This window comes from Cupressus sempervirens, chromosome 9 (assembly GCF_028749045.1).
Source record: "Cupressus sempervirens isolate cs-2001-9-10 chromosome 9, ASM2874904v1, whole genome shotgun sequence".
Lineage (NCBI taxonomy): Eukaryota > Viridiplantae > Streptophyta > Pinopsida > Cupressales > Cupressaceae > Cupressus > Cupressus sempervirens.
In genome coordinates this window covers 157,188,201-157,332,379 of record NC_143126.1, presented here as the reverse complement: position 1 = coordinate 157,332,379, position 144,179 = coordinate 157,188,201, and the positions used below count along the sequence as shown (strand labels likewise).

At 35.8% G+C, this 144,179-nt stretch overlaps 2 protein-coding genes across 2 annotated transcripts; one reads left to right on the top strand and one right to left on the bottom strand.

Annotated features, from left to right (window-relative positions):
* Positions 1-40,580: 40,580 nt before the first annotated feature.
* LOC149537985 (Inositol monophosphatase family protein) lies at positions 40,581-120,151 on the top strand. The gene is made up of 3 exons (XM_089799384.1): positions 40,581-41,154; positions 118,865-119,264; positions 119,515-120,151. The coding sequence occupies exons 1-3, from the start codon at positions 40,762-40,764 to the stop codon at positions 119,913-119,915; spliced, it is 1,194 nt and encodes a 397-aa protein (XP_089655510.1). The 5' UTR covers positions 40,581-40,761; the 3' UTR covers positions 119,916-120,151.
* LOC149537986 (uncharacterized) lies at positions 81,354-81,934 on the bottom strand. The gene is made up of 2 exons (XM_089800192.1): positions 81,875-81,934; positions 81,354-81,770 (listed from the first exon to the last, which is right to left on the bottom strand). Exons 1-2 carry the CDS (start codon positions 81,932-81,934, stop codon positions 81,354-81,356), a joined length of 477 nt encoding a protein of 158 aa, XP_089656318.1.
* Positions 120,152-144,179: the final 24,028 nt, after the last annotated feature.

The following is a 144,179-nucleotide window of genomic DNA, read 5'->3' as shown; positions in this document are numbered from 1 at the left end:
AGGATCACAAATAGAAGACTAACCAAACATCCCAAGACCAATAGATCTCCAAATTCCACTACTAATCACAATGATTGGCTATGGAAGACACACAACTAAATTCAAATCAAAACATTCCAAATTCAAAATGCATTGCCCAAGGATTGAAGAACACCTAAGGGGATAGCCGAAACACTTCCCGTTGTTTGCCCATACAGGTTTTTGCAAATAGTAGGTGATACTTTAAATCAACACTATGCGATACTTTCCAATATTGTATGACCTTTCTCAAGAAGGGGTACAATTCTTTTAGGGTTTGGGCAACACTTCCCAAATGGGCCTGCAATACTTTACCAGTATCGTACAACACTTCTTCAATGGGGGTGTGATACTTAAGAGTATTGCACAACATTTCTCTAAGAGACATGTGATACAATCATGGATCGCATGACAGATCTCTACTAGGCATGCAAAAATTTATTGTATCTCCCCATGCTGACACATGGTTGCCCAGGAATGCAAGAAAAACTCTAAGAATGAACTAGAGAGTAAAACAAAGTTTTGAACCTCCACACTGAGGAGTACTGGATCCAAAATTCAAGGCCTAAATACTTGAACACAATACTAAAAGATAGAAACTACATCTAACCATCTAATCAAGCAATGACGAGAAAGTATAGAAGGAACAATGTAGTGTACTAAAATAATATTGCAATAAACTGAAGCAATATCGCAGTGGATAGAACACCAAACTAAGTATGTGATTCCTCCCAATAATAATATCATCATAAGACCATTGTAGGCCCTAGCCATCCCTATACATAACATTCCAAACTACTGACCAAATCATCAATGCTAACTTATGGGGATGTCACTACTAAAACATGCTACTACATAAGCATAGGTAAATCTAACATGCTAGACATAAAGCATAAGATAATCCTACAAATCAACTCATCATCTACATATGATAATCATCATAATAAGGAAATGCATCAATAAATAACACCATCTAAACATGATATACAAGCATTCCAATGAAAGCATACTCCAGAACTCGAAGTACCAAGTGAAACATCCAACAATGATCGCCCTAGGACAAGAGACCATCTCTATACATTAGTTCCCAACAATGGTATAGGTAGCTACACCTCCCAACCATGTGGAACCTGTAGGCCCACTCTCACTATGCTGATGGACATCATGATCCAACCACAAACGCACATCAAGTAAACATCCATAGCTAACACTCATACTAGATAGTATGATGACTGAAACCAAGATCATAGATAATGCATAAACTACAGGTCTTGGTCACGCACTCAATGGGCTGCTAAATATAGGCTAACATCATGGAGAGTCACTTGGCATCGACAAGTTCCAGCTTAGATCATGCAGATTCAACTCCTCGACGTGAGGCTTTAGCACTGTTTCCTCAAACTTAATCAAGTGCTCACACATTTTATTATCTTAAGTTTTATTACCACCTAACATTTTATTTCTTAATTACTTAATTAAAACTTCTGCACGCCAACCCTTGGGAAATAAGTACTGAGTTGCAGAAAAGAAGCCCCCTCCATATGCTACCCTACCCTACCTTACCCATGCTCATCCAATGATGAGTGCCCATAGGCATGCAAATTCCCAACCCAACCCCAATGTCATAACTTTTGGAAGTATCACAGAATATCAAGCCTCACAACTCACCTAACAAATGTACATGCACATACTTGTGTGTGGCGTACCACCATCATGAAGATCATAACACAAGGACTGGATGAGAACACAAAGTAGAAAGTCACTCAATAAAAAATAAACTCATGAGGAGGGATGCAACATGCATTCCAATGCAACATAAAAGTGCAACAGTGGTCTAATTGACATCCAAATAGATCGTCTAGGTCCATGACCAACATCATGCCAAGAAAACTTGAGAAAATAGGATGGCACACAAAATGAGGTAAAAAATCCAAAATTTGAAAAACTTCAAAATTAAAACCCATTTGGCCTTTGGGTACAAAAACCCCCCAAAGATCCAATAATATTTGGGTTCAAACACCATATGCAAAAGCAACCAACATAATGGTGCAAAACCCCATACCCCCATCCCAAAAAGAGGGAAAATGTTCATACCCAACCAAGCAAGCACAACTAGCAAACATAAATGGAGGGGAACACTAGTTCTCAACCTCCTAACAAACTACTACCAAAAACAAAAGCTAAAACGAAGTAGAAACAAGAAAATGAGAAAGCCCTACTTGATAGTAAAAGGGGTAGAAACCAAAATCAACTTGATAAAATAAATAACTCGTGAATGCTACCAAAAGTGATGGCAATGCAAGGTCTCCCTGAGCTGGATCCAACTAGACTGACCTTTCAAAGATCCCATGCTCACAACTCTCAAAATGAGCAGAAAACCAATACTTCAAAAAGAGGATTTTAGAAAAGCTCTCCAATTTGTAATTTGTAAATTTGAAAAGCAAGAAAACAAATCCCTTTTTCAATACTTATTCACTTTTTGAGTGAATAGTTGATTAGGAAAAATAGCCAGTTAGACTAGCTAGACCCTAAATCAACCTAAACAAAAATAGGTTATTCCTCATAATGGGAATTCACCTAAGGAAAAGCTGCCAGAAATTAAATTCAATAAGATTTAAAGCCCAAAAACCAAAAATCATAGAAAAACCCTCACAAACTTTTGCGATAATGCAAACCTAAAATGCACAAACATGCTCACTGGTCTAATCACATGATGTAGATGAGTTTGGATTTAATAATCACCGAAAAGATTAATTTAAACAATTTAAAGTAAGGATACGTCCACCATACAGGGACAACACTGGTAAAATGAATAACCGAATCACTAACTCCATGTGCCACTGCTAGGAATATAATTCCTACACACTAAAACACACGATCAAATGCAATTGCGTATAATATCATAGTTGAAGCAATAATGCATTAAATACCTAATTAATCCATTTACATCACTCACGTTGGCATAAAACATAAAGAGGCAAGAATGAAGTAAATCAATATAGCATAAAATCCATCACATAACATAATTAGAAAATAAGTCCAAATACTAGATAATTAGATATCATCATAGACCTATTGACATCTCAAAATGGCATCAATATGCAAATACGATAAACTAAACAACATAGCAGTAAAGCATCTATGATATTAAATTAAAGAATAACATTCAACCCTCAAGTCATCTCAAAGTACATATAATAAGAGTATTAAGTATCTCTCGAATAAAAAATAGACAAGGTACAAACTACAAAGACAAGAGGCACTACAATTCAACACCAATTCACAACCATCACAGATACAACCCAACCAAGATCTGGCCCAAAAATTACATGAACTCTAGAGTTTTGTCCACAATATGAACAACAAAGGGATGAAAGATTTCTCTTTTGAGGAAATTTTCCCTTTTCCATTTGACAAATCTATCAACATGACACCATTTCTACCAAACTTTGAGATTCCCAAATTTGACAAGTACACAAGAGAAGCATGTCCCATCACACATCTCAAAGAGTTTTTTGTCTTATGTGAAGAATTTTCCTGTAGAGAGGATTACCTTAAGAGACTCTTCACAAGAAACCTTGGAGACCTTGCACTTGAATGGCTAATGAAATTACCCAAAGATTTCATCACCTCCTTCAATGACTTGATAGGAAAATTCATAGCCTTATACTCATATAATATTGTAACATCATGCTTCCTTGAGTGATTTATGCAACACAAAACAAGAATTGGTGAAATATTTACTCATTTTCTAAAATGGTGGCAGCACCTTGCCAATCGCATGCCTTACAAAATTGAAGATTCCCACCTTGTAGACACATTAATCAAAACTTTGATTCCAAAGATTTCTTTCCAAATGAAGATGGTTAGTTCTAAAGATTTTGCAACATTAGTTAAGAAAAGAAAGAACATTGAAAATGGACTCTTAGGCAAGGGTTCCATTAAACATTATAGCTTGTCATCATCGACGAGACAAACCACAATGGAAAACAAAAATTTTGGTTAAAAAACAAAGGCATTACCCATCAAGATGTCACTGATGTCAAGTGTGTGCAAAATCTTCAAGGTAGAGAAAATAACAACAACAAAAGATATTGCCACCAAAATAACAACAATTCAAATTGTGACACCTAGAATCAGAATCAAATCAACAATTAGAACAACAAACCACCTCATAATAAAATATAATTCTTTCCTCGCAACAACAAAAATACCAATAATAACTACAATCGTGACTATGACCAAAATAGAAAGTTCACTAGACACTTAGATGCCATATTCCAGAAACTAATGGATCATAATTTGATGGTTTTTCCCAACACATGACCTTTCAACAAAAATCAACCCAAATCCAAGTGGTATAGAGATACTAAATATTGCAATTACCACCTCATCAAAGGACATGACAATAAGTGTATCAAGCTCAAAATATCCATCCAAACCTTGTTGATGATGGGGAAATTGAGGTTGAAGAACAACCAACCTCTAAAAATTACTAAGCTAAAGATCTTTCAAAAGCTATTTCCTGACCACAACAATAACAACAACAATGGAAACAACAACACAAACAATACCAATTGAGCTTCCACATCTAATTCACTCCATTATGACTATTCTACTAACCACATATCAGGCTTTGACTCATTGTCTGATAAAATAGAAATAAATGGTATATGTGGCTTTGACTCCATGTGTGGATGCATTGAAGAAGTAGACACCCATGTAAATACCCTTACCTTACAAGAAGCTAATTGTGGTGCAACCACTTGGCAAGGATGAATTACTCTGCAAGATTCCAATCGCAATCCCACCAATTCATAAGTTCCACATACGCCTCTCGTGCCATCCACTTTGCAAAGACATGCTTCTCATCATGATGCCTTGTCTCAGTTGGGGAAGAGTACTACACAAATATCCATTTTAGAGCTTCTCACCACCTTACCTACCCACAAAGAAACCCTTGAGAATGCTCTTTTAGAGTTTCATGTCCTTGAAAATATCAATGCATCCCAATTCACTGCCATGATTGGAAATCTTGCTGGACAACAACACCTTGTTTTCACAATTTGTCGCTCCACATTGAAGTCCTTATACAATGACACAAAATAAAATGAGTCCTTATAGATAATGGATTTAGTTTAAACCTCTATACATTGAAGATGATCTGCTTCTTGGGGCTTCCATAAGACCTCTTAGATATCAACAAAAGGATAACCATTAAAGAATATGACAAGAGAGAAAGAGACTCAAAAGGGGTTATCATGCTACCACTACAAGTCAGATCAGCCTTAATCAACACTAAATGGCATGTCCTAGATTTGGAATTACCATATAACATTTTGCTCGGTCAACCCTGGATAAATACACTGAAAGTGGTCCCATCTACTTATCATCAGTGCTTTAAATTTCCCCACCATGGAAAAGAGGTCACAATCCCAGGAGATCCTTTGCCTTTTGCTTTTTGTAAGAGATTGGAAGGTGCCCCAATGAATTTTTTTCTAGTCAGTGAGTTTTCTAAGGTTATACCTAGATCTCTCACCATAATAGAAACACCTTCCACAACAATTCTAGGGTCATCAAATGTTGATTCTAGTTCCCATAAAGGAGAAGAGAAGGTTGAAGCTATCAAGGTTAGTACTATAGTGAAAAAGTGTACCTTGGCCAATCAAGGAATGGGAGAGTATAAGTTTGAGAATGCCTTGTACATTGGACAACTACTACTCTCCGCTCGATCCTTTGGTAAGCCTTCCCAAATACCTCCCTCTACAAATAAGGATGATATGCATGTTAGTAAAACAAATTTTGAACATTGTGGTTCACTTAGTGACGAACACACAAAGTCTAATATCTTAGATTGGCTATATTATGATGGAAAATATGATCCTGTGGAATTCCCTAAAGATAAGTATGTCAAGGCTCCTCTAATCATTGAAAACATGGGATATCACGGCACAAGCCTTGGACCTAAATAATATGGAATCAGACAACCCCTTAAGGCTACTAGCTGTCCTAAAGGAAGAGGTTTGGGCTCCATTAAACCCAAGGTGTCCTTTGTTGACAACTATTGTATGGTTGAACTTGATTCTGAGACGAGAGAGGAAGACTTCTTCAAAGTACCTTTCTAATACATTGAGGATGACCTAGATAACTATTTCCATGCGATCACCATAGCCAACCTCTCATCCACTGACCTACCCCTCACTAACCCTAACATGATAGATTGGAACCTTCAAGAGACACCACTAACTCTTGATATCTGTAACTCTAATGAGGCATTGATGAATCTTTTTGGCCTCAAGAATCTCCAAGATTACGAGCATGAGATCCAATACAATGAGGAAACCTACTTTGGTAGCCAAGTGAACTCTCTTAGTCACAAAAGTAAAAAGGGAAACAAAAATTAAAAAAAATAAAAGAAACAACCTTTTAGTGAAAACTCTTTTGGATCACTCTTGGATGAAGAAAAAGATAAAATAAAGGACACATCTTTTGGTGAAAATGTAATAACCCTCCTCAAATCTGCCCTCAAAAATGCTGATGAAAGCTCAAGGAATTTCATCAAACAATTCACATGTAAGGGACGTATCACTGATATAGTATTTCAGCTAGCTTCAAATGACTTTTTTTCAATTTGCATCAATGAAAATCTTGTGATAGAAGAGTACAATGGACTACACAATGACCTAACATGAGTGTGCTACTAATTTTGACAATATTCAGTGCATATATATGATCTAAACATGAGAAATGAACACCTACAACCAACTGGCATTTTTACAAACAGTTGGTATGCAAACTAACTAGCTGATAAATAATGATATTAAATTGCTTAAATGACACCAACAACTATTATCTTCTTAATTGCAATGAAAATTACAATGCTCATGAAATATGGCCAAGACTTTGGCATTTACATGGATTACAAAATGATAATGCTGGTATAATGCACACTTACAGCTGAAAGCTTATAACACCCTAAAAAACAATACTAACAAAAGAACCTAGTTGTAGATGGCTGAAATAATTTCCTTCTATGCTGCCCCTTCTGCTTTGCTTTTTTCGAATTGCTTTTTCGTACCCGCTTTTTCAGCCTACTTTTTCGATTTCGCTTTTTTTAGACAGCTTTTTTCCTACCCGCTTTTTTCAACCTGCTTTTTCAGTTTCGCTTTTTCAGACTGCTACTATGTTGAATCTCAAGACCATATCTTTCAATGGCGTCAAGATTTCCAGATTGAAGGGATTTCGTCCTCCAAACTATTGAGACATAATCTCTAGAAAATTTTTCAATTTCTTTGATATTTCCAATCATGCATAAAAGAAGCTCTTTCATTTCTTTTATAGTGTTCTCACAAGAGCTCCATCCTTTGTTTTCTCAATGTGAGATAAAACATAACTCCCTTTATGTAACTTATGTCTCCAATGTGTTATAAAATAAAGGGGACTCTTTTAATTTAAATATTTCCCACAAACTATAGTCTATGCATTAATAAAGTTAAATATTTAAATTTAACTATATAAAATAGCTTTATCAATGCATAAAAAATCTTATTAATGATAAACAAGTCTCCTTGTCGATTTCAAACAATTACCATCGACATACTACTGCCACTAGATGTCTGACCATCTCCAAGATGACTTACTATAAACAGTAAGTATGCCCAAAGTTGCCTCAATACCCATTAGAAAGACTTGCAAGTAAAACTATCTAGGCCAAATGGCCTCGAAGTCCCTTTAATGTCTTGGTTAGCCTATGGGACAGTGGGAAAATAGGCCAATGACAAAAAAATGCTATGAATGCTTAAAAAGGGAACATTACAGTCCGCCCTTCCCAAAATTTCTTGTCCCCAAGCAATGGTCAAACAACAACCCAATCAATCCACCTGGATCCCAAATGTAGTCATGAACCATACTGCTATCAGTCAACATAGGCTCCTACAACAACCTTTGAAAATTAACCAAGAGGAATCCATAATCAAATTGACAATTACAGCTCAACCAAACTCCAAAATCACAACTGCCACAGTCAGAAACCGACGAGACACAAACTCTTAGAACATCAGAACCCAAGTAAAGTGGACAAATCAAGCTGTCAACATAGTAAATACCATCAACGCATCCCACTAGCCTATACGGAATGTATAATCCAACTCTGCAACAATGGTGAATGCTCCCCAATGAAATTGCACCAAGTATGGAGAATCCACACACTAAAAAACTCCTGCAGTCAACACAACTCTGCAGATCACCGGCCACTGTCTCATAACTATAACTCCCATGTATTGTTGATGGTCAAAAGACATCACAAGATAAATAGCAAAAAATGGAACCCAAACCAAATTTTCCCGCCATCAACTCCTCAACACAAGGATCAAATGCTAACTGATGTACATAACCTGCAGTATAATGCTGATAAAAAGAACCAACCTCAGTCAACAGCTCACCATGAACAAGTGATACAGCCCACTGTGACTGATCACCAGGTAAGTCAGGAGATGTCATAGCCAAAGGCATAGAATCAATAACAACAATCGCTGAAGCATCACTCCCAAACTCCTGCTCTAAGTCATGTATTATCAAGCTGTCAACCGCAGAACCTATCGCCATGTCATGTCCATCACAACTCTCATCCCGAGGCATCAAACTGTCCCATAACTGATGACAAGCACTAGGAACCAAAGTACATCTTTGTATCATCATCTCATCAACATGGTCATCAAAGGTAAATTGATGAGCATACCTCATAGTGTAATGCCGATAGAATGTGCCAATCTTAGTCAGTGGCTCAGACTGCAATCAACTATTAACCATGTTGGAACTGACTACTACCTCCGAAGACATCACCAAGGGAGTAGTATTACTTGCAGGAACCATGCCAACTACCGGCTCACCAATATCACACATGATCTTTGATACAACATATCTAGTCTCTGTGCCATCAGTACTAGAGGTCACCACCATGTCAGGCATACCACAACAATCTGCTGCAGCACCCAACTCAACTGATCCTGACTCTAGTGGGAACGAACCCGATATGCCAATGTTAGTATCAAGGATGGATGTATTCCCATCTCCACTGTCTTTGACAACCTCGACCATGGACATCCTCGGATCACCAGACACCACAGCTTGTGACTGTACAGAATCTAGTAAAGACTACAGTTGCTCTTACTCCACGGTCACCTTAGCCAAATGAAATTGTGACTCCTCGAAAGCAACCTGTGTACTCTCAAGAATTTCAAAAGTCACCTCGAGCTGCTGAGTAAGCTCACTCACCTCATCTTCCTTGACCAATAATGCTTCGTATGTTGTACTCCCCCACTCCATAAGATAATCTCTGTCGGCTACCAAGTGCATATAATTCTGTCTTAGAATCCAGATAGCCTCCCATAAAGAGTGGATCTCTGTCAAGGAAAGATAACTGCCTCCCTGCTCATCACTAGTAGGAGAACCCCATCCATAAATTGCTAACAACTGGCGAGCAACATCAAAATGTTCACACACAATAGCAATGTCTTGCTTGCCAACTCTCAGCTAACTAGACACATGATTGTGTTGATTGGTTGAACTCCTATACTCTATCCCTGGTACACTGTCCAAAGGAGTAACCTCAGAATAGCTATCATCTGCAATACTCAGATCCTGGGACTCTCCTATAAACTCTATCATCTCTGATAAATCATCATGTGACCTGACTGTAAAAGAAAACTGAGTCCCTGCTATATGCGCTAACTCCCAAACTGAGCTCACCTCAAGAAAAAGCTCGTCCACATGTCTCTCAGAATCTTGGAGAGCCAACTGAATACACACCAAGGAATTTCGAGTATCCTCCAGCTCATGAGAAAGCTGGTCAGCCTCCTCCTCCTTCTTCTTTAATGCATCTAAATATATCCTTGCAAGATTAAGGAGATGACCGCGATCTAAAAGTAGGTGTATGTAACTTACCTTTATTGCCTCCATGCCTTCCTTGATCTATCGTAAGTCATCACAAGAAGAACCTGTTGTGACTCCTTTCTGTCTCTCCTACAGTTGAATCATCCAAATGTGATTCTCAATCAATCCATGCATCCTGTCACGATGAGATAAAGCCGCGACAATATCCTTGTCCCCTGTCTTCAGCTGGCTTGCCAAACCAAATGAAGAGCTATTAGCCTCTATCTCATGTGAAGAAGCATCCAACTGTGCTTGATACTCATTTTCTGCAAATTCTTGAATGCTCACTTTTTGATCAACTATACTATCCTCAAACATGACAGTATCCTCAACTGCTGTAACTTCATCCAACCCAACTATACTGGAATCACTATTTGTGTCAATCACGCAATCCAATGTGCCTATGATATCACCTTCTGATGCAACTGGCTCAACCTACACAACATCTAAAACCCCTTCTGCCTATGAAGATGATGCCGATAAACCATTACCTGTAGATGTGCTAATGTCTCCCTATATCGAATTAGCATGTCTGTTAAACTCCTCATACAAGTTTATGCCTGTCATAGGGAAGGTATGATCCTTAAGCCTATCAAAAAATTCAATCAGTCTCTCCGTAAACTCTACATATGAGGTAATGTGTGCATGACCCATAGTGACCATACCATGATGCCACCACTTGTGTGTTAACCCATCCAGGTGAATTGTTGCATACTTAATAGTTTCTTCCTCAGGCATAGAGTTCATTTGAAAGTATGTGTCAAGATTTTGAACCCAAGCTCTTGCCATAGATTTCCCCGAGCCATCATAATATGGTAACTAAAGTTTCCCTACTTTCTTCTGTAGCTCATAGCTCTAGTTCCTGTCATGTCCACATGGCATATGCTTCATCCGCACATCTATATACTCCCTAAAGGTAATTGCAACAGTAAAATCTCGACCTCCGACTTCCCAATCTCTCTTCAACTGGTCTTGTATATCTATGATCTGGGGCTCTGGTACAAGCTGCTTTGGAGCTCTAGGAGGAAATGTGGGAATCATGGGCCTCGAACTCACTGTCCTAGCTTGCTGGTGTGCATGACCGAAATTGTTCCCAACTTGTTCACCTCCATTATGTGTCCCATCCTGATTATTCCCATTCTGATTGTTACCATTCTGATTATTTCCTCCACCTATGTTAGCATTCAACCCCATTTGACGAGCCATCATCTGCATCATAAGCTCCAATCTCTGACTTTGTTCCTATGCTCTCTGCTCTGTTGATCACTGTCCCTGTGCTAAGGTGTCTAATAACTGTAAGAATCTTTCCTTTCCCTAATCTGGACTGGCATTCATTTTGTCAAACATTTTCCTCTCTATCTGGCTAACCAAATTCCCTATAAGACCTCCATAGGATGGCAAGACTTATAGCTCTGATACCACTGTAATAACCCTCCTCAAATCTGCCCTCAAAAATGCTAATGAAAGCTCAAGAAATTTCATCAAACAATTCACATGCAAGGGACGTATGACTGATATAATATTTTAGCTAGCTTCAAATGACTTTTTTTCAATTTGCATCAATGAAAATCTTGTGCTAGAAGACTACAATGGACTACACAATGACCTAACATGAGTGTGCTACTAATTTTGACAATATTCAGTGCATATATATGATCTAAGCATGAGAAATGAACACCTACAGCCAACTGGCATTTTTACAAACAGTTGGTATGCAAACTAACTAGCTGATAAATAATGATATTAAATTGCTTAAATGACACCAGCTATTATCTTCTTAATTGCAATGAAAATTACAATGCTCATGAAATATGGCCAAGACTTTGGCATTTACATGGATTACAAAATGATAATGCTGGTATAATGCACACTTACAGCTGAAAGCTTATAACACCCTAAAAAACAATACTAACAAAAGAACCTGGTTGTAGATGGCTGAAATAATTTCCTTCTATGCTGCCCCTTCTACTTTTCTTTTTTCGGACAGCTTTTTTTGTACCCGCTTTTTTCAGCCTGCTTTTTCGGTTTCACTTTTTTGGACTGCTACTATGTTGAATTTCAAGATCATATCTTTCAATGGCGTCGAGATTTCTAGCTTGAAGGGATTTCGTCCTCCAAACTATTGAGACATAATCTCTAGAAAATTTTCCAATTTCTTTGATATTTCCAAGCATGCATAAAAGAAGCTCTTTCATTTCTTTTATAGTGTTCTCACAAGAGCTCCATCCTTCGTTTTCTCAATGTGGGATAAAACATAACTCCCTTTATGTAACTTATGTCTCCAATGTGTTATAAAATAAAGGGGACTCTTTTAATTTAAACATTTTCCACAAACTATAGTCTATGCATTAATAAAGTTAAATATTTAAATTTAACTTTATAAAATAGCTTTATCAATGCATAACAAATCTTATTAATGATAAACAAGTCTCCTTGTTGATTTTAAACAATTACCATCGACATACTGCTGCCACTGGATGTCCGACCATGTCCAAGATGACTTACTATAAATAGTAAGTATGCCCAAAGTTGCCTCAAAACCCATCAGAAAGACTTGCAACTAAAATTATCTAGGCCAATGGCCTCGAAGTCTCTTTAATGTCCTGGTTAGCCTATGGGATAGTGGGGAAATAGGCCAACAACAACAACATGCTATGAATGCTTAAAAAGGGAACATTACAGAAAACCTCCTAGAGGTGCCAGAAGAGGGAGAATTTGACTTTCCATTCAGAACTCTACCACCAGTAAAGTCATCTATATTAAATGAAGACGCAATTCTAGTTAACTTGGGTATGGTAGATAATCCACAAATCACCTACATTATTTCTACCTTAAGTCAAGAAGAACAAGTAATGACTTAGTTCCTTCAGAAAGGAAAAATCAATTTCACATGGACATACAAAGACATGCCTAGCTTAGACACAGACTTAGTTCTGCATCACCTAGCAGAGGATCCAAAAATTAGACCTGTTAAGTAAAAGTTACCATAAGATGTATCCTAAGGTAGCACTCTTGGTAATGTTAGAAGCAAAATTGCAGATAATGTTAGAAGCAAAATTGCAGATAATGTTAGAAGCAAAGTTCATCCGACCCATTGATTATCCTGAGTGGGTTTCCAACATTGTTCCTATAGAAAAGAATCTAGGGGCATCCACATATGTTTAGATTTTCAAGATTTGAATCTCGCATGTTAGAAGGATGATTTTCCACTACCCAACATAGACATTATGATGGATTTGACTGTTGGACATGAAATGTTGTCTCTAATGGATGGTTTCTCTGGTTACAATCAGATTAAAATTGTAGAAGAAGACCAATACAAAATGAAATTTACTACCCCATGGGGAACTTTTGGTTATCAAGTCATGCCTTTTATCTTAAAGAATGTCGGCACCACCTATCAACACACAATGACCACAATCTTCGATGATCTTCTACGTGTAATAATGGAAGACTATGTTGATAACATCCTAGGAAAATCTAAGGCACGTGATTCCCACATTGTTTTTCTTACCACCATATTTGGAAGGTTGGATAAATACAAAGTTTGCCTTAACCCCAAGAAATGTGTTTTTGGTGTCCAATCCAAAATTTTTTTAGGTTACATAGTGTCAAGAAGAGACATTGAGATAGTCCTTGCAAAAGTAAAATTCATCATGGAAATGCCTCCACCTACTACATCGAAACAACTCTGCAACTTTTAAGGGTAGTTACAGTCCATCAAACAGTTTGTGTCCCACTTAACATATAAAGTTCATCCATTCCAACACTTTCTTTGAAAAGAAAACAAGTTTCAATGGGATTTCCTATGTCAAAAAGCATTTGAGCAAGTTAAGGTATACCTAGCTAACCCACTAGTACTAGTCCCTCCAATCACAGGTTGACCATTAATCCTCTACATTTCTACACTTAAATTGCCCTAGGTTCTCTATTAGCACATGTAGATGAAAATGGTAATGAGCAAGCTATCTAATATCTCAATCGAACATTAGTTGGCTATGAGTTGAACTACACTACCATTGAGCGAGCTTGTTTGGCTATAATTTTTTGTACATAGATACTACACCATTACATGCTTAATAATACTACACACCTCATTACTAAGATAGACCCTCCCATTTAAAAGATTCCCTCACTAGCCGTGCTGCAAAATGGGTTTTGATTTTAAGTAAATTTGACATTATCTATAAAGATCGCAAGGCCATAAGGGGATAAGCCATTGTCGATCAACTTAATGAAGCTCCTCTTCAAGGAGACCATCATATCATAGAAGATTTTCTAGATGACACAAATATGACTGTTACCTCTAGTACACAATGGAATCTCTATTTTGATGCTTCTTTTACATAAAAAGGATTGGAGGCAAGTATCTTGTTTGTTACACTACAAGGAGACCTTATCCCTAAGTCTTATAAAATTTCATTTCCTTGCACAAATAACATAGCTAAGTATGAAGGACTAGTAATAGGGCTACGTCAAGCTATCCAATGGAATATCAAGAGCCTACTTGTTTTTGGGGAGTCCCAATTGGTCATTAGACAAGTTACATATGAATATCAAACAAAGGATGAAAATTTGTTGACATATCACCAGATAGTAGAAGATCTTAAACAATATTTCATTGAGATAGTCTTTCAGCAAATACCAAGGACCAATAATAAAGTAGTTTATGTTATGGCCACTATAGACTCCATGATTGTCATCGTTGAATATAGTCTTAAGTATGATTTTTTTGTTGAGAATATTTTCCTTCCTGCTTATGAGCAACTTGAATTAGAGCTAGTATGACATGGTCTACCGTACAAGGTCTGAAAAGGTGATATGCCAAGAGAACTATGGTACCCATTGTTATAGGAAAACTCAACAAGGCATAGATAATCCTCCCACTTTGCCTACCTATCCATGACATGCATGCCAAGCATGTCTTCCAAAACCTAGTTCACTCGCTCTGTCTTACCATTGGTCTCTGAGTGGTAAGCTGAAATAAAATTGAGTTGTGCACCTAAAGCTATTAGAAATGCTTTAGAATAATAGAGAGGGGGGTGAATCAGTTATTCAAGGTCCAAATTTCCTAATAAAACTTTTTCATTGAGTAAAGTAAGCCCATTAAACTGTTCACTCATCCAAGCTTAAAACTTTCTACTTAGAAAGTTATTGTAGATCAACATGCAAGCATAACACATGAAGAATCAACACATAACATAGTGATTTACATGGAAACCCAATTTGGGAAAAACCACCAATAACATGCTACTCAATTCTCACTCTTTTGAAGTGATGCCCTGTGAAAGGCTTGCCCTGTTAAAGTCTACAACACACTATTAAATGTGACCTGGTTAAAGGATTTATCCACCCTATTAGAAGTGGGCCTAGTTAGAGGACTTTAGAACATCAACTTGGAATGTCACCTTGTTAAAGGATTTACAAATGGCTATTAAACTAACTTATGTCCATAGGATTTTACCCTAGCTAACACAATTGTTAGAGAGTAACAACAAAGGCTTTTGACCTGATACAACTTACAACTTAACTTGCAAATTTTAGATCACTTTTTAGCTCATAAAACTTTGTTTGACTTTCAATCTCTGCAGCTCTGATAGCTTGTCCACTCTTCAAGCTTTGTCTCCTTGAGTCTTCATCCTTAATGTACCAGTGCAATCATCTCTCTCTGAGCACTTATCAAAGAAAAGTCTTTATGCTCTATTCTTCCTTCTCGTTGATGTCTTCTCCTTGACACCCTTTAACCATTTTGTAGTTTGGTACACCAACAACTCTAGCTTCTTGCCCTATGACTCCTTAAATAGAAGTCTGGAATTACTTTTCCTACTCAATTCTTCTCTCTTTTAATTTTAGTTCAAATGGATTAGGTAGGATACATTGAATCTAACCCATATCTTGTTCCTTCTAGAAACATCATGAAGAATCCTCTTGAATTCGCTTGAAAAATAGTTTATCTAAAATTTTGTGCCTCTAGCTCATAATCCTTATCCTCCATCTGATTCAAAAAATTCAAGGTAACAACCTTGTCAACTCAGATTTGGTGAATCTTTGATTTTTCACATAATGCAGTAGCTCGACACTATTGAAACTTTAGTGCTCAGCACATACTGCGTTAATTGGCACCAACTACATTTTTCTGATGCTCAGAACCTACTATGGATTCACTTGACATCCACTAAATTTTTCTGATGCTCGGTACCTAAAGTTTGCTCGACACACACTAGATTTTGCATTTTCTCAGCACTAACTGAAAATCTGCTCTGCTCAAACTAGCTTGCTCAGCACTCACTAATGAACTTAGTTAAGCTTTGTAGATAGCCTTATTATAACTTATTCTTCTAGTGTTTCTAAGTGTGGCCAACATTTGTATCTACAAGTACACTATCAATACATTATTTTACCATTGTCTTAACTAATCCTTGCACTTCATTACAAAACCATAACTCAACCTTCCCCTTAGGTACTTTTGTTACATCTTGTTGATTAAATCCTCTTCATCAATCAACTAAGTGATAGTTCTTGGATCTTATAAGCAATTATCATTCCAGAAAATAGCATGTTTGACATCAAATGACAAAATGATGATTGAAAATATTCTTCATCAACAATCTTCCTTCTTTGCAATAATATCCCTCTTTGATAGTGTTTTTTTTCAATCAAATTTCCAACACAAAGCATGCTAGAGAGATTTCCATAGTGATGAGGTAAAAATTGGATCTCTATCTGATATAATCTGTCAAGAGATTCCATGCAAATGAACAATGTCTTCCAAGAAAATATGTGCTACATAAGAAGTTGTAGAATGCTCTCATGGGTGAAAAATGCACTACATTAGACAACTTGTCCACTGTCACCATGATATAATCATGTCATCTTGATGGCATAAGTAAACCTGTGATAAAATCAATGGATATAGTATCCCACTTCCACTCTAGACTGATATGTGGCTGCAAAAGGCCTGTCGGATGCTAATGCTTTGCCTTCACTCTCTAGCACTCTAGAGATCAAGCAACAAAATCAACAACATTGCATCTCATCCCTGCTCAAAAGTACAAATTTCTAAGGTTGGAATGCATCTTCTTGACACTGGGATGCACAGAATATGGTGCATGATGCGCTTCCAACAAAATCAAGGTACAAAGATTGCTAGACGCTGGCACATAAATGCACCCTAACTGTCGCAACAGTTCATCGTACTCTAGAAAATAACCTAAAAACCTCCCCTCAAGGGTACATCTAGACTCAATCTTTGCCCTTACCTCATGATACTACATGTCACAAAGAAAGGCCTCCAACATACAACCTCACAAATCCACTCCCAATGTCAAAACTTATATCTCATGTTGCCTCCTACTCAAGACATCTGTAACGACATTTTCTTTCCCTTTGATATAGTGAACATCAAAATCATATTCAAATAGGAACTCCATCTAGCGATGTTGTCATATATTTAGGTTTAGTTGAGTAAAGATATACTACAAGCTACAATGATGGCTATGCAACTCAAACCTACGTCCTAAAAGGAAATGTCTCCAATGCACAAGCACATGTACAACTATCACAAGTTCCAAATCATGAGTAGGGTAGTTAAGTTCATGGTCCTTGAGTTTTCTAGAATCATATGCAATCACACAACCATCCTGCATCAATATTGCACCCACACACTCCAACAAAGCATCTGTAAAAACCATAAAATCACCTACAAGACTGGTGCACTGGTCAATCGCTCCTTTAGAGCCTCAAATATTGACTCACATTGGTCCGACCAACCACACTTCTTCGCTTTCCTCTGAAGAGAAGTGATAAGATGAGCCACTCATGAGCAGTCCTTCATGAATCAATGATAATAACTTGCCAATCCCATGAAGCTACAAACCTTGGAAGCATTAGTGGGTGTTGACCAATCCATCATGGCTCAGATTTTCTCAGGGTGCACTGCAATACCATCACCTGTGATGATATGCCCCAAATACTTCACCTTAGACTAGAAGAATCCACATTTATCTAGGTTGCCATACAATTGATGGCTTCATAAGAATTGTAACACATGGCATAAATGGACCTCATGTTCCTCAACAATATTGGATAGATAAATATGTCATCCAAGAAAATAAGTACATATTGATAGAGGTACATGTGAAATATTCCATTCATCAAACTCATAAACATTGATGGTGCATTGGTTAACCCAAAGAGTACAACTGTAAACTCACAATGTCCATGGTGTGTACAAAAAGCTATCTAATGAATGCCAACCTCATGAATCCAAAGCTAATGGTATCCTAACTTCAGATAAATCTTCGAGAACACTCTTGCTCCCTTCATCTAATAAAAAAAGTTATCAATCCTTGAAGAGGGGTACCGATTCTTCACTGTCACCTTATTCAATTGTCAATATCCAATGCATAAATGCAATGACCTATCTTTCTTCTTCACAAAGATGACTAGTGCACCCGACGAGGATACACCAAGATGAATATGGCCCTTGGCTAACAATTCCTCCAACTGCAATTTGAGCTCACTCAACTCCTAAGTAGTCATACAATAAATGGCTCGTAAAATAGGCTTCACTTCTAGAATGAGATCAATACAAAAGTCAATATCACATTTCGATAGCATTCCTAGTATCTCATTAGGGGATACATTTGCATACTCACAAAGGAGTGGGTGATCATCAATGTCTCCTCACAATTCTTAGCCTCCTCAAGGTCACTGACAGGGGCTGCAAACATCTAAAATCCATGTTGCACACTCCACTTTAGCTACTTAACTAAGATCACCTGAAGTGAGACTAGCCTCTAGAATCGTACAAGTTCCACCTGCTCACCTGTGTCATCCACACATTGTACCAACTTACATTGATGGTCTATATTTTCTTGATGGGTGACTAAAAAATCCATACCCAACATAATGTCACAAGACCCTAAGGATAGGATGCGAAGATTAACTGTGGTGGTGAAGGTGCCTGATTCCAATAGACAACCATTGACTATGGAATCTATAGTCTCCTTGGAACCTGGAGCTAACTCAACCTACCACCTATCAACCTGTCGTGCAACCAATAGCTCACACTATTGAATAAGGGATGGTGAAATAAAAGAATTTGATGTACTAAAATCCATTAATACAATAAAAGAATTACCATGAAAAGTACTTGTAGCCTCGACTACGGTACCCTGGTGCACAGCTTGACGATTTTCAACCATTACAAATACCCTGTGGGATTTGCCTACATCACCCATGGTAGGTTCAAACATGAGCACATCTTTGCTAGGTCCAAAAGATGTTTCATAGGACACTCCATTAATTTATGGCCCATTTGACTACATGAAAAGCATGCTCCTCCAAAGCTAGAACCAGATCCTTGCCCACCCTAGGGAGCATTAGAATATGGTGCACTCCCTTTGCTAGAATTATTTTGATTACCCTGGGACAGAAAACTCTGTTGGGACTACTGACCTTGCCTCTAGTCATTCCCCTTTCCTTTTGTGGTGCTTGAACTCTGCCCACCCTTCTGTGGATAACATTGGCTTCGTCGCTCTTGAAGGTCGTGACCACTTTGTGAGGGTGTTAACTGGACTTGACCGTGCCTTGTGACTTGTGTCTAAGGGGGTTGATAAACTATGTCCTATGGATCATGTACTATGGCTCTAAGAGTATAATCTAAAATTGAGGCCCCTAGCCACATTTCTCTTGGTAATTCTTGCCTTCTCAATGGCAAGTGAAAGTGTCCTAGGCTGATGAAGATGGACATCCCCAATGATAGATTCTTTGAGACCCCTGACAAATTGTTGTGTGAGAAGTACCTCATCATAATGGTAACTGGAGTACTATCTTAGCACAAAGAACCACCTCTCATACTAATCCACTATCATATTCCCCTATTTGAGATCATGGAACTCATCAACACGAGCCTTATGATATTGGAGATAGGAATTTCTCCCTAAACCTCTCCTCAAAGATCTCTTAGGTGAGATCCGTTATATTGATCTGGAGTTTCTCACTCTCCATATCCCACCACACAGACCCATATTCTCTCAACTTTGTAACAACACAATGGGCCTTCATGTTACTTTCATATGGATAGAAGGAGAAGTATAACCCCGTATCTAGTAGCTATGTCTTGGCATTGAGATCTCCTCCCAGGCCATCAAATAGTGGTGGTTTAGACCTTTCAAAGTCTCTCATCATGTCCATTCAAATAGAATCTCCATCATCCCAACCATGACTTCTCCTACGATGACCTCTACCACCAGGTGGTGTGCGAGAATGCTTACGTTCATGACCACAGTCTTCCTCACCTCCATACTCTGACATGTGGGAGTCTCCATGGTGGGATCCCTCTTCCTGGCCACTATTCTGTTGGTTTTCCTTAACTCGAGGTCCCAACCATGCTATAATTTTTTGTAATAACGGCAACAGTGCCTTGACATCACCTTGATTATTATCCCCTTCTCCTCCCCCAACTTCTTGACATTCTTTCTCATGGTGTTCATCTTCATTGTTATTCTATCAATTGTTACCCTAACCACCAGGTCTACATGTAGGAGGCATCACTAAAGGAGCAAAAAAAAAGGGTCAAAGTCATACCTAATAATCATAAGTGTCACAAACATCAACCAAAATAAGATACAAATGTATGTAATAAAAACAATATAATAGTGGGAGCATAACACATATATCCTAATGTTGTAGCATGGGCTCTGATACCAGATGCAATGCCCCGCCTGGATATCCTTAGAACAAGGATAAATAAAAGCCAATACATTTTTTTGAAGTAATAAGAATGGATTCAAACAAAATAAACATGCAATCAGTTGAATGATCATAACAAAAAAACTTAAACAAGCAATCTTGAGATCCAATGAATCTCCAAGTGTCACTACTTACCAAAGTGACCAAAAGCAACTATGAAAGTTTACACAAACACAAAACCAGTAATCTCTGACATGTCGAGGCCTAGGAGGGGGCACAACCTAAGATAGTACCCAGAACACCCTCAGAATCTCAACCAAAAACTCTGGAGATACCTGCTATTTTCCTGAATAGGTATTTGCAAGAAATAAAGCGACACTTTTCTAGTGTCGTACGACATTTCACAGTACTACTAGGCGATACTTTTCCAGTATTACTACCAGGTGACACTTTTAGGGAGTGCATAATAGACTTTAATACTATTCTGTGATACTTTTCCAGTGTTGTATGATAGAACTTAATACTATTGGGTGATACTTTCCAATATCATGCGACATTTCTCTCCAAGGTGTGTGATACTTTTCCAATATAGCCCCATGCCAAACTTTTGTCACTAAGGATTGCAAAGAAACAACTCAATGAATAATCAAAAGGGGAAAAGAGTTAGAACCTCCACATCGAGGAGTGCCAGATCTACAATAATCAAGGAGCAAACACTCGAAAGCATAATGAAGAATACATAAGTCTAACATCTCAACCATAACATCTAATCCAAGCATCTAATGTAATCATGTGGAAATCAACATCACAATGAACATACATGTGCATAAATCAACTATCTCTATGAGCTAAAATAAATAAATCACATGGAAACATACTTTGAAAGAAACAAAGAACCATGTGAGCATCCAACTCCAAAACTGAACATGGAGAAAGGCCAACTTTGTACGTTGTTTGCTAGCAGTAGTAAAGGTAGCTATGTCTCCCAACCACATGGAACCCATAGGCCCACTCACATCATACTGATGGAGATAGTGATCTGACCTCAAACACCCATAAAGACAATCATTCATGGCTAATGCTCATGCTAGATAATACAAAGGACTGAAACCAAGATCACGAGATAATGAAATACAACAAGTCCTGGTTAGACACTCTATGGGTCTACTATGTAGGGACTCTGGTGGAGAGTAGGTTTCTTGGTACTCCCAAGAACAACATTGTTATAGACCATTCCTCTTAGTACTCCCTCGAAAGGCCAACATGTTGCATCCCTGAATGAGTTGTGCAAACAATGTATTTTCTTATCTTAGTAAATTACCTATGAATTTATTTAGTTATCACTTGTTGGAAATCTCTACTTGTATACCTTATTGGGAACATGACCTAGGGTTATGAGAGAAGCCCCTCCACCAACATTACCATACATATCCATGCTCATCACACAATGAGTGCCCATACGCAATGTAGTTTCTCAACCCAACCCCAATGAACACAACTCAACTGACAAGCAATCAGGAGCTTGAGTCTTGCAAGAACCTGACAAATCCACAGTCACGTACTCGTGTGTGGACACACCAACTGCACAATGATCATAAATAACAAGGGTTGTATGAGAAACATAAAAATACAAGTAAACAAATCACTCAATTGACCTATATTTAGGAGTACGTATTTGACATGAATCCCCATGCAATAAGAAAATATAAGGGTTAGAAAGATATCCCTATGGATGATGTGGATCCACAACCAACTACAGTGCCAAGAAAACCCAAGAAGGTAGGGTGACACACAAATCAAGATAAAAACAAAAAATGTCAAAAACCTCAAAATTAAAACCCATTATGTTGTTGGGTATAAAAGCCACAAATATCAAAATAAATCTGGGTTCAAATACCGTATGCAAAAATAGCCATCATAAAAACATGAAACCCCAAATCCTCAAGTCCAAAAAGGGACAAATGCTCATACTCGCCCAACCAGGTAGAGCTAGCACCCAGAAACAGAGAGGAGCACTAGTTCTCTACCTCCAAACAATTTACTACCAGAAATAGACCCTCAAACTGAGCAAAACCAATAAAATGGGAGACCCCTACCTCACAACCAAAAGGGCTAAATAGAAATATGTTCAATAAAATAATCGCCTTGCAGTCACCACTGTAAATCTTGGCAAACGAAGGTCTCTCCAAGCTGGATCCAAGAGCTCAACCTTTTGATGATCTCGTGCCCATAGCTTGAACATAACAATAAATCCTTCAAAGAGGATTTTGGAATTTGCTCACTAAAACAACCCCTTTTTAACCCAGACAAAATTTGGCAATTCCAATTAAATGGAATTCAACTTTGACAAAGTTGCCATGAATTAAAATAATTAAATCAAATATAAATTCCCAAAAATTTATTAAATCACAATAATCTAAAATAACTTTCATGACAAATGCAAACCTCTAAATGCATAGACATGCTCACTAGTCTAATCACATAATGAAAATGAGTCTAGACTTATTAAATCACCAGAGGGTTTAATTAATCAATTAAATAGGATACGTTGACCATACAGGGATGACATTGGCTAGGTAAGAACAACTAAATCATTAACTCCAAATGCCACTACCGAGGATATAAATCATGTACACTAAACAACACAATCAAGTGCAATTGCATCTAATGATATAGCCGAAGCGATAAATGCATTAAATTACATTAAAATCATCTATTTAAATCACTCATCGCATCATAAAATATCTGAAAGAAAGAATGAAGTAAATAGCCGTAGCAACAAATGAAAGTATCTTGAATCCAATAAGTTCATAATATAATCATAAATAGAGTATATAAATCATGTACACTAAATCATTAACATTGGCTAGGTAAGAACAACTAAATCATTAATATAATATAATCATAAATGACATTGGCTAGGTAAGAACAACTAAATCATTAACTCCAAGTGTCACTACCGAGGATATAAATCATGAACACTAAACAACACAATCAAGCGCAATTGCATATAATGATATAGCCGAAGTGATAAATGCATTAAATTACATTAAAATCATCTATTTAAATCACTCAATACATCATAAAATATCTCAAAGAAAGAATGAAGTAAATGGCCATAGCAAAAAATGAAAGTATCTTGAATCCAATAAGTTCATAATATAATCATAAATAGAGTATACATCCAAATATAAAATAACCATATATCATTATAAAGCATCATGTCACATCAATAAGCATCATCATGCAGATATGATCAAACTGAACAACATAACATCTAACATCTATGATACTGGTAAATAAAAAAATATCATTTGACCATCAAGTCATCTTGAATGTCCTTGAACATGAGTATCAAAGTATCTCTCGAAACCAAAATATAACAAGGTACAAAATGCAAACACGGGAGGCACTACAATACATGTCTTTATCCTAGTAGATAATCTCAAGAAATTGTGAAATATGACCTATATAACAAACCAATAACATAATTGGGTTTGTAGGATCAATAACATAATGAATCTACTATTTTCTTTTAGCTACTTTTTTCTTTTTTTTCTGTAACTCTTTTTCCTTACTTTTATGCAACTATTTTTTGTACACATTGAAAATAAATTATATGGTTGTGAGTATAGATCACAGACTAATTGGTATGTGATTTGATTGAATTTATTTCTTGATTTGTATCATTGTAACATAATCATATAAAAAAATTGTAAATCACAGACTTTCAGCACAACTATAATCTATAAACAACTACAAAAGATAATGGTTTTATTTAAGCACATACAATTTGTATCCAAAGACAAGCTACACTAAAGTAACCTCTGACATGAAAATTAAAATGGTTAAATAGCTTACTAAACTTGAGGGATTCTCTCATTACCCATCGAAGAAATAAATGTGGTCACTATTGCTAGCAACCTTGCATGCAAGTACATGACATGTATCCTTTTTATGTCTACACACTTTGTTGACAGTTTTATCACAAATGCCATAGATAAAATATTATTTTAGTAGCTTTTGAAACCTTGAAAAATGCCTAAATATACTTCTAAAATTCTATTACGTTGTTTATTTCTATATTGGATCAATTCATCCTCTTGATCATCAGAATGCACAAACAACTTTTTTGCCTTCTGAAATATTTTTCAAATTGTTCTCCAATGGCTAGTGTTATATCTTTGATAGATTAGTTGATCACTTGATAGATCTTTGAGAAGCTATGTCATGATTTCATCACAATAAGGAAACACCTTGTCATATAATGCAGACATCACCAACCACAACAATAATAATAGCACATACCTGATAGTCTTCAAAGTTTTGAAGACCCTTCTCCAACTATCTATGAAATTCATGCATTTATTTTTCGTACTCCACACCAACTACATATGCTAGTGCCCCAATGGATAACATTGCCTTTTCATGTACTTTAGCACTTTGAAAAGAAAACATTCTCAGAAAAGTATTCATTGTTTAATTTGCATAGTGTAGAATGTCACATTTTGCATTAGATGATTTTGTCAACCCATTGCTTCTACATGCATAAATAGTGATGGAGAAGGAAGCTTATAGTTGTAAAAGGTCATTTAGTTAGAAGGAAAAAAATAAAGATTGTAATGAGGATTAGAAAGATCAATGATATCTACGAGAATCAAAAACTAGTTAGTCACGATTAGAAAGACAGATGATACTATAAGAATTAGAAACTGGTCAATACGAAAATCATTTAAAAAATGGAACGTTTCATACTTGGTAATCCCAGAAAAAATAAAATTGGAAAGCAATCATTTTTTACTACTAGGGTTACAATTTTTTGACGAAAATTATAAAAATCGGCCACTAGGGCTAACAATTTTGTGACAAAAATTGTAAAATCCGGAAGTAAAACCCCCTCATATAAGCCTATTGGCTCAATTATTATTATAAATTATGTATGTGAAAAAATGAAAAAAGTAGCGAATGAGGAGAAAGAGTGCTCTCATTAACGAAAGAACTTTAACTAAATAACCTATTGCTTATAACAATTTATTATTTTTATAGATAATTTAATTTAATTATATTATAGATATTGAAACTTTTGTAATGTATATCATCAATACGAAAGCAACTGCATTATACTCATGATTCATTATGGTACTTCTCCCATACTTACATGTGTAAGGTATAATATAAAAATTATATTAATATTAATATAATTATAGTATATTATTATATTATAATAACAATATTAATATTTTGTTATAATCTTAATGTTATATCAATATTAATTATTAATTAATTAATTAGCTATTATTAATTAAATATAATATATTATAATTAAATATAAGGAGGTCATAAGGATTCATGGTTTACCCCTTAACATAGTGTCCAACAAAGATGCCAAGTTTGTTGGACATTTTTGGAGAACTCTATGAAAGGTTGTGAACACATTTGTCTTTTGGATCTGTATACTATCCTCAAACAGATGGCCAGATTAGGGTGGCTTTCAAAACCATAGGAAACACTATATGATGCTTAACAAAAGCACATGGTAAATCAAGAGATCAAGTGATTCATCAGAAAAAAGTTTTCATATAGTAACACAATGAACAAAAGTACATGAAAAGGACCTTTTGAAGTGGTATATGGAATGCATCTTAAGTGAATAATGGAGCTCAGAAATCTCACAAGTGTAGACAAAAGAAGTGGATATGTAGAGGACTTTGCACATGCCATGCAAGAAGTCCATGATCAAGTGAAGAGGGCACTAACTAAAAATACACAAAAGATCAAGGACAAGTTTGACATGAGAAAGAAGGATATCTAGTTCCAGGTTAGAGACCTTGTAATGGTACACTTAAACAAAGAGAGATTACCCAAGGGTACACATAACAAGTTGCAGATGAGCAGGATTGGACCTTGCAAAAATTTGGAAAATGCCTGCAAGGTAAATCTACCTACAATAATAACTTTATCTCCCAATTTCAATGTAACAAACTTAATACCCTACAAGGATCCTCTTCTAGAGACCAACACAATAGATCATATTGTTGAAGACATTGCACCTTGATAATAAAAGTTACCTAATCAAACTCCACTATAGGTTGAAAGGATGCAGGGTTCTAGAGTTTCTAAGAAGGCCAGACACCAAGTCTATATAAAACATTTGACTAGACATTCAAGTTTGGTAGATGCAAATACTACATGGGTTCAAGAGTTTGAATTTAATAAGTTAGGCATTGATTACTTACTCTCGTTAATCGTCACCTCCTGTGATTTGAGTTCTTTTTACCATGGAGAATAATGTAGGGCCACCTAGAGTTTAATGTTGAAACCCTTAAATTTGGTTTAAAAAACCATTGAGTGGGACCATGGATGTAATATGGGTGGATGATAAGCCCATTAGGATGTTTGAGACAAGTTTGTTGTCATTTTGTTGTGATTAGGTCAATCATGACCTAAAGTTGTCATTGTTGTTTTCATATGCATATCACCGTTATATGGAGTTGGAAAGGGTATATTGGGTCAATTATGTGTTACAAAGAATCAACAAGTCACTAAACACCATTATGGACCAAATCAAAGTGAAATGTGGCAAGATGTTTACAAGTTGCATACAACTTTGCAAATGTTGCATTGTGCAAGAAAGTGCAACTTTTTGCATCTTGATGCAAAATTAGTTTCAAACGGTTCCTTTGAGTTGGAACATGACCAAGAAGCATATATAAGGATCCTAGATTGATTGGACAGGGGTTGGAAGTCATTTTTAATATTTTTCACTATTGAACTAAGTGACATTTTTTGCAATTCCTATACAATTTACTTTGCAACTTGGGAAACTTATAGTTAATGGGTATAATAAGGTTTATAATGATTGTGATTAGCTATATTTCCATTAGAACTTCATTTGTGTATAGTTTTTTTTCTTTGTTTGTAAGTTTTGGTGCATTCAATAAAATTAAATTTGAAACTGTGTTGTTACCGATAGATCCAAGGTTTGAACACAAAAGTGCCCCTGACTTTCAATTTCACCATGGACACCTAGAAAAAATTGGTGAAATGGAAGTAGGCATCATGTACATACTTTTCCAGTTGGTATTTTGTAAAAAAAATTACGTTGTTGAATTTTGTACCCAAGACCTAAGTGAGCAAAATGTGTGCCCGACTAGGTTCTTGACAAAGCAAAGAAAATTGAATGCAGTGGATTGGCTAATGAAAAGTAGTGATCCAAGAGTGTTGGATGAGGTTAGAGGAGATTACATGAATTGAAAAAATGAAGTCTTGAATCGATTTTTACTCCCTTTTGCAAGTGGATCAGTAGACTGTGTTGTGTAAGCCAAAATAGGACAAATTTGAGCTAGGATAATGTAGGGATGTTGTAATCCTAAGATAGGTAAAAAATCCTTTAGGTATTCCAAAAGAGTATCAGAAACAAGTTTTTATTTTTAGGTCATCTAGAAAGATTTTGAAAGAAACCTGAAAAACTAAAAATACCGACTTAATTGGGGTCTAGTCCTACTAGAACTATGTTGCTTATTTTTGCATTCAATGAAGCTTGAGTTCAAAAAACTAACCATTTGAGTTGAATCAATTTTGATATGAGATGCTTGGAGTTAGTCCAATCTTGATTGAGTCCAAAGTGTGAAATGAGATGTTTGGAATTAGTCCACTCCTGATTGAGTCAAGTATGCATTTTTGGAGGTGTTGGACAAAAAAATAGAGAAAACCTTAGGTAAGAGGAAGGTTTTGATTCATTTTCTTGGTAATCTCTAGGAGGAGAGTTTTTAGAGCATGGGGAACTTCACAAGGGTAGTCCAAAAATTATAGAATCACCCCTCACATTGTTGAGTAGCTCATTCTTATGTAAAGAACAAAAGGAACAAACTCCTAAAGCCTCCCTATCAGTATATATATATACGGCTGGACAAATATTGTAAATAAATAATCCATAAATATTTACTCAAGTATAGACTCAATAACTGATGATTCTTTATAATAATAAAAATAAAAATTTATGAACCTAATCAAAACTAATTTATCGTCATCATCGTCATCATCATCATCATGTAGAACAATACATATATTAAAACTACGAATTTGATATCACTTAAATGTACAACAATCTATATGCATATACACTTTTTATATATCCATATACAATTTTATATGTGTACTGTAGTTGTATAAAAAAAATACATATCTATACATACATAGAAACATAGACACATACACAGATACACACTCATGCACAGACATAGGCACATGCACACACAGACGCATAGGCATACACATGCACATAGGCACATGCACGCACGCGCGCGCATGTACACACACACACATGCACGCACTCACACGCGCGTGCACACACATGCACACAGGCACATGCACGCACGTGCGCATGCACACACACACATGCACACAAGCACATGCGTGCATGCAGACACACACACACACATGCACGCACGCACACACACGCACGCACACACATGCATACACAATGATAAACACTAATAACATAGAGATAATCAAGAGAACAAAAAATGATAAAGGCCAAAACGAAGAAGGAATAAACTAAAAGTAATAAATAAAGATTAAAAGAGACAAATAACTCAAAAGACAAAATTTAAAGATATCCTCAAATTATGAACTTAAATATATCCTTCATTAAAAAATAGAAAGTTCACTTCATCAACCCCTGAATTTGCTAGATTATCAACGATATGATTACCTTCCCTATATATATGACAAATTCTACACTCCTTGAGCTGATCCAAAAGGGCTAACATTTCTTCCAGTTCAGAATTGAGGACCCAATTTGGGGTAGAGCATTTCCTGATGGTGTTTAGCACAATTTGAGAGTCTCCTTCGGATGATGACATTGTGAAGATTTAATCTGAGACATAATTACAAACCATGGAAGAGCGCTTCTAATTTTGCTAAGTTATTAGAAGTAGGTTTGATGGACATTGCTTTTTTCTCTACCCAATGACCAGCTACATTGTTAATGATGCATCTGATACCAGCTATACCAGGATTGCCCTGAGCTGCTCCATCAAAATTAAGTTTGACCCAACCATAAGGCGGGGGTTCCCATTTGCAATTCATCCTGGCCTACTCGTTCTCTTGTAAAGCAGAGGAGGATTCAACAACTTAGACCAATGGTTCTTCATTAACCCATCCCAATTCGTGAAGGAGCCTTCCTCCAGCTGAATGTTCCTAAGATAAGCATTAGTGGTTTCTACAATACTAACTTCTATCTTGGAAATTAGATCTATTGATTTGAATTCCAAATTTCAAAAAATACGACAGTTTCTTTCCTTCCAGAGTTCCCACATAATGATAGAAGGAGAGATATTCCAAAGCTTGTTGTAGACACCCTTGACCAAAGTTGTGGGCCAACTTCTGAGAAGATCTGGCAAAGACTTGGGGAGCAGGGTGGATCAGCCCAACATGTGCCTAAACCATTCCCAACATGTTTGAGAATATGAACAATTATAAAGGATGTGATCCACATCCTTAGAGTGTTGTTTACAAAATATACATCTAGAAGGACCTTGAATGCCAAGGATGTAAAGTCTATCTGTGGTCAAAATCCTATTCTAGATGGCTAACCATAGAAAGAAACCAACTTTAGGGAGGCAAGCCGAATCCCAACAGAGCTTTAAGGGAATATCAGCTCTCTCCAAATCTTGTGAGTCCAGAATAACCCTGTAGCCATCTTTCACATTATAGATACCATTATTTGATGCTACCCAAATTAAGGCATCACTCCTGTTTGAATGTTTAGGTTTCCTATCTTTAAGAAGATTTTCAAGCTCCTGGATAAATTTAGCATCTAGACCTAGGCCATATAGAGTTTTCCATACCCATTTGGGAGATCCATCTACAAGAATCTGCATTTTATAATCTTGAACTTTGTTTCCCCAAAGACTAATAATATTTTCAATGAGGTTAGCTAAGATATTGCTCTAAATTAATAGGGGTTTTCCATCCCAAGAGTCCTCCCATAAGAGGGCTTCCTCACCTCAACCAATATCCCAGGTTAGATGCTTACATATCAGCTCACGACAACTAATCATAAAGTTCCAAGTCTCAGACCCCTTTGGGGGATTAATAACTCTAAAAATAGATAGGGGATCATCCCCTTTAAGGTATTTGTTGTAAATAATCTTTGCCCATTTACGATCTCTATCCTAATAAAGACGCCAAATAAGATTAGCTCCAAGAGTAGAATTCTGCCACTGAAGATTTTTTATCCCTAAGCCTCCCGATTCCTTTGGTTTACATATGCTCTTCCATATAATTAGTGGTAGCTTTTTATCCACTTCATTGTCCCTCCATAAAAAGTTCCTCATTTTTTATTCGAGCTTATGGAGAAACTGATTGGAGAGCAGTAGACAAGAAAGAGGGAAGGTAGGAATGGTTGAAAGAACTGAATGAATCTTAGTACATTTATCGGCTTTCATGAGCCATTTGTCCTTCCAATAGCTAAGTTTTTAATCTAGTTTCTCCATTGTACTATACCAAACTTTACTTGATCCAGAACCTTTTTCGAGGGCAATCCTGAGGTATTTACAAGGGAAAGCACCTTTTTTATAACCCATCAACTTACAAATTTGTTGTTCCATATCTGGATCTGTGTTAATAAAAAAGATCTCAGATTTGGATTCATTAACTTTCTGATCAGATGTTTCCATATATAGTTTAATAATATTTTTTAGACTATGTGCCTCATGGATAGAACTTTTTCCAAGTAATATCGTGTCATCAACAAATTGTTGATGAGTGATGTTAGGCACATTCTTAGTAACAATGATACCTAAGATCCTTCTCTTAAAGTATGCTTCAGACACTACTCTCCCAAAAGCTTTTGCCATGATAACATAAAGTGAGGGAGATAAGTGGTCTCCTTGGCGGATATCCCTGGAGACTTCGAAAAAACCTTCCGACAATCCATTAATAAGAATGAATATCTTAGGTGTAGAGATAAATTTGAATATAAGATTGATCCATTGTTTGGAGAACCCAAAGGCTTCCAGAGCCTTACACATAAATCTCTAATTGACCATGTCATATGCTTTTCGTATGTCTAATTTCATGAACATGCACGCTTCTTTATTGGACAAAGCAGAGTGAATTGTCTCTTGGATAATGATGATGCCATCTAGGATAGACATAACTGGCATAAAACCAGACTATTCCTTAGAGATAATTTTAGGAAGAATGTCTTTGAGTCTATTTGCTAAAACTTTAGAGAAGACCTTATAAATAGTATTGCATAAAGCGATTGGTCTGTAATCTCTCGACGTTTCAGGGTTTGACTTTTTAGGGATAAGAGTGATAAAGGAATGATTTATTTCAGCCATAAGGGATCCCCCATTCCTAGAAGCTTCAATGGCCTTCCATAAATCAATTCCTAAACTATCCCAACATTTTTGGAAGAAAAGGCTTGAAAACTGTCAAGCTTCGGAGACTTATCTGGGTCCATTTCAAATACAACCTTTTTAACTTCTTCCAAAGTAATAGGTTTGCTTAAATTTTTATTATCCTCATTTGATATAATTTTAGGGATAACTTTCAAGAGATTATCTTGTGCTAATTTATTTGATCCTTTGTGGTTGTTTAAAATATTTTGAAAATGATTGACAAAGGTGTCCACTATTTTGCTAGGTTTATTCGTCAAGATTCCTTGCTGATTTTTAACACTTGTGATTCTATTCTTAGATCTATTGTACAACGTAGAATTATGAAAGTATTTAGTGTTCCTATCCCCCTAGCTAGCCATCGTTCTCAAGATTTTTGTTTCCAAAATATCTCCTCTTTTGAAAGGATGTATTCTTGTCTGGCTAGTAGCTCCTTTTTGAGTCTATAACTTTCATTGTTCATACCATTACTGATTAGTACAACATTTAGATCTTTTAGTTATTTTTCGATATCAAGTTTTTCCTTAAAGATATTGTTGAAATGTTCCTTATTCCATCGTAAAATACGATCTTTAAGCATTTTAAGTTTAGTGGTAAAAACAAACATCTTTGAACCCTCACAAGTGTCCAAGGCCCACCATTCTTTGATACTATTGAGAAAACTAGGGTCTGAAAACCACATTTTCTCACTTTGAACGGGTTCCTAGCAAGCTTATGAGGTTCACTAAATTTGAATCTAACTGGGAAATGGTCTGACCCAACGATTGGTAGGATAGAGGACATAAAATTTTGATTCCCAATATCCAAATCTCCCTTTATCAAGAATTTGTCTAACTTTTCTGCGATAAAAGAAAAGTCTTTTCTCTTGTTATTCCAAGTACATATCCCATTATTAACAGGAGTGTCAAGAAGATTATGTGTGTTGCACCAATTCTTAAACTCGTTGGAGGCTTGGGATAATACTTGATTACCTCCTACTTTCTCATTCAAGTTTAGAATTGTATTGAAGTCACCTCCTAATACAATCAAATGGTCCTTAAAATTATTCAAAAAGGATCCTATTTTATCCCAAGTTAAATTTTTCCCACCATTGCTAACTGGACCATATACATTAATAATAATGAAATTAAGATCAGATTTTAAACTTTGCACATTAGCACTAATCCAGTTACTACAACTATTTAAGATGTTGATACTAACCTTTCTAGGATCCCATAGTAGGCCAAGGCCCCCTGAAGCCCCCACAAATTCTTGAAAAATAGAAAACCAAACCCCTAGTTCTTTGCTCATTTTAACTACTTCTACACTATCTAATTTAATTTCTTCTATTAATACAACATTAGAATCAAAGGCTTTAAGGTTATGTTTTAATAACCTCTTTTTGCTAAGGGCATTAAGTCCCCTAGCATTCCAAGTTGTGATCCTCATACTTGAGCAGGAAGGCACTTTCCCTTCCCAACGTTGAATAATTGGTCAATTTTTTGCTGCCCTCTATTGTGCCCATCAGCTTCTCTGAGTTCTTTGAGAGATTTTCTTCCCCACTTTCCTTTGATTCTGCTGCAAATAGGAGATTCCAGGCCTTCTAGTTTCATATGCAATCCAAGCTGTATAGGACTAGCTTCCTCAATCTGTCCTAAGACTATCTTCTCTGCCAGATCCTTGTCAGTTTCATTCTCACCATTTCCTGAATGACCCTTGAGATCTTGTTGGTCCAATTCTGCTCCATATTTCTTATTGTTAAAAAGTTTAAGCTTCTTGTATGAGTTTGAATCCATCATTAGAGACAACCTTGCTGAATTATCTTCTTGTTCAATCCATAGTAAATCATTCCTAAGATCTTCACATGTGTAGTTTTTCCCTCCTAGCATTAGGATTTTCTTGATTAACTCTTCTTTTTGACTGTCCATGCTTTTATCTATATTTTCAAAACAAAAGACTTGGATTAATTCCTCGGATAGTTATTCAAGATTTGTTTTTTCAGAATCTGATACACCCCCACTGACCATTCCTTGATCCAAATTGTCTTCCTTGTTTAAGAATTCATGCAATTCCTTAACTGGTAACCTATCTTCAAGATTGTTGTTCCTTTCCCTATGTTGTATATTGTTGTTAGGAGTAAATGGGGAGCTAATTGTAGTAGAAGGAGTCTACCAAAACTTGTTTTTTATTATCAAGGGGTCCATGAAGCGTTCTGCTATCCTAGCTTGGCTGAGTACTTGTATTTCCTCATCTTTTTCCATGTTGAATTCCTCCATCCTTTCTGTTGAAGAATTAAACATCATCAAGTTCTCCTTGCCTTCGAGATTACCGTCTAAAAAATCATCAAGTGCCTCTTCTTGCTCTTCTACTTGGATTTGATCTAGATTGTCCTCTTTATACATGCATGTGACCTCTAAATCTCTATCAGAGGGGCAATCTTTAGATGTCTTTTGAGTTGCTGGTATGACAAATGGAGTCTCCTCTTCCTTTCCCAATGTAGCCATGTGCTCCTTTAATGACTGATTATTCTTGTCCCTTTTCTTTTTTTTTCTCGTGCCTTTTGTCATTTTTCTGCCGTTTCCTATTATCAACAATAATGCTCTGCAGTCGAGGTCTGTTGCTTGGGATCTGAACTTTTTCTTCCTCATTTGGGTTCTCCATAGTGATATTTTCTTCTTGATGAGCAACACCTTTGCCATAGGATGCCTGATTAATTAAAATTGACCTTGAGTCCCCAATTGCATGGGGATTAGGGCATCCTTGAGAATTCTCATTTATGTGCTACTGTAAGTGGATCATTTTCTCCATTTTTTCTTCAGCTATAACCATATTCTAACCCTTACTACATTCTTTACTCTTATGCCAATCATGGTTTCTTTTCAATTTCCTACTTTGAATAAGAGGAAGCGATCTACTTAGATCAGAGCTTTTAATATCCATGTTGAATGAATACCTTTTCTCATCATCCATTCTGATGATATCTGTTATTCTGTCTTCATACTTAAGGAATTTCAAGTTATAAATAGATCTATTTGTGATGAGTTTAATGGTTTTTCTATGGCTACTATTGGTTTGAAAGCTAATAAGAAATATAATATTATTGTTGGATTCAAATGCTACATCCAAAACAATAAGGTTCCCTAATTTCCTACCTATCCTTTTAAAAATGTTTATGTGATTTAGCTCCGGGGGCAGAGATTTAACAACAAACCATGTCAAAATATTGAACTATAAATTACCTTCCTCATAGTTTGGAACCCAATCAAAAATATGCACAGCATGCCCTTTAAATCGATAGTCAAAAAATCGAAGAAACTCCTTTTTTTATCAATTTATCACAACAATGGAAAAATAAAATTCTATTAGAGTGTTTAGAAATACAAACCTGGGAGCCACATAACTCCTCAAACCAATGGGGCCATTCCAGTAGGCAAAAATTCCCACTTCCTGGCATTCTTTCCATTGTTCCTCACTATCCTGGTTATTGATTATAAGGATCCTGTCCTCCTCACCATCTTCAGCAGGGCTAATCAAATGCGGAGGTGAAGGAATAAAATGATTAGGCTGACTAGTTCTGCGATGGGGTGGAATGTAAGTGGAATGGGGAAGATGAGATGAAACAAGCGAAGGCTATGGATTGGAGTTTGAACCTAGGGGTTTGACGAAACTATCCTGCCCAAGGAGGGGAAGATCCAAGCAAAATTTTGCATACTTGGTGGAGTTAAAAATGAAAAATTGCTTATCCAAACTAGTGATCGAATGAATTTTGGTAAGGGGTCTATCCCTACCTAAAACATGTCGTTCTCGCTTTTTAGTAAGCTTTGAGATCCCTTTTTCCTTTGTCTGCAATATGCCTAATGGCTCGAAGCAATTTGAAGTGGAAACCTCTTCACTACCACGGGTGCTTGAATTTTGCTCCCTATTTTGGGATTGATAGCCTCGTCGTCCCTATCTCAACGCTTTGGTAGCTTGTGATCTGTGCTGGTAATGAGGCTCATCATTGTTCTTTGAATAGGGTTGTGCCTTAGTCCTAAGTCTGCTGAATTTTGCATTTTTCATTTTTCAATGCGTGCTCGCCATTTTCATTTTTAAATATTAAAGATTTAATGTTATTTAATTATAACAATTTAATCTATAATAATTAAATTAGAGATGCATTTAAATAATGAGCTTTAATTTTTTATTGTCATCGATAAGAAGCCTAAGCCAAGATAAATTATTATTTTGTGATGTGAGTAATTATTATTGTTATTTATTAAGCTTGAGTAGACTCAAACCCAAGACCTCCCAAATAAGAGACTCACAATTTACCATTGTGTTGTAGGCTCTCACATTTAAATAATGAGCTTTACTTATTATTAATAATTTAAACAATAAACTATGCTTTTATAACGCTTGCACAATTTAATAAAGTGGAGAAAAGAAAATATTTATATTTTAATAAAGCAAATGACTTTCAAAAATTAAGGAACATAAACCCTAGTTAGGGTTATGGTTCTTTATTAGAGGGTTTGTAGTTCATTTTTACACATAGGTTTTGGGAGAGCAAATTTTAAAATTGGAGCAAAGAATTATTGGAAGCTTTGAAGTGTTTGGATTAGAAAGGGTTTCACCAAATTGTCCAGATTATTAGCATCATTTTAGATAGGGTTTGAAACCCACGGTAGTAAATTTTTTATGAAAATATTTATATTCTTTGTGTCTTCCTAGTGTTGTGAATTGAATTGTCACTTTATTTAAAATAGATATCTGGATCTTAGAAATTTTGATATTAAACAACAAAGAATGTAGATGGAGAAATTGTTCTAAATCTAGCTAGGATTGAGTGGAAATCGATTGGAAAAGCTTCAATGGAAACCCTCATTTGATATTATCAGATAAATATCATTTTTACGCATCTAGTTTATACAAAAATCTTGATCAAAACCTCAATGGAAAGAATAATTAAATAATTGCAAACAAATTATTGATTGGTTGGATTTATTTGTAAAATTATAATACTTTTATAAAGATTGGTAAAAAATATATTTAATTAAATATATTTTATTGTTTCATATTTTAAAAATAATTAAAAATATATATTATACCTAGTTGGAGGTGTGACTAGTTTTCTCATTTTCATGAGAGGGTATTCTGGTTCTACATGTGTCACGTTGAGGGTTTGGGGTCTAGAGTGATCAGTCTAGGGTAACTCAAGGTTTGAGGGCCTGAAGTCCAATGAGAGACTAGTCTAAGGCAACTCAAGTAGTTTGACCATGTGATGACACTCCCTAGTATATAGCATGAGTCTCCTCTATAGATTTTGTATTTGCCTCTGGTGGTGTATTTATTTTTGGAGTTATTGATTAGGGATTTACTCTCTTTGATGACAATTGTTATATGTTAGTTATTGTGCTTTTGATATTCGACACTTGATTTGGTAATGGATATTCTTTTAGCATCGTATCTCTTTGGTTTCAATACTTGATTTGTACTTGGTATTTGTTGTTGACTTTGATATGTGATGTTGGTTTGGTTGAATGTCTTTTTGACTTTGGCTGACTTTTCTTTATCAGTAGTTTGTATGCATTCGAGGTAAATTTGTCTATTAGGATTCCTTGCCTAGAATTGTTTTATGATTTGATTATTTGCATGTGAACTATTCATTTTCTTCCCTACATAGTGGGAGTGGTGCTTGATTAGGTTGTCATGAGGTTGATAGGTAGTGACTTCTTATCTTTGAGTTGTCAAACAAATTAATAGTTATTGGATGTTTGTTGATGCAATTGTACCTTTATCATTCTTCTTCTTGCCTTGGAGCAAAGAATTATTGGAAGCTTTGAAGTGTTTGGATTAGAAAGGGTTTCACCAAATTGTCTAGATTATTAGCATCATTTTAGATAGGGTTTGAAACCCGTGGTAGTAAATTTCTCCTGAAAAGATCTGTATTCATTGTGTCTTCCTAGTGTTTGTGAATTGAATTGTTATTTTATTTAAAATAAATATTTGGATCTTAGAAATTTTGATATTAAATAACAAAGAATGTAGATGGAGAAATTATTCTAAATCTAGCTAGGATTTGAATGGAAATAGATTGGAAAACCTTCAATAGAAACCCTCATTTGATATTATTAGATGAATATCATTTTTACACATCTAGTTTATACAAAAATCTTGATCAAAACCTCGATGAAAAGAATAATTAAATCATTGCAAACAAATTATTGATTGGTTGGATTGATTTGCAAAATTATAATACTTTTATAAAGATTGATAAAAAATATATTTAATTAAATATATTTTATTGTTTGATATTTAAAAAAATTAAAAAAAATATGATACCTAGTTGGAGGTATGACTAGTTTTCTCATTTTCATGAGAGGGCATTCTGGTTCTGCATGTGTCACGTTGAGGGTCTGGGGTCTAGAGTGATCAGTCCAGGGCAATTCAACGTTTGAGGGCCCAGAGTCTAGCGAGAGACTAGTCCAAGGTAACTCAAGTAGTTTGACCATGTGATGACACTCCTCAATATATAGCATGAGTCTCCTCCATAGATTTTGTATTTGCCTCTGCTGGTGTATTTAGTGTTGGAGTTATTGATTAGGGATTTACTCTCTTTGATGACAATTGTTATATGTTAGTTATTGTGCTTTTGACATTCGACACTTAGTTTGGAAATGGATATTCTTTTAGCATCGTATCTCTTTGGTTTCAATACTTGATTTGTACTTCGTATCTGTTGTTGACTTTGATATGTGATGTTGGTTTGGTTGAATGTCTTTTTGACTTTGGTTGTCTTTTCTTTATCAATAGTTTGTATACACTTGAGGTAAATTGGTCTATCAAGATTCCTTTCCTAGGATTGTATTATGATTTGATTATTTGTGAACCATTCATTTTCTTCCCTACATAGTGGGAGTGGTGTCTGATTAGGTTGCCATGAGGTCAAGAGGTAATTTATCATTGAGTTCCCACATAGATTGACATTTATTGGATGTTTGTTGATGCAATTGTACCTTTATCATTCTTGTTCTTGTCTTCAAGACTTCTTGATGTACTTGCATTTATTATTGCATACCCTGCAACATGTGTACTAGATGTTGTTATTTGGATGGATAATATCATATCAATTGTACTTATGAGATTATGTATTTGTTATTCATTTTATGATTATGAACATTGTACTTATGATTAAAACTTAAATTAGCAAAACTTCTTAAACACGACTCAACATGATGAAACCCTTGATGAATAAAATCTATATTATAATTGCATATGTGTAATTATTGTGCTTTTGTATATTACTTCCACATTGCTTCTTTGATATTGTATGAACTATTTTAAAAATAGTTCACTGAGTAACATATTAGGTTAATTTATTTTGGGTTTCCAAACTGGGTGTTACACATACACATGCACATGCACATGCACATACACATGCACATACACATACAATTTTATAAATAACTATATTTTTAAAACAATAGTAAATATGCACATGCACATGCACATTCAATTTTATATATAACTATATTTTTAAAACAATAGTAAAGATGACAACCTGAATAGAATAAACATTATACAAAAAGCTATAAACAACAACGCTCATAAAAAATAAACCTTGAAATTATATAGGCCTCCCAAAATGTATATATATATAGACATGTACAAATGTAGAGTTATAAAGAAAACTATTGGCAAGAATAAACTTTGGATATATAGATATCAATCCAAAATCTCAATATAAATAAATGCCAAACATAAACAAACTCATGCTAAATGTGTTTCAAGTGGTCGCCTAAGGCATTTTAGAAAGAATGGAAACATTCAATGCATTAGGGGGGAGGACCTAGTAGTTGAACGCCTTGACTTCGCCTCTTGAAATTCTTTGTGGAAATTTTAAATCACTCTTACAACAACTTACTTGGAAAGTCCCAAACTTATAACTTAGGTTTTGGGGCCACACTAACATGCGTTTGCTATTAAGTAAAAATACATGAGCCTATGACACAAAGACAACTTGTGAGCCTCTTATCTTAGAGGTCTCTAGTTCGATTCTACTCGAACTTACTATATAATAATAATTAATCTCAATAGATAATAATTAGCTCAATTACCTATAAAAAGAAAGAAGTAATAACATACCAATATCATTATTCATTTAAAAACTATTTAATAATTAAAATCATATATTTTAAAATGCATAACTCATTATCAAAATTTTCATTATACTTTACAAATTAATTTGATTATAAAGATTAAAATATTTCATCATGAATAGATTATTTTTTTTGAATAAATTTTTAATTAATTTTTGACAATTGTAAATAGATAAAATTGTTATTAATGAATGTCATAAATATGTCATTAATGAAATGAAAGATATATTTTTATATGTTAAAAACATTTATATTTTTGTTGAAGGAAATTAGTTTTTTCACTTAAAAAATTAGTATAGACTAATAGACTTATTGAAAATGTTATAAAATTATAAAATAAAAATAAAAAAACATAAACATTTGAAGTTGTATCTAATTTGTTATATATTTTATGATCTGACTAATCAATCGAGAAAATGAATTAAATGAATGTATAAGTTTTCTTGTCTTGAAAAAAATGAAAGAATCGTCTTTGAACATACCCAAAAGTATATCCGTTATTGAGGAGATTTGGATATTGAAATTTCAGTAGGAAGGACTTTTGGCCACAAATAAAATATGGTTCAATGTAGTCACCGTATTGCTTTTCCATAATGCAGTCATTGATATTATGTCCCAATTTGAATTCCCACGGATTTCCAGTTTTCCCACTGCAATCCCAAATCAAATGTTTGAAATCTTCGCCGGCGCAGAGGCCAATTAAACAATTAATCCCCTCTCGCAGGGTTGCGGTAGCTGCCATGGAAAGCTCAGCTGAAGGACATGACATGAAATTCCGGACTTTGATGGATTACCTGGGCACAGATGGAGCGAACGTGGCAGATGACATGGCAATACTGTTCACTCACATGCAGTACGCGTGTAAACGTGTTGCTGCCCTCGTGGCATCACCATGGAATTCGGCCTTGGGAAAAGGGGGAACGCCTTCCCTCGCAGCGGGTTCGAAAACGGGACGTGATTCTCCCAAACCACTCGATGTTGTATCGGTACGCTCTTTCCTTCCTTTCCTCTCTCTCTTCAAATTCTTGCAAAAATGGTCTGAATTTGGCATGATTGCGATCTTATGTTTAATTTCCATTTTCCATCTCTGATATATTTTCTTTGCTCCTGACTTGTGAGAGAAAATACACTTCTAATTAATATACTAAAATTTAACAGGGAGAATATATTGTGAGACCAAATTTAAGGTTATCAATCTTTTGCAACAGGTAGTTGTAATACGTATTTTAAGGATGTAAAGCGCAGCCAGGATCGAAATTGGAGTAGTGAAAGTGCAAAACCATATAATTTATTGGGAATTTTTTAATAAAAATTATACAGCATGAAACATTCATGTTTTGACATGAGATTGCATCTTATGAGAGCATAATTAAATTTATAATTGTTATGACTTCCCACAATTTGTTATAGGATTTGGATTGCATATTTCACATTCATAATGTAATACAGTTATCTTCTTGTTCTTTTTTTTGACATATTCTAATTTGATTGGTATCTCCATACGAGAACCGAAACCCCTGCGTCTCTTGCTAACTATGGTTTAATTATATTGTGCAGAAACACATTTATAAAAACAATTGTCATAATAGTCCTAAAATTATTTTGCATGGAAGTATAGCAGGGGTTGGATTAAATTGCAAAGAATCATGTCAAAACAAAATATGCAAAGCAGTGTACCTATACACTTTTGAGTTGCATGAACATATGTCGGAGCTTAAATTAAATTGCAAAGAATCATATTAATACAGGACGTGTACAGAACTTTATCAACACAAAACTGCATAAATTCTTCAATTAAGCTTATTGACACAAATTGCCCATCATGATGTCAACACAAAATTACAACACATGCAAGCTTAAAATTCTTAGGTTTAGTTTAATCATACAAATAGAAAATTGTAAGAAAGCATATAAACACAAAACTGTATTGTCATTAACGTGGAATATTGTCAAATTAAGTACATCAACACAAAATTCCCTCGTAAGAACTTAAGTTTTAAATTTAAATTGTACATTCGCATACAACACAAAATGGAAGTTGTGAAAGCCTGAATTGTTGGCATTGTATGACCTTCAACAAAGGAAACAAAACACAGAGAATAACATTACAGCGGATCAATGGCTTGTACATGCAATTGCAAGGCAATTTTATGAGCATGAACTATAAATGAAGACACCTCCCTTGGTCGACATGGCAATACAGTTATTTACCATGCAATAGGTTACATAAGGCCTTAAGAAGCTAAGCATGAGGAAGGTGTGTGACATGGTTGAGTTGTACATGGAGCACTCAAAATGGGGAAATAACATTCTAGCTTCTCATATCAGGAACATTTTAAAAATCTTCAAGCTTGGCTTTCCAAGGGATTGGATAACTAGCCTCATGATACCTGTCTTTTAAGGGTGGTGATATAAACAATTCATCTAATTACTGAACCATAATGGTCAATTCTTTGTTTGCCATTCAGAAGCATGGTGAAGCGCCAAATCAATAAGCGGGTAGAAGAGAAATGTAAGAGGGCAAAAGGGCAAAGGCTGGCTTTAGACTAAAGCACTCAACTATAGACCATGGCACACTTTGGGACACAATGTTGGAAAAGTTCAGTATGATAAAGAATAAGCTTATTGCTATTTTGTTGACTTCAAGAAAGCTTTTCGTATGTTTGCAGAGCAATATAGAGGGGCTGTTCATAGGCCTTAAGAGGAAGTTTTAGTAAATGTCAGAACTCAGATAGGCCTGTTTGAAAGTTTTAGAAGTGAGATAGGTGCTAAGAAAAGGTGTCGTCTTTCCCTCTTCACTTTTTGGCCTTTGTATCGATAAACTAGAAGAATGGCTAAATATGCAAAGAGTGGATAGTTTTATTTTGGGAGAGTGTGTTGTTAGGCTTCTCTTGTACATTGACGATCTCATCTTGACTGCTAGATCTGCACAAGGGTTACAAGAGCATTTATATGCCTTAGAGCAATTCTACAAGTTGCTAGTCAACACTAGCAACAAGCTCTGCTGGGATACTTGTAGAATTAAGAGAGACTTTGGGAGGACGGAGAGCACCACATGCTTTGCAAAACAGTATGGAGGTAGAATTATGGAATTGGAAAACTACGCAAATCCTTTTTGGGCTTTAAGTTAGTCCAGTGATTATTTATGGATGTGAATTATGGGTTAGCAGTACTTCAATGGTAAAATGGAAGCACATAGAGGGGATTAAAAAACACATGACCTTAGGCAAATTAAAACTCAAATCTTCAGTCTCTTGTGAGGTTATTTTTTATCAAATGGGTACTCACCCTATTTAGAGCATTGCCATGGTGCACCTCATTTCTTTTCTTAAATAATGTTCAATAGATGGAGAGGCATAGATGGCTATGGCTGTAATTAAAGAAGTCTTGAATGAGAGAGAAGTCTATGATGAAACAAAACGTCAAGTGGATGAGCAAGTGGGACATCCACCCAAGGATGTGCCCACTATTAACAAGAAATAAAGGTCTTTTATACAAATTAATTTAGCAAGTCATGTGGGAAAAGCCACTACGAAAAAAGAAATATTAACTTGATAAATATAATCCCACTTATCATCATCAACCAAAGACTTACACAGGGGCAAATATGTCATGGAGAGTGAAGATTTCTATAGCTCAATTAAGAACTATCTCAATCATCTTTGATGTGAAACATTTAGGTGAAGAAGACCTAAAGAAGAATGGGAGGAAAGAGTTTGCGTCTTTTGCAGAGTAGGGGTTGTTGAGCTAGAGCAGTTCGTTCTTGAGTGCAAATCTTACTATGACATCTGGGAAAATATGTAAACACTTTCTTGCATTCTGATATAGATCAGAGGTGAGTGATCATATTGACACAAATTGCCCATCATGATGTCAGCACATAATTACAACACATGCAAGCTTAAAATTCTTAAGTTTAGTTTAATCATACAAATAGGAAATTGTAAGAAAGCATATAAACACAAAACTGTATTGTCATTAATGTGGAAGATTCTCAAATTAAGAATATCAACACAAAATTGTCCCTCACGAGAAGTTAAAGTTTTAAATGAAAATTGTACATGTGCATCAACACAAAATGGAAGTTGTGAAAGCTTGAATTGTTGGCATCGTATGAGCTTCAACAAGGGAAACAAAACACAGAGAATAACATTACAGTGGATCAATGGCTTATACATGCAAGGCAATTTTACGAGCACGAACCATAAATGAAGACACCTCCCTTGGTCGACATGGCAATACAGCTATTTACCATACAATAGGTTACATAAGGCATTAAGAAGCTGAGCATGAGAAGGCACGTGACATGGTTGAGTTGTACGTGCAGCACTCAAAATGGGGAAAGAACATTCTAGCTTCCCGTATCAGGAACATTTAAAAAATCTTCAAGTTTGGCTTCCCAAGGGATTGGATAACTAGCCTAATGATACCTCTCTTTTAAGGGTGGTGATATAAAGTTATAAACAATTCATCTAACTACTGAACGATCATGGTCAATTCTTTGTTTGCCCCTCAGAAGCGTGGTGAAGCACCAAATCAATAAGTGGATAGAAGAAAAAGGTAAGAGGGCAAAATGTCAAAGGCAAGCAGGCTTTAGACTAAAAGCACTCGAGTATAGACCATGGCACAATTTGGGACACAATGTTGGAAAAGTTCAGTATGATAAAAAGTAAGCTTATTGCTATTTTTTTGACTTCAAGAAAGCTTTTTGTATGTTTGCAGAGCAATATAGAGGGGCTGTTCATAGGCCATAAGAGGAAGTTTAGTAAATGTCAGAATTCAGATAGACCTGTTTGAAAGTTTTAGAAGTGAGATAGGTATTAAGAAAAGGTGTCGTCTTCGCTCTTCACTTTTTGGCCTTTGTATCAATAAACTAGAAGAATGGTTAAATATGCAAATAGTGGATAGTGTTATTTTGGGAGAGTATGTTGTGAGGCTTAGGAGAGGATTTATATGCCTTAGAGCAATTCTACAAGCTGCAAGCCAACACTAGCAACAAGTTCAGCTGGGATACTTGTAGAATTAAGAGACTTTGGGATGATGGAGAGCACCACAGGCTTTGCAAAACAGTAGGATGTAGAATTATGGGATTGGAAAACTATGCAAACCCTTTTTGGGCTTTTAGTTAGTCCAATGATTATTTATGGATGTGAATTATGGGCTAGCAGTACTTCAATGGTAAAATGGAAGCACATAGAGAGGATTAAAAAACACGTGACCATAGGAAAATTAAAACTCAAATTTCCAGTCTCTTATGAGGTTCTTTTTTATCAAATGGGTACTCACCCTATTGAGGGCATTGCTATGATGTATCTCATGTCTTGTCTTAAAAAACGTTCAATAGATGGAGACGCATAGATGGCCCATGGCTGTAACCAAAGAAGTCTTGAATGAGAGAGAAGTCTATGATGAAACAAAACATCAAGTGGATGAGCAAGTGAAACATCCAACCAAGGACGGGCCTGATATTAACAAGAAATAAAGGCCTTTTCTACAAATCAATTTAGCAAGTCATGTGGGAAAAGCTGCTAAGAAAAAATAAATATTATCCCAATAAATTTAATCCCACTTATCATCAACAACAAAAGGCTTATATAGGGGCAAATATGTCATGGAGAGTGAAGATTTGTATAGCTCAATCAAGAACTATCTCAATCATCTTTGATGTGAAACATTTAGGTGAAAAAGACCTCAAGAAGAATGGGAGGAAAGAGTTTGCATATTTTGTAGGGTAGGGGTAATTGAGTTAGAGCATTTTTTTCTTGAGTGCAAATCTTACTATGACATTTGGGCAAATATGTAGACACTTTAGTGTCTTCTTTACAATTACATTTGTTCGAATAGGATAAGGTTGGGAAAATTGGGGAACGCATCTCCAAGATTTTTAATAGTTGTTTTGCAAATTTGAAAGCAAGAAAGGTAGGGTCTATAGTCCCACAAGCTATCGATATTAGAGTGAATAGAAACTTATCAATTCCATATTGTGAGAACCTAAACTTCAAAATACATAAAAAATGAATAATAACACAAAATTGCAAGGTTGGATGCCTACAAGACCTAAAACTAAATACATTCACTTGTCCTACTACTGGCAATATAGTTGAGGCATATCGTTAAGAACTATGGTGGTCACATTGATGTATCATAAGTGCATTTGGCACCATCTTTTTGGCTTAAGTAATTCTCTAGGCAAATGCTTTGCCCTATAATATATTTAGTTTTCATAATGTCCCCTTTTGCACATGCCCTAGTTTTTGCCCTAAAATCACAAATCCTTTCAAATAAGAGATATAAGATGGTCGGAGGTGTAACTTTACTCAATAGATCTTGACTGAGACTCCTCAATCATGTTCGATATAGATCAATCTCTCCTACTAGGCATATGAGCATTGTCTTAATCATTAGTGTAGTTTACATAATGCGCACATGGATTCCCTTTGCGCTTTACCCAATGACTTGTCAAAGCTATGAAGCCATGAGAAGACACACAAGGTGCCTTGAGCCTAACCATCAAGTTTAGGGGCATGGAAATGCATCCGTCATTTGGCTTCCAAAGGGGCATGTAAATACGTCCGCCATATCGGCCTCAATTGGGCATGGAAGTATATACACCATATTGGCCTCCTAAGGGGCACAGAAGTATATCTGCCATATTGGTCTTGTATTAAATTCAAATGGACCACTTGTCTACTTGATCTCCTCATATGCCCACATCTTCCCTTAATAACGAAATGGTTGATTGGATGGAGCTGCTAAGGGATCATTTCATCTACTCTATTATGCATATGCAGAATTGGAACAAGTGCAATAATGTATATGTGTAACATCAGCAATGCAATATTCCTTATTAATGGCTCAGCCAAGACATAATGCATTATATCTCATTCCGCACTACTGAGAGAGGTATCAAGTCTGCTGGTTAATATATTTATCGTTGAATGCGAAGGCTCTTCGGAATGCCTATGATTGTATTTCTTTGATGCCACACAATTATGGGATCGTAAATAACTTTTGTTATATTCTGATTGCCCTTGCTGTTTGATTTAACTATTTCTGCTGTATAGTTATTTTCTTCTGCTACTCATCAATCTGATTCTACTGTATTTTATTTCTGATTCCATCCATGGACCCCATTGCTTGGAAGTTTCCTCCCTATATAGCCTATTGGCTTCTTGCACAGAGGCGTCCCTTTGAAAGTAACTTCTCAATAGGGATGAGTCTCTTCAGATTATTGCTTTCTTTTCATAACTGATATTCTTCCCTTAATCGTGTTTTTATTATGCAAGTTAGATCACTCCTTAATCACAATGCTTTAGGGATATTAATCACTAATTTAATTAATAAATACTTGGGATCGTTGGCATTGCCTTGTCATAGGAAATTGTGCCTTGCTCATTTTATAGCTCTATATTTCCTTATCATCAGTCAGCCTTGGTAACTTAATCTTCTTCTTTCTTGTCGCTGCATTGTATGTGATTCGTTCTTAATAACAATGTGCCATAGTAATTAAGGAAGTCAAACCATGTTCGGTTTGCTTAAGTATTCTTCATGTTGGGGACAGAACAGTCTTATGGAAAATGAACCCACTTGGCATTTGTTCTAGCCTCCATAATTTCTTCACTAATCATTCTTATGCTCTATTAAACCAAAAAGGCAAGGGAAAAATCTATATATAAAGCATGAATCCATAGTAATAGTTCTATAAAAATTGTTAGCTAAGCAATTTGAACCTTAGAGAATAGCATATAAGCAACATTAATATTAATTAAATTTTTATGCTTACTTCCTGTTGATGTGAGTTTTGTTCCACTGCAACATGTAGTATCAAATATTCAATGTTTTGAGATGAAACTTCAATTACTCAATCGTCTCTTGATATAAGGTCATCTCTCATACTAAGCTTGCAAATTAAGATCATGGAATGAATTCAAGGTTCATTCTCAATTGTGCACTTCACTCAGCTTTATGATGTGATATGCTGGTTATCACAAAGGGACTTAATGCTATTCATTCAATGGATAGCAACTTTTGCACTTCTAAAGATTTAGCTTCTCAATGTGCGATGAAAATGTAGATTGATTTTCCAACTCCCACTTCAACGTAAACTTAAACTTGCTAGCTTCAACTACTTCTACTCCTAACTTGTAATGTGAGGAATCATGGATGACTTGGACTCTACTAGATGTAGCTTTATCAACAATTCCACCTACTTAGTGCAAGCTTCTAAGGAACACTCGAATGATTTTCAAATCAATATCTCCTATTTGATCTCATAAAATAGATGCAAACTAAAGATTGAATGTCAATTGAAGTTAAGTGCTTTCAATCATTGCCCTATCACACAAGATACACTTACAATCAGCAAGAAGCTAGTAGCCTGGAATTGTCGAATCAATCAAGTAAACATCAACAATCTTTTTCATTCAACTAAGTACTTCAACATAAAATAAAATCCTTATCCAAGTGAGAGATGCAAAAAACTATGCAATACTCCTAAATGATCATATATATCCACCAAGAAGACCAACAATAAATAGAGAACAATTTTGGTAGTCCTCAGCACAATGAGCATCGGACTGGCAATATCTGATGCCAAGTGTATTATATCATATAAGTAATACCCATAGTATTTATGTGTATTTCTACCAGTGTTACCAACCTTTGACTCGGCTTGGACTCGGTCAGGCCCAAAATGGGCTCGGACTCGGTCGTGGCGGCCAGACTTGGCAAATTAAAAAACCCATGAAATTCAAAGATTTTTAAGGATTTAAAGTTTATTTCGTGCATCATTTAGCCACTTAACATCAAATACACAATACTTGAGATAAATAGAAGCTACTTTGCACACATATACAACTTTTCATAGATCACCCAAGTATAAATGCAAATTTTCAAAAGAAATTACATAAAGTTAAATTGAATAACATAATCCCATTACAATATCGAGAACTAGAGATGATTGAAAGATATGCTAACACATTGGGCATCTTTGTTAAACATGACCTTATCTTGTTTGAGAGGACAAAATTGACAGTGAGAGTTTGTATATTGGTGAACTTGCGTAAATCGCTGCCTCAAACCTTTACTATTAAATCTAAGTGGGGTGCTTGGGAACAACAAATAGTCATTCACGATGCCCAAACGATTGACCAGCATGAAATTTTTTTGGGGCATTACAATTTTCAATGTGGTGGGGATAATCGAGATCCCATATCATTGTGCCATCATCATTCCTCTTTTCCAAATAGGTGTACTCATTATCAATGACACATTTCAGTCCCAGATAAACATGATGTCCACCACCACTTTGTTACAAACATTGGGGCTGTTTGGAAAGAATCAATATTGCATGATGCATATCAAAGTAAAATGCAAAATACTAAGGTAAATCATCAACAACAGGAGCTGATTGATGAATGTGATGACACTTCCCGAGATCAAATCATCCATTCTTCCTCTATTCAACATCCCTTGGATCAGCTGGATGGTGGGGCTGGGTATACAGCGACAGATCTGTTGGTAGTGGAAGCTTCTCAAAGGTTAGTTCATCAGTTAAAGCCTTATGAGGTCGACAATGATTATTCTCTGAAATAACAGTCTACAGGTAAAATACATGGGCCTGACGTATATGTAATTGCAAATATAATGAAGAAAATTGTGTCTATTGTAGGACAATAATTGATAAATCAGCACAACTCAGAATTTCGTGGTCACAACCACATTCCACCAGTGAAGAGAGTGGGGCTTATCTAATCACAAATACTACAGATAACTTTAGTGGAAATATCACGTCTAGCCCCCAGGATACAAATTGCAAGGATTTGACAGATTCCCATCATCAAAAAGCCACCACAAGAATGAGTGTTCTTTCTCATGAAATCAATAACATCACACAGGCACTAATGTTTCAGAATAAGCCAATTGTAATTCCCTTAAAGTTCTTAGACCTTAAGGTTCAGGGGTTATCAGAGTTACAGTTAGAGAATCTAGCTAAGAATATCATGGAGTCCCTTGCCTCCATCATGATTAAGGAAATGGCTACTGAGGAAGGAGTATGTGTAGCATTTGAAGAATGTCCCTGCCAAGATTGCCAGATAATGGGTGGCAATAACATGCCTATTATTTCTAACCAGTACACTAAGGAGAGAAATCACGGAGATAGGCTGCAATGTTTGGATGAGCTGCTATTAAAATCTCAAGTAGTTCCTTAGGATCCGTATAGGTGTATTGACTATGGGATTAACAAAACACTGAATGGTATCCAAATCTCTAATGTTGAGTTGGAGGTAGTAGAAAAGGTAGCCTTACTACAAGATACGCAGCTTCATCAAACTGTTGTTTTTGACGAGCGGAGAGGTGAGATGAGCATCAGGCAGGATGAGAAGGTGTGCGAAGCTGATAAGTTGAACAATTTAAATGACTTGGAGCCTATTGTATCAGACTGGGAGTCTACTGTTTTACAACAACTAAATGCTACTAGGGATGATAATAACCTTTCATGTTTGCAAAAGTCGACTGAAGCCTCTACAGAAAGGCTAGAAAAGAATGATCAAACGATAAAAATAGATTTGAAGATTTGAATGATTGTTTTTGATCCAACTCAAACTTTGTCAATTATGCAATCTCATTCCAGTAAAAATTGCGGGGCAAAAACTCCAAAGACTAGAGGGAGAAAGCCAAAATGTGTCAAAACAAAAGAGGAGGTGGCAGCAGGACTTCAAAGTACATTGGATGAGAAGTTCTCACCCTTAAAAATGAAGATTCTATCATGGAATGTCAGAGGCATTAATGCCTCTGACAAGAGATATAGAGTCAAGCAAGTGACAAGAGATATAGAGTCAAGCAAGCACTTGATTCTTCACAAGTAGACATGGTGCTATTACTGGAGACAAAGTTGTCTCAGGCTTCCTTTTCTAAAACAATGGAGAGATAGGCACATTGGAAGGGTGTACATAGTCCAAGTGTGTGAGCTTCTGGTGGTTTGACAGTACTATGGAATCCTAAGGTTATTAGAGGACAATGTTTTCAGCAAGATTCTAACTTTCAAATGATTAAGTGTGTGTGGTTTGATATAGATTTCTTTTTTATCAACGTATATGGGCCTACTTCGACACAAGATAAGAAAAAATTGTGCGATGTTCTTACCAGAATTATCCAACAGTAGGTATGTCAGTGTTTCATTCGAGCAGGGGACTTTAATGCCATTCTCAAGTCATCTGAGAAATGTGGGGGTATAACACGACCTCTTAAGACAATGCAAGACTTTGCTGCCCTTATCTTGGATAATAGCTTACGTGATGTTTTGCCAAAATATGGTTCTTTCACTTGGACTTACAAGAGAGTGGGGTTTACACAGATTGCGGAAAGATTAGATTGTTTTCTTGTCTCTAATGAGTGGAATTTAGCAGGTTTTTTCATTTGAATCAGAAATTCTTACGATCTCGGAATCACACCATTTCCCTATCATGTTGAATCTCAACAAAGGTGCAACTACATTTGAGTGTATCCATAAGCCGTCCTTTAAATTTGAGCAAATGTTCGTAGGCAATGGTGGGTGAGTGCTCCCAAAGTCAAAGGTACGAAATTGTTTCAGTTTGCTGCTAAACTTAAACATATCAAGGTCCAAATTTTATGCATGGAATTCAAAAGTATCTTTCATGAGGAGAGAGTTAAACAAAAATTAATAGAGGCAAACAAGCATATTATTCATCATGGGCTGTCCACAGATTTGTACTGGGAACAAAAACAGTACCAAGAGGAATGGGCTGAGCTGTGTGGTAGAGAGGAAGAGTATGGGAGGCAAAAGTCTAGGGAATTATGGCTTAGATAAGGAGATAAAAACACCGTCTATTTTCATACTTCGGCAAAGCAAAAACGTGCTGCTCATACTATCTTCTCAAATGCAGAGTGCAAAGATGGTAATGTCATATCAGAAGAAAAGTCCATTCAAGAGGAAGGGGTCAGGTTTTTTAAAGATCTCTTGAGTGCTCCTCCTTTTGGAATTGGAGGATAGAGTGGAAGATATTTTGGAACCAATCCCATGTCTTATTGCAGACCAGGATAACAAATTATTAATGGCCCCTTTCACTACATCTGAATTGCATAAAGTAGTTTTTCATTGCCTGCAGATAAAGCTCCTGGTCCAGATGGGTTTACTGCATTGTTTTACCAAAAGTGTTGGGATGTTATTTGTGGTGATGTCCTTGCATCTATTGAAGAGTAAAGGAAAAACAAGGCCATGTTAAGATACTTCAATACAACTAATATTGCGATCATTCCGAAAGTCCAACCTCCAGTTATATTTGCTGATTTTCGTCCTATCTCTGTTTGCAATACAGTTTACAAAATTGTCACTAAGGCCATCTACATGAGATTATAGCAGATCATCTCGCACATCATCTCTCATGAGCAAGGTGGATTCGTTCTAGGTAGAGAAACAATGGAAGGTGTGTTAGTTGCCCATGAGACCCTAAATTCTATCAAAGAGAATTGTTTGCCTAGTTTTGTTATCAAGCTGGATACGATGAAAGCCTACGATCAAGTTTGTTGGCAGTTCCTTTTCAGAGTCCTGCGTAAATTTGGATTCTCAGAAGCTTGGTGTAAGTGGATAAGGGCTTGGATATTTGGAGCTTGGTTTTCAGTAATTATTAATGGGGTATCAGTGGGCTTTTTTCAATCCTCGTACGGGGTAAGGCAAGGTGACCCTCTTTCCCCGTTTCTTTTTATTATAGTGGCAGAGGCTTTGAGCAAAAGTATTCAGTCCAAACATATTGCTGGTCTTTGGAAGGGGGTTTAAATCATAGGTACTTCCATTGCGACCACACATTCTCTATATGCAGATGATACATTGTTATTTGGGGAAGCGTCTATACAGGAAGCAAGGCAGATTAAAGACACTTTGGATTTATACTCATCCTCTTCAGGGCAAAAAGTTAATCCACAGAAATCCAAGATCTTCTTATTTAATGTTGATGATAAGGTATCTAGTAAGATTGTCAAGATTCTAGGCTTCCCGGTTGAGCAATTACCATCGTCATATCTAGGTTTTCCTCTCTTTATGGGAACTAATCAAGTGTGTTATTGGTCTTCTATTATAGAAAGAATAAAAAGCAGGATATTAGCATGGAAAGCTCGATGGTTATCACTTGCGGGCAGAATTCTATTAGTTAAGGTGGTGTTATCATCTATTCCAAATTACTACATTGCTATTCTCAAGGCCCTAGCTCTAATCATTAAACAAATAGGACTTCCCGTGGAAAGGAAATTTGTCGGAAGAGAGAAAAATCCCGTTAGTATCATCTCGAGATATGGTTCAAAACTTCAAACTAAAGCATTTGGGGGGGCAAGTATTCATGATTTGCATTGTAGAAACAAGGCTTTTGGTGGGAAATTAATCAGGCAGATGTATACAAAGCCGGACAAAAAATGGTGCAGGATTATGCTGCAAAAATATCTTGATAATGAGGATCCAAAAAGAGTTCTTACCACTCTAGATCTTTCCAATGGTTTGGCTGTTTGGAACTTCATGATGTATTCTAGAGAATTAATCCAGCAATACATTTCTTGGGAAGTACACAATGGAGAGGATATAAGTTTTTGGAAATTTTCATGGCAAGGTCTCCCCACTCTTGCTAGCTTACATAAGGACACTGAATTAATTAATATTTGCTCTATTAGATGGGGAAACAATCTTATTGATTATGTAGACTTGGTTGATAGATTCTCAGGGAAAGCTACTTGGAAAAACCCTTTTGATTTACCAATAAATGAGAATTAAAAAGAGCTCTTCAAACAATATTTAAGGAAAGGGAGATATATTTATCTGATAGAGAGGACTCATTAATTTGGGTTCCCGCCAAAGATGGAAACTACACAATTAAAGAGGGTTATAAAATATTGCAGCAAGTTCATAATTAAAAACCCCCCCATCGAGCATTTTCATTTTGTTGGAATAAGTATTTCTTCCTAAGGCCAGGTGTTTTGCATGGTTAGCCTTCAAGAATAGAATCCTCACAAGTGACAGGCTTCATAAATTATCTATTGCATTATTGTTTAGTTGCGTCCTCTACAATGAAGTGGCAGAAAGTACTGACCATTTGTTATTAATCTGTTCTTTTGCAAATCAGTGCTGGTCTTTTGCTCTCAATAATTTGAATTATAGTATGCCCTTACCACATACATTGTGGGATATATTCCAATCTTGGCCTGTTTTAAATTTGTCATCTTTATTCAATTGTATCTGGAAATGTATTCTGGCCATAGTTGCATGGGTGATCTGGTGGGAGAGAAACAAGCGCATCTTTCGAAAAGAAATTGAAGTGTTGCAAGGTATTGAGAAATCAGTATCATAAGCGGTTAATGCAAATCTATTATTAGTCAAATGCAATTTTTTCTTCTCTGCTTGGGATGGATAAGTGGTGAAACAATGGAAGGGGATCATGATTCCTTTTGGGTCATTTCCGCAATGGAATGTTGCTGCTGCTATAGATAGGAAAAATGTAAGATGGTTTCCGCCGGCTCAAGAATTTGTTAAAATAAATTTTGATGGTGTCTTAAGAGGTAAACCGGGTCCTTTGGGCATGGGTATTTGCATCCGCGATCATCAAGGTATTGTATGTGCAATTAAATCTTCTCCCAATCCTCAAGGAACTAATAATAATGTAGAGGAATACACCCTTCTACATGGACTAGTATTAGCTAAAAGAGGGGGACTCAATAGGGTGCACATCGAAGGTGATTCCATGGTAATAGTTAATGCGTGCATCAAAAGATATATGCACAATTGGAAGCTAGCTTATATCTTGAACCAAATATGGAAATTGTTAGACTCTTTTCAAGGGGTTCACATATCTCACATATTGCGTGAAGGCAATCAAGCTGCAGATGTACTAGCAAATTGGGGATGTGATGGAGTGTATACGGATTCATTATGCCCCAAGGATTTTACTGACTCGCATGAGCAGCTGGGTATTTTGATAAAAGAGGAAGTTTTAGCTACACAGTAGGAATGGAGTATCAGATTATGGCTGATTCCATGCTGGGGAAGTAAATCAGCATTCAGATTTTCTCATCAAGTCTGTGAGTTAGAAAGAAATTGTGATAACTGATGTGTGAACATCCAAATTGAGTATTACCTTATTAGTGCATATAGACACGATACTTTCAACAAGCTGTTCGAAGGGATTATTAATTGTGATCACATAGATGATGCATGTCTGTGTGTGGGCCATGAAGTAGGGCAAGAGGATTCTGTGCCAAATGGTGGTATGGACAGAATATAATAAATTCTGAGGTGCTGGTTGGTTATTGACAACTCTTATCACCGTTGATGAATTGATCTTATTTCATATCTAGCTAATCTTGTAGCATTTATTTCTTTCTTGTAAAGTAACGAGGAAGCAAGGTTTTCTTACTAGTTTTTTCCCTGTGGAGTTATTGAACTAGTTATTATTAATATTAACTATCAATGGCCTCATCCATCTTTTGAAAAAAAAAAACAAAAAAACATAATAGAAATCTGAAATATAGTATAACGGTTAACTATCAAATGTCTACAATATGTCAATATCCATGGAATATGCAATCCATGGAATCAAAAGTTTAAAACATATATCAAAAGAAAGGCTCATAGTAGCCTATGTCTTCCTACGAGTACATCTAAGATAGGTCATGGAAGTCTCTAGAGCCATCCTCTCTCCCTGAGGTTGAACCTTAGTGACATGATCATCCTCATCCTCATAATCCTCATCATCAGAGTCAGATCCATTACTCTCAGCCTCAAGGTCCTACACTAGGTCTCCTCGTGCTCTAGCCTCGTCCACTGCCAGTGCCACTGTCTCTGTCTCTCTATCAATCTGATCAACTCACTCCAAGTCTTCATCATTGAAGATAGGATCATCAACCTCTGTGTTCCACTCTGCTGGTATATTAACCTTCTCCAATACAATAGGAGATGTGTCTCTGCCCAAAATTTGTTTGTGGTAGAAGCGAAGGTTGTCGTGAACAAAAACAAGATCATTCAACTTTTTTGCTGTCAACTTGTTGCGCCTCTTCGAGTGTCTATGCTTGGACATGCTCCAATTGCTTCGCATCTTGAAGTACTAGATGGTTGGCTCAAGATACGAACTACAATCCTCTGTAGATTTGGCACCTTATCGCTAAACATATCCCACCATACATCTGAAAGAAGAAAATTTTAAATCAGTTCTATAAATTTGACTTTATCAATCTAGATTCTAGATTCTAAAGTGATAATAAAATAGAATTTGGAATTTGGAATCATATATTTTACTAAGCATCAGTTCTGTCCGATTTTTCTTGCATAAGTCTCGTGAAAATTGGTCTCCTAGTGCTTTCTTATACATCTCTATCTCACGGACTATAACTGTTTCAATAGTTGCATCAGGTGACATTCTCTCTATAACATCATAGAGGCCACTCAACACCTCTTCAACCTTAAAATTTGGGTTGAATTGGTATGTTGGATTAAGGAAATGGGCAACTCGATGTATAGGCCTATGAAGTAGATTGTGCCATCGCTTATCAATGACATCCCATATGGGACCATATTTTTCATGATTCCTTGCATAAAAAGCTTGAATGGCCTCTTTTGCACTATCCATGCTCTCATAAATGTAACCCATTGAGGCCTTCTCTACATCAACAATCCGTAGGATAACAATAAGGGGCTCTATGAACTGCAATCATTGTGAAAAAGAAAACATTAAGCTTTAAGTTTTTCATTTAAAAATGAACAATGTGAATGTCAATAAACATAAACAAGTGTTTAAAATTTAAACAAAAATAGTGAAATGAAATGGAAATGAGCACAAAAAGGAAAATTACCTCCACAATCTCCTTGGCGGGCTTCCAAAAGCTACTCTCATCAAAAACCCAATCAACCACCTCAACTTCTGCATTGAGCTTTGAATATGATGAATTTGTCCACTCCTCACATACAAACATACCTTTCAAACTAGCTTTTGTGTTAAGAAAAGATTTCATTGTGAGAAAATTTGTTGTAAATCTAGTGATTGCTGGACGAGACAATTTTTTATTCTTTGTGTGTCACATTACAAAGTTGAGGACCCAAGCATGATTATATATGAACTTGGAAATATTCCTTGCTCTACACATTTTTTTATCTAAGGAATTTACCTAGATCCTCCAACATGAGGTTAAGGCAAGGGGCAGCACAAGGGGTCCAAAACAAGTGGTGGTGCCTCTCCATAAGAAGTTTGTTAGCGGCAACATAATTTGCTGCATTATCTATCACAATTTGGACGACATTGTCCTCACCCACCTACTTCAACACTTCCTCCATTACCTCACAAAGATACTCAACATTTTTGGTCTTTCTCGAGGTATCAACTGATTTCAAAAACACTGTGGAAATTGAGAAAAAATAAAGAAATTTAGTACAATCACAATGATCAATCAATTTACTATTAAATTATTAAATTCTAACTTTTTAAGTACAATATTGAATTACCTGATGAGGAGACAAGAAAATTCTTAAGTTTTCTATTTCTTCTATCAGTCCAACCATTGGTCATGATGGTGCAACCCTTCATGACCCATACTTTACGCTGCTCCTCAATTTCAACTTTTACATCAGCAACGCGATGGGCCAAAATAAGACCATTTACCTCCTCATCATTAGGGGCTTTCAACCCCAGACTACAGGCAGTAACAACATCTATGGCAATTTGCCAATAAGGAGACCTAAAAGTTAAAACAAATTAAATAAACAATATAAGCATACTTATTATGCAAGCAAGGGAAGACATACAAATTAAAAATTAAAATTATAAGTACCTTGCTGCATTAAGTGGGAGGTTGTTGTAGAAGAAGAAATCTCCAAGTGCCAACTTTGCTTGTTCATGCTTCTCGTTATTCCAAGCCATGCTCTTAGGTGATGCTTGTGCACTTGGAGTTGTGCATGGAACAAAGATGGACTCTAAGTGAGGATCTTTGCTTATGTACCTGAGGCCCAATGCTCACAGTTTGAGATGCAATAGTAGAAGAAGGTGGAATTGGAGGGTGACCATGTCCATGATAACTTGAAGATCCCTCTACACTTCTAGTTCCAGCTAATTGTGCCATCTATTCTTGTTTTGTTTTTTTAATTCTTTCTTCTCTAAATTTTCGTCTAAGAGAGCTTGCATATCACATATAACATCTTGAAGTACCTCCTTGCATTTTTTGATATCACACTTTGGTATATGTGCAAGTTGATATTTCAATCTAATAATGCCTTCCCCATTTAATGTTATCATACAATGCCAACATGTCACAACTCCTTTCTTATGCCTAGGAATAGCATCTTTCCAAGCCCTATCCCTTGCTACTGCACTAGGGTCAGCATCAGGGTAAGTTTTAGGCCTAGTTCCAGTACCCTTAGGTTGAGACATGATGTTGTTGCTGCTGCAATATATCATAAAAAAAAAAAAAGGATTTAGAATATAGAAAATCCAATTTACAAACATTGGGGCTGCTTACTTTTTAAGTTTTCTATCACCATAAAATGGAACAAATCTAAAGAGTCCAAACACATGCAAATAAAAAAAGATTCATGAATGTAATTTTTTTTTTGCAAAATAACAAGAAAAAATGTACTTTACCTCTTCAAGTTTGCTCTAAAAATGGAAATGTAACCCAAGTTTGAAGAAGCCTCCTCCAAATGCTTCTTTTAACTCCTCTTAATGTGTATATGCAAACTACAAAGTGATAGAAACAATTAGCAACCGATAGAAGAGAGCCAACTGATTTGCTACTTTATCTCCCAAAATCGTAATACTCTTTCGTCAACTCTTCTTTCTCTATTCTTTGTGTTTGCAAGTGATAGAATGACCTTTTTAGGTCTAACTTATGCTTTTCAATGTCAACATACCATTTAAAAAAAAAAAAAAAAAAAAACAAAAAAAACAACTTTTTCTCCCTTGTTCGGACATTGACTCCCAGCTGAGTCTCCCTGATGGGACTTGGCAAGTCAGGCCTGACTCGACTAGGACTCGGCCGAGTCCGAGGCAAGAGGCCATTGGCCTTGTTTTGCTTGCCTCGCCTCGGGACTTGCCAAGTCTGGCATTGTAACATTGATTTCTACGTATTAAATATATATAGTTATATTTTAATATAACATATATAACACACACACATATATATAAACAAAAAATAATTCATATAACTATATATAAATTGTATAAGTATTATTTATATAATAGTATGGACGAAGATTTAATTCCCATATCAAATTTAATTTTAACTCAAGAAAGGTCCATTGGCCTCCTATAATCCCTTTTCTTATTTTGACCTTTTGTATTTCTTTCAATATTGTCATTCCATTGGCCAAGATTGTAACATATAGACACATGTTTCTGCCACCCTGCTCTTTCATGCAAATCGATTCTCCATTCTACTCCTTTTCCCATGTTGGCCGATCATTCTTATGTATAATTATCATCCATTAATCGATCTTTGGTTACGTGGCTTATTCATTTATCAGTTGAATCTACAATTGTGAATCATATTATCCCATTATACTCGGTCAACATCGCAGAAGATTGCAAATTCAGTTAAGGATATTCATTTGAGTTCATTGATTATTGACCAAATCGATCTAGAAGAGAAAGTGAACTACAAATCAAGGGCTCCTTATTTAGGTTGTAATCCTTTGAGATTGTTTATTTGTTGCCATAATAATCGACATTAGATTACCTTTCATAGCATGCACAAAGACGTTCCAATCAAACCTTTGTTTGCAATATGAAATGTGCGTTTGAATCGTAATGGACTATTATACTAGTCGTGCCAAGAGCATCATAGGTTGATAATTGGCCTCTGTTATATAATGTTTTTTTGAAACTTATTTATTCACGTCAAGAAGAAACGGTGGACCAGGCCATCTATTCTTCCAAAATATAGTGATGATAAAAGTATATGTCCCTGAGATTTATGGAAGCTTGTCCATGGCTGAAAATAAATTTGGACAAACGGAAATCAAAGTTTTTCCTTCTTCTTTGAATTATGGTACAAAAGAAATTGTTTTACATGATTGAATACTGAAATGCAAACTGGAAAAGTACACCAAAGATCATCAATGATAGCCAAGAATGGCTTAGATGAGTGGTGTAGTCCATATGAATTGCACAACATATTAAACCTGCAAACTCAGAAGGATATATCAGAACTATGAAAAATAATATAATTGGAATCTAGTTAGCTTTTGGTGGGAGTTGGATATTCGCTAAGTCCATCAAGTCGAGCGGTGCATGATTGGGTACATAGTGTACTTGGAAACCCTTGGTCAAGGTAGTTTTAGTGGTGAATAATGCTGCTATGATCATTAGAGGTCAGGATAACTCAGACAAATGGATAGTCTGTTGGGATATACTCGCAGTCTAGTTGGCTATGTAGTTGACAACTCTAACACTAGGTTTCTCAGGGGGTAGGACGAGATGGTGTACATGTGCCTTATCCTAGGATGTTGGGTTCAGACCCTGGAGCTTGGGTCTGGGTCTAGATTCGAGCCTGGGTTCGCTTTGGGTTCAGGTAGGGTCCCCAATAGGGACCTTGCCTGGACCCACTGTAGACTTGAGTGAATCCGGGGGAATCCATAGAAACTTGCGGCTTGTGGGGCCAAACAAGTGACTTAAAAAACATAAAACAACCAATTTTTTAATTTTTTTTGTTTGTAACTTAAAAAGAAGCCTAACAAGAAACATTTCATTAATCTAATGTCTCATTTGCTTTCTCATTTTTCCTTCTCATTTTGGTGTGGCCATTTTACAAGTTTGAAGAGAAGGTTGTAGAGATTGTTTGTGGAGTTTCAAATCCTTCCAATAAATAGTGTTGAGTGTTTCAGGTATATATTTGATCCTTACCTTTGCTTCTTTGATAGTTTGTTTTTCGTTTTTTTTTAATTCTAAAATTTTATCAAGTTTTTGTATAAATTTTGACATATATATATATATTGTTAAAGATTGTAAGAATGATTAGTCAGAGTTCATTGGGTGGGGTGGGATCCCAGAGATTTAAAATTGATAAAAGTTTTACTTCGTGGAAGTATACAACAAGAATTGAGCAATGTGTTGGAGGGGGAGGGTATATATGGAAATGAATTTTTTGCCAAACCCAATATAGAAGTTCATATTATTGAGTTAAACATCATTTCATAGGCCTTGTGGATCAAGGGATTAGCATGTGTGAGGGCCCCCCAGGTGGAGATAGGAAGGAGTTGTCGACTTCTCAAATAGTAGGCATGTTGAAAGAACAACAAGAGGTTGATAGGTTAGTGTCAAAGGGGAAAGAAGATAGAACAAAGCAAAAACCACCGATACCACCCCCTCAAACAACCACTAGACAACATCCCTTCCTATCTACCCCATCTACGGATGAAGAAGAAATATAAACACCCCCATCTCGCAAGAGAGGCCCATTAGATAAGGCATTTCAAAATGAATTGAGAGAAATTGCTAACATAATGGTTGGCATTGCCTCTTTACAAATGGTGTTCCATTCAATTTAGTGAGTTCACCATATTGGAGAGAGATGGTGCAAGCAATAAATGAAGCACCTTGTGGTTACCGAGGCCCTGAATATGAAAAGTTGAGAACCACCATATTGCATATTGAGAGAAAGAATGTAGACACCCTCCTCAAACCAATAAGAGATTCTTGGATCCAAATGGGGTTTTGTCTCTAATGGATAAAAAGATTGCAAAAATTGTCCATTAACAAATGTGATTGATGTCTCCCCTAAGGGGGCAATGTTATTGAATGCGATTGATTGTGAAGGGTAGGTAAAGGATGCAAGTTTCATTCTTGGAATTCTCATTGAATCCATAGAGTCTGTGGGAGTTGACAATGTTGTCCAAGTAATAACGAACAATGCTAAAGTTTGTAGGGCTGTAGGTGCTTTGGTAGAAGCATGATATGATCATATCTTTTGGACACCATGCACCGTCCACTTGTAATGACCCCTACCAATAGGCCACTAAAAACCTCTAATGCTGAACTGAGAAATTTTGTCAAACACTTGGCATGCAACTGAAAACTACTACTGAAAGTAAATGCTGAACATAAGAAATTGCTCAAAACCATATGCCATTCATATATCAACAATTTACAACAATGCCATACATATTTCAGCCAATAATATGATCATCAAACCCTAGGTTGGCAATATAGATAGTCTAAAAATTACAATACTCTTTCACTTGCAAAATCCTAGCCTTCCTTTGATACCAATAATGCCAAATGGCAAACAAAGACAAGTACAATGTAAAATAGTAAAGTGCTGAAGCTTTATTATGTACTCAACTGAAAACAAACATTTCTCAGAAAATAAGCCAAATGCCAAATGAGAAGTGAAGAACTTGATTGTAGATGGCTGTAATAATTTTTACCAATGCTGAAGATGCCAACACCCAAGCCAAAGTCACCCCAAATCTGAAAATGTACTTCCTTGCGAATTTTCGAAAATGTCTAGGAGTTTTGAAAAAATTCTTTAAAAATAAATCATGGCATTTTGGAACTCCAAAATGCACCTATCTTTATCTCCTCGATGATAGAAATCCGATGCAAAAATACCCAGAATGATATGTTGAGTAATGAGGAAGATATGAACAAAAAAGTGGTTCTAAAGCTCTATCTTGAAATTCTGAAAATTGGATTAGACCTATAGCAAAAATGAACCAGCAGCTATAAATCTTTCCTTCACCACAACTAAGCCTTCTAAAGATGTCCTACAGTCAATCCATGATTGAAAATGAATAGTTGACGCAGTGCAAGGCAGGAGAATCCCCAAAGGAGATGTCCTAGCCCCCAGATGCAATGTGCTGGGTTGTAAGGCCTTCTTGGTTACGGCCAAATACAAAGCAAGTAATAGTTCTGCAAGATCCCTCAAGATCCAATCCCAAACCCTAGCTAGTGCAGACCCACACTCTGGTAGAAACCTTCAAGGAAGATCTCAACTTGTGCTCGCAAGCCCACCAAGCAATCTCCTTGTTTTCCAAGCCGCAACTACTAGCCCTTCTCAAAATTCGCTCTTCCAAACTCCTCTACCTCTCCTTCATAGATGAATAATGCCTAAAGACTTTCCCACAACCCCTACTTATACCAATCTAAGCCACAGGTCGGCCCAGAACACAAATTAAATACAAATACATAAATTAAATGCCAAAATTGGCCTCCTACAACAATTAAATTCCCAAAATTGATGTCTTAGTAAAATTGCAATATCTCCTAGTTCCGAATGAATTAGAACTCGAGCTTCGAACCATATTTAGAAATCTAGGCCCTCTTTCATCCCTGAAAGTTTCATCCTCTAACTCATTATAGAAAATTAGTTACACGACTTCAAATAGGAACCAAATTTCCAGACCATGCCAAGTAACCAAGCTCCATAACCATTAACCAAAATCCCTCTCAAACATGCAGGACTGCAAGCGAACCCAAGATGCTCCTGCATCAATAGTCCTCAGAAAATGCCCTCCTTCTATAATTTCGGGTTTGCTGAAAAAAGCCTCCTAAAATTTCAGATCTGCTAAAAATAGCTTCCTATAATTTCGGACCTGCTAAAAACAACCTCCTATAATTTCGATCCTGCTAAAAATGCCTCTTGAAATGCTGAAATGTTGAAAATGGCCTTAGGCCCAATGATGCCCTAGCTGAAGTGGCTGTAGTATCACCTCCAAATGTGCAACCCTTCAGAGGATATCTCACTCCCTCAGTTATGCGAATCCAAGGGAGACTCCGTTTCCAAAGACCTAGTGACTATCTGAAACCACTTGGCTCCATAATAGACTATGTGATTGAATCACAATTTGATGTCAAGGGAGAAAATGCAAACTGGATGATCAAATACAAGACCCATAGGGTCTATTTATTCAGTTTTCAGTAGCTTCCTCTAGAAGTCACTTGAACATTTTAGAAGTATCCAAATATTCTTATGAAATAAAGTGCACTTTTATAAAATATTACTTTATAATAAAAAGTGCATCTCAACATCAAATTATAAAATTGGGCCCAGATAAAGTAACTTTACTTTATAACAAACTTAAGCCCAAATCACTAATCAACTGTAAGGACAAAATATTGCCAAATAGTCGCTGGTCGACTCTCTCCACATTATCACTAGTCTACGAGAGCCTGTGATAGACTGATCTGACACTCTAAACGATGTCAGCCAAAATGGGGACATGACACCACTCCTTGAACTTGGTGATGAAAGCAATTGACACCCAAATTGAATGGGTGAGAAAAGTGTATGAGGGTGAGGAGATCAAAACGTTGTGACAAACCACCATATGTCACAAGCAATTTTCAGAACTTCCTCCCACTTAGAATTATTGAAGGTAAATTTTAAACCTTATTTAGTTTCATTTATCTTTTTATGTCATACTTTATATAATTGCATAAAATGTTCTTTGTGTTTACATATTTGAAATGTGTTATTAACATACAATCTGAATTAACATGGTAATAGGTTGCTGAAACAAGGTTTGGTTCACACACAATTGTCCTTAGAGAACTTGTGAGAGTGCAACAAGCATTGTTCCAAATGGTTATTAGTAACCAATGGGGTGGATGGAAGCAAGCTGATACAACAAGGGCTAAAAATGTAAAGGATTTGATCTTGAGTGATAATTTTTGGAATAGAGTAGAATATGTATTAGAATTCGTCGAGCCCATCATGTCTATTCTTCGGTTTGCCGACACTGATAAACCTTGTTTGGTGGACATATATGATGCCATTAACTCCATGCTAGAGAGAGTGAAAATATCAAGTTAAATTTTTTATACAATACTTTATCCTTGTTTATTGAGAGATTTTGATTTTTAATTTTAATTAACACTACATCAAGATAACTTACATGAACATCATTTGACATCCCAAGTCATTCAGAGGAGAAATTAGGATCCCGAGGAAACCTTCTACAAAAAGGTGGAGAAAATTGTTCTACATCATTGGAATAAGATGACTACACCTTTACACCTCCTGGCATAGGTACTTTATTTGAAGTATTATAGTGGTGAGATACTTTCTATTCCCAATAGAGTAACAATACATAGATCTTGAGGTTGCTAGTGGGTATAAGAAGGCATTTAGTAGGCTCTTTAGCGATCTTGAGGTGGCATCGAGTGTTAGAAGAGAGTTTGAAGACTATCTCTCAACAAAAAATGCAGGCCTTGATGCAATCAGTGACCAAAGTAGAATGGATGCCATTGGATGGTGGTACTTAAATGGACAAGGTTACATGTACCTCCAACGTCTTGCCATTAAGATCCTGTCACAAGTAAGTATTTAAGTTTCTTTTTTTTTTCTCCTTTTTTTATGGCCACTTAGCTTGTAGAATTAGCACTCTTAAATTCCTGTTGTATTATAATTACAATTTCTAATTTAAATAAATTTTGTTGTTTGTCTCTCTAGGTTGCGAGCTCTTTTGCTGCTAAGCGGAATTGGAGTACATACTCCTTATCCACTCACTGAAGCATAACCAGTTGGGTTCCAAGAAAGTAGAGGACTTGTTATATATTCACAACAACTGATGCCTCCTATCACGCAAGGATCTAAAATATAAGAAGGGGCCAGAGAAGTTGTGGGGTGTGATGCGGCCTTGATTTTATAGACTACATTTATGCATACCTGCCTTCACACTTGCTATGACCTTATTATAGTTATGAAAGATAGTTCCTATCACTAGCTTGCAGATTACATTGAAATTGGAGATGTTGGTGATATTACTACAGGAGGTTGTTTGGGGATTTAATCTACTTGGATGTTGTGACTTTAGAGAGCCAGAGTTAACTGTATTACAACACATACACATGGGTATTATGTCAATGTTTTTACAGGAGACAAGTACATGATGGTATTAATGAGGATGAGTGTCAAATAGAGCCCCATGGATTACTAAAACATGCTTTATTCTATATCTTGTTGTAGGAAGGAACTATTGGTTTGAAAGTTTGTAAATTGACTAAACTTACACAAAATTCTGATTAGAAGAATATTTCATCAAGCAATGGACTAGAAGCTTTAATATGTTTTACCTTTTTGAGTGAGAATAACCATTGGAAAAAATATGAGGCGGTAGTTGCTGAGAAGCCTAAATATAACAAGATAAACAAATGCAAAAATATCTCCGAACCTTGACACAACTACGAGCTTTGAAAATACGAAGTGTCATTGACATATATCATCGGTTTGAGAAAGAATCAGAGACTAATGATGAAGCTGAATATGAAGAAATGAAAGAAGGGGCAAGAGACCAGTAAAAATATGAGAAGTGTGAAAGCCACAAAGATTATTTCATATAGAGTGCTCAAATGCCCAGTAAAAGAAGAGACAACGAAGTACAAGGCTCTAATCAATATTAAAGACTTTAGCATCCATGGCTTCTTGCAGGAAATGAAAAATATTAACACACACTTATTAGGTTGAGGAATAAATTGGGGAAGCCCAATGAAAGACCAGACCTAATAAAAGAATAGATATCGTGTGAGACACAGTCTGCTATTAAGACAAAGATATGGGAGGAAAACAATCTATGAGCAAAATCAATACCTACTTTAGTTCTAGTGCCTATGAGATAACATGATAGCAATGTTCATAAGCCAACGTCATTATTCATGAATTTGTTTTGTATCCAAGCCACCAAATATGATGGCCATTTAAATATGTTTTCCACAAAAAGACAAAATGGACAAAGTAATGGATATAAATTATGGTGGAGATAAAACACATCAATAATGCATGTGAGAAATGCTTGAGCGATGAAGTCCAGACTAATTACGATCAATGAGTTCATGCGGCTCATAATATCATAGTTGCTCGGGTGGAGAACACAAGCCTACAATGTTGATGGAACTTGACACCATCCCAAAATGTTGGTTAAGAGAAGAGTTTGATCGATCCCTTTGTCAATTAAGTGATTGAAGAGTCAGTCAGTTCAACTCTTATCAGAGTGCTAGATGGATGGATGCAAAGTTTTTCACGGGAAGAAGATTCAGGAAAAACACTTTGGAAATAATATTTATTGTCGGGAGATTATTAGACTATGTATCAATGATTGAAATACTAACCTTTAGTTTGTTTAAAAAAGGACGCAACTTTTAATATTGTAAAGAGATGTCACCTTATGTAATCAAATATAAATAAGGGTTTGTATCATTTGAAAAGAATAAGATACATTCTAAGAGATATTCAAATAAGCAATTAGAAGAAGAATATTTGTGAGGAATAAGGAGCGCAAAGCATGACTTTGTAATATGAATTCAAATATTTTATTTTAATAATAAATAAAAGACCCTATTTTGTTTATTTTATTGGAGGTGAAGAGATTGCAATTAAAATGTTTATTTGTCCTTTATGATCAATCTATGTTCCCTTGAGTTTTCGGGATGGGGACAGCGGGGGATGACGAGACAGATTTCCGGGATGACAATTGTTTTTGGCGATTTTGGAGATGGGGGGGGGTATGACAAATAGCGATGGCTATATATATAGGGAAATTTTAAAATATACATTGAAATCTACAAATATACATGTCCTTCATATGAAACTAAGCACAAAGCATGTCATTTAAACATTATAGAACCTTAACATACACCATTTGAATGCCATCTAGGAAATAATAACGAATTTCAGTACTTAATTGTCAATATGCATATCAATATGTGAACAAAAATATGTAAATAAAAATATTTAAATAGAAGTTTAGGAGTGAACAATATCATAAAAATATGGAAATCTAAATATGCCCAAAGGCTAGAGGGCTGCCATAAAGTTTCTTCATGTTCAAGTTCCACATAGAAAACAAAATATAGAAAAATTAAGTAGACTGCTGCTCAAGCTTTTGGAAGCAAAAGAATCACCTCCTCTTCTTGCAAAATGAAAACCTCAGCCAGCTACAACATACTCCAACTTCACGGGCAAAACCAAACAAATGACAAAACAACCACAATGTGGTCTTTTTTGACCTTTTAGGGCATTTGGAGGGGTGGAGCCCACTAGACGACCAAGTAGGGACAAACAAAATAAAGTTTTTTGTTTTAACTTTTTTTTTTAAGCTTCACAAAAAATGGGGACGGTTGGTTGTCCTTGGTACAGTTAGGGGACTTCTGGATGTCCCCTTTCCGTACCAGGGACGACTTTTTTCTCCTAGAAGTCCCCAAGTACCGGGGACATCCCCTACATTTTTTATCTAATTGGGGACAGGGGACGTCCCATACCCGACCCCTGTCCTAGGGACGTCCCCATCTTGCAAACCCTAGCCTTTCAGGTGGGGACGCGTCCTCGAGGTACATAGTGATCAATACATAGATTATTGAATTAGTCCGACAGATTTTTACTTTTGCATTGGATATTTTCCTGCATTCTTTGTTCGACAATCAAGATAGTGCGAAATATATGTGTTTCCTTATCTTTGTCTAATTGGATTTCCAATCAGAGAGGTTAAAAACCCTTTTGGACTAGCAGAGAATTGCATATAAGATTTGTCTTTTGCAAACTCGGGAGTAATTGATGATATTTGATGAAATATTGTCTCATAGAGTTATACGTAATAATTGACTTTGTTGCCCAGATAAGCAGAAGCACTTGTCTTTGATACAATTATTGGATTTATAGTTGAAGTCATAAATCTATATACTTCTTGCAAGCATCTAATCTAATTGATAAACATTATACAAAACATTTAATCATTTCAAGTACTCATAATACTTTATTTGATCGAGTTTGATGACCTTGCCAGCCGAAGAAATCACAAATTTAAATTTTCTTTATAAAGGCTTTGAACTAGGTGATTAGGTTTGAAGTAAAGGTTCACCCACCTAGGTGTAGTGAAGCTTGAAGTGTAGGGGAATCAAGAAGTATTTCCGTTCATTAGCCATAACTAATTGTGGAATTCTGTTGGAGAATTGGAAAACTCGTGGATTTCCAATCTATGGTTTTGTTAACCATAAGATTGGCGAGTCTACTAGGGAGAGTTGCTCACAATGTATATTGTGAAGTTATCCAGTATTTCAAAATTTGTAGATCAGTATTAGAAAGCAGTTGTATCAGTTTGTTTGGAAGCGTACTCTACTGGAAGTGAGAACCTAGAAGATCAACAAATAAATACATTCCTCAAAAGAGGTGACGACTCTGTTCAATAAATATTTCAGTTGGTAGCTTTGCTGAGGGAGAAGACTTAGAAGGAAATGGTAGATAGTTTTTCCAAATGTATTGATCATTTCAAAGAAAGCCTTTTGTTCCTGATGGCATGAGGCCACTGGATTTTATGAATTTTCATTGTAAGCCTAATAGGTTGCCCCCAAAACTTTTACAACTTGTACCAAAGTTTCATGGAGAATGGGATGAATTAGCACTTCATTTGGATGCATTTGAAACATTTGTAGAAGATAATGAGATTTGTGCAGAAGATCAGATGATGAAGCTATTTTTAGGGCGTTAAAAGACAATGCCAGACAAGCATATGAACCACTACCCACACAGTGTATCTTATCTTGGAAAGGGTTTGAGTAGTGGTTCTTATATGAATCTCATGATGCAAGTGAGGAAGATAACATGTGTTATGAACAAAAAGAAAATCAAAACTGTAACATAGAAGAGGATCCTAGCATTTATCTACTTGATGCATTTTTCATCTTGGAAAGATTTGACGGAGAGTCTTCTGTACACTTATTTATAAGGATGGTGAATATTTATCATGAGATGCCTTCTAACATCATGCCTCCACGCAAGGAATACATAAGAAAGTTTCGTGAGTTAGGAATCTCGCCAGATGACCTTGACCTAAAGCTTCTTTTTCAAATATTAGAGGGAGGTGATAAAGAGGAAGAAAAATATACCGAAATGAGACAAGAATCAAATGATGTTTCAGATCTGAACGAAGAAGAAAGCTTTGGACAGCCTGAAGAAGAATCTATCAATGATGAGACTTGTGCAACAACAAATGTTTGCGACTTTAAAATTGAAGAGGAGGAATGTCTTAGCGTGGAAGAGATTTCACCCTTGTTAGACATAGAATATCATAATCATATTGAGAAGAATGATCAATTTTTTCTTCTTAATCCACCATGGTGAGCAAATTGATGGTTCAACACATATTTAGGGGGTACTAGAAGGAGATGATAATTGTCAGGAACCAAATATTGAAGATGAAATGGTTCAATTGCCTACTGTGTATGAATAGGAGGAAGTTTCAGGAGATAATGTCAATGAAGATATTAGTCGTGTTGATGAAACACTTGATGATCCCGGTGAAGTCTCTCATGATAGAATGCTTGAATTTTCTATGTTCCTGAATCCATTATTTGAAGAGGAAGTAGAAGAAGGTATACTCAGGTTTTCTATGCTCTTGAATCCATTATTTGAGGAAGATTTTCTATGAAATCAAGTCCATTAGCATCATGATGAAGATAGAAGACCTAGTGACAGTTTTGAAGATGATGAAACTCAAGATATGTGTGGAGAAGTGTATTAAAAAAGGCAGACATGCATTAATTCATCCTATGTGCAGAAGTTGTATCAAACATGTGAAGATGAAATGAAATCAAACCAGCATAATGCGAATGATGTGTTGAAAAATAGTGCTAAGAGTTTTTCAAATATCCTATCTAATCAGATTCTTGATAAACTGAAGTGAAATTTCCCAAAGGTGGGCTATATTCAAAATCTTTTTATGATGAGAAACATGTGGAAAATGAAGATGGGGTAGATTGTGTGCATGAAAACAATCAAACAAAGGAGACTCATTTTGATGCAGCATAGTGATCCTCTATTCAACAGAGACCATAAAGCACTTGATGATTTCTTGAAAGCTAAACAAAACTTGGATACCGAAGATGACATTGCTGAAGCAGAACAGAAAGGCATACCATGACCAGAAGGAAGAAATTGTTGCATAGTTAGAATCGGGTGTACGACAAAGGAAATAATTCATATTCATTTTTGGGGGGTAGGAGGTCACCCAATTCCACTTCGCATCAGGTTAAGTATTTATACTTGACCTGGTTTGCTTCACCTAGAGAAAGATGGGATACTCATTATGCCCACAAGGGTCATATGTTCCCGACAAGAGCCACTAATGGAACCTTAATTTTATAGTCTCCATTTATGCATACTTGCCTTCACACTTGCTATGACCTAATCATGGTTATGAGAGATTGGTTCTGTCACTAGCTTGCAGATTTCTTTGAAATTGGAGATGTTGGTGATATTACTATAGGAGGTTATTTGGGGATTTAATCTACTTAGATGTTGTGACTTTAGAGCATAGTTACCGGACTTGGACTTGTCTCTGACTCGGAAAGTCAAAATCTGACTCGGAGTCAAACTTGACGATCGGACTCGGCGAGGACTCGAAAAATTGAAAAACCCATGAAATTCAAAGATTTTTAAGGATTTTAAGATTGTTTCATGCATCTTTCAGTCAATTAACATCAAATACACAATAATTGAGATAAATAGAAGTTACTTAATACACATACACAATTTTGCATAGATCACGTAAGTATAAAAGGGAATTTCTGAAGGAAAAGAACTGAATAACACAATATAAAGTTATAAACTATAAACTTAAAATAATAAGCATAGTGTCACTGTAGTGTCAAAGACTCAAATGTCTACAATATTCATGGATTATGAAATCCATGGTATCAAAAGTTCAAAACATATATCAAAATAACTAGAAGACTAAGGCTCATAGTAGTGTATGTCCTATTACGAGTGTGCTTAAGATAAGTCATCGAAGATTGAAGATCCATTCTCTCTCCCTATGTCTGAGGCTGAACCTCATCATTATCCTCATCACCATCATCATCCTCAACCTCACCCACATAATCCTCATCATTAGACTCGGATCCATCAATCCTAGCCTTAGGGTCCTGCACTCTGTCTCCTCGCGCTCTAGCCTTCTTGATTGCCATCGCTACTGCCTCAACGTCCCGATCCACTTGACCAACCCACTCCACATCTTTATCACTGAAGATAGGATCAACAACCTTTGTGTTCCACTCTGCATGTGGATCAACATTCTCTAATACAATCGGTGATGCATTGGTGCCCAGGATATGTCTATGGCGAAGACAAAGATTGTAGTGACAAAGACAAGATCATTCAATTTTTTCACTGCCAATTTATTGTGCTTCATTGAGTGTATGTGCTCAAATAGACTCCAATTACGTTTGCATCCTGATGCATTCGATGGCTGGCTCAAAATGTGAATCACAATCCTCTGTAAATTTGGCACCTTTGTGCCAAACATCTCCCACCATGCATATGAAACAAGAAAGTTTTAAATCATATCAATAACTTTGACTTTATCAAATTAAAATGGTAATATAATTAGAAATTAGGATGTAGAATCAAAGATTTTTACCAAGCATCAATTCTATCCAATTTTTCTTGCACAACTCCCGTGCAAATAAGTCCCCTTGAGCTTTTTTAAACAACTCAATCTTACGGACTATAATTCTTCCAATTCTTGAATCAAGTGACATTCTCTCTACAACATTGTAGAGGCCGCTCCACACCTCATCATTAGCCTTGAAATGTGGGCTGAATTGGTATGCTAGATTAAGGAAGTAGGCCACTGCATGTGTAGGTCTACGAAGTAGATTGTGCCAACGTCTATCAATGACATCCCATATAGGCCCATACCTATCTCGATTCCCTGCAAAAAAGAATGAATGGCCTCCTTCACCCTATCCATGCCCTCATAAATGTAGCCCATTGAGGGCTTCTCTCCATCAACAATTCGTAGGAGAACAAGCAGCTTTACATACTACAATCATTATGAAAGTTGGAAGAGAAATACATTATAATCAGCTTTAAGTTTTTTCTTTAAAAAATGAACAATAATTTATAACATAATTTCATAAACAAAAAAAGTTGAAATGAGGACAAAAAGAAAAATTTCCGTCACAATATTAGCAATTGGTGTCCAAAAAGAAGCCTCATCAAAAACATGATTAGCTGCATCAATCCCTGCAGTGGTTTTTGCATATGATGATGCAATCCACTCCTCACTAACAAACATGCGTCTCAAACCTCCTTTTGAATCAAGCAAAGATTTCAATGTGAGAAAATTGGTTGCAAATCTAGTGACCCTTGGACAAGACAACTCCTTTTGGTCAGAGTGTTTCCTCATGAGGTTGAGGACCCATGTATGATTATATATGAATTTGCATACACTCCTTCATTGCTCTATAATTGTTTTTATCCAAGGGAGTTTACCAAGATACTCTAACATGAGATCAATGCAATGAGCAACACAAGGGGTCCAAAATATGTGAGGGTGTCTCTCCATAAGAAGTTTTCCTGTAACTATCTGCACCACAATCTCCTCACCCACGTCCTTTATCACTTCATCCATTACCTCACAAAGATATTCAACATTCTTTGTTTTTTCCGAGGCATCAATTGATTTCAAAAAAACCGTGGCACTTGAAGAAAAAGAAACAAATTAGTATAATGATTAATGATGAATCATAATTTATAAATTCATAATTTATAAACTTAATCACTTAAGTACAAATTCTACTTCTAAATTTTTAATGCCTAAGACTCTAAGTACAATTACCTGATGAGGAGACAAGAAAGTTGAAGAGCGTTCTACTCCTATCAGTCCGACCATCAGTCATGATGGTGCAACCCTTCATCTTCCACACCTCACGCTGCTCCTTGATTGAACCTTCTACATCAGCCACCCTTTGGGTCAAAATAGGGGCTCCCAACTCATCAACACTAGGGTCTTTGAACCCCAGACCACAAACAACAACAACATCGATTGCAATTTGCCAATAAGGGGAACTAAAACAAATTAAATAAAATTTAAAGTTAAACAAATTAGTATATTATAAATAAATTTGAAAACAAAATACAAATTAAAATAAACAAAATAAGCATATTATTGTCTTTTGAAAGTTGAAACTTGAAAGCAAGAGAAGTAAGACATAAATTTAAATTTAAATAAATAAGTACCTTGCTGCATTGAATGAAATGTTTTCGTAGATGAAGAAGTCTCCAATTGCCAATTTTGCATAATCATTCTTCTCCTTGTTCCAACCCATGCTCTCAAGTGATGGTTGTGCACCTGGAGCTGTGCGCGGAACAAACATGGAATCAAGTGTCGCTCTGTACTTACGAATGCAAGGCCCAATGGTCATACTCGTAGAAGCAGTGGCATCCGTAGGTTGAGTAGGGGATAATGGAGAGCGGAAACTAGAAGATCCTTGTTGGGTTAGTTGTGTCATTTCTTCTTGTTGCTTCTTTTTCAATTCTTTTTTCTCCATTTTTTCTTCTAGAAGAGTTTGCATGTCTCGCATAACATCTTGGGATACATCTTTGCATTTTTTAGCATCACGCCTAAGTATATGTGCTAGGTGATACTTCAATCTATTTATTCTTCCCCCATTATATACTATACCGCAATGCCAACATGTAACAACTCTCTTTTTGTGCCCCTTGATGGCATGTTTGCAAGCCCTATCCCTTGCTATTGCACTTGGGTCTGCATCAGAGTTAAATGCACGCCTAGTTCCACTTCCAAAAGGCTCACCCTGAGGCATTATGTCAATGTGTTTGCTACTATAATATGAATTTATTATAAATAGAAAAAAGTTAGCATCAAATCAGATTTTTAAACTTTAGGGCCTTCTTACTTTGTCATCAAGATAAATTAAAATAATTCTAAATTCTAAATAGTGGATAGTAGAAGTAGAGACTAAACAAATGTAAACAAAATGGGAAGTAAAAAATATGAATGTAAAATATATTACAAAAGAACACAAAGAAATGCAACTTGTTGCTTATTTCTTCAAATTTGCACATAGTCAAACAATGGAAATACAAGAAAGTTTCTACTTGTAGAAGCCTCTTCCAAATGCTTCCTTAAGCTCCTCTCAATCTACAAAGTTGCACAAACTATTAGCAATCGATACGGGAGAGCCAACCGGTTTGCTGATTTCTCTCTCAAAACTTCAATATTCTTCTCTAACTCTTTCCTCTCTATCACAAGCATAAGCAAATGGTGGAATAACTTTTTTAGGTCAAATAGATGTTATAACAACTGAAAAAAGGCAACTTAAATTAATAATTTTTTTTTTTGTACTTCCATGTTTTGGCCGCTGGTGAGAGTCTTGGGCTCGGGACTCGGCGAGTCCAAGTGGACTCTGCCAGGTCTCGGGCGAGTCCAAGTCCAGAGGCAAATTGCCTCGAAAAGGGTGACTTTGGCTCGGACTCGCAGAGTCCTGGTCAGACTTGCCGAGTCTTGTTACACTGCTTTAGAGAGCCAGAGTTAACTATATTACAACACATACACATGGGTATTATGTCAATGTTTTACAGGAGACAAGTATATGATGGTATTAGTGAGGATGAGTGTCAAATAGAGCCCCATGGATTACTAAAACATGCTTTATTCTATATCTTGTTGTAGGAAGAAACTATTGGTTTGAAAGTTTGTAAAATGACTAAACTCACACAGAATTTTGATAAGAAGACTTTCATCAAGCAATGGATTGGAAGCTTTAATATGTTTTACCTTTTTGAGTGATGATCACCATTGGAAAAAATTATGAGGCGGTAGTTTTTGAGAAGCATCAAGATAACAAGATAAACAAATACAAAAATATCTTCGATCCTTGACACAACTACGATCTTTGAAAATACAAAGTGTTATTGACATATATCATCGGTTTGAGAAAGAAGCAGAGACTAATGATGAAATAGAATATGAAGAAATGAAAGAAGTGACAAGAGACCAATAAAAATATGAGACATGTGAAAGCCACGGAGATTATTTCATGTAGAGCTCTCAGATGCCTAGTAAAAGAAGAGACAACGAAGTACAAGGATCCAGTCAATATTAAAGACTTTAGCATCCATGCCTTCTTGTAGGAAACGAGAATACTCGCACACACTTATCAGGCGGAGGAATAAATTGGGGAAACCCGATGAAAGACCAGGCCATTAAAAGAATAGATATCGTCTAAGAAGCAATCTTCTATTAAGACAACGATATGGGAGGACAACAATCTATGAGCAAAACCAATACCTATGTTAGTTCCAGTGACTGAGATAACATGATAGCAATGTTCATAAGCCAACGTCATTATTCATGAATTTGTTTTGTATCCAAGCGGCTATATATAATGGCCATTTTAATACGTTTCCGATAGAAGGACATAATGGACAAAGTAATGGATATAAATTATGGCGGACATAAAACACATCGATAATGCATGTTAGAAATGCTTGAGCGATGAAGTCCAAACTAATCATGATCAACTAGTTCAAGCGACTCAGAATATCATAGTTTCCGGGCGGAGAACACAGTGGCCTACAATGTTGATGGAACTTGACACCATCCTAGAATGTCAGTTAAGAGAAGAGTTTGATCGATCCTTTGATCAATGAAGCAATTGAAGAGTCGGTTAGTTCAACTCTTATTAGAGTGCTAGATGGATGGGTGTGAAGTTTTTCACGGGAAGAACATTCACGATTTTTTTTTTGGAAGAAATATTCATTATCAGGAGATTATGAGACTCTGTCTATCAATGAGTAAAATACCAACCTTTAGTTTGTTTAGAATGTCACTTTCAATATTGAAAAGAGATGTCACTTTATATAAACAAATATAAATAAGGGTTTGTATCATTTTAAAAGAATAAGATACATTCTAAGAGATATTCAAATAAGCAATTAGAAGAATATTTGTAAGGAGGAATAAGGAGCTTAAAGCATGTTTTTGTAATATGAATTCAAATATTTCATTTTAATAATAAATAAAAGGCCTTATTTTGTTTATTTTTATTGGAGGTGAAAGATTGCAAGTAAAATGTGATTTGTTCTTTATGATCAATAAATAGATTATTGAATTATTCCAACAGAGTTTTATTTTTGCATTGGATATTTTCCTGTATTCTTTGTTCGACACTCAGGATAGTGCAAAAAATACGTGTTTCCTTATTTTTGTCTAATTGGACTTCTAGCTAGAGAACTTGAAAACACTTTTGGACTAGTAGAGAATTGCATATAAGATTTGTCTTTTGCACAACTTAGGAGTAATTGATAATATTTGATGAAATATTGTCTGATAGAGTTGGTAGTAATCTTCATAATAATTGACTCTGTTGCCCAGATAAGCAGAAGCATTGGTCTTTTAATACAATTATTGGATTCATAGTTGAAGTCATAGATCTATATACTTCCTTCTTGCAAGCATCTAATCTAATTGATAAACATTATACAAACATTCAATCATTTCAAGCACTCATAATACTTTATTTGATCGAGTTTGATGACCTTGCTAGCCAAAGAACTCACAAAGTTAATTTTGCTATATAAAGGCTTTGAACCAGGTGATCAGGTTTGAAGTAAAGGTTCACTCGCCTAGAAGTAGCGAAGCTTGAAGTGCAGGGGAATCAAGAATCATTCCTGTTCGTTGGCCATAACTGATTGTGGAATCTTGGTGGAGAATCGATAAACTCTTGGATTTCCAATCTGTGGTTTTGGAAACCAACAATGTATTACCCAAGACTGTTGACTTGGACATGATCGTCGAGGATATAGCTAGAATTGACTTGGTAGATGTTGAGGAGGACGAGGAGGATGTGACAGCATCTGGGGCTAGTGGAACTGGTTTGGGTTCCAATGATGAGGATGTAGATATAGTTAGGGATGAAGCCATTAATCTCTCATTTTTTGATGACCCATTTGACCCTTGAAGGGCATTTGCATCTTTGATATTATGAGTCTATGATCATTGATAAACTATTAAACATTTGTCATTGATCATTATGTTTCAAACTTTATTATCTGTCAATCTGATGAACTTGTTTATGTTTTGAAATTTCATTTTGCAATTTAGTCATTCAATGTATGATTTTCTTTACAATCATGAACATAGATTAATGAGCGAGTATTTAATGTTTATTTTTGACATTTGACATTGACCAATGATCAAGTAACATTGATATATTCATACCATGAATTGACTTAGTAAGTTAGTTTTACAATTACGCACATTTCCCTTTATTTTTTTTGCATATGTATATTCTCATGAACCCACCCACGAACCCAAATGGGAAAAAAAGATTTTTTCCCAAACCCACGAACCCGAACCCCCAGCCTGAATTCATCCTTGAACCCGAATCGGCAACTTAGGCCTTATCCCATGTAGGATAGGGCTATTCTCAGTAGGCAATGAGTGGGGATTAGACTAGGTCCATGGTTGGGAAGTGAAGCCTCTATCAATGCTTTTCCTCTTCTCCAAATGCCTAGACTTGCACAGTACAGGCCAGTTCTTACTCCTCTTGATTTGGTGCGATCTTAACCTTGTTAGTGTTACTTCATTACCTTTCAGTTGCATTTTTATCCCAGCTTTAGTATCGGCTTTATACTCCATGCAGTTACATTCCTGTTCATATGAAATGGTAGTTAGAGATTTAGCAGTTAGATAGTATTTTACATTTCATGTGTAATATAGATATATCTTTTCCATCGAAATCATTCTTTCCAGTTCTTCAAAAGGTAGTTTAGATTGTTCAGTTGGTAGTTTTAAATCTCTTCATGAGAATGTAGTTATGAATTAGCAGTTAATCAATTACTTTCCGTTAATCCATAATCATGTGAAAGGTAGATCATTTCCTTCTAATCGGTAAAAAGAAAAAGTATCTTAAGGTTTTTAGCCCTTAGAAATTTTAGTTGTTACATACTAGGGAATTTGAACCGATAAACTATTGTAAGGAGGATTCTGCAATCACCCAAATTAGTCCATAAATACCACAATAACAAAATCATATAACGACTACCATCTAATACCGCTATTTCAAAATCAAATGACAATTACTATTAAAAACCACTACATAAAATTAGGGCATCACAAACCACTGTATTAATTAGGGCATCGATTACCATTGGATCATTTAGGGCTTCTGATACCATTATATCACTTAGGGCTTCCGATACCACTGATTCAATTAAGGCTTCCGATACCACTGATTCAATTAGGGCTCCAATACCACTTTATCATTTAGGGTTCTAATTACCACTGAATCAATTAGGGCTTCAAATACCACTGTATCATTCCTTTCCTTTCGATCATTTAACTGTAGCAATAACTCAAGGTTAGAAAATATGCTCATATTCGATATTCATATAAATGAAAAACAATCCATAAATTTATCTCTCGCATATAGGTGTAAAATATCTGTAACTATGAAATAACTCAACTAATCTTACCTTCATCTTGCATATACATCATAAAAGTAAAAATACTTGTTTCCAGTAACCAATTGAATGTATAGCTTATCTGTGTCTGTTGTACGTCTGACAATTTGGGGAAAGATGAAACATTGCCAGAGGCTTAACCACCCAACCTCGGACCATAACTTTATCCCTACACAATCTCTAACGAGAAAGACCCTCCCTACCTGGAATAGATAGGGAACATTTGTTATCTACTGAGCATTCTAGTATCACACTATTTGTCTTGACAGCAGGAGGTTACAATTAACAGGATCATGCATGAGCGATTAAGTGTTTCATTATTCAAATCTGATTTCATTGTTGATTCTTGCAGGTTAATTCTACCTCGTCACCTTCCATGGCTTCTATGCCTAGGTGAATCCCACGTGTCTGAAAGATTATGATCACCTTGTTATTATATACACCTTTTCACCATTCCATGGCTTCTTTGCTAGTGAATTCCTCGGTGTCCGCATGATTCTGATTTTGTTTTGCACCTCTTCACCAATTCTATGGCTTCTTTGCCGGGTGAATTCCTTGGTGTCAAAGTGTTCTGAATATGCTTGGAAAGTTTATTAAAGCATGCGTAATGATGTGGTTTCATATAATCAACTAAGTTTATTACAACTTCCAAAGGATTTCATAAATGACGTAAAACTCAGGAAAACTTGGTGAATGTTTTCATATACACCTCAGATTACAAACAGCTAGTACTATGGATCATAGTAACGTGAATCAGAATTGTATCGGAATCGGCACGGCCGAATCGAATCGTGAATCGGGGGTGAATCGCCGGTGAATCCAGAATGAATCGGCAAATTTGAAAAAACCCTTTAAATGTAAAGATTTTAACAATTTAAGACTTATTTCATGCACCCTTTATTGAATATAACTTAGAAACACTATAACATCATCAAATAGAATCTAACATACATAAACATGAAACATAAAATCCATCACATACGTAACTATGTTATCATTATGTACTAAAATGTAAATTGTATGCTAGCTGAAATAAATAAAAATCAAATGATCATAATGATTCAAATCATAGAATCAGTAAGATGAAATCATGAAGATCTATAAGACATCAAATCATAAATGTATGTATAAATCTAAGATGAAGATCCATGAAAGTTTGAAACATATGTCTATCAGTGATTTAGTATCACTATCAATATCTATACAGTGTAAACAAAATATAAAAACAAGGCTCCAACTCAAGCCTCATCATCCTCATCATCATCCTCTAGCTCTGCTGCAGCCTCAACCTCGGCCTCTGAGTATCCAGTTTGCCTATGAGAAAGGCGTGTAAGGTAGGTCCTAGAGGACCGTCGAGCCATGTCCCGTGCCTGGGCAATGGGCTCATGAATAATGTCGCTAGGGCCTGTGTCTGTGCGTGCGCGTGTGCGTCTACCAATGCCTGAACGTGCTCTAGCTGCCTCCTCTGCCTTGGCCACAGCTTCAGCCTCTACATCCACCTGGTCAACCCACGCGCGGTCTTCCTCAGTGAAGACTGGGTCCACGGTCTCTATGATCCACTCTGATTCTGGATCGATCTCCTCTAGAATGATCGGAGAGGAGTCAGCGCCCAAAATCTGTCTGATCCTAAGACGAAGGTTGTAATGAACAAAGACAAGATCATTCAACCTCTGCACTGTCAACCTGTTTCTCCTCTTCGAGTGGATGTGCTCGAACATGGACCAACTGCGCTCACATCCAGAAGCGCTGCTCGGCTGACTCAGAATGCAGATGGCAATTTTTTGAAAGTTTGGGGTTGTGGCCCCAAACATTTGCCACCATCTATTTGAAATAAGGAAAAAACAAAAACAATTAGTCTCATTTACAGATTACAACTCTAAAATTAATGCATTATATAATCAACTTTAAGTTTAGAATCTAGATTCATGAACATTGAATATATTATTTAATTTTTACCTGGCTGTAGTGTTGTCTGAGCATTTATGGCCATCCTGCTAGAGAAAAGTGGCCCCTCCTTATTGTTGAACTGGTCTAGCTCAACAATCGCAGCAACGCTATTTTCATCGCTACTCAATCTCTGAATCACTGTGTATAAGCCAGTGAGAACCTTCGCATCCGCCTTGAACTCAGGATGGAAATGAAATGCCGGATTCAGATAGTAAGCTGCTGCGTGGATGGGTCGATGGAGCTGATTCTGCCATCTCCTATCGATGATGTCCCAAATAGGGCCATACCTCTCCTGCACTCCTGCATATTGGGCTCTGATGGCCTCCTTGGCCCTATCCATGCCCTCATAAATGTAGCCCATAGAGGGCTTCTCCCCATCAGCAGTTCGTAGCAAAGCTACAAGGGGCTCAGTGACCTACATATAAAGTAAAACAAAAAATTTGAGTCAAAACTTAAATATAAAATAATATAACTTAAAGTAAAAGCAAAATACTAAATGTTAAATTGCAATAAATTTACCTTAAGGATTTCTCTAGCGGGTTTCCAAAAACCATCCTCATCAAATATGCAATCCGCCATCTAACCCTACAGTGGTCGTAGCATAGGAAGAGCAAATCCACTCCTGCCCAACAAAAATGCTCCTCAATCCATCCCTTGATGTCAACAAGGACTGCAAGGTGATGAAATTCGAGGCAAACCTCGTGATACCTGGGCGAGCTAACTCCTTGCCTTTTGTGTACTTCCTCATTGTGCTAAGGACAAATGCATGATTATAAATGAATTTGCATATGTTTTTTGCCCTTTCCACACATGACTTGACAAACTCAAGTTTGCCAATTTCCTCCAACATGAGGTCAATGCAGTGTGCTGCACAAGGGGACCAAAATATGGTGGGGTGCCTCTCCATCAAAAGTTTACCTACAACAATTTTAAGTCAATTAGAAACTCAAATTTCAAAATTCAAATAAATTTATTTTCAAAACTTGCAAAGTTAAAAGTTTACCTACTGCAACATAATTTGCTGCATTATCCGTCACCACCTGGATCACATTTTGTTCTCCCACCTCTGCTATAACTTCCTCAATAGCCTCACATAAATATGTGGCATTTTTCACATGTGCGGAAGCATCAATGGATTTTATGAACATGGTATATTCTACAAGTAACAAAACAACGAATTATAATATTAAATGGATTATTAACGAATTAGCATTCAACAAATCAAAATTTACAATGTATGTAGGAAAGTAGAATGATCAATCACCTCCACAGGATACAAGAAAATTGAGGAGTGTTCTATTCCTCCTATCGGTCCAACCATCAATCATGATGGTGCAACCCTTTGCAATCCATTCCTTTCAGTTCTCCTCGAGGTCAACCCTCATGTCCTCTACCATCTCATCCAGGAGGTATCCGCTCAACTCAGCCTCAGTTGGGGCTTTAAACTCCGAACCACAAATAGCAACCACATCTATCATATTCTGCCAATAAGGAGCCCTATCACAAATAAAAGTTTAGATGTCAAAGACTCAAATTATAAAACAAGTAGATATAATTAAAGTTTTACTTTTACTTTTAATTTTAGCTTTAAAGAAAACAAAGAAAAAAGAATCAATTACCTGGCTGCAATAAATGGAATGTTGCAAAAGTACCAAAATTTGCATATCTCCTTTCTGATAGCATCGTGAATCTCCTTGTTCAAACCCATGCCCTCAAGCGTGGGTTGGGAACCAGGAGTAGTGCGGGGCACAAAGTAACTATCCATTCTGTTTTTCTGCACTCTAGGCTGCAATAGGTTGGTGTGGGACTCTGTCTTAGTATGTGACCGACTAGCACTAGCACTAGCACGAGTAGAAGAATTAGGATAAAAAGGAGGCCTAGAAGAACCCTCTCCAACACAACCTACGGATGCAGAAGCTGATGCAGATGCAGATGTGGATGCGACTACAGATGCGGGAACATGGGAGCCAATACCCCTTAACCCTTCAACTTGCATTTTCCTATTTGCTTTGTCTTTTTCAATTTTTTCTAATGCCATTAAGCAAGTGCGTTTTGCCTCAGGAGTTTGGTGAGTGCAAATTGTAACATCATGTCCAAGTATAGCAGCAATGTGGAATTTCAATCTATAAATACGCCTGGAAGTTATTTTTTCTTTACAAAACATGCATTTTGTTTGATATATGGTTCTTCCAGGAAACTCTTCATTATATTTCCAACATTCATCTTTTTTACCCATTGGAATTTGCAAAAAATGAGAGCAAAGGCTGCTGCAATAAATTTTTTTATGTAAAATATCAAAGTTTGAAGCTAATAAAAATTAGAAAACAACAAACCCTAGCTTGCAACTTAGTAAAAATAAAGAACATTCAAGATTTACACTAAAATTCTTGACAACTATAGAAATTTAACAAAAAACGCATAATACACTAAAAATTTAACAAAAAATGCATAATACACTAACATGCAAGAAAAAAAAAGCACTTACCTCTTGCAAATGAGTTGAGGAGTGTTGATATTGGCTCCTTAATGCTCCCAAAGCAATTGATGGGCTCCCCAAATGGCCTGCTGATCTCTTTGGTGCTCCTCCTTCTTGCCGGTTGAAAACCTATGGCTTTTCTTTTCTCTTCTTCTCTCTCACTTTTCCTCTCTTCTACTCATGCTTCACAAATAGAAGGCCCTTTAGGGTTATAACAAAGAGAATAGGTCAAAAACAAAGTGAAAAAAACAAGTGATTTTAAAAAAAATTTTCAACTTCCCTTTTTACATGCTGCGGGCGATTCATAGCCAATTTTTAAAGGCGATTTTGGCGATTTTTACATGAATCGCCTGAATCGGCGATTTAGGCAATTCATGGCCCAGAAATCGGCGATGCCGATTCATGATTCAAAAAAAATCGCGCAGGATGAATCGGGTCGCGGAATCGCCGATTCAGGCGATTTCTGGACGATTCTCGTTACTATCCTATGGATTGATCTCTACTTAATAGGCTTAGCCGGTTGTGGGTGGATATCTAATCGGAAAGAGAAAGAAAAAGATTTGGAAATCATATGTAAATTATTCTCTACCTATCTTTATGTATCAGCTAAGTTAGATATTGAATTCTGTAAGATCGATTTATATTTTGCATTGTTTCTATGGTATTCAATCTTGCAATTAGAATAATCATTCTAGTCGGTTTATCTTGGAATACATAAACAAGAAAATCATTATTAGAAATCGTGACCTGAGATTTGATTGTATCTTTTGCTCTAGTTGGGCCTCTTGTCCTCCCGCAAATCTGAGGCTGATTCCGGACTTCAATTCATGAGCAATAATATATTGGAAGAACGATAGGGATTCAGGGTATGAGAAAGGAAGGTATTCGGCTGAGAGCTCAAATGCAGACGTATAGGTTTTGGAGAGAACAGGAGATGGAAGGAGTATGTCCGCCTAGTTCGATCTTGGTTCCTAAATAACTTAGCCGAGACTCCTCGACTTCCATCAGTTTTCAAGATGACTATTCAGATGCAATAAGAATTTGAAAAGGAGAGAAATAAAGAGGGAAAGAAAATAAGGAGTTGAAGAGTTTATTTTATTATTATAATATGCTCTTATATATGTTCACATAAGTATATCGATGAGGTGACATCATTAGATTATATTATTATAATTTATTGGTGTCATTTCATTTTTATATTTATGTGTTCGTATTTAAGTGTTTATTATAATGATAAAATAAGGAAATTCAATAATAAATCTCTAAAGGTATGTATTATATTCTAACTCAATTATTTTATGTTTCTCAATTTATTTATTTAAATAGCTCATGTGGGCCCACAAATGTATCTTGTTTCAAGTTGCCAGGTCCTCAACCCATCTGCTCAGCGATGGTGATGCTCCTTGCCTAATTCTTTTCTGACAATGCTTCCACCCCTTCGATGTGTTTCTTGTAAGGAAATTCCCTGTAGTTACATTATATTATCATCGTAATTAATCATAATGGTTAACCATGTTCTCAATTCCATGAATTTGTGACAAATGATCAACTAGCTTGTTATCTTAATTTTGAAATTATAATGACTAACCATCACAGGATTATAACCAAATTAACTGTCAACTGACTTCATGTGAACCTTAACGGCTATATTTTAAATTAGGTCAAAAATTGGGATGTAACAGTTCAGTTGGTAGTTTTAAATCTCTTCATGAGAATGTAGTTATGAATTAGCAGTTAATCAATTACTTTCTGTTAATCCATAATCATGTGAAAGGTAGATCGATTCCTTCTAATCGGTAAAAAGAAAAAGTATCTTAAGGTTTTCAGCCCTTAGAAATTTTAGTTGTTACATACCTTAATTTGAAATAAATTTCATGATGCCTTCGACACTTGAGTCGAGATGAGACAAAATTATAGATGCAAGTAAAAAAAGCTTAGCTCCAAGATGAGACGAAAATTTCATAGGTAGAAAATCAAGTTACAACCCAAGATGAGATAATTTTCATGGGTAGTAAAATATGTCTCAACCCAAGATGAAACAAAATTACATGGGTAGTAAAATATGTCTCAACTCCAATTTTTTTTAATACATAGCCAAATTTAGCTCCTCTTATAGCATCAACCCCTATCTAAGTCACAAGGTTCGAATTTGAATTCGAGTTCGATGACTATAAAATTCGAATGAAGTTTGGCAAGATTAAAAATTCAGAAAAAAATTGAATTAAATTCGCCTTATATGATTTTAATTATTTTTAAATATATGTAATATTTCCCATAAATGATCAAAATAGTTAAAATTGCTTAATAGATTTAAAAACTTTAAAAACATGATGACACATTTATAAAGTATAAAACATAAGAAACATGCATTTATAAAGCATAAAACAAAAATTTCATTTCACATTAAGTATAAACTTAATAGATTGATTAAATGTATATCTAATGACCTATTTTGACATTTTAGCATTTAAAGAATCAATTATATTACTTAAAAAATAATATATTAATACGTTTAAAACATTTCATTTATACTTAATAAATTTAATAAAACAAAAACTTCATTTAAAATGAATAAATACAATATATGCATTATTACATTATAATGAAATAAACCTAATAAATACATAATTACATTATATTATTAAATAAATTTAACAAAGACTATTACATTACAATGAAATAAATTTCACAAAGACTATTGCATTATATTATTACATTACATTGAAATAAATTTCACAAAGACATTTGACGAAAGACCACGCTAGGATGAATATGCAGACGTGGGAGATGGCAAAGGAAAATTGCAACACAAGGAAAATTGTAGATGACAGTATGTTGGAGCTGGAAATTTTGCCTGTGCACACTGCGTCGTTATAGGATTTTAGGAATCTCTATTAAAACCTTTGTTTTTAGTAATCTATGCATTTGGGAGCCAAAAAATGGGTTGAAAACTCAAAAAAGTTGATATCAAATGGCCAATTTAGTAGTTTCTAAATGTTTACAGCAATTAAAAAAAGTCGCAATTTTTGTAGGCAAAAATTAGCGAGTTTCGTTGAATATTTTAGGAAAAATTAATATTCGGCATAATCTGAATCTCATGCTTGGGATTCGCTGAATCCTGTGACTTAGCTATTACAATAATAGATAAGACGTCTATTATTAGTTAATGGTTATCTTGTAAATATCTTTAGCTTTAGTTTGCTTTCATTTTTTGCTTTCTCTGGAATAGAATGTTTCTATTCTTTACGATCGTTTCCTAAGGAAACATCATCTCTTCCTTTTGTATAAATTGACCTTTCGGTCTCTGTTATTAATAAGCAAGTATTTACCAATTACCTTGTAATATGGTATCAGAGCTAAATACTTCAATTTTTCCGGAAAAATTTATTATTTCTTCTTGAAATTATTTGTTTAAATTTTTCCAAAATTATTTCAGCTAATTTCTCCAAAACCCACCTGGGGTTTTTCTGCTTGGAGAAATTCTCGAATTACGGGTCTACAAATCGCATGGAAATCATGGCCATTTTTTGGAGACTCGCGTTTTTGGGGTGAAAATCTGCATGTTTCTATATCAAATCTTCATGCTCTTAGCCGTCTCAATCTGTCATCGTGCTCTGGGAAGCAGATTCGACCATTTTTCATCAAGAAATCTGAAGTTTTTTCAAGCTTTTTTCAGTTAGGGCCGTTTTTTTTCGAAACCCTAATTTTTGGGGTCGAATTTTTTTTTTTTTTTTTGTAGATTCTTGGTGGGTTTTTCGAGAGCTCAACTGGGTTGTTCGTTTTTTTGGGTGCCTCGATTTTTGTGCCTCGATTTTCGAGCCAGCGGATTCAGAAAACAACAGCAGATTCCTTCTGGGTTTTTCGAGCTCTCTTTTGGGTCATTCTTTGATTCTTCTGGGTCTTCCGTATTTTTGCCTCGAAGAACGTGCTTTCACAGATTTTCACAGTTTTTCATTGAAAAACGTGCCATGGCATCTCTGACAAATATTCTGCTCAAGCATAATTCCAAATTCAATGGTCGCAATTATGGAACCTGGAAGCAGCGCATCATCGCAATCTTCGAATATCGAAAAACCGATCAACTTGTTCTGGGTGTTAAGCAGTGTCCGACTTCTCCGGGTCCTGATCAAGATACATGGGATTTGAACAATCGAGAGGCAGTAATGCTTCTCAAACTCTCCGTAGCTGATGACCAGCTTTCTCAGATTCCATCCGGCAAGACAACGGCCGAAATCTGGACACATCTAAAAGGTCTTCATGAGACTTCCGACAAGAGCAGAGCCTTCTTTCTGAAAAACACTCTGTTTTCTATTGTCATGGATGAGCGCACCTCGCTCCAGGCACACCTGAATCGGATTCAGGAAATCCGTGATCAGTTACTTGCCATCGGTCGCAAGATGGAGGAAGAGGATATTGTGGTAATCACTCTTCGGAGTTTACCAAATTCCTATGAGCATTTTATCGAGACTCTCAACATCACATCTACTGGTGTTGATCTAAAGTTCACTGATCTCTGCACCCTGCTACTTCAGCAAGATCGGTGGAAACAACAGTTCGGTAGCAGTTTCAGTTCCACCTCCACTGAGCAAGCCTTTGTTGCGAAATCCTTTCAAAAGGATAAGGGCAAGTTTCAGCAACCATCTCAGCAGAAGCCTTCTGCTCCAGCATTCGATGGTACCAAAAAGAAGAACATTCAATGCAACTATTGCCACAAGTATGGTCACATGAAGGTTGCATGTCGGAAATGCTTAGCTGCCCAGTCTAAGCAATCGGGTTCGCAACCCAAAGCGAACAGTGCAGAGCACACTGAGCAGGTGGAATCTGCCTTTTATGCCTTCATGGCTAAAAGACCCGCAGATCATGTACAGTCATCTGCCTGGTACATTGATTCAGGTGCCTCTCTACATTTCACTCACCGCAGAGACTGGTTTACTGACTACCAGCCTTATTCAGATTCTGTTATCTTTGGTGGTGGAGAAGAGTACACGGTTGTTGGTAAAGGCAACATTCAAATTCAGTCTGTTGGGAGGAAGCTCATATTCCTTGATGTGTACTACGTTCCAGGGATGGAACTAAATCTACTCTCGGTCAGTCAGTTGCTGCGACATTCTCCACACTTGGCAGTCACCTTCAGTTCACATCAGTGCACCATCACTGATCGAGCGACTAAGTCTACTATTGCAGTTGGTCTTGAGGATCATGGTCTTTTCAGACTTACTGATTCTGGTGATTCTCAGGACTTAGCTATGGCTGCTCGGCGATCTTCCATCAGCACACTTTGGCTTCATCTCCTAGACTTAGCCAAAATTTGCAAAACCACTCCCACTTCGACGCTTCAACAATTCTCTCAATTCTTAAACCAAACATAACCTTCTACAACCTAGCTTAGTGTTGAACCTTTTCAAATTTTCAGACCCATACCCAAACATAGCCTCTTGCACCCAGATTGTTGCTAGATTTTCTCCATCACCTAAGCCTACCGGAAAAAGAGGGGGTCCTCATTTGCAATGGGGTGGTGGCCTGGAAACCTTACAACACTTCCATAGATACCAATAAGTCTACTTGATAATTCTAGTGTTCTATGGGGCCTTGGAGGTGACATTTCCTTTGTTATGGAATTGTATAACTTGCTCCGTTTAGTGCATAAAAGTAGAAGGTAAGTTCCGAAACCCCTCACAGAAAGGTAAAATGTAAGGTTTGTAATTGCAAATTAGGCTTTTAGAATATTGAATATTCTTTTTAAAATTCTAGCCATTTTAGTTCGTTAAGAATTTAGCTAGGTTACCAGGTTTGACGCCTCCATGCCCCTGGACTTGGAGTGGTTCAAATGGGTCCTTGGTTAGGTAGTGGTTTTCTTGTGGGTTTGGACAGGACCGGTCCATCCCAAAAGTGACCACTTTGAACCACCTATTGTGAGGTTTTTTCACACCATCACCCCATTGCAAATTGGGACCCCCTCTTTTTGGTCTGGCAGGAGTACTAGTCTTAGATGCTCTTAGGCGGTCTTAGGTGGTCTTGGTAAAATTCTCAAGTCTCCAAGTCAAAGAGACGAGTTTGGGTAACTTTGGCATGTTTGATAGTTAAGTCTGTTAGGGGTGTGAGTTTGAGTTGGGCTAAGCTAGCCAAGGATATGGAGTTGAAATCAAAGGATTTGTGTTGAGAAGAGCTAGAACATTTTGAAAGTCATTATTATAGTGTCAATTTGATCTTAGAAAGCCATGAAAGGTTGTAGGAACTAACACTGTTAGAGGCATGTTGAACCCTAAAATTTGGCCAAGATTGGATATTTTTCAAAAAACTCCCAAAATCTAATATCTTTATTATAACTCCTATGAAGCTGAAACTATCTCAAACATCCTAGCAATATTTATATAAAATATAACTTAAAGTCTTATACTCAAATGTTATATTTCATATAAATCTTCTCATCCTCTGAGCTGAAGAAATTGAAGTGATAAATTGTGAGTTAACTTGCAAACTAAGGATCCTAATTCTAGGTTGGAATTTGACCATGTCTTAGGAGTCACAATTCCAACAATCCCTAAAATTCTACCCTCAACATAAGCAAGTTCCAAGTGCGAATCGATGAGAAAAGCGAGGCAAGAGTGCAAAATGCTGATTTTTGGAGGAGAATTTTGCAAAACTTACGTAGTCCCAGGGGGGTGGCAACATTGTTGTTGAGAGTTTTCGTATCTTTTTTCTCCATGAGCATTTTATTATCTTGATGATGGATCATAGTGTGATCCGTAACGTTGATGCAAAAAATACATACACGGTCAAAACCAAAAGTGACAATACCAACTATTATGGATTGTGGAAAACTAATACATTTAATTGTAGATTTATTGTTGGCTCATGGTGAATACTTGTATTATTTTGGAGTGTTGCATGTTTTACTACTCACTCAGGATTTACTTTTGTTGAGTACAATTAGTTTATGTTGAGTAGATGATGAAAGATATTATTATTGATCCATGGTGAAATTTATGTTCATACCTTTTGGTACTTTTTGATTGCAAGTAACAATGCAAGGTTAGGCTAAACTCATTGTGAAGCACTTAATTTCAATTGCTTCATGTTCATTGATTCACATGCATTGTGGTTTCATCCACGCATCCTTAGAAGATAACACCTTCTTTTGCATAATTGTTTAAGTTGGCAAAGCGAGGATTGATTAGTTTTACCCTATGCTCCATGGAGTTTCCGAGATGGGGACGTTTTAGGGGACGGGGACATAATTCTAGTACGAGTCAAAGCCAAAATTTATGGGATGGGAGTGAGACCCCAAGGGACGACGATTAGAAACATAGGGGATTTTTATATATACAGACAAACTCAAATATGCATAACATAACATTGACAGACCATTCATCATAGACATTTAAAAAGATCAATACAAGGTACATGCACATAACAAATTGAAATTCACAAAATTAAAATACTAAGTACTTTTATAATTTATTCCAATAGGTGTACTTGTAGGAAAAATGCCCAAAGGCTCCAAGTATCATGCATGAAATCAAATGACATAAATAGTAGTCCAACTAAAATACTAATAAGTAATAAGATGTCTCATGTCCATAAGAATCATGATTTTAAAATCAATAATCTATCTCAATTCACAAATGTCAAATAATATATGCCAAATATATGGCCATCCTCTACAAATCTAAATTTAAGTTTAAATATAAATCAGCATCATCATTCTTTGAGCCAGTGGTAGATATACACAGAGGGTTCTCATTCAATGGAACCCCAACCAATCCTAGAGGTGAGGTTGTTCCCGTTAACTGATTGGCTGAAGCTATATGTAACCAAATCCTCTCTATAACTAAGGAACTCACAATGTGCGACAGAAGATGAATGACAAAAACTCTCAGCTCAGGTTCATCTGTACCATGCCATGTCCACCAAGCAATAGGGTCCCTTTGAGATAATGTAGCTCTATCTATCTTGACCTTAGGTCTACCAAATGTTGGACCATGAAGATTGTCTAAGTCAAGTCACGACTCCCAAAGAATACTAGCATCTCTATAATTATACATTTTTGTAAGGGCCTTGAAGAAGCCCTCCTTCCTATGTTAAACAAATAAAAAACATATTAAATTGCCAAATGTCAACTAAATTAATAATGAATCATGATTAATTACAGCAATAACATTTAAAATATAAAATGGAAACTTAAAGCTTGCTGCCATATAAAAACAATAGCATTTATAAATTAAAATTAAAATTGAAAAGTAAATACTAAAACTTGAGGTTTTAGAATTGAGACTCACCTCCTCATACCTAGATGGAGGCACTCTCCTAGGCCTTGGTGCATACCATTTAGGATTGACAGCATAGGCTTCCTTATGGAGTGTTCATTATGTTCCACCTTCACACCGCAATGGGCTTAAGATGCTTCTCATAAAACACCAAATTGGGGTCCTTGGCATGAATAACATGCTTGATCTAAAGTCTCATAAATCTCTCCAAGACTAGGGGAGTCAGTATCAACATATCTAATGAGCACCACGATACACTGAATGAAGGAGCAAATATAGAAAATGCAAGCAATTAGTAATTAGTATATTACATGTGAGAAACACGATAAATAATAAAATCCGCAAATACTAAAATCAGAAATTTATCAAATCAGCAATAACAATTGTTTAAGCTTCTTAACTCATTGTGGTCCACCCGTTATCATCCAAGTTTTTTTGTTTTGCACTTCTTTCATCCAAGGTGCTTGATTTGCTATCTATTCCACTCTGCATTGACCACCATGGATTGTAGGGCCTTTTGGATCTCAAGCATTCTCTCCAACAAAATGAAGTAGCTAGCATATCTAGTCTCCACGGGTTTGAGGAATTCTTTATTTGTTCAAATGTCTTAAATAATGCAAGAGATGTGTGATGATAGCAAATAAACATTTGCACTTCATAAACCAAAGCCTTTATCCAATCAATTTTTCCAATGTCCTTCAAGGTGATATTCAATGCATGTACACAACATGGGGCCCAAAAAATGTTTCAATAAGTACTGCACCATCATTTCAGATGACTTACACACCTGGGCTGAATCAATGACTACTTGCATAACATTTGAAGGTCCAACCTCTTCTATAGCATCCTCCTTTACATGTGAGAAACGTGATAAATAATAAAATCAGCAAATACTAAAATCAGAAATTTATCAAATCAGCAATATGTTACATCCCAAATTTTTGCCCTCATTTTTATCGTTGGTTTAACGAATTATCTTTCTTTTCCTGTTCATGTGAAACAAGTTAGTTAATTATATACGTTGTATCAATTGGTTATTTCTTTCTTGATCATGTGAAACAAGTTAGTTAATTATATACGTTGCATCAATTGATTATTTCTTTTCGTAGTCATGTGAAGCAAGTTAGTTAAATTATATACGTTGTACCAACTGATAACGAATTATTCCTTCATGATCATGTGAAATGAGTTAGTTAATATAGACATTGAAGAAAATGATAATGCAACTTATAATTGTCATTCGATGATTGAACGACATTTGATTGGAACTGACAATCAATATGTATATTTATATTTTTGAATTAATGTATTGGCGAGAATGTTTTGCTTGAGTGGTTGTAGGAAGAAGACTGAGGAGAGGGCAAGCATTGGTAAACGAGATCATCAGAATGTGATGGTCGAAATGGCCCAGTCATCAGGATCGACAGGTATGACCTAAATTGCTTTGGAAAGGATACAAAGACTTGACCTCAGGTTTCGTTAAGGGACCGCATGAGCTATTAAGAAAACAATATAATAACAACTTAAAATAATCAAAACTAAATATAATTCATACCTTTCAAGAATTATTGAATTTCTTTTATTTAATCATTATTATAAACTCGTAAATACAAACTTATATAAATAAAAAATGAAGTGGCACCAATAAATTATAAATAAATAATCTAATGATGCCACCTCATCAATATATATACGAGAATGTACATAAGAGCTTATAATAATAATAAAGATTTAATCTTTTCATTTTCTCCTCAATTAACTTCTTGCTTTTATTCTTTTCTTTTCAAAATTGAAATTCTTGAAGCAACCGAACAGACTTCTTGGAAATGTATCGAAGCCAAGGAGTCTCGGCTTAACTTTTAAAGGAGTCATGATTGGGTTTGAGAATACGTCTCTCTCACATTTTCGTTTACTCCATGATTAATCATTGCTCTGAACACTCTTTCTTTATTGCCAAACATCATTTTATTTATGCAACCGAATCCTTGCAATTACAATCATAGTCATCTACTGTGAACCTGATACATCCTTAGCTACGGAAGTGAGGCCGGAAGCCCAACCTACGATTGCAAGAGAATAGGTTACATCCAAACTCGCAAGTTATACTTTTGTTTGGTAATTCTTGGGAACTGATTGTGTAGTATTGCAATGGCAAGTTTATTGCTTAGAAATAGTGATAATATGGAACCGCTTATCTGAACTTAGACGAATGCAAATATAATGCATACGTACTTCCATTCTAAATTTTTATTTCTGCTCTTCCTTTCTGTATCTACATATTCTCCTTAGTTGGTTAGGAATGATTTGTGGAGATAATCTAATATGAAATCTATAAATGTTTGAGTTGTTTATGATACCAATTTCCAAACACTGTTGAGCTTACATCAATTATGCAGCCTATTGAAAACTGAGATAAGTATGTATATTGGAATGTATCCAAATGTTTGCAATGCTTAAACACACTACCATGCATGGAATTAGAATATATTGACACCGAGGAATTCACTTGGCAGAAAGGCCAATGATTGGTGAAGAGGTGTAAAATCTAACCTGCAAATAAAATTAAGATTGAAATCAGATAACTAAATAACAAACACAAATAATAGCTCATGTGTGTCCTAATGATGAAACTTGTTGTCAAGTTGAGTGGCGGAGATCGGGTTTACGAACCCAATTTGAAATCCTTGGCCAAGGTAGATATAAGTAGATGTGCTGATCATAAGATCTTTTTGTTTGTCTAGAGGCTTCAGTTATCTAGGAATAACTGATGGGACACTCAAACCACTGGGTTGCTCGGATTGCTGGACTTAAGAACATCCCAAGGCCGATCTCGAGGTAGGAAGGGCTGTTCTATTAAATTAGGATGTGTGGGGATAAATATGGTCCGCGATTGGGAGGTTAAGCGTATGTCAATGCTTCTCCTTTCACCAATGCCGAGGCTTGAACAACAAGACAAAGGGATTTCTCCATCATTTTTGTATGTTCTTTTGCACTTTTACCTTTGGAATCATGGAAGCATAAATAGATAGTTTAGAAATATATGCATGAATATATTAGATGTTTAAAATGGTAGTTGCTACTTTACTTTCAATTGAATGTTAGATTGATTTAAATGATAGCAAAGTAATTATTTATTTATTTCCTTTACATCCGTTGAATTTAAAATGCAAATAGATTAGGTAGCAGTTACTTCTTTCTAGTTGTGATTTGTTAATGGAAGTCATTGTCATGTGAATGAGATTAGTTGTTAAATATTTGCTTTAAATTGGTTAGGAAAATTTGTATGTTACACAATAACAATTATTTAAGCTTCTTACCTTATTGTGGTCCACCAATTATCATCCAAGATTTTTTGTTTTACACTTTTTTCATCCGAGTTGCTTGATTCGCCATCTATTCCACTCTGCATTGACCACCATGGATTGTAAGGCCTCTTGGTCCTCAAACATTCTCTCCAACAAAATGAAGTAGCTAGCATATCTAGTCTCCATGGGCTTGAGGAATTCTTTATTTGTTCAAATGTCTTAAATAATGCAAGAGATGTATGATGATAGCAAATAAACATTTGCACATCTCTATCCTCATAGACCAAAACCTTTATCCAATCAATTTTTCCAATGTCCTTCAAGGTGATATTCAATGCATGTACACAACATGGGGTCCAAAAAATGTGTCTATAAGTACTCCACCATCATTCTAGATGACTTACACACCTGGGCTGAATCAATGACTACTTGCATAACATTTGAAAGTCCAACCTCTTCTATAGCATCCTTCTTTTTTCCTATACAATCAATAGCTCTAAGAGAATAAGAGCTTGCTGTGCTAGTGACAACAATATTGGTGAGTGGTCGATGTTTGATATCGGTCCATCCATCCATGATGGTAGAGCATCCAAGTGATCCATGTTTGTCTCATATCCTCCACTAAAATACTTTCTTTCGAATAACCCTTATCAAGGACAATGGTGCGTAGTTTTGTCTCTCTAGGTGGTACAAATGATGGACCAAAAGCACATATATCTTTGCACATTTGCCTATAAAAACGTGACACGTGGAATGGTATACCATAAGCAATAAGGAACCTAGGAATAGATTCTTCAGCCTTCTCCTTTGCAACCACATTAAACAAACCAGCAACATTAGTTTCTCTGTTACATCCCAATTTTTTTGCTTAGTTAAAAATGTTCATTATAGCCGTTAAGACTTCAAATGAAATTGAATTGGTTGGTTAAAATCATTATTTATTTTGATTACATGAGAAAATAAAGTGTTAGTTGTTCAATATGGTTCATGTGAATTTGAAGAGTTGGTTAACCGTTATGATACATGAGAATTAGAAATAATGGTTTTCGTACGATGTTATATGAATGGCAAGTGGTTTAACTAGTATGATTATTTGATTTTGTTTGAATGATTTGGAAAAATATTTGTTATTATGATAAATTTCTTGTGCATGAGTGTGATGAAGGGGGGAAGTATTGCCAGAGAGGGAATTGGGTATGGGGCACCAACCTACCAGAGAGTTAAATAGGTATTAGTCCTAATCACCATAATCAAGGAAAAGAACTAGGCAAGCAAGGGTATACAAAGCGACCATCATGAGCTAACTAGTCAATGCACCTAATAAGTTAATAAAATAATCAAACTAAGAACAAATTGTTACCTTTATAAATTGGGATGATCTTAGAGCTATCATTTGTTTCTGCGGTCTATGATGTTATTGTTTTCATCGAACATTTGTGCTTAGTGGTCTTTTAATCGTGACTCTTGCATTTTAGCCAAGAACATAACTCATGTCTCTGCCAGCTTTCCTCATCTTGCTTGCAACTCCATCGAGCATGCATTTGAAACGGACAAGCCATTCCTATATAGACGATTGCATTCATACCAGCGATCACACTCCACATCGGTGATTACAAAACTATTTTCTATCAGTGATTTCATTTGTCATCTGCAAATTGCGTTCATAGAACCATTGATTCGTAGCTGCAAATTGCATTCATATTGTTCATATGAGAGATTGCATTCGAAGTGTCGTTGATTATACTTGCAAGTTGCATCCATATAGTGGTCATTTCTCATCTATGATTACCCCATATTGGTGGTTATTCTTTCTTGCCTGTGATCGCAAGAGGTTTGATAATTTATAGTCAAGGAGCCGTACTAGGCACTCCAGGATTCCACCAGTGGTGAGGGTGATAATACCTCTGATTTTCCAAACTAGGTCATGCATTCTTTTTGCACTTCTCCATCTCTTTATTATATTTTAAAGGCTCTGAAATTCTAGTTTGAAAATCTAAAGGAATGTTGTTGATTTAAGATGGAGCCAGATGGACTAGGTCTGAATTGAAGGTCTTCATTTCATGTCTTAATTGAATTAAGTGCATGCAAGAAGGGTATGAATTATCTGTTGTATATTATTATGATTATTCACACAAAACTTAAAATAAATTGGAAGGATTCCCAACTCTATGCAATACTTATACAAGGGCATCATCGATGTGCTTTTGAGATAAGAGAAGGCACTCTTAGAGAGTTAAGAAAACTGTTGTGAAAATACCATGAATCTCTTTTATAAATGTATGTTATAAGCCTAGGTCGGGAAAAAAGTTTTGACTATGATGAACAAAGATTGTTCAAGGATATAGACAACCACCACTAAGATTCATCAAGGATGACCAACAAGGTCAAGATGAAGAGTGTGGACTGATAACAAATAAGCATTGGGTTATACTTGCGAGATAAGAGAAATAATTTAGTAACAATTAAATAGTTAATTAACATAAGCAAACCTAATAAATTAAGTCAGCTCATGGTGGTCTGAAGTACAGTCTTTTTTGTCAAGTCGAGCAGTGGGTGATTGGGTACATAGTGCCTACGCAAATCCTTGGCCAAGTTAGGTTAGTGGCATGCTTGTTGTAGTGATCTAGAGGTCGGGATAGCTTGTAGTTGGATATATGGGCTGATGGGAAGGACTCCTAGCCTAGGTGGCTGTATAGCTGACACTCTAACAGTGGGATGCTCAGGTGGCAGGACTAGTGGTCTCCCATTCGCAATCCTGCGATGGGAGGACCTTTTTCGGTTGAGAATTGTGTAGGGATATTTGGAGTCCACTATTGGGAGGTTAAGCCTTTGACAATGCTTCTCTCCACCAATGCCAGGACTTGCACAAGACAGGGTCAGGATCTACATTCTTATGTCGTCTCATTTATCAGGTATTATTCTTTATGTCTTTAATATCAAAATCAGTTAATTGCTGCAAGTACTTCTCTTTATATTTGGAAAGTATTAAATGATCTTCCTTTCCTTTAAGTATTGTTTTATGAACACTCTTTTCATTTGTTAGTTAAAGATAGTTCAGTTAATCTGTTATGGTGGTTAACTTTCTATCATTTATGTAAAGTAGTTGTATAACTGTCATTCTTTCATGCGAACATAGAAAGTGAACGCAATTTAATATAAATTAATAAGTGTTATTTATTGCTAGGAATTTTAGCATGTTACATATGGTATCAGAGCTCTGGGTTCGACACTGAACCTTGGGCTCATCATTATCTTTTCTATAAAACTAAAAATGTAATGTGAAATGAAACAGGGTGAAAACCCAAATTAGTCCTCAAAAGAAACCCCATCACCTTGTATTCTTCTTTTTGATTAAGAACATACCAAAATTTGATTGCGCGTATTGTTCTGTACCTAAAGATGATAAAAATCTAGCCCACGCCTTGGTCTGCATCAAGAAGGAAAGAGTAAGGTGGACTCCTACTAGAAAGACATTTATGAGAAACAAACTTATTCAAACATGGAATGCCAAACAAACAAATCCACTTATGATCTATTATGTACCTTGTAAAAAGGGTAGGAAAAGCCCAAGGAAGGAAACATATAGGATACCCAGGAATAGGGTGTCCAATTTCCTTGAGAAATTTTGTTAAATGTACCCTAAGGAGAGGGAGAAATTTTGTAACTAAGTATGGCTGTAGTTGCAATAGGCAAAAGATCTCTATTTTGTTCATTAATAATGAGAACAAATGGCATTTCGTATTCAATTCATTTTGAGCAAGCAATTATGACTTCTCTCTTTCAGATGATAAACATTTAAACATAATATTGATAAAGGAACCAATTGTGTATTCCAAGAAACAAAACAAACACTATGGAAAACAACAGAAACAATGTAGGGAATGATGTGTCTAGTGGGACCAACCCTCAGAACTCCATTCTTCAAAATCCCACGAACCTGCTAGTCCAAGTCTTGCGAGACATACAAACTAGTATGGAAAATGTGGAGAAAAGAATGAATGTTTTGGTAGCCCAGTTTGGTCAAGGATGGGAGGATACTCACTCCTCCCCTCCTAGAACTAAGCAAGAGTTATCTGCTTACAGTTGCACGAAACCGGGCCTCCTTTAACACCATCTGAAAAGCAAAAGAAATAGGAGATAGTCAACAACTTGTCCATTGACATCAAACCCCCTAGATTTTAAAGTTCTGAATCTGGTGAAGTTATTGAGGCTTGGTTAATTGGAATGGAACAATACTTTGAGATTAGAAGTTTCTCTGAATTCTCCAAAGCAGTTTGGGGAATATATCACGTTTCTGGGGAAGAAGCTACTTGGTGGGGAAACACCAAAATAGAATTGAACATCAAAACTACTGATATCACATGGGATGGGTTTGTCACTATCTTCAAGAATCGATGGCTACCACTAACGAAGTTGTTAGATTTCCAAAACCTTAAACAGGGGGATTTGACAGTGCATAAGTACTTGGAAAAGTTCACCTGACTTTTGAAATATGTTCTAGCCTATCAACAAAACAAGAACCTAAAAGTAAGAACAAATTTCATGGGATTGTATAACAGGATTGGAGGAGCAGTGGATGTATTAGCTCCACCAGTTATGCAAAAAGCTCTTGAAAGGGTCATCCGCAAGGAACATGAGGTTAGGAAGGATGATTCCATCTGAGATAACAAAAGGAAGGTCAATTGGAACACCACTAGTCATGAATCTGGGGCTCACAAAAAGAGTTTTAAAAACTTTAAGTCCAACAAATTTGATTTCAAAGGGAATAATAATAAAGATTTTAAAGGAAATTTCAGCGGTAACAATGACAACAGGGAAAATGAGAGGAAAGGACCAGCCAAGGGCAATTTCACTTGTGGTGGGGATCACTACACCAACCAATGTCCTAGCAAAAGCACTGCCAACCAATAAATACGACCTCACTTAGCTCCTTAACAAGTCATCTTCCAACACAAGATTCATGCAGCGTTGGATAACTGCCAAGAGCATTACTTGAGCCCCATAGGAACCTCAAGTAAGATTTATGGAAACCCCATTTCTATATTAATTGATACTGGAGCCACATAATGTTTTATATCCCCTAAATTGTTGAGTAGACTTCCAAAAGAATTGGATTAATGACAAACCACTGGACTGTTGAATATCCAAACTAGTGAAAGGCTCGTGTAGATCAATTTCTATTTTAGGCTCAAGTAGACTTCCCGAATTTCTCTACTAAGGTTAATTTGTATGTAGCACCTCTGGGGTCCTATGATATTATCATGGGAATAAATTGGCTCAACGAGCACAAGGCAGAGGCAGATTTTCTTGCAACAGTAGAATGTCTAGATGACTGAGGAAACCTTGTGAACATTTAAGGAATAGTGCATGAAGTACCTTGTCAAATTTTGGCCATGCAACTTAAGAGGTGTAGAAGAAAAGGGTGTGAAATATTTGCCGTAAAAATAGAAGAGCTAAGGAAACCACTGGAAACCACATACTAGGATGATTACATTTTTGAAGATGGGGAGACTACAGAAAGAATGAAAGAATATTTCAAAGAAAAGTACCCTTACTCTTAGGAATCATCAAGATGTATTTCCAGAGGAACTGCTTAGCTTATCCCCTTCCTAAGGTATTTGATTTTGCCATAGACTTGGTATCTAGATCGAAACCTATATCAAGTGTGCCACATGAGATGACCACTACCGAACTAATGGAATTACAAGTGTAGTTACAAGAATTAGTGGATAAGAAACTCATTTGACCTAGTGTTTCACCTTGGGGAGCCCTAGTGCTATTTGTCAAGAAAAAGGATGGAACTATGAGGCTATGCACAGACTATAGAATGTTTAGCATGGTCACCATCAAGAATTGATATCCACTTTGTAGGATTGGTGATCTATTTGATCAAATGAGAGGAGCAACAGTGATTTCCAAAATTGATCTTCAATTAGGTTACTACCAGCTTCAAAATAAAGAAGACATTTACAAAACTGCTTTTATAAGTTGCCATTAACACTATGAGTTAACAATTCTACCCTTCAGATTGACTAACGACCCTGCGACTTTCATGAATCTGATGAATAGTATATTCCAAGATTGCGTAGACAAGTTTGTATTGGTTTTTATTGATGATATTCTCATCTACTCTCAGAATGAGGAGCACCAACGAGGAGCACCATAAACATCTTGAGATAGTTTTGTAGAGAGCACGCAATTGCGCGAGCAAAGGGTTGTATAGGAAGTTATCTAAGTGTTCCTTTTATCATAAGGAAATCCATTATTTAGGGCATAATATTTCAGCCAAAAAAATAGCAGTAGACTCCGCCAAGATCAAGACAATCAAAGAATTGCCAATACCTAGGAATGTGTCATAGGTCAAAAGCTTCATGGGTTTAGCCGATTTTTATAGAAAATTTGTTAGAGACTTCTCTAGGATAGCACATTTCATCACTATACTACAAAGGAAGGGGAAGAAGTTTATTTGGTTAGAAAAATATCAAGCAACATTTGAATACATAAAGGAGAAGCTAACTACTGCACCAATATTAGAGTACCAGACCCCAAGGGTCACTTCGTGGTCATTACAAATGCATTGGGAGGACTAGGGGTGTTTAGATTCAAGAAGACTAGGTCATTGCTTGGAAATCCAAAAAGTTGACAAATTATGAGCAAAATTATGCACCACATGACTTAGAGTTAGCAACGATCATCCATGCTCAAGAGATGTGGAGACATTATTTGATTGGGAAACCATTTGAGCTTAGATTAGACCATCATGGATTGAAGTACATATTCACCCAACCTAATCTTAACGCTTGCCAAAGGAGGTGGCTAGAATTTGTAGTGAATTATGATTTTTGAGATCAGTTTTATAAAGGGTAAAAAAAACCAAGTAGCTGACGCCTTGAGAAGAAGAAGACATCTTTCGGCTATGGTAGCTATAAATATCGGTCTTAAGGAACAAGTACTTCAGTGTTTACCAAGAGATGGGTTCTACAATGAGGTATGTCGAGCACTCCTAAGGGATCCTCAAGATATTATATTTAAAGGATATCAACTGGAAGCGATGGACTTTTAAGATATAAAGGTAGGATGTACATACCTAAGGACTCAGAGATTTAGAATATGATTTTGGGAGAAATCGATGCCGCTCCTTACCCAGAGCACCTTGGAGTAACTAAAATGTTGGCCAACATGAAACATTGTATTTTTGGAAGGACATGAAGAAGGAAAAAATTGAGTATGCGACAAGTTGCTTCGAGTGTTAGAGGGTCAATGCTGAATACCAATACTCAGTTGGGCTATTACACCCAAATGAAGTTTCAGAATTGAAATGGCAAACAATCACTATGGATTTCATCCAAGGGTTACCTATGACCCAAAATAATCCTCATAGTCGATCAATTAATACACGTAGCACATTTTATCCGAGGGAACTTAATAGATGGGTTGCCAGAGATTGCCCATAAGTTTATGAGAGAGATTTTCAGACTTCACGGAGTTCTAGAAAAGATTATATCAGACATAAATGCTAAGATCATAGATGGACTATTGCTAGAGTACTCTCTGAGTTGCAAAAACTGGCCGAGTTTTCTTAATTGGCAAGTTTTTTATGACTTTTACTAACACCAAAAACTTGCAGAATTTTTGGCAAGAACTTGTCGAGTACTTGTTGAGTTTTTGTTATAAACTCGTTCATAGTTTTATAACAACAGTTAAAGGCAAAAAACAACCCAAGTTAGTTTCATTTCTCATTTCATTACTTGTATATTGCTGAGAGGGGAAAAGTCTTCCAAATAGTTGCAAGTTGATTTCGATCGATTTGAAGTGGACTTGAGGCAGGTTTGAAGCACATTTGTAGTAGGTTTGGAGCGGAGTTTTTGAAGAGGATGACATCGATGATTTGAAGAGGCAGGCTATGGAGGAGGGGGTGGATTTGGTTCCATGCTGGATGACATTGAATTGAATGAGTAGTCACTGCTAGTGGCAAGAGAAGCTAGAGGCAGAGCTATATCTAGGATTGAGGACAAGCCACAAACTGAGTTAGACATACAAAGCCAGAAGGCAATCATGGCCAGTGCAAATTTCTAAGATTAGACCCTCGAGCTCTACCTCTCCCTTACTTTTTATTAGAACTAAGAAGAGGAAGATGTAATTGGATTTGTTAGTGTAAATAATTAATTATTGTTACACTTAAGTTTACTTAGGTTAATGCGTTATTTTATTATTTATTGTATTAGACACCTAGGAATTAGCATCTCTTTTTAGCACATGGTGTCTACAATACAGGGTTTTGCATATTTATCTGAGTTGTCATGTAGACAACACAGTTGTTCGCCCTCTAATTAAGCACATGGTGTTTACAACATAATTTTATGTGACACACCCATGTTAAGCATTATCCTCTCATCATCGCACTAGCTTCTGTGCTTAATGGAGAATAATCCACTCTTGGTGGACATGTGCTTAGTTGTGAGACTTATCACTGTGTTGACTCCTAGTTAGTTTAGAGCATTCCTAGTGTATATGTACATCAATTGAATTTCATATTGTTATTTTGATCATACTTTATTGGTCTATATTGTGCTAGTGCTTGAGCTTCTTGATCTTGGGTGATTTTGGCCTAATGCAAATTCTTACATGGTACCAGAGCTGAAGGAGCTTCTCTTCACATAGCCATTGGAGACCATTTTTTTGCTTCACCTCTCGCAGGACCTCGATTCAAATCCTGAGTATCGCAATCTTGGGAGCGTCAAGAGTCAAAGCGAACCTCACCATTGCGTCTGGAGTGTCAATTCAGTGAATTTTGAGTATAATTTTGCCTACCTTAGGCCATAGTCAAATTTGAAGCAAATTTTTTTTTGCAAACCGGCACCTGAGGGCCCGATTTGCGAATTTGGTATGATCATTTTCAGATCTGTTTAATTTATTTTCAGATCTACATATTTGCGTCTCTGCAATTTTATTTTTTTTCGGATGCCTGTAGCGAAGATTTTTTTGCAGGAATCGGGTAGTCAAATCCTGGCGCCCACGATGGAATGAATATTCTTTGCAATTTCGGAATATTCCTTATTAACCTGGTAGCATAGTAAATCCGACAGTATTTCCACAATTGCGGTGGGTATCAAACAACGAGCGACGACTACCACAATACCAGCGGATTCATAATACTCGGCGAATCAAAGAAAGGCGGCTTTCAAGCCGAATTACCTTTCGGCGTCCGCGAATATTAAACGAGTTATATATTTCCACTGCGGTGCATGTGGGATTTATCCCACACCACCGCTGGTAGCCTAAGCCACCCGCCGGCGACAAAAGATGACCCTCCTTCTCTCGCTGTGTTTGCGACCACCGATAACAACTCCGACTACACCACGTGTTGATGACAAAGGCCTGCCCTTCGCCCATCGGTGCCACGTACTTCCTGCTGTTGATCAAAAACTCCGGTGACCTATGGCTCCCGCCAGTCCCTTTTTCCAGCAGTCCATGCCTCCTCCGCTATGTTGGTCCCTGTCACGGCCACATGTTCAGCCCCGTCAGCAACTGTACTTGGACACGTGGATCTGCCACGTGATCATCACCTAGCACTTCCATATAGTCGACGTCACATGTCAGTACACTGACTCATCAGCCGTACAATACGACCTACCATGTCATCTAGTGGGCCCTTTTTTGTTGATGTTAGCTTTTTATGAGCTTAAAATTGACGGTTGTTTGACCATCACCTGTAGGCCAGATTGCATTGCCACGACGACCATTTGGACGTGAAATTTAACATAGAGTTTTGCTGATCAGACCCCTCACCATATTCAGTTTTGATTTGACAGTCCAACATCGGGAGGTCATATCTCAGTCATCCAGACTCCAAATCAGGTACAATTTTTTTTTATTTTGGCTAAAATTTCTTGAATTTTTTAGTGGTGCTATTCTTTTCTTGTTTTGGTGCACGGATTGGTCAAAAATTTCAGTTTTTGGCGACTATACCTGCCCAATCCTACATTTTGCAACTTCAAACACTTCGTACGGGCTCATCTGGACGCATTTTCAGGTTCCGTTTTTTTTAAGTGCTTAATTTTTCGTCTACTTACCAGATTTGCAATCAGATTATAGGCTTGTGTGGACAGAAATACCACTTTCAGAAATAAGTCCTTTTCTGCATTGTATTGCTTTGATAAAACTTCAAAATTGTTGTACATTTGAGCTACATTGCTAAGTACCAGACTTGAACTCCAAAAGGAGGTTGTAAACAGCAAAATTAGAAGCCCACTTTTGTCCATTTTGACAAGTGGCCTATAAACACACTACATATAAAGTGCCAAAAGCATCATTTTTGGGGGGGTTCTTTGATTTAGTGAATAGGGGGGTGTATCTTGTGTTTTTGTGTCTCTCTTTCTCTCATGTGCTCTTTTTCATTTTCTGCATCATGGGTTCTTCTAAAACTCCACTTCTAACTTCACACAATTATACTAGATGGAAAGATATTGTATGAAGTAGACTAATGGAAAAAGGTTTAAATCTATATGTTGATGGTACAATTGTAAAACCCACTGATGCTACTGCACTAGTTGATTGGCAAGTTAAAGACAATCAGGCTTTAGGAATTATTAGGAGTTGTGTTCATAGAGATCTCTTCTTCCATATTTCCAACTTTAAGGATGCCAAGGGTGCTTGGGAGAAACTTGAAGGATTGTATGGTAAGGTGGATGAGGAAAAGGGATTTCAAATTGAGGATGATCTACTTCTATTGGATCCTAAGAATTTTGACACAATTGAAAACGATGTCAACAAAGCGCACTACTTAAAGATTGTGGTAGATTGATTCATCACATCTTGAAGAGGCTACCTTCAGAGTATGCATCTTTTGTTTCGAGTTACAACACTCACAAGTTGACCATGGGAAGTGCCTTCACTAAGCCTACATTTGATGCATTTGCAGAAATGTTGATGTTGGAACAATCCAAGTTGATAGATATGAGAATTCTCAAATCATCCAAGTCTACAATATTGGTGTCCAGTAATGAGAACCAAACAAATCAAAGCAGAAAAAGTTTTATCAACAACAAGAAAAAACAGTGGAAGCAAAAATCACAATCAGAGACACAACAATCTTTCTCCTCCCAACAAGGCAATTCTTCTTCCAACAAGAAGGGAAACAACAACAAGAAGGATAAACTATTTTGTGCATATTGCAAGAAACCAAATGATGATGAGCATCATTGCAAGACTAAGAGAATAGATGAGTTGGAAAACTTAGGAAGAACAAAATCAATGTGCCAAATGCTTCCAAGGATTCAAATCCATCCACTTCAAAGGGAAAAGGGCAAGCATTTATGGCAAGTTCAAGTTCTTCAGAAGAATGGATTCTTGACTTAGGTGCCTCATATCATATGGGTTCTTCAAAAGGACACTTCTCTTCATTGAAGCAGTTTAAGGTACCTCACATCTTTGTAAGAGATGATACACAAGTGGAAGTTGAAGGGAAAGGACAAGTTGAGATGGAAAATGGAGAGTTCAAAGACGTTCTCTATGTTCCTAACCTTAGCACTAATCTCCTTTCAATTTACCAAATCACTCACTATGGAGGTGGCAATAAAGTTGAGTTCCTTCCTGATTCAGCAATGGTGTGAAATCTTAAGGATGATTCATTAGTTGCAGTGGGTAAAGTTAATTATGACACAAGGCTTTATTCTTTCTCCTACTTTGTGCCTAAGTCTCCTTCACATGCCTTGTTGAAACATTCGCAATCACAAAGTAATTATGGCATGAGCAGTATGGACATCTTGCCTTCCGCTATCTTCTTCAACTTAGCTCAAAACATATGGTCAAAGGTCTACCTACAATCAACTTTTCTACAGGTGAATGTTCAACTTGTTCAATAAATATGAATCTAGTAGAAAAGTATGACAAAGGGAAGTCTTGGAGAGCATCAGTTGTTCTTGAGTTGGTTCACATAGTTCTAGTAGGCCCATTTTCAGTGACATCAGTTAGCAAGGGTCACTATGTCCTCACTCTCATTGATGAATTTTCACGCTACACATGGGTCTACTTTCTTAATCACAAGAATGAAGTGTTTGATAAGTTTCTAGCCTTTAAGAGTCATGTTGAGAAGCAATCAAGTAGAGCCATCAAGGTTTTTCGTATGGACAATGAAAGTAGATATGTGAACTCAAGACTTAGAGACTTTTGTGAACTTGAGGATATTGATCTTCAAAATCTAGTAGCATTTAGTCCACAAAAGACAAGTGTTGCAGCAATGAGGATTAGAACTCTTAAGTCAATAGCAAGTTGCACGGTTCAAGCTAAGTCTCTTGATCCATCACTTGAAGTCGAAGCAATAAGTGGTGCCAATCACATTCTTAATAGGTTTCCTCATAATGTCTTAGATGAAATGACTCCTTTTGAGGCATTGTGCGGAAGAAAACGAGTTGTGAAACATTGCAAAGTTTTTGGTTGTCCAACATGGGCACACATATCTTCAAAGGAATGCAAGACACCACCACCACGACCTTGTACTTTCATTGGATATGACGAAAGTGTTAAGGCATATAGACTTATGGATCCTGTGACTCATGAGATATTCATAGAGAGGAATGTTCACTTTGAGGAAAGTTCACCTAGCTTATCCTCTAATCCTCTCCACACTTCATACATTGTGGAAACTGATAGTGACAACAGTGATAGTGATTCAACAGGTTCACTTGTGGGGGATCCTATTGACAGATGCAGGACGAGGTCACAACATCAAAAAATTCCCCATGCGTACATTGCTACAGTGATAGGTCCATGCAATTCAATACAGTTGGGTACACCTTGTCTTCCAATTCCAGAATCAGGGGATGACTACATAACAGATATTTCAGGCTTGTTTGTAGAGTCCTCTATAGCAGATTTGGAAGACATTATTGATGATATACATCTTCTCTTTGATGAAGATCTTTCTTCAGTTGTTGCGAGGGAACACTCTGACCCTCTTGTCCATTCCCTACATGATCAGTCTTACAAGGTTGATATGATTGTGGATCCTTATGTACAATAGTTGTAGGAGGTCTCTTTATCATTTGAGGAGACAGTTGATTCTTTGGGACATGTTCTACACCAATCCTTGCTAGATCTGAACTTGTTCTTTTTAGCAGTGTTGGAAGGGACGACTGTTAGTATCGACACAAGTACAGTTGAGCAGGTTCAAAGACACCATTCATCTTCAGGATTCTTTCTACACATTAGGGAAGCATCTCATATGTACCTATGACATTGTTCCTCCTAAAGGGAGGAACATTATTCAGCAGTCATGGATCAGCTTCTACATTTATCTTGGAACAGCTATCACTGATCAGCATTCTACATTGGGGGGGGGGGGGCACTACCTTGTCTCCTCTCTTCTTCTCTTTCTTCTCTCTTATAGGGGGGACTTTTTCTTTTTATGGGGTTTTGTCCTTCTCATACTTCTCTATTGTATATATATGATGTATGGTGCAATGGGGGGGTCTTAATTACTCCATCCATCCATGCATCTTCTTTTTTCATCTCTCTTTTTGGGGGAGGGTTTTTCCCATGAGGTTTTCCCTCTCTCTCCATTTTCAGAAAGGTTGCATTGCATTCATTTTCAGAGAGGTTGCATTGCATTTGTGCATGGGTACCTAACATGGCCTAGTAGTTGGGACCCATCATGCATTTTCATCATAGCTTTTGTGAGCTTAAGTGCATTCCCCTAAGTTGCACTTAAGGGGGGGTGTTACTGTAAATAATTAATTATTATTACACTTAAGTTTACTTAGGTTAATGCATTATTTTATTATTTATTAGATTAGACACCCAAGAGTTAGCATCTCTTTTTAGCACATGTTATCTAAAACACAAGAGTTTGCATATTTATCTAAGTTGTCATGTAGACAACATAGTTGTTCACACTCTAATTGAGCACACGGTGTCTACAACATAATTTTACATGACACGCGCAGGTTAAGCATTATCCTATCATCATCGCACTAACTTTTGTGCTCAATGGAGGATAATCCACTCTTAGTAGACATATGCTTAGTTGTGAGACTTATCATTGTGCTGACTTCTAGTCAATCTAGAGGCCTTTATATTCAGGCACCCCTAGTGTGTATGTACATCAATTGAATTTCATATTGTTATTCTGATCATACTTTATTGGTCCATATTGTGCTAGTGCTTGAGCTTCTTGATCTTGGGTGATTTTGCCCTAAGGCAAATTCTTACAAGAATGATTTATTTACTTTTAATTTTACATAAATTATTTACTATTTTGCTTCGAGCCACGAGTCTTCCTTAGGAAATGTGATTTTGTACCCACCTTGTGTTTAAATAGATCTAAACTAATCTTGTTTGTTTTGTGTTCTCATTTATTGACACATTGGATGTATCTTCTCATTGAACTTTGCAAAAAAAATGCAATTCTAATTAAATTTATGCAATTTTTTAAGTTGTTGGTTTTTGTTAAAAATTGGCCGAGTTTTCCCCAAATTTATTTTTCAGATCTTGGCTAGTTTTTGGCTTTGGTGAGTTTTCCAACTATGGCTAATATAACATCTAGATTTTGGCAAACTTTATTTTCAGCCTAGAGAATGAAACTAATATCAGTTCAACTTACCATCCAGAAACAGATGGCCAGATAGAAAGAGTAAACCAGGTGTTGGAAGATTGCTTGAGAGTATATTGCATGAATCAACAATATCAATGGGAGATGTATCTTCCCCTACTTGAATTTGCTTATAACTTGTATTAGTCTATTATTAAGATGATACCTTTTGAAGCTCTATATGGGCGCAAGTGCAAAACTCCCATAAGTTTTAACAAGATTGAGGATTGAATTATTGTTGGGCCCGAGATGCTTCTAGAGATGGAGGAACAGGTAGTTTAGAGCCATCAGAGGCTGAAAGAAACAAATGATCGACAAAAGAGTTATGTAGATGCAAAGAGAATTCCTAGAGATTCTTAGTGAGGGAAAAGATTCTAGTAAAAGTAAAAACTCATAAGAGTACTATCAAGTTTGGTAGAAACACCAAGTTAGCCTCGAGATATGTGGGACCCTTTGAGGTGTTGGAATTCATAAATCATGTGATCTATAGAATTGCTCTACCTCCAGTGCTTTCCATAATGCATAATGTGTTTCATGTTTCTTACCTTAAGAAATATATAACCAGCCATGAACATATTATTGATTGGAATCTCTTGCAGGTGCACGATCTAGGGATGGTGGAAATAGAACCACTCAGAATACGTGAGGTACGTAAGCTCTTCTTGCGAAATCGAGATATCACTCAGTGCAAAGTCTAGTGGGACAAGTATGCTGAAGAGAATGCCACTAGGGAAGATTATGATGAATTCTTTCAAAACTTTACACATTTTTCCAAGAACTTGACCTATGGACTGAAATGAAGGACTGAAATGAATAAATTATGATTCAAATTTGAAATGTAATATTCTGATATATATGTTTTTTTTGGAATATTCTTTAAATGTTTTAAATTTCAAAGTCATTGAGGACGATGAAATAGAAGGGGGAGGGTATACATTACATCCCAAATCTTTGCTTAATAAAAAATGTTCGTTATAGCTGTTAAGACTTCAAACAAAATTGAATTGGTTGGTTAAAGTCATTATTTATTTTGATTACATGAGAAAATCAAGTGTTAGTTGTTCGTTATGATTCATGTGAAATTGAAGAGTTGGTTAACTGTTATGATACATGAGAATTAGAAATAATGGTTTTCCTTATGATGTTATCTGAATGACAGGTGGTTTAGCTAATATGATTATTTGATTTTCTTTAAATGATTTGAAAAAATGTTATTACCATGATAAATTTCTTTTGCAAGAGCGTGACGAAGGGGGAAAGTATTGCCAGAGAGGGAATTGGGTATAGGGCACCAACCTACCAGAGAGCCAAACAGGTACGAGTCCCGATCACCATGACCAAGGAAAAGAATTAGGCAAGCAAGGGTATACTAATGGGCCACCATGAGCTAATTGGTCAAGGCACCTAATAAGATAATAAAATAATCAAACTAAGAACAAATTGTTACCTTTATAAATTGGGATGATCTCAGAGCTTCCTGTTATGACTGACATGTCTTTAATATAATGATACCATGATACCTACATGTACTTGTACATGTACATACATACATAGATACACACACATATATATATATATATATATATATATATATATATATATATATATATATATATATATATATATATATATATATATATATATATTTCCTATATTCAAATATGACGTACATGAACGTATATGCTTACTTAAAATATGATGTATACATGAGATACATATATTTAGAATATTACGGACATATATGTATATGTGTACATGCATATACAAGTAAAGATGGATACAAGATGGTGTCTTTATATTGACACATTGCGAGCAAATTATTGATTCCACCTTATGTCAATGTTGTAATATTATTATTTCATCGGGCCTTTATAATTTCAGCGGATTGTGATGTAATTGTTTTCATCGGACATTTGTCCTTACTGGTCTTTTTATCGTGATTCTTGCATTTTAGCCAAGAACGTAGCTTATGTCTGCCACCTTTCCTCATCTCGCTTGTAACTCCATCGAGCATGCATTTGAAACGGAAATTCATTCCTATATAGGTGATTGCATTCATACGATCGATCATTCTCCACATCGGTGATTACAATACTATTTGCTATCTACGATTTCATTTGTCATCTGCAAATTGCATTCATTGTACCATTGATTCGTAGTTGCGAATTGCATTCATATTGTTCACATCAGAGATTGCATTCGAAGTGTCGTTGATTATACTTGCAAGTTGCATCCATATAGTGGTCATTTCTCATCTATGATTACCCCATATTGGTGGTTATTCTTTCCTGCCTATGGTCGCAAGAGGTTTGATATTTTGCAGCCAAGGAGCCGTACTAGGCACTCCAGGATTCCACCAGCGGTGAGGGTGATAATACCACTGATTTTCCAAACCAAGTCATGCATTCTTTCTACACTTCTTCTCTTTATTATATTTTAAAGGCTCTGAAATTCTAATTTGAAAATCTGAAGGAATGTTGTTGATTTGAGATAGAACCAAATGGAGTAGGTTTGAATCGAATGTCTTGATTTCATAAGTCTAACTGATTTAAGTGCATGCAAGAAGGGTTTGAGTTATATTTTATATACTATTATGATTATTCTTTTAGAACTTAAAATAAATTGGAAGGATTCCCAACTTTGTGCAATACTTATATAGGGGCATCATCCATATGCCACTGAGATAAGAGAAGGAACTCTCAGAGAGTTAAGAAAATTGTTATGAAAATACCATGAATCTCTTTTATAAATGTCTATTATTAGCCCAAGTTGGGCAAAAAGTTTTGACTGTGATGAACAAAGATTATTCAAGGATATAGACAGCCACCATTGAGATTCTTTAAGGATGCCCAGCAAGGTCGAGATGAAGAGTGTGGGTTGATAACAAATGAGCAGTGGGTTATACCTGCAAGATAAGAGAAAGAATTTAGTAACAATTAATAAACTTAACAAAACCTAATAAACTGAGTCAGCTCATGGTGGTCCAAACTATAGTCTTGTTTGTCAAGTTGAGCGGTGGGTGATTGGGTACATAGTGCCCATGCAAGTCCTTGGCCAAGGTAGTTAGTAGCTTGCTTACTGCTTTGATCACTAGAGGTCAAGATTGCTTGTAGTTAGATAAATGGGTTGATGGGAAGGACTTCATAGTCTAGTTGGCTGTATAGCTGACACTCTAACACCAGGATGCTCAGGTGGCAAGACTAGTGGTGCGCCATGCCTAATCTTGTGCATGGAGGGCCTTTCTCGGTTGAGAATTGTGTGGGGATACTTAGGGTCCGCGGTTGGGAGGTTAAGCCTTTGACAATGCTTCTTTTCTCCACCAATGCCAGGACTTGCACAAGACATGGTCAAGATTTGCATTTCTTATGTTGTCTCATTTATCGAGTATTATTATTTATGCTTTTATATCAAAATTAGTTAATTGCTACAAGTACTTCTCTTTATATGTGGAAAGTATTTAATGGTTTTGTATTAATTTCCGGGGAAGATTGTATTAATTTAATGGTTTTCCTTTCCTTCAAGTAATGGTTAGTTATGAATATTGTTTTCATATGTTAGTTAAAGATAGTTCAGTTAATCTGGTATAGTCATTAACCTTATTTCATTTGTGTAAAGTAGTTGTATAACTGTCTTCCTTTCATGTGAGCATGTGTAATGTCCCTATTTTTGCCAGCATTTGAGTTTCAGAGATTAGCCTATTATTGTGATTCTCGTAGGCTAATTTTTGTGGAGAGAGGATCTTTTGACGCAATGGCTTGGCTTGGGAGGGTCTCGTCTTCTCCACATTTCAATAAGCTACAGGTTGGTCTTTGTTTGGTTCAAATTGGACTTCGTTTGGCCTTAATTTTGGTGTACTTACTATTTGTGATAAGGTGGGTGTTGATTGAGATAGACCTTTTATATTTTTGAAAAGTGCATTTGGTCACATGGAGAAATAATAGGTACGACTCCTATTTTAGACAACATATTTAAATTATGAGTATTTTGGGATTTATTATATTTTTAGTGGCTAAATTATTATTAACTATTAAATGGCTTATTATAAAGTTATAATCTAACTTTATAATTTCACTTGAGTGTTGAGTTATCATTGGAAAGTGTCATTTATTAATTAGTTAAGCCAAGTCAAGTGAGAGAATCTAAAGGAAGCTTCTAATTAATGTTGTGTGGTGAAGCTTCTTGAGTGAAGTTACATTTTGGCAACATAAGATAATTTGGAGGTTATAAATACAAGCCCATTTGTTGAGAAAAACATGTTTGAATATTTTATATGCTTCTGTTGCCTTTGTGGTTTTTTTGAGGGTCTGAATTTTTGATGCCCTTGCTGAAGTATAAGGGTTTTGATGTTGAGAAGTGGTTCCTAATTCACAGCTGAGGTATTGTGAATTAGTTGCTAAGAATTGTTTTGAATCGCTGCTGAAGTATAGTGATTTTATTATATTTTGGGATATTGGCTGAATCTTCTTTATTGTATTCTCTGTGGCTGAGGAATGATTGTTGGTTGGAATAGTTCAGCGTCTTCTCTTACTATATTGACTATGGCTGAGAGGGCAATTCTATCTTGGAGAGTTTGGTAATTTATATTTCCGATTTCTGGTAATTTTTGATTTGGATTTTTCAAAGTTGGACGTTTGACGTTTTGCTGGTGATAAAATATTTATGTGATTGCAAGCGGGTATTGGTTGAAGCATACTAAGTTAATGAATAAATTCAGAATTTGTTGTGAGTCATTTGTTGTTTCAGATTTAAATGTGCAAATTCACATGGCAGATTTATATACTAGTGCTTGATATTTATTTGAGCAATGTATGAGGCTAAGGTCAAATGAATTTGTGAACAATTTTTGCATTTTCCGATACCGTGTTTTGGACTTTTAAATACCATATATTCAGTGATAATTGAGTTGTCTGCCAAGTGTTTGTTGAAATGTCAAATGTTTGAATAAGTGGTACTGCTAAAAGCATAACCGGCTGGGGGTTTTTACAACATGGAAAGTAAACGTATATAAATTAATAAGTGTTATTTATCGCTAGCAATTTTAGCATGTTACGTTATCTTTAGGTCTTCTTTCCCTTTCCACTACTAGTAGTGGTTGTGTTTGTGGGGGTTGTGCTACTCATAGGCATAGTGGTTTGCACATTCTCTCTTGGACTCCCCATTTTCAACCCTTCCCCCTCCATGTGCAATCTAATGGCCTCATTTTTTTCCTCTTGTGAGATCAATTTGCATCTTTTGATCCCTTGCCCATTTATCCATAAAGATGGCAATACACTGTAGTGTAGCTCCCAAAATATGTTTGTGACATATATTGCACTCGCATTTGCTACTAACCCCCCCAAAATTTTTTTCTTATTCTTGTCTACTTTTGAGGCTAATTGTAAGAGAGGTTTCTTTGAGTCAAATGGCCTTTGGCATATTTTTTGTGTATTTGGGAAGGGCACTCAAATGGATTTGAGGTTGCTGCATCTTCTCTTTGTGCATCCACATTAATTGAAACCCCTATTGCTGCCCTAGAACTAGGAGTAGGTCTTTTTCGTCGTGATGCATGAGTTTCTTCCATAGCAACTTCCATGCTATGAGTACCACTGCTTCCCTCATACTCATTCTCACTACTGCTGCTCATTTTTTCAGATTTTGCAATGTGTTATAGTGCTGCAAGTTATTGAAAAAAAAGATATTTCAATGTTTCCTTCAAAATATCCTCTCTATGTGAAGAATTTTTTTTAAAAATGACAAAAAATAGCTACAAAGTTTGAAAGAAACAAAATGAAAATTAAATATATACCTGGAATGAAGAAGATATGAATGCAAAATCTCCCTTCGCAACTCCAAAATGCAATCTTAACTCTCTATTGTTGTTGCTCTATGCTTTCCTCTTCCTCTTAGCAAGTTTGACAAGACTCCAAATGAGAAGAAAAAATTGTAATGTTAGTGTTTTGATGCTCAAAATAGGGTTTCACATATTTTGAGAAGTCTCTAGAAGCCATGTGGAGCCCGCAGTTAAACTAAAAAGTTAATTTAAAATTGGCTTTTGGCATTTTCAATGTCATCCTGTCTCCGTTGGAAAATAGGGGATGGTATTCCGTCTCGGGAATAGGCAAGAGATGACAATGTTGTACCCGATATGGATTCCCATACCTGCATTTTTGGCAAGGTCAAATGTGCCATTTTGGGGACAGTTTCCTGTTTGGGCAGTCTGGGGATGGCATAGGGGCCGGGGAAAATCTGTCCTTGTGTTCCCGTTCTTTCCTTGGTAGGGGTACGAGCAAAAAAAGGTCGGGGATGTGTCGCTATGGAGCACTGGTTTCCCGTCATCATTAATAGTCTCTTGTATTGGTAGAGTTAGAGATAGAGTTATCTTAGATTACTAAACCAATATCCTATTTGCATTTTATCTCAAAGTCATTATTAGTAGTAGAAATTGAAGCACTTGCATCTCCAAATCATGTCTATAGATAAACAACACAAGTCCTTCTTGATAATTAGCATATCACATCATTAAACAGAGTTGTGCCCAATAGTATGTCTCAAGTACACTATATACCTTGGGGTCACTTCACTTGATCACACAATCTTTGTTTAGCATTTGGAGTTTTCTTTGTTCAACAAAGGATGGAGTACTTAGTTTTATATCCTGCACGTTGGGGTGGTTATAAAACTCACATCAACACAACCTTCATCCCATATCTGCACCTTCTCTCTCTGATGATATCCTTCCCTTGTTTGCGAGATTGATCTCCTCCTGCATCCGCTGACAAGGAAGGATTGGTCATATTCATAATCTTTTTGAACAATAAAATATCTGTAGCACCGTAAAACATTATTCATTCTTGAATATGTTTTCCTTGAGTATGTCATTTATTCAATAATCTCCTTTAAGAACAACGTAATCACATCTATCATAATCTTCATAGTAAAGCAACAGAATCTCATCAAAATTAAGCATAATAATTCTTAACCAAAATCCACACAATTAACTGACCTCATACTTCCCATGAAACGATTATTACTGCTATATGGAAGGTCCTCAAGAAAGGGATGTAACAGTTTGCCATGGTGACACCACTATAATTGTGATTTCATTGGATTTCATATCCATTCAGATTTTAAAGCATTGGATTTCTTGATTTCAACATTACCTTTTTTCTACATGTCCGAATTCCCATTCCAGTGTCAATTCAGATTTCATAGTGTTCACAACTACAAAAGTTTTTGTTGACCTCAAATCAATCATATGATCTCTGTTGATTTCAAAAATTTTGAACCCTCCTTAATGATTCAAAGTTAGCTACAGAGATTTTCCACAAATCTAGATGTTAGTTTTAGCAGAGGGGTATGACTACAGAAATGGATAAGCAAAGAAGATAAGAAGATTTTATAGTACAAAATCAAATCTAGAAAAAAGGAGAATTAAATCAGATTTAGCAACTGCTATGTATAATATAAATGTATGCTTCAAATAAGGATCAATCAGGGAGGTTGCCACAATAAAAATTCTTGAAGAGAAAAATTGTGACTTTCATGAATTTTAGCACTCTTTGTTGATGGTTACAGTGGTAATCTTGTTGGTGAAAATAGTGAGAGTTGAAGCAACAAAGCAAGCTCAAAGATTAAGTTTGATAATCAAAGGAAGAAAATAGAAGCTAAGACAAGAAAGTGCACTGCGACCCCAACCAAAAAAAGGAGAACAAATGCATGATCCAAAACGACCAAAGTAGCATGAATCAAAGGCTTCTTTGCAATGGATAGAATTTTGAGAAGAGGTAAATGAAACCACAAGTAGATGACCTTTAGAGAAAATTCAGGAAACTGTAGTTGCAGATAGTACTCACACAATCAAACACATTACACTTTCAAAGTGAAGTGATGCCAATGGTTAAAAAGATAATGAATAACAGGTACTGGGGAAAAAATACTTAACTTTTGCAAACACCCTCGGAGGCATAAAGAACAGAAAGAAAACCACATGTGAGCATGTTGAGAAAGATCGTTTCAAAGAAGAGGCAACAGTAAAAAATCCAAAATCTATATTTCAGTTTTCAAATGCAACTTTGAGGAAAAGCAATTTGCAAACTTCTACTTTGCCAAAAAAAAATTGGATGGTAAATATGATCAGAGTACCTCTGAGGCCATGAAACAAATAGATGATGAATTTATAGACAATGTTGAGTGCCATCATAGAAATATAAGTTAGCTTTGCTCAAAATTGGTGGATATCTAATGACCTGGTTGCAGATTTGAACTTTAGATCCATGCATGCAAAATCAGTGTGATTTCTACCCAATAGGAGCCTATGCATCTTCATTGCAAACAATAAATTCTCTACATTTCTGGGCAATATTTTTAGCTGGTTTCTCACCATGTTGATGCTGCAAAATCTGATATTAGGTACTTTGCTAACCTATTTCCACCCCAAAACAACCTTTGGCCAATGCTAGCCCCCTCCCATAGGGCAACTGACTAGGATTTTTGATGCGTGCGCACGCACGTGTGTATAGTGGTGTCATTTTGTGGATGGCTGTTATCAAAGGAAATAAGCACCTTCTGTTGTTGAGAGGGTTGTTCGAGCCAAATTTGATTAAGAAAGGTCATAACAAGCTAAGGTACTAAATCCATGTGTCTGTGGCCTCCCTAAGCCACCTATTCTTTACAGGCTGGTTATGCATTCCTAGATAAATCCTTACGTTTGAATGACATCTATATGATCATCTATTCTTGATAACTTATGTCTATTACATACTCATTTACTGACATTCTACTACAAATTTCCAAATTTGTGGAGACGTTGAATTGTTGTCATTTGCATTAACTTATGCATAATCCTTCTTAGTATTGGAGTTATATTTCTTAAATTTGTATTCTTCTTCTCTGCAGAATGATATAATTAAATATTCTCTTCAAAGTTCAGGAAAAGTGGCAGTAATGGCATCAGAAGAAGATGATCTCCCAGTATGGCTTAGAAATGATGCGCCTTATGTAGTGGTTTTTGACCCACTTGATGGATCTCGCAATATTGATGCTTCAATTCCAACTGGCACTATATTTGGAATATACGATCGTTTAAAAGAGTTGGATGACAATGTGACAGCTGAAGAGAAGGCCTCAATCAATGTTCTTCAGAGGGGTGAAAGGCTTGTAGCTGCAGGATATGCATTATATTCATCTGCTACCATCCTGTGCATTTCTGTTGGTTCTGGGACACAGGGATTCACACTGGATCATTCCACTGGCGAATTCGTTCTTACTCATCCTAATATTCTGATCCCACCACGGGGTCGGTATGATGAATTTATTAATTTATTCTTAGATTTGTGATTTGATTATATTTTCCTTTCTATAAATACCATATCTGGGCAGTATAGTTGAAATACCAGACCTAAGCCATTAGCTGCGTTTAGATTTATTTCATTTTTGTTGCTAACGTACTGTGGAATTATTTTAAACTTTCAAAAGACTGGTAATAAGTCATTTCAACAGTACCAATGATAGAACCTGTTCTAATACTTTCTTGTGTCTATTGGCAGGTCAAATTTATTCCGTGAATGATGCAAGATACTTCGATTGGCCAGATGGCTTAAGAAGGTATATAGACACTGTTAGACAGGGGAAAGGTCAAAATCCAAAGAAGTACTCTGCTCGTTATATCTGCTCGTTAGTAGCAGATTTCCACCGGACTCTGCTCTATGGTGGAATTGCAATGAACCCGAGAGATCATCTGAGGCTAGTTTATGAAGCAAACCCCCTTAGCTTTCTTGTAGAGCAGGCTGGGGGAAATGGATCTGATGGTAAACGGCGAATCCTTGAGATTCAACCTGTTGAGCTTCATCAAAGGCTGCCTCTATTTCTTGGAAGCAGAGCAGATATTTCTGAACTCCAGAGCTATGGTGGTATCCAACAGCTGATTAATCCTGGATATACTATCTAATGTAATTTTGCAAAGTGAGCTATTCCTATGACAGAGAAAGTAAGCATCTCGTCTCAATTGTATAGCATTCTGTCATTTAAGATTATTGAAGATTTCTCATTCAATGGTGCATATTGTTAGTTGCATAATTTTGCCTTGAAGGAGGGTAAACTTTAAGAACTCTATTAGAAAAAGATATAAAATATTGTCAAATCTTTCATTATTTTGAAAAATAAAATTGTTTCTATTGGTGAGTTTCTAATTTCAAAAAATTTTAATTATTATTTATATTGGTGATTAGTTTGTAATCATAATTTTTATGTAGAAAATATTGACGAATCGTAATAATAAGAGGAAGTTCACTAATCACCATGGAATATTATAAATCAAATTTGAATATTTTTTACCTCACGAAATATTATGAGGACATTATATTTTAAATCAATAGTGAAAACTAAATAATGGTGATATATCTCTAAAGTAACTAGTAATTATGATAATTATTAGTGAATTAATTTTTTGTCTTCAAAAATATATAAATTTAGGTGAATCAAATCTAATCAGGTATCAAATACTATGGTGAACTTTGAGTTTAATTTTTTTAATAAAATAAATTATTAAGCGATTTTAAATATTTTAGAACTAAATTTTATAAAGATGTGGCGATTTAGGTCGCATTAAATTAAATTATTAACCAAAAATTTCTAAAATCAGCCAATTGGTGAATATTAGCCACTAAAAATTATCTTGTGTTGAAGTTTAGATCATTAATTATTTTAAACGTCTTAAAGGAAAAATCTAACCTAAAAGGAATAGCAATTCGATTACTGAGTGAGAGAAAATCTTTGCTACTGACACACATAACTAAATGATAGGAAAAATGCATGCCATTGATTTTGCATGTTTGCTTTGTACTTGTGAGAATTAGTTTTTCATGATTATGGGGTATTTGGAAAGATTAGAATTACATTGTAGCTTTTATACTTGTAGGTTGTCATTTAGCTTTCGTACTTATAGGGGACTACACTTGTAAATTATCAAATGGTGCTATATATCCCATACAAGATAGGATACTGTTGGAATGTTCTATTTAATTGAGTAGGGGAAGTGTACTAATAACTATTATAGTTAACTTCGTACACTTGTAGACATAAACCATATGTCGGATTTGGATGAGTTTTTGGTTGTCTTTGTATGCGAGTTGGTATCTTAAAAACTGTTTTTGGCTTTTGGGCATTATTAGAGCTTCTTGTAGAGATCATTAAGTGTCCAAGGGTCAAAAGGTGGTCTTTTCAAATTGTCATCCGATACATGACCCTTTTTGCACCATTAACCATACTTAGACAACCAAAACTTCAAACAATTGATGAAATACTTTTACAAAAATGCCCCAATAACCATGCAAGTTTTGCACAAATGACCCCAGTAATGATGCACCATTGGTACCAACAAACTTTGCCCAACTGATCTAATTGCTAGCTATTTTTCCAAAAATGAGTGGGCTATTCGCCCATGTATGATTTTCGACTAGACTTTTAATTTGTGAAAATGTGGTGCATGACTATTGGAATGCACTTTTGTAATGGTGCTCTTCTCCTATCTCTACTAAACATTCTACCCTTTTTGTGTGGATTCTTATTCACAAGTGAAATGGTCATGTTTGAACATTCAAGGACATGTATATGTGTGTAGTTATTTTACTTTTGTTTCTTTCTAGAATTAAAAGGAAAAAATATAAGTATGGAAGATGTAAATTTATTTGAGTGGAATATGCATCTATGTTTAGAGTGAACAAGCATTGGAACCATATGATAAAGTCAATCTCTTTAAATTGCATAGTTCTTCAAATACTTAATTTAAATTCTAAGTTTTGAAATAATTGCTTATGGTGGTCTAGGTAATATAGTAAAATACCAAGGATTCACGGGGACGCTTCCCTTGCCACAAAACTTGATGTCTCTGTCCCTTAGCTATTTCAGGGATGGGAGACGCGGAGGGAACTTCACTCGATGTCCCTAGTGCCTGCCCAACCCTCTGAAACACCAAGGAATCTGCCCTGTTGTTTGGGGATGGCTAGTTGTCCTTGAAAAGGCTAGGTGACGTCCAAGGGATGGCTAGCCATCTCCAAACAATAGGGGACATTTCCTGGTTTTGAAAAACAAAAAACTATTTTTTTGCCTTTACTTGGGTTTCCTTCTATGCCTTCATATGAGATCACACTTTCGTATGAGATCAAAACAATATATTCAAATTCAAATGTATGACAATTGAATATAGTTAATGAAATAAACAATTAGAAGTTTCATCTATTTAATTTTCTGGGAATTATGCCATGTCCAAGTCTCAATACTATGCTTTAAAGCTTACATTCTTGAGTTTTGAAATAAAAAAAGATGCACTATTATATTTCTTTGTATGATTGTACCTTATTTACTTTGAATTTTTTTTCTATTTCCCTTTGACCATAGTTGCTAGCATTGGATGATCCACTTTTGCCAAAGGGGGGTAGTGACTCGGATGGTTTTAAGACTTTCGATTTTGAGAGCCAAATAGTTTCATAGACAGTCATATTTTGATGTTTAAGACTTTTCGATATTAATAAATCATGATTTTTATATGTTTGAGACTACTGTTATAATGTTTTACTAATATTTATTATGTTGTTATACTACTGCTTGTGATTTATTTACATGTTGATTTGGTTGTTACCCAACCTACTTGCCTCACGCTCTCCCTCTTTGCTCCTCTCTCTCTCTCTCTCTCTCTCTCTCTCTCTCTCTCTCTATAATATAATAATATATAAATGAAAAATCATGTGTGTGCACGCCTGCCCATATGAGTGCATGTGAATTTGTTTACCACCATCCCCTCAAAATGCCCCTGTAGGAAACATCCCATCATCCCTTGTTGTCCCCACCCCCTACCCCCCTCGTCCCCCCACCCTCCTCCCCGGTCCTTGAAACACTGTGGGACATAGTAAAATACAAATACCCAAGTGTCTAAGTAATATAGCAAAAACTGGATTCTTAGAAAGAAAAATCGTAGTAGCTAACAAAACGATACGCATACCATAAATAGGAATTATGTTGCACTGCAACATTGTTGGAGCTAAAGTCTTCCCTAATTGAGATCTACAGTCTATCGTTCCAATATCCATCTCTTTCAATTTTTATGGAATACAGGAAGGATGGTAAGATTCCTTCCAAATTAGACTTTAAGTCCGTTGGAAGAAATCAATCATTAATATTAGTAATATTAAAACCTATTAATATTAAAACCAACAATGACTGATAAAAAGAAGGGAGCAGTGAATCAAGTTTTGGCACCTATGACTTTTATTCCTAATTTTATTAAAAGCAGATAAATTCAAATTATATACCAAATCTTTTATGTTGTGGGAGATTTCATACTACAAGAAGAATTTGGGCAACATTGAACTAAAAAGCAGTCCTGAAAGTACTATTATGAAATATTCAAGATTTGGGGCTTGGAATCTAATGAGAGATATTTTCATGAGAAAGCCAATGAAAGACAAGTAAACAAAATTTTGCTGAAAGAAACTAAATTTCCAATGTGAAGGACTTGCTCTTTTAATTCCCATACTATGTTATACAACAAACTACATAAGTTTCTATAACAACCCTTAAGATTAGGTGTAGATGCCGTAATCTAAAATTCATTAAAGATTCATTTGTAACTGGGTTTTTATGCCTACCAATGTTTGACAATTAATTTTAGCATTTGATACCATAATCTATCTTGTGTGTCTTGATGCATTCACGACACTGTTTTCAACAAGTTTTTTAGAACTCACAACAAGCTCCTAATGATACCATAATCCATCTTATGTGTCTTGGTGCATTTACCGCATTATTTTTCGGCAAGTCCCTCGAACTCAAACTGCATAGGGGTTGTTGTTTCTGATAAAGAAATTATAATTCAACACATTTTGAAAACTCATCAGTGAAAGTCACATGGTACTTCACAACTAAAACGAAGGCCTTATTCATTGGATGTGTCACCATGGATGACCTTTTCTTATACTTGCCAAGAACACACTTGCACAAATATTAGGATGCAAAGATAAATTGATAAACTATGGAATAGTTAATAACGTTTTTAATTCAGGTAATTCATTGCCAGATTGATTCACTTGATCAAGACAACAATAGAACATGAAACCGTGAAGGATGAAAATTGGAAAAAAAATCGCACCTCCTCATCAAGATATCCAGGGCAAAACATAACAAACTAGTTTAAATGTCTGTTACTGAAATTATTTGACAAAAATGATCTTGCTGGTTTGTTCTGCCATTGAAATGCTTTTTGTCAAATTTATTATCTTGTTTTCTCTGTAATTGTAACTCATTTGATAAATTTGATCTTCTTACTAGTTTGTATTTGTATCTTGTATATGGACAATATATTTGTACCAAGAGTAGTACGAAATAGGAATTACTAATTATGCAAATTTCAATTCAGAAATTGTCCTTGTTGAAAACATTCCCCACAATTTTTATTGTAGTCTAGAGAGAAAACAAATATGCATTAGGCTAGGCTGTGGGGCTTCCTAAATGATAGAGGTGGAGCTTCTTAAGTTTTTTTAGGAATATTTTAAGTTGTTGGCCCTACGAATTTTGTGGCCTAGTTCAACATAAAATTTTAAGCTCTAAAATTTAAGGAAGCCACTGGTTTTCAATTTTTTATATAATTTTGGCTAAAATTAAAATGCAAATGTTTGACAAGTGATAAACATCCCTAAGCTTGTGGAGCAATTTTGAGCCTCACTCCATTTCACCAACTTCCTTAATAATACAAGCTTCTATATCTTAGGAAAAAAATTCTGTAATAAACTTGACTGATTTAATAGCAGAGTTCTGAGTTTTTTTAACTGAGTAATTTTATCAAATAGTTGTCAAGGAGTCCAACTTGGTATAGATGCTGAGTAATACTATAGAAATGACTAGCAGAAATTGATGTACTCAGAATTGTTACTTCTCAAGAGCAGTATCAATGAACAATACAATGTTAAATAAATCGACAGGGTGTACATACAATCAAGCTAGTGAAGATCTCGACTGGTGATTGGGTTCTATCTTGTGTTCTTCATCTACTCTAACCCATCACCAAGAATGACTCCTCCTAACTAGTAATACCCGACTATACAGTAGCTGCCGATTAAGGTGTATCAGACTGCTTGTACTCTATCGTGACCCTTAATCCGTGTTGTGTTTCAGTTCCTTGCTACTGCAGGTGGAGGAAACTGAGCTTCCCAAGGCTACCATGACTCATCCAAGTCACTAGTTATTGCTAGCGAAATCTGCACCCTCCATGATTGGTGAACATTGTATTTCACACCTGACTCGTGAAGATAATCTCTCCTACAACCTCCCAGTGTTGTCAAGGTATATATATGTGTAATAGATGCTGACATAGAAGGCTCTATCGGTGGGATGAGACTAAGACTTTTTTGCCAATATAATCAAACTCCACTCCGTGTTATTCTCTTGGTCACTACGCACAGGTATCAACCTTTGCATTCAATAGGAAATGACTCTATCTCTAAAACTACGAGAATGTTGATTAAAACTATGAGTTGTTAGCTTGCACAAAATGTTCTTACCTCCATTACCACTACTTCTGAACCATCTTTTCCCATGCTGATGTTTGCCCAACTTAAACAATACTGAATGAAAGGAAGATTGGGGTGGCATCCAACTCCCTTGGAATCTCCAAACTTGAGGGGTTTCGGCCTCACAATTTCACACCGGTCACATTAAAACAACTAGAACGTGTAATATTTCTTTTCATAAATTCTTGTGTGTCCAAACCCCAATGCGAGCTCCTTCTTTTATAACCTCAAAATGAGGGAAAAAAGAAGAAGCAAGAAATGTGGGATAAAACACAATTTTTGTCCTGTAATCACTTAAGTCACTTTATAAAGTAAATAACTCTATAACATAAAGTGACTTATCCACACACTTTAATAAAATACTTAAGTATATAAAATAAACCTTCGATGTGACTGGTAGGCATCCTGTTAGCTAAGGCCGTTAATCTATCTGGATGTGGAGATGGATTAACCTGGTGCCAAAACACTAACGCTGAGAAGGGGAGATGGCAGTCCTCCCTTCCTGAGATTGCTTTCCCTCAAGCAATCTCAATGATGGGTGCTGCAGTATAGACTCACCTTCCCAAGTGGTGTCCTCATACGGTAAGTCTTTCCATCAGAATAGATATTCCCTGACAGCTTTTTTATGTAGTTTCCTCTCCTTGGTTTCAATCACTTTCTCTGGCACCAAAATAAGCTTACCCACCTCATCAAGCGGGGGCAAACTCTCTAAAGCTACAATCTGTTGGCCCACAACCTTCTTGAGGCATGAAACATGAAAAACATTGTGGATTTGGCTATCACCTCACAAATCCAACTCACAAGTGACCTCTCCTACCCTCTTGGTGATACAGTAAGGTCTGTAAAATCTGGGCTTAAGTTTCTTTGACCCACTTTTCTTCAAGGAGCTCTGTCTATATAGCTATAGAAGAAGAAAAGCTCTATCACCTAACTCAAAACTCCAGTCAATATGATGTTGATTAGCTTATAACTTTTCTTGGTTCTATGCCTATTGAATATTATCTTTGAGAGCTCGGAGGATATCCTGCTGGTCCTCAATCCAATCTTTGGCCAAGGGTGCACTGCTATCTTGTAAGGCCAAATCAATAAAAGAGAGAGGCTCATCACCATAAAGGGCACGAAAAGGGGTCATCTTAATGGACATATGATAAGTGGAGTTATAACAATACTCCCCCAAATACAACCACTTAACCCAAGCTCTCTGTTGGCTTGCAATGTAATTTCTTAAGTACCCTTTCGCCCACTTATTCACTATTTTGGGCTGACCATCTATTTGCAAGTGATAGCTAGTGCCGGGAGTCAACTTTGTACCTGCCAATCTAAAAATCTCCTGCCAAAAGTTGCTGAGAAACCTATTGTCTATCACTCACAATAGTTCTAGGTAATCCATGGAGACGAAAAACCTCTCGAAAGAACAACTCAGCTACTTGAGAGGCTGACCGATCTGTGGCAATCACGAAAAAATGCGCGTACTTGGTCAATCTGTCGACCACCAAAAAGATGCAATCCCTACCTTGGATCTTAGGCAACCCTGTAATAAAATCCATGGAGATGCTTTCCCACCTATGAGCTAGAATAGGGAGAGGCTGAAGTAAACCTGCAGGAAAGCCCTGTTCAAACTTGTTCTGCTACCAAGTTTGGCACTCTCTAACATGCTGCAATACATTGTCCTTTAGCCCCTTCCAAGAGAATCTCTCCTTGATCTGCTTGTAGGTCTTAAAAAACCTTGGGTGCCCTACTGATGGTGCATCGTATATGGTGTACATAATATCCCCCTTTAGTTTAGATTTGGGCACTAGCTAGATTCTATTTTTGTAATATATAACATCATTCATCACCTTGTACCACTCATCCTGAAGTATACCATCCATAATCTAACATACGTGAGTATTTTTGGAATACTCCACTAATAGCTGGGACCTCCAATCTACCGAAATCTTAGAAATGGCGTAACACTCTAGCACTGGGGGTCTTTGGGAAAGAGCATCAACAACTATATTATTTTTCCCTTTGACATACTCAATGTCAAAATCGTAAGCTTGGATCTTGCTGACCCATTTTTGCTGCCTTTCATTCAACTCCTTTTGTTCCAAAAAGTAGCGTAAGCTGTTATGATTGGTCTTTACTGTAAATTTAATTCTCACCAAGTACTGCCTAAATTTAGCTAAGGCATGCATTATGGCCAGCATCTCCTTATTATAAGTGGAATACAGTAACTCCTTTCCGCCAAGTTTCCTGCTCTCAAAAGCAATGGGATGACGATCCTGCATGAATACGGCCCCTATTATGCTTCCCGAAGCATCACACTCTAGAACGATGGGTTTAGAAAAATCAGGAAGTGCTAGCACTAGACATGTACTCATCACCTGTTTCAGTTTATCAAAGGCTACCTGAGAATCTTCTGTCCAACTAAATGCTCCTTTCCGTGTCAGATCAGTAAGGGGTGTTGCTACCTGGGAAAAACCTTTGTCAAACTGCCGATAATAGGAACAAAGACCAAGGAAACCCCGCAACTCAGATACATCTCTAGGTGGTGGCCAGTCTAGGATTTCCTGTATCTTCTCCTAATGCACCTTAACCCCCTCGGTACCAATCACATGACCCAAATAAAGAATCTCGGTTAACCCAAATTCACACTTAGACTCTTTTGCGAATAAAAAATTTTCCTCCATGAGACTAAGGACCTCATCCAAGTGTTGCAAATGTTCTTCCCAAGTCTTGCTAAAGATTAATATCTCATCAAAGAAAACCAACACAATCTTCCTTAGCTGTTTTTTGAAAATATGGTTCATGCATGATTGGAAAGTGGCTAGTGCGTTAGTGAGCCCAAATGGCAACACCAAGAACTTGTAGTGTCTATAGTGGCATCTAAAAGATTTTTTATGCACATCCTCCTCTCAGATCCGTATCTGGTGGTATTCTGATCGAAGGTCTATCTTCGAGAAATAAACTGCCCCATGAAGCTAATCCAGTAACTCATCAATATGGGGAATTAGATACCTATTTTTAATGGTTCTCTTGTTCAAGGCACGATAGTCTATACACATTTGAAGGGTGCCGTCCTTTCTAACCAACACCACTGAAGAGGCAAATGGGCTAGAGCTGGGTCTGATATGTCCCATATCTAAAAGCTCCTTGATCGTCTTCTCTATCTCTTCCTTATAGTGCCTGGGGTGATGATAAGGAGTGGTAATGACAGGTTTGGCACCCTCCTCTAGCTCAATGATATGCTCAAACCCTCTATTTGGTGGGATTCTCAGAGGTATATCTCAAATGCCCTCCTGTACTTATCTAAGACTGTCTGAATGTCACAATGATAATGTTGTCTTGTATCCTATGTATTCTTGAAGAGATGAAACACTGTGTCACCCATTCTAATCATCATGTCTCGAAATGGCCTCCATCCTATGAGTTGTTATCAATCTGGGTACACTATCTAGTACGACTTTTAGGACTACTAACCGATCACTCTGTAAGAATCCTAACTACATGGTCTCGTGATCAAAAGTGTACTTGCGATGAGTCCTTAACCAATGTCTACCCAGAATGGCAACCAACCCATCCAAATCAACAACATAAAAATCGGTCTCCAAAAGATAATTTTCAGACTGTATTTGAAGGCCTACTACTTTCTCTATACACCTCAAAACTTCACCGCTTGCTACCTTCACCTCAAACTCGGGTACGTCAACTATCTACAAACCTCTCCTAGATACCATATGTAGTGTCTGCCCCTAGTTTGCATTTTATTATTATTGCGGAACTCTTTTAGGCCAGTTTATGCTTGTTGATTAGTAGCACTGTATTTCAAATTACCAGATATTGTTTCATATTCAGTTGATTTTATGATGATTATTACAATGATTTCAGTTATTAATGATGATTAGTTAGATGGATTATCATATGTATTTTCTTATAGATACTTAGCCCATACTGCATGTGTATTGTGTGCATGTATATTTTCTTTATCTATGATGTTTTCGATGTGGTTAAGAAAAAAAGTCGTAGTCACCTGCTAGTCGAGATCTACACGATGCACCACTTCCTGCCATTGCCTATTTAGTTTAGCATATATATGTTTGTACATGCATGAATTTTATGCAGATTGCAGGTACTAGTTATTGACTTCCCTGAATTGCTAGGATGAGCATACCCTATTGCATTATCTCAATGGTAAGAGAGGGGAGATATATTCTTAAGTCCAAATCTTAACCTTTAAACCCATTTGTCTTAGAAAAATAGGACAATTATCTGAGGTAGTTTACCCATTCGAATTTGTCAAGTGACGTGAATTCGTGATTTTTCCCTTAGAGTTTGATTATGTTCCGTGTCTTCAGTTGAGTTGTCATTTTTGGTTTTGTGGGTATGTGGTGATTTTCTGTTATAATTAAATCAAATTAAAAGATAATTTAATGATTTAATTTAATGAAAATTTTATAAAGAAATTTGATATTTAATTATATTTAATTAATTGAGAAATTAATTAAATAAAATAATTAAATTTAAAAGATTATATTAAAATTATATTTTTGACGTATTTATATTTATTTAATTTAATGATAATTATTTAGGAATTTTCTTTTAATAATAAACTCTAAATAATGTCATTAATTAAGTTAATAAATATATTATTAAAAAATTATCTCGTGAATTAATTAAATAAAAGAATTCAACTTAAAGATAAAGTTTTGGTTCTAATTTAGGCGTAATTATATTTATTTATTTAATAATAATTATTTAAGAGCTTTATTTTAAATAATACTATTAGTTGAATTAATAAATATATTATTAAAACATCTCATAATTAACTAGAGAGAGAAAACATAAATTTAATAAAGTTATTTTAATTAAATTGCATAAAGTGTATGCATGAAATTAAAATATAATAAATTAATAAGAGAGAGTAAACAATTATTTAATAAAGTTTATTTTAATTAAATTGCATAAAGCTTATGCATGAAATTAAAATATAATAAACAAATTAAAGAGAGAGTAAGCAATTATTTAATAAAGTTTATTTTAACTAAATTGCATAAAGCATATGCATGAAATTAAAATATAATAAGCTAAAAGAGAGAAAGCTAATTAATTTAATAAAGATGTTTTAATTAAATATATAAAAGTTTGTGCATGAAAAGGTAAAAGATAACAAGTAATAAATAGTAATTGATCAGTGAGTTTCCTCGCATGATTACACAATTAGAGCCCTAAATTAAGTGAATTTCTTTATCAAAGATTGTGTGATTGCACAATCAGAGCCCCAAATTAAGGGAGAACTCTTTATTAGAGATCTAGAGCTCATTATGCAAACACACAGGTTTTGGAGGAGGAATTTCAAAGAAGAAAGTTTTCAGAAAAATGAGATTGTTTTACGTGCTTTGTGTGATTATTGTTTTAGCATTAGATCTAGGTAGGATCTCGTGGTTTATTTGTACTGTGGTTTTTCGTCCTTCAAATTCATGTCTTCTTCATGTTTGTTGTATTTCTGTTTTTAGAATTTTTCTGGGTTGAGACCCTTGTTTTGCATATTTATTATTTTTCATTTTCAAGAACTTCTATAAGCAATTTAATGATTGAAAACCTTGTGTGTGGATTTGGTCATTCATCGTTCTCAAGAAACATCTGTATACAAATTGGAAATTAGAAAACCCTTGTGTTAAGATTTACTATTCTCTATTCTTGAAGACATCTGTGAAAGAGTTAAATTGAAACCCTTATTGTTAAATTGAGGTTTTGTATATGGAATTGTTAAATCAAGTTTTGGGTTCTAAAAAGAAAACAAATTTCGTTTTATAGAATTTCACTGGTTGGTTCGAATTTCTATATCAGGGCTATTTTGGGAAAGTTTCTATTTTTAGCAAGTTTTTATTTTTAGAAAGTTTTTATTGTTAGTAGGTTTCTATTTTTAGAAAGTCTCTATTTTTAATAGGTTTTTATTTTTAGAAAGTCTCTATTTTTAGTAGGTTTCTATTTTTAGGAAGTCTTTATTTTTAGCAGGTTTCAATTTTTAAAAAGCCTATATTTTTAGCAGGTTTCTATTTTGAGAAAGTTAATATTTTTAGCAGGTTTCCTTTTTGGAAAGTTTATGTTTTTTAGTAGGTTTCCTTTTTGGAAAAGTTTTTCCAAAGTTTAATTAATTTAAAATTATTATTGTAATAATTAATAATTATGATTATAAATAATTTTAATGTATTGTTAAAATTTGAAATTTAATTATTTGAAAATTTAATTTATTAATTTATTATTTAAATATAATTCTAAAGTAAATTAAAAATCAAAGAAATTAATTGGGAGGATTAATGTTTTCTTTTATAAACTTGGATGTGTTTATATGGATCAGATATATGAAAATGATTTGTAATACTAGGAAAATTTTACTATTTGAAAACCTTAGTAATTATCATACTTTGGAAAAATGAAAACTAAAACCCTAGTTTTGAACATCGAATCGTGTGCTTGTTTGAATACAAATTGAACTATGAAACTATGTTTAAATAACTTTATATGAATTAGTTGAATCGTCTAGGATTCTAGTGAACTTGAGAAAACCTTAGTGAATCTAGTAACTAGAGAAATTGGAAATTGAAACCCTAATGGAGATCAAAAAAATTACTATAATATTTGGAAATGAACATGAAAACTTGGAAACCTATAGTGAAGTTTAAACTTGTGTGTTTTCCAAAATAGAGTGAGTTATGAATGTTTCAATTTTTTTATGTACTCTTTCTATGACGTGTGATTTTGCTGTTGGGTGTCAAGGTTTGACTTAGCTTTGACCAGTAGGGTTGTATTACTAGAGGCTTGGGAGTTTTGTCTATGATGTCATGATGATGTGTTGTATACAATCTTTTATACTCAACCATGGTAATGTGTCTTATATGCTCTATGAGGTGTTTTGATCTATTGATTGTTATTGCTTTCCAGTGTTCTCTTGTGAAACTGAGGTGAAAGGTGTGACCTATCTGATATAACCATTTTAAGTCTTTGATCAGTTGTATTTGGATTGCTTTCCAGTTGTTGTTATAGGATTGAGGTTTTTGGTATGACTTGTTCTTGGTGATGTCATGCTATGACATATTTGACTTAACCATTTTGAGTCTTTGATTAGTGTTTTTGGGATGATTTCTAGTTGCTCGTAGAGAACTGATGTGTTATTATCTTTTGATGTTTTCCAATCACTTGTATAGGACTGAGGTGATTTTATATGATTCTTTAATTTATATTTTTATGAGCCTAGGGTAGGTTATCTATATGTAATGTTAGGAAATGGCTTGCAATGGAGGTCGGGCCCCTAAGTGGCTACTAGGGTAACCCATTGTAAGTTGTTTAATAAGTGAAAACACTACACTAAATGAGAATAAAATGAACCTAATAAGAGTCTTTATATGTTCTCGCCCATGCATCGAGTGCTAGTACAAACTAGGATGGGAATAGAGAGAATGCTTGGTTACGAGCATGCATTGTTAGTATGCCTCGCCAGCACGAGAGGATACTAGTGCCACATAAGGATCACTAGGGGGTCGGGGTCTTGAGAGACTTCTAGGGAAACTCTAGCATTGATTCGTGCGATGACACTTGACCACTTACATAGTAGGCTTCCTACGTGTATTTGTATGCCTCTCGGTCTAGATGTTGATTTATCTTGGAACCTTTGAGTTAGATTACTTTTAGGATTTTCTGGACTTAGAGATTACTTTTGATTTTGGGATTGACATCTTGTTTGGGACTTGAGGCTATCTCCTCAGCGCGGTGGGAGTGGGCCTTTTTGGGCTACCATGTAGTCAGGTGGTAGTTCTTTTTACTCTTATCATTGAGATCTGTCTATTGCTACCATGGCTGGAGTTCTTTGTTTGCATTTCCTTTCATTCTATCTTGGGTATTATGATGGATGGTTATATCTTTATAATGGATGATTTCACTTATTGTATTGTACTTTGTTTCATGGATCTGAAAGGGATGATGTAACCTACTTTTAATAAATGTATATTCTTTTAGCCTTTCATACCTTGTGACATGTATAGTGGATGATTGAGTATTCTGAATTTTATTGCCAAGTGGCATTCAGAACAAATGTATATTATCTAAATGGACTTTGGACTTTTAATTATTCTTTCACGTGGATGTGGTATTTTTTAGACTTAGTATTAATTAAATTTAAATGTGACTCAACATCTTGGGATCCTTAAGGAATGTAATCTGTTATGTTTGCTTATGTATGATTGTATGTTATTGCTTCCTCTACTTTATAATTGATTTGTATGTTATTCTTTCTTTTAAAAAAAAAGTTTGACAAACTTAATAAAACTTTAGGTTGATTCTTTTGGTAGGTTACAACATCCCTTTTGGATCCATGAAACAAAGTACAATACAATAAGTGAAATCATCCATCATAATACAAAAAATAGAATGAAAGGAAATGCAGACAAAGAACTCCAGCCACGACAGCAACAGATGGATCTCAATGGTAAGAGTAAAAAGAACTACCACCCAACCGCGTGGTAACCCAAGAAGGCCCACTACCACTACACTGAGGAGATAGCCTCAAGTACCAAATATGATGTCAATGCCAAAATCAAAAGTAATCTCTAAGTTCAAGAAATCCAAAAGTAATCTAAGTCAAAGGTTCCAAGATAAATTGACATCTAGAACCAAAGGCAAACAAAGACACATAGGAAACCTACTATGTAAGCGGGCAAGTGTCATCACATGAATCAACGCTAGAGTTACCTTGGCAGTCTCTTAGGACCCCAACCCCTTAACGATCCCTATGCGACACTAGTATCCTCTCATGCTGACAAGGCATACTAATGATGCATGGTCGCAACCAAGTGTTCTCTCTACTCTTATCCTAGTTTGTACTAGCACTCGATGCATGGGCGAGAACATACAAAGACTCTTATTAGGCTTATTTTATTCTCATTTTGCTTAGTGTTTTCACTTATTAAACAACTTACAATGGGTTACTCTAGCAACCACTTAGGGCTCCATTGCAAGCTACTTCCCGACATTACATATAGATAACCTACCCTAGGCTCATAAAAGTATAAATCAAAGAATCATATAAAACCACCTTAGTCCTATAAAAGTGACTAAAAAGCATCAAGAGATAATAATACATCAGTTCTCTATGAGTGACTGAAAAGCATCCCAAAAATATTGATCAAACACTCAAAATGGTTAAGTCAAATATGTCATAGCATGACATCACCAAGAAAAAACCATACCAAACACCTCAATCCTATACCAATGACTAGAAAGTAGTCCAAATACAACTGATCGAAGACTTAAAATGGTTCTATCAAATAGGTCACACCTTTCACCTCAGTTTCACAAGAAAACACTAGAAAGCAATAACAATCGATAGATCAAAACACCTCATAGAGCATACAAGACACATTACCATGGTTAAGTATAAAAGATCATATACAATGCATCATCATGACATCATAGACAAAATTCCCAAGCCTCTGATAATACAACATGATTGGTCAAAGATAAGTCAAACTCGGACACCCAACAGTAAAATCACACATCATAGAACGAGTACATACAAAAGTAACATTCATAAATCATTCTATTTTGAAAAAGACACAAGTTTAAACTTCATTATAGGTTTCAAAGTTTTCATTTTTATTTCCAAATATTACAGTAATGTCTTTAGTCTGTATGAGTGTATGTTATTGCTTCCTCTACTTTATGATTGATGTGTATGTTGTTTTTTCTTTTAAAAAAAAATGTTTGACAAACTTAGCAAAACTTTAGGTTAATTCTTTTGGATCCCTTGGCAGGGAGTTACACCATCTGTGTGCTAATGAAATTATGAGAGGCTCTTGTATCCAAAAGGCAAACAATGCACTGACCCTTAACCACACCCTTCACTCTAAAAGGATGACATGCCGAATCACTAGAAAGAGTGGCTATAACCAGAGGTTGTTTTGTGACAGCTTTTTTCTTTTTATCTTTAAGGGGCTGCTCCCCAACTTCTTCTTCCTCACTGTCCTCAACATCTTCACCTTGTTATTGCTCCCTTTCATCCTCGGAAAGAACCTCAACATAGTGAATCTTGCCTTTACTAAGGCATCTATGATCGGGGGTCCAAGGCTCCCTGCAAGTAAAGCACAATTTCTTCCTCTGGAGTTCATTACGCATTTCAAAATCGAATCCAGGAGGATTTGGTTAATGATGGTTCTTGTTTCCCTGGCTCGATGTAGATCCTCTATAAGGTTTCTTTGGAGGCTGTAATATCGATGAAGGTGAATCCAAATCATGGGCTATCTTAATTGTGTCATCTAGGGTGTTGTTTTAAGTACCTTAACTAAACCCCTAAACTTGTCTTGTAACCCCTATGTGAATAATATCACCTTGTGCTGCTCTAACATATCTAGCACCATAATTGATACACGCTAAAACTCATCAATAAACTTATCCAAAGATCCACTCTAACATAATTGAGCCAAATCGTTATAATAGACTTCAATATCTTTCCTATCAAAGTGAGTAATCATCTTGGAGCTGAAAATCTCGTATGAAGTGATGAGGCCACGATTCTGGGTTACTAATCCATGATGCCACCAATCGCAAGTAGTTCCCTCAAGGTGCATAGTTGCAAATTTGATGGCTTCCGCTTCAGCCATGGGGTTAAGTATCAAATAGGTATCCAACTTGTGAATCCAAGCTCTAGCGAATGTTTGACCATTGCCATCAAAGGTGGGGAGAGTTAGTTTGTTCATAGCATGTTTCAGATCCCTATTAGGTGCTCTCAGTCTCTGGTCTTGTTGCTGACTATTAGTCTCTCTTTTCTGATTTAAATATTGAATAAAGGTTAGATTGTGATATTATATATATATATGTTTCTTGGAGCTATAACATTGGAGGCTTCACACCAAAGAACATGAATTATAGATAAATACAAGTTTCTAGAAATTAAATAACATGAGACTCACTAAACCATTTTTTCCATCACTCATAATATTTGTTAGCACTGAACAACATTCACATTGAGCTACTCTTAGTAAACTAGAGACTGGGCTATCAAAATTCAAGGTGAAGGTCATACAAGGAGCCACATTAAGCTCAAATTCACATATTCATGATCATCAAACAAAAATTGATTAATATATAGGTGATCAAGATATATTTTTAAATGGACCAATGTAATAATTAAGTACATAGTTTGGATAAAGATGAAGTTTCATGTAATAAGGAATGGTCTCTAATTAGCCAATGGAGAAAATAAGATGGAAAATACAATGCACCAATAAAAAGTGGAAGTTTGATATGAACCATCAAATCCATATAAAGAAGGGAGATATAATGGAAAGAAAATAATAACAAAAGATATAAATAATATATTAAATGTTGCAGATCCCATAATGATGGGCCCAATATGGTATTAGCTATCAAAGCTTGTAAGCCATTTACATCTGCTTATTAGAAAATACTCCACTCATGAAAAGAATTATATAAGGGTGATTTGGCCAAACCGTGAAGGTCTATTCAAAATAATTAAAATTGAAGTTGGTCCACTTAAAACTATATATGTGATGAAGTCAGATCAACATTAGATAAGGGACTTTAATGTGGAAATTGGATACAAAGATGACTTCATACTCCTAAATCACCACTTCAACACATAAAGGTAATGAGGCAAGTTATATATTCTGTTATTTTATTATGAGATAATTGCTAGTGTCTTTCTTATTATTATTGACACATTTTATTATTGTGATAAATATTGAATATTCTAATACCTAATATCAATAATTCTAATCAAATAGTTACAATTAAATGAAATTGATTTCTAAGTTGATAGGTACTAATCAAATAATTATCGAATTAAATATTCACCATTAAATAATGATTGAATATAATTAAATTTTTAAAATTCTAATATCAAATTCTAAGTGAGATTAGTTTTCAATCATTATCACAAATAATATTGTTAAGTAAATCAATAAGGTCGTCATCTTCCAAGATAAGATAAGGCCTACGGTGGAATGGGCTGGGTGACACCACTCAGAGGTACTAGATAAGGCCTGCTGTGAGATGGGCATTGGGTTGCATTATCCAAGGGTACTAGGTAAGGCCTACAATGGAGCAAATACCCCAGGTACATAATACCCTAGAGTACATCATACACCGGGGTACATCATACAAAGGCACTATCTTGGAAATGATGATCGAAGAGAGATAATAGTAATGGGGGAGAATGGTGAGACCCATGATTGGGTAATAGGGCACCCTATTATAGTTTCTTCTCCCATACTTTGAAAATGATGAGTTAATAAATGAACTATACTTTTGATTAACAAGTCACTAAATTGAGACCATAAATACCTTGTTAGGGGATTGATATAAAGAATCCAAAAAAAGAGAGGAAATTTTATATAAATGTGCACTAATGATTTTGCTGTTGCAGGTTCACAATCAAGGAATCAAATAACATCTATTTTGTGTGTTTGCACCATGCTTGCTTCGTGTCTTCATCTGTCTCCATTGTGTTTGCTTCATGTCTTCATTTTTCTGCATCGTGTTTGCTTCATGTTTTCATCTGTCTACAATGTGTATGCTTTATGCTTTTATGCATTCATGTGACTACTTTTATCTACTTCATGTTTTCATTCATTAAGATGTATATCTCATAAATCTATTAGGATTTTTGTATGCAAATGTGTTTTGTGTCTATGAAGGAATTTGTGTATGAATGATTTTTCTTGAGGAGAAGCAAATTCGAGAAGGGAGGACCGTGATATTCCTGTTTTGACATATAATTTTAATAACAAACAAGTATAATATATAAAAGCTTATAATATTAAAATGATTAATATAGTATATAAAATAAATTTATAAATTATTACATATAATATATATTATCATACACACACATATATATACATATATATTAGATATTTAAATAATATACTATTGAATATAAATTATATATATATATATATATATATCAATACTATGATATATAAGATTAATGAATAAATAAATTTTATAACACTAATATTATTAATAATGATATCACTATAGATATTATATGTTATTAAACTTATATAAATAATATATATGTATTAATATAATTATTATATTGTGAGAAGATGTGACTCTTACAATAAATAAATAAATAAATATTGAATAAATTTTGGTAAGGGATGATCACAAAAAAAAGATTATATATTTCATACGGATGAAAAAGAAAAAATAAATAAATGTCTCGAAAGGAGACATTACACAGATTTTGTTTAATCGGATCCGGAAACAAATCCCACTCGTCAAACGTTGCCATGACATTGTTTGATAATAAATTTGGAGCTGCTAGTGGTACAACTTCTTCTTCTGCATTAAAAAATGGCATTAAGGTCTTGTCAATGTTATGTGTGGGGGCTCTAGCTATTCGGGGAGATCTAGCTTTACTACCACCTCCACTGTGATGGCTTGGAGCTTTGCTATGGACTGCAACCAACTGCTGCATAGTACCTGCTAACTGTTGAAGAGCATTGACAATGTTGTTCTGTCCATCTTTGATAGAATGTAACATTTCCCTAACTTGCCGATCTTGTCTAGTATCATTATGTGCCATTTGAACATTGTTTCCTAGTTCAACCCATCCCAAATGATCAACCTATTGAATAATATCAGCTTGTTCACCTCTTCCAAAAGTTATTTCCTCATCTACTATAAAACTATCTTCAATGTTGATATGAACTGAAGAGTCTACTTGTTCCTGCTGTAGGTGCCTAAATTTATATTTTCTTCTACTCATTCTTGGCTGTCATTTTCAGGTAAAATGGCCTGCAAAAATTTTGTTATTTCCCACAAGATGGCAAGTCTTATGGCTCTGATACCACTGTAATAAACTTGATTGATTTAATAGCAGAGTTCTGAGTTTTTTAAACTGAGTAATTTTATCAAACAGTTTTCAAGGAGTCCAACTTGGTACAGATGTTGAGTATTACTGTAGAAATTACTAGTAGAAACTAATGTACTTAGAATTGTTAAACAACCAAAACATTGAATCTTTAAACCAGGACTCTAAATGGTCTTCAATACATTAAATTTTTGTAACATGAGTAACTAACCAAATTGTTAACTGAATATTTACTTCTCTAGAGTAATATCAATGAACAATACAATGTTAAATAAATCGACAAGGTATACATACAATCAATCTGGTGAAGATCCCGACTGGTGATTTAGTTCTATCTTGCATTCTTCATCTACTTTGACCCATCACCAAGAATGACTCCTCCTAACCAGTAATACCCAACTATACAGTAACTACCGACTAAGGTGTATCAGACTGCTTGTACTCTATCATGACCCTTAATCTGTGTTGCATTTCAGTTCCTTCCTGCTATGGATGGAGGAAACTGAGCTTCCTAAGGCTTCTATGGTTCATCCAAGTCACTCACTATTGCTAGCAAAATCTACACCCTCCACAACTGGTGAACATTGTATTTCACACCCGAACCATGAAGACAATCTCTCCTGCAACCTCCCAGTGTTGTCAAGGTATATACTATTTGTAATAGATGTCGATGTAGAAGGCTCTGCTGGTGAGCTAAGACTAAGACTTTTGTGCCAGTATAATCAAACTCCACTCTATGTATTCTCTTGGTCACTACATACAGGTATCAACCCTCACATTCAATAGGAAATGACTCTATCTTTGAAACTATGAGAATGCTGATTCAAATTATGAGCTATTAGCTTGCACAAAATGTTCATACCTCCATTACCGCTACTTCTAAACCATCTTTTCCCATGCTGATGTTTTCCAAACTTAAACAATACTGAATGAAAGGAAGATTGGGGTGACATCCAACTCCATTGGAATCTCCAAAATTGAGGGGTTTTGTCCTCACAATTTTACACCAGTCACATTAAAGCAACCAAAACGTGCAATATTTCTTTTCATAAATTTTTGTGTGTCCAAATCCCAATGCAAGCTCCTTCTTTTATGATCTCAAAGTGAGGGAAAAATAAATAAGCAAGGAATGTGGGATAAAACACAATTTTTGTCTTTTAGTCACTTAAGTCACTTTAAAAAGTAAATAACTCTATAACATAAAGTGACTTATCCACACACTTTAATAAAATATCGGCGTATATAAAAAAAACCCTCCGATGTGACTGGTAGGCATCTTGTTAGCTAAGGCTGTTAATCTATCCAGATGTGGAGATAGATTAACCTAGCACCAAAACACTAGAGCTGAGAAGGGTACATAGAAAATTCAAATAATATTGTAGCAAATTTACTTTTTCTTCTTGGGAATTGTTGTTTCTCAAAAATAGTAGTTTAAGCCCTCCATGGGACCCTACCTTATGTTTGTGCCCTCCAAAATTTTGTGTATGACATTTCAAAATTTTTTGAATTTTGTACAATTGGTTACTTGTCAAGTCCCCTACTAATTTGGTTTCAAGTCCACAAGGTCAAATATAAATTCTAATGTCACGTCTTTGGCCAAGGTGTTAAAAATTACCCTAAAAGAACATAAGATCGATAGTTGTGCATTAAGTTGTGTTTATTTGGTTGTCTTTTTAAATTTAATGAAATCTTATTGGGGATAAGTATTGATATGACACCTTTTGTGTTCTACACTTCATCCCCACTATTGGGCCTCACTCCACTATTGGCTTCTCTCCTTAAATGTTTAATTTTTTTGTAAGACGTAATGCTTATTAGCTAATTGCAAAGCTAGGAAATGAATATTATAAATTATTATTCAACATTATAGAGCATGATTACAAAAGTAACATGAAAATATATAAACCTAATGGATCCACAAATCAAGATGGCATGGAAAATAGTTAAGAAACTTAACTCAATCACTTTTAGTTAGGTGGTTTGTAATAAGAAAACTAGAAGGGCGAAAGGAAAGAGAAATGATACCAAAAGTAGTACTTATCTTATCTCTTATCATATTTTAGGAAGGAGAAATAACACAATAAGCTTAGAAGGTTCCAAGTGTTGAATAAAAATCTAGGTTCCCTCACTAATATAGACAATTGATGTGATTTAAGATCAAATAAGGGGAATGATTGACTTTTTCTATGCACAAGTTAATAACAAAAAATAGCTTTGTAGATGTACTAGAAATAGAAACTAGATAATACCATTACCTAATGTCATGTACCCAACATATGCCTCCTTATAAAAATGTGTGCACATTGTCTTATGTGTGTATAGTCACAAGTAGACACCTTGAGCATATGCCAATAAGTGACAATAATCTTGTATGGTCCACAATGTCAGCAACTCAAGTGTATAGCTTCTACTAGGTGATGTGATTTGATTATGTCGTACAGTGGTGGGGTCTCTCTTGTATGGTCATGTATAACCTAGCTATTGTGCAATGGCTTAGTCTTCGCCTTTGTTAATATATGTCATACAATGGAATGGATCCCAACTATATAGTAACATCTCCTAGTTGTCATGTGGTGGAATGGATCCCAACTGTAAGGTAATGTCTCCTAGTTTTCATATGGTGGAATGCATCCCAACTATATGGTATGCCCCTTAAGGTCGTATGGCCAAATTTTGCCTTCAATTGGGATATAAGTTGTTAAATATTAATGTATGCCCATACAACACGGTAGGGCCCATAGAAATGTAGCCTCAACTTTTCTTTGCCACATGCATTAAAAAGTGATTGCTTGTAAAGTTGAAGCCAAAGGTACACCAAATCACCAACTTCAAAGCTTCTCTTGATTCAATGCTTTTCAACATGCATCTTTTTTTGGTTTTGGGATTCTGAAGGTTTTCCTTGAGAGTTCTCAAAATATCTAAACTCTCTTATGAACAATCTTGGCCTTTGGTGCCTATCTATCACCCAATTCTATATTCATGACTAATGGAAGTTTGTAACCATACAATGCCTTGAATGATGCCATTTTGATTGACATGTGGTGCATGGTATTGTAATAGTGCTCACCCAAATAAAACTACTCAACTGATGCCTTATGTTGTGTTGAAACGTAGTTGCTAAGGTAACCTTCCAACCACTTATTCACAATCTATGTTTTCCCATCAGTCTGCGGGTGATAACTAGTGTTGAGTGGTAATTCTATTCTTGCAAACTGGAACAATATTGTCCAAAAAGTGTCAAGGAAGAATTTTTCCTCATTGCTTCCTATGTTTCTTGGGAGATCATGAAGGTGAAATACTTCACAAAAGAATAAGTTTTCCACTTGTGCGACCTGATATCATATGGAAATAGTGAAGAAGTGTGCATACTTCATTATTTAATCAACTACCACAAAGATACAGTCCTTTTCTCATACTTTGAAATTTACCAAGATGTTATCCTACTTTTTCTTAGGGATTGATGATGGTTGAAGTAGCCCAGATGTAAGGATATGCTCAGATTTGTTTTGTTGGTAGGTAATATATTCTCAAACATACTAGAGGATATCATTGTTAAGTCCTTTCCATGAAAACCTTTCCTTGATTTTTTTTTAGGTCTTCATATTTTACATAGAAAGGGCACCACTCTAAACCCTTCTATTCAAGTGATCCCATGAATTAGAATTCTTAAATGTCAACTTAGAGCTCCCTATCCATGGAGTGCAAAGGTGTGTTGTGAGCAATATGAATAGTTCTTAGTTGTGCCTTTGAGACACAACCCTTGCTAGTAAACCATGCAATGGGAGGTTCTTAAGACAAGAGCAAGAATGCAAGTGTCCAAAAGAACTCTCAAGTCATGTAATGCAAGTATGAACTAGGCTAGAATGGAATGCATAATGCAACTAAATTAAGCAAATGAGAGTATTACAAGTCCATGCTAATTAACTAAATGATCTATATTATTGAAAAAGAGAAGCTATACTATATGAATATAAGCTAATATGCAATGGTATGAGAGATTTAGACAAGAAAATAGAAGTTCTCCACAAGCTCTCAAGAAGCTCGACCAATAAACCTACAACATAACAATACTCAAGAGTGTGGATCCTATGAGAAGGGGAGAGCTCTTTCTTTTAAAGGTGCACGAATGGTGGAGGTCAAGATCAAGATGATGGACCATCAAGGGTGTGGGTTGACTTTATGCATGATCCCTATGTAAGAGTAAGTCAACCAATGAAAAGAAGTTGACTTTTCACGTGAGAGAAAAAGCCTTTTCTTTTAATTTGTAAAATAGAAAAGACTTTATTGTGCACAATTAGTGGGTTAGAAGAATGGGGCTTTTATTGAATTATAAGGGGACATGTTCTTTTAATCAAATAAGAACTTAGAACAATATAGTCAAACTATAGGTTATTATCAAATTAATTGATTTTTAACAATTTGGCCCAAGAAAATGATTAATTAATTTAGCCAAAATGCTGAGAAGGGGGCTAATAATTTAGATGACCATTTTTAGGTGATTACATTTTCCCCTCTCTAAATAATGTGTGATCAATCTAGGAATACATTATGTCAAAGAATATAGAAGCCAACTAGGCAGCATAGACAGAGAAATCTGATTTTGAAAAATGAAATGTAGAAAGAGATAGCAAGTCCTGAATGTACAGTCTTATAGCAATAGTACCTAACACTAGGATAGAGACAATATCAAAACTCAAGAAGAGTACTAACACCCAAGAAAAGTAGATAGATCAAGAGAAAGTGAAAATATCAAACATATGCTCCTAAGAAATAAATAGTT

Excerpts from the sequence above, each read along its gene's own strand:
- LOC149537986 (XM_089800192.1), bottom strand. The coding sequence starts at position 81,934 with ATGGCGGATTGCATATTTGATGAGGATGGTTTTTGGAAACCCGCTAGA. Across the intron at positions 81,771-81,874 it reads CCGCTAGAGAAATCCTTAAG|GTCACTGAGCCCCTTGTAGC; the intron begins GTAAATTTATTG and ends CTTTATATGTAG.
- LOC149537985 (XM_089799384.1), top strand. The coding sequence starts at position 40,762 with ATGCAGTCATTGATATTATGTCCCAATTTGAATTCCCACGGATTTCCA. Across the intron at positions 41,155-118,864 it reads AACCACTCGATGTTGTATCG|AATGATATAATTAAATATTC; the intron begins GTACGCTCTTTC and ends TCTTCTCTGCAG. Across the intron at positions 119,265-119,514 it reads TATTCTGATCCCACCACGGG|GTCAAATTTATTCCGTGAAT; the intron begins GTCGGTATGATG and ends GTCTATTGGCAG.